Here is a 144,179-nt window from a genome sequence, read left to right as displayed (position 1 = left end):
GTTACACCGCACAGGCTGCTAGTACGCCCTTCTTTCCAAAAATGGTTCAAATGGCTCTTAGCACTATCAAACTTAACATCTGAGGTCATCAGTCCCCTAGACTTAGAACTACTTAGACCTAACTAACCTAAAGACATCACACACATCCATGCCTGTGGCAGGATTCGAACCTGCAACCGTAGCAGCAGCGCGGTTCCGGACTGAAGCGCCTAGAACCGCTCGGTCACAGCGGCCGGCTGCTCTTCTTGTTCTTTCTCATGTCACTACCGAGAGAAGCTAGTGCAATACCGAAACTAATGTCTCTTGTATACTTCACTCAATCACCCAGGCCGCATTACGAAGTATTAAACTGTTTAGAAGTGTTAATACATCGAGAAACCGCATGAGAGGCAAGCAATAAATGGTCTTCTCGAGAACTTCCCTTGCTCATCCTATCTACATAGTAATTAATAAATTAATAGCATATATCAGTAGCTGTGACCAAGTTGCTCTATTGGTCGTGGGTCTGTTGGGAGAACTGATGTACAGTGAAGGATCCAGAAAATGGAGAGTGTAAAATTTAATTTGAAATTGGCTTTCTTTTTTTAAAGAAAAGCAGAAATCACTTTGACGTCTTTGTATGAGGGTTATTCAATAAGTAGTGCAACAAATTTTGTTCTCGTATAATTTCGGTTGAAAAAGTGAAGAATTTGTTGTGGGAGATAGTGGAATATTCCCGCTTCAGCCCCTACAGCTCAATGAAGTTCTGACAGGTAGCAGCCTTCAAAATGTCGTCTGTAATGTAGGTGCGTTCCAAGGTCAGAGCAGTCATGAAGTTTCATTTGGCCGAAAACCAGAGCATCGCAGATATTCGCAGGTTGTTTACGGAGACCTGGCAGTGAAAAAAAAAGCACTGTAAGTCGTTGGGAGAGCCACCTCCCATCATGGCAGTAAAGTCGCGCAAACCTTTTCTTTCCCATCCACACCATACCCCGGACCTCGTACCTTCCGTTTTCCATCTGTTTGCCCCAATCAAGGATGCATTCAGTGGAAAGCAGTATATGGATGATGCCGATGGGGAGGTTACTGGTGCAGCAAGAAGTTGGGTCCGACGTTGACCAGCAGAGGGTACCATGGGCGCATACATGCCCTCCCTGTAAGATGGCGTAAGGCCGTCGTATTGAACGGAGATTATGTTGAAAAACACGATTTTGTAGTCAGATGTCTCGAGAATAATACGGTGTATTGGAATCCTCAATAAAACCAATCTGCATTCAGGAAAAAGATGTGTTGAACGTCCGTTAACTTTCTCCTTTAATTTGTAACCTGAAGAATGGTATAAAAATCACCAAAAGAGCAAAACACAAGTTATTGTTACAGTGGTTCTGAATGAATTTCTTCAGATATGAAGCTATAATTACACGCGTATATGTAACATAACTCGCTTTTTTACTGGCCTCGTAGAAGCTTTGAAGATGTTGACAAATATTGATAGAAAGTAATTAATGCAAAGCAATTTATGAGAGTGTTACCAGTGGTCGCTACAGATCGGAAGAATCTGACAAACAATTAATTTCTTTAACTCTCATTACGTCCGTATCAATTTAGTGACACTAATCTGACGAACAAAGAAATGAATTTCAGTTGTGGTGTATAAGTAAACAACGTTATGTGGATACAGGGTAATGGATACAGGTTGGTTTTTGAATGTGGTGCACCTTTTTTCACTTGAAACATATTTATCGTATCTTATTTGTTGTTTCGCTGTTGTAATTGTCAACTAATGTTATGATTTTGTTGTAATTGTCAACTAATGTTATGATTTTGTGACTGGCTTCCGGTTCAAAATGGTTTAACAGGCTTCTCATAAACAAATGAACACAAAATATTCCTATAATGTGCCACTTTTATACATTTGTTTTATCCTTCCGGAAGGATGGGGTGTCGCATTGTCCTGCGTACTTTAATAAGGCCGCTTTGCTTTCAGTGTAGACATTTGGCCGAAATGGATTGTCAGTCACACGAAACATAAAATGTATTCTAAGATCAAATAAATACCTAATAAACTGTTGGGCAATATGGTTAGGTAAAAGCAAATATAGAATTATTTTACTGAAAGAGGATTGGTTTCGTTATTCATTAATTTTACTTTAAGATTCCACGCCGCATTTTAGGTCATCATACTTTCATCGTCAGTTGTGTTTTATAAAAGTGGCACATCGTAGGAATATTTTGTGTGCATTTGTTTATGAGAAGCCTGTTAAACTATTTTGGCCCGGAAGCCAGTCACAAAATCATAACATTAGTTGACAATTCTACAACCCACACATCCATAATTGCTACAGAATGGCTCCAGGAACACTCATCTGAGTTTAAACTCTTCCACCGGCCACCAAACTCCCCAAACATGAACGTTATTGAGCGTATCTGGGATGCCTTGCAACGTGCCGTTCAGAAGAGATCTCCATCTCCTCGTACTCTTACGGATTTATGGACAGCCCTGCAGTATCCATGGTGTCATTCCCTCCAGAGCTACTTCAGACGTTAGTCGAGTCTACGCCACGTCGTGCACAAAGAATAATTTAATGTTTAATGCAAAAACGGTAAAAATTGTTGGTTTTGTAACTTTGTAACTGACTCCCTCGTTTAATGTTATATATGAAGGCACTGGTACACAATTACATCAATAACCCATGATCGACATCTTCTCCTATTCTTACCTCTATTTTAAATTTGTCACATGGGGTAATTTCTTACACTGTACGTTTCTTGTTGTTATCAGTTTTGAGCAGCGTGTCTGGGAAGAAAAATTACTGTTTTGGAAATCAGAGGAAAGACAGAGTTATAATAACATTACACAGAGCTTTGCAGAAAAGTCAAAATTGAGTGGGAGGAACATATCTATTACTCTAGTCAAGACTTTTTATAACACACATTGGTATATATTGTTTCGAGAAACAGAGTTTGTACCTATTGGAGAAATAAATATTACAATGAACAATAAGTACAAAAATATAAAAAAGGTATAGCTACCTACTGTAAAGTACAAAATTCAAGAAGCCACCTCTAGTTAGCGCTGCAACAGCTGAATAATCTAGGACGGCACTGGAAGGAGGTTCAAAAGTGCTTCATGGCAACAGTGAGAACGCTGAGAAGTGCAAGTGGCAGTGGCAGCAAATACAAAAATTTAAGATGCCATTGACAGGACATCGAAAACGAGCAAGTTAGCTGAACTATCCCAGTTGTACTAAGTTTAAAGTGGTGGACAATTCAAAAAATCCAAGCAGGTTGATCTAGCTCTTTTGTCGTATGTAAGTCCTCTATCATTACAATCCAAGATGACGTCACGTTGAAAAGAATCCGAATTACCTGAATGTCACATAATGTCTGAAAGTATTCGATTATTTATCAAAAATACGTAAAGGTGTTGACTGTATTGGTGCAACTTGCAACTAGTCGTCTAAGTTATAGGTTAAGCAGCACTTGCAACGAGTTAATTCGATTTCTGCACCAAATCTAGTGTAAGACACAATGGAGCCCCCAAGTTAAATATTTCCACATTCAATTTGTCTCCATTATTTATCAAAACTATGCAAGTGCATGCACATGTACACATACGCCCCATTCCTCCCTCCCCTCACCCAGCCCCTCCCGCCCACACACACACCTACATCTACAGATATCCTCTGCAAACCACCGTACAGTGAATGCACTACTACTACTCATGTCCTTCCCTGCTCCGCTTTCAAATTAAACGGGGTTCAAATGGTTCAAATGGCTCTGAGCGCTATGGGACTCAACTGCTGAGGTCATTAGTCCCCTAGAACTTAGAACTAGTTAAACCTAACTAACCTAAGGACACCACAAACATCCATGCCCGAGGCAGGATTCGAACCTGCGACCGTAGCGGTTTTGCGGTTCCAGACTGCAGCGCCTTTAACCGCACGGCCACTTCGGCCAATTAAACGGGGGAAAACGACTGTCTGTATGCCTCCATATGAGCCCTAATCTCTCATATCCTATCTTCATGGTCCTTATGCAAATATATACTGGCGACAACAGAATTGTTCTGCAGTAGGTTTCAAGTACCAGTTCTCGAAAAGAATGCCGCATTCCCTTCAGGTATTGCCATTTGAGTTCTTGAAGCATCTTTGTAAAATTTACGTGCTGTTCGAACGTGTTGTTCGAACCTATTGGTAACAAATCTAGCAGCTGCTGCTGAACTGCTTCGATGTCTTCCTTCAGTCCGACTTGGTATGGATCCCAAACACTGGAGCGGTACTCGAGAATAGATTGCACTAACATCCTATATGCGGTCTCCTTTACAGATGAGCCACACTTTCCCAAAATTCTCCCAATAAACCAAAGTCGACCATTCGCTCTCCCTACGACAATCCTCACATGCTTGTTCCATTTCATATCGCTTTGCAACGTTGCGCCCAGATATATAAACGACGTGACTGCGTCTGGCAGGACACTAGTAATGCTGTATCTGAACATTACGGTTTTTTCCCTACTTATCCGTATTAACGTACATTCTGATGCATTTAGAACTAGCTGCTATTCATCACACCAACTAGAAATTTTGTCTAAATCATCTTGGATCCTCCTATGGTCACTTGTCTTCGATCCTTCCGTACACTACAGCATTGTGAGCAAAAAACTGAAGATTTAACAACATACTGGGCTTAATTATCTAATAAAACTTCGAGCAAGGCACACATCTTGGATCCTATTCCCTATACTTGTATCTTCATTAACAGTCTGCCGAGGGGAACCAAATCAGATGCTTTCCAGAAATCTAGAAATGTGGAAACTTTCTGTTGCCCATCATCATCAGTTCACAGAATATCAAGTGACAAAGGGGCAAGCTCAGCTGACACGCACACACACACACACACACACACACACATACACACACACACAATGTTCAAAACCGATGCCTAATACATGACATGAAATGCCGCAGCGCTATTTCCACTTGTAAATTGTTTGGAACAGTACAAAAACACGTGGCTATAAAATATTAAGGAGGCAGCTGACACTTCATTTAGGCCTAAATGAGGGATTTCCAAATTAAGTACCACTATGCTGTTTCCTTGTCAAAACAGTCTGTAATATTTATCAAAATATAAGGATGTTGGAATTTCGAAGTTAGGCTACTTGAGGCTATGTTAACAGTAGTACAAAAATCTACTTTCATCAACTGATGTTTTTGGAAGTTTTCCCGTAAAGCATCCTTTTAGAGGGGAAGAAGACAATGCTGTTTATTAAACACCAGAAAAAGGTAATCAATGTTATTGACTGGCCTATATAAATTCTTTAAATTACATGTGATCTGGAACCTACTGTGGTATTGTGTTTATCTGCTGACGTTATAGTTTTCTAGCACTTTAGCACAACAAACTATACTACATGTCATATGTTTTGACGACATTTTAATGGATTCTATCATTTACCTTATATATTTATGTGATAAAAAAGGATGACTTCAGAATGATTCAAAAACGAAATTTAAACACACAAAACGACTAAGGACAGAGAGTAAAGTTCAATATCTTAAAATTGATCTTTGAACCAAAATAAAATAATTTGTGAAATATGCGAAGATTTTGAATACAAAACACATGTAGCCTGCTTATTTTAATAGACGTGTATAACTACAGTTATCAAATTATGAATGAAAATTAGATCTTGACGTCAAAATAAATTTATCTGTACTATTTATCAAAGTGTGTAGGTTTAGAGTTCATAAGATATGGAGCACTATTGTCATTACCTAATTGTTCTTTAACATTAAAAAATACACATGGCTCACTTATCAGCACTTGACACTTGTCAATGGACTTACCCTGTAGTTCGATTTAGATATCAAATGGTTCAAATGGCTCTGAGCACTATGGGACTTAACATCTGTGGTCATCCGTCCCCTAGAACTTAGAACTACTTAAACCTAACTAACCTAAGGACATCACACACATCCATGCCCAAGGCAGGATTCGAACCTGCGACCGTAGCAGTCGAGCGGTTCCGGACTGAACGCCTAGAACCGCTTGGCCACCGCGGCCGGCGATTTAAATATCACACTATAAAGAAAAAAGTGTGTTATTTATGAAAACATATAAAAATTTGATGTTTCGTTACAAAACACAAATGGCATTTACCACTGACATAATTTACAGGTTAAATCGCACTTCTCGACAAGGAAAGCTTACTCCTTGTACCAAAGTAAACAATGTTATTCCCACATCTGTATTATCTTTAATATTATCCATTACACACGTGAGATGTCTTTATTCGAATAAAACCTACATCAAAGTTAGGCATACATTATGGTGACCACCACACTAGAATAAAAACTTTATTTTGCAGAGTAAAACGTTTTTCATCTTCTGCTGGTATTGGTAACTTATGCTATCACATTGTGCCATTAATTTGAAATTCCTGCCACACCCAGCTGGCCTTGACAGCACTGCTCTGGTGCCAGTGTTTAGCCAGTGATCATGATTGATGGCGTTTGAGCTGCAACTAGCGCCACTCCAAGGTGAGCTAGCGCTGGTGATATGAGACAGAGGCAGGCAGTTACCTGCTCCATGTTGAACCACGAACGTCACCTGGAGGTCAGAATTATGGCCATGGAGGAGTGGCCAGGAAGCTTGCGGTGTGGTCAACAGTGGTCAATGTGGGGCTTCGTGAGATTGGGGTGATGTTCAAGGTTTTGGTGGAAAGGGACTAGGCCAGAAAGTGTGGTGGTGGTGGTGCTGGTGGTGGGGTCAGTGGAGTAGGAGATGCAGTGACACCTACTGGAGCCTCTGCCTGCGGCTGTGGTGATAGCAGCTGACATATCTGCATGTGGAGCCTGACCTGATGCAGTACACTGGCTCGATCGATTTTGGATAAGCATGGCAGAGCTAAGGCATCGCAGTAGGGCGCAGTTGGAACTGAATGGCTGCAGCAGAGTGGACAACAGAGAGCAGTGAGTCAGTTGGTAGCCAACAGCCGAGGAGATCCGATGTGATCTGGTGAGCGCTGAAATCACGACATTACAATCACAAACGGTCAACATGAGTCGTCACTGAGTAGTGTGGATACATTTGGACAGGAGGACTGTTGGTGTCTTTCCCAGAGGCGAGAGAGGTCGACAGCTAAACAAAGGTACGTAGACAAGGGCTACAGGTGCTACAAAAGCAAGGGGCACTAGGAGTGTGCTTTATTGGCCTTTAGTAACTTTTTTGTAAGATGGCCAAAGGCAGAATCGTGTGAACTATGTGCAGTATACAGTGAGCAGAGCAAGCGTTGTGCCTAGAGCGTAATATTTTATGGTTGCCATGTATCGTATGGCAGGCCCATGAGCATACTACACGATATTGGCTGTTTAAAAACTGTTTCTCTTACACACTGTGTGCATCTCATAGTGTGTACCGAGACAAGAACTCTAATATTGTGTACTCTGTTTATTACGCAGCAATCAGTTTTAAAATTATATACATACACAGATCTGTGTGATTGACTGCTATTGTAGCGCAGGAAGAATTTTATCTCTTTGACAGTGGTGCTAGTGGTAGTAAATAATTAGTGTATCAGCGGGTTGGTAGAGGTAGAGCTGCTTTTCACTGCGAATGGATACTCTATTGTAATGTCTAAGAGTCGAAGGCTGACTTTACTGTTGATATTAATTTGTGATTTTTGAGAAGTAATTCTGATTATCTGCTTAATTGTGATTATTGTGGGCTAAGAAGTCTAGTGTTATGATTTATAAATTGTTCTTTCTGTTGCTCCCTGTGGTGCTACCTGGCACAGTATTTAATATTGAATTGATTTACAATTGTAATGAAAGGTATTTTGATTTATTTGTATTATTCTGACGACCAAATTCTCAATTATAGCTGGGAAAATTACCTTGAGTGGACTTTGTTAATTAATGAATGTGGTTTTTTGCTAATTAAGACCACACCTCTATAACTTCCAGCCCTTGCCCTTATTTTTTTTTTTTTTTTTTTTTTTTTTTTTTTTTTTTTTTTTTTTTTGTCATCAGTCTACTGACTGGTTTGATGCGGCCCGCCACGAATTCCTTTCATGTGCTAACCTCTTCATCTCAGAGTAGCACTTGCAACCTACGTCTTCAATTATTTGCTTGACGTATTCCAATCTCTGTCTTCCTCTACAGTTTTTGCCCTCTACAGCTCCATCTAGTACCATGGAAGTCATTCCCTCATGTCTTAGCAAATGTCCTATCATCCTGTCCCTTCTCCTTATCAGCGTTTTCCACATATTCCTTTCCTCTCCGATTCTGCGTAGAACCTCCTCATTCCTTACCTTATCAGTCCACCTAATTTTCAACATTCGTCTATAGCACCACATCTCAAATGCTTCGATTCTCTTCTGTCCCACAGTCCATGTTTCACTACCATACAATGCTGTACTCCAGACGTACATCCTCAGAAATTTCTTCCTCAAATTAAGGCCGGTATTTGATATTAGTAGACTTCTCTGGGCCAGAAATGCCTTTTTTGCCATAGCGAGTCTGCTTTTGATGTCCTCCTTGTTCCGTCCGTCATTGGTTATTTTACTGCCTAGGTAGCAGAATTCCTGAACTTCATTGACTTCGTGACCATCAATCCTGATGTTAAGTTTCTCGCTGTTCTCATTTCTACTACTTCTCATGACCTTCGTCTTTCTCCGATTTACTCTCAAACCATACTGTGTACTCATTAGACTGTTCATTCCGTCCAGCAGATCATTTAATTCTTCTTCACTTTCACTCAGGATAGCAATGTCATCAGCGAATCGTATCATTGATATCCTTTCACCTTGTATTTTAATTCCACTGCTGAACCTTTCTTTTATTTCCATCATTGCTTCCTCGATGTACAGATTGAAGAGTAGGGGCGAAAGGCTACAGCCTTGTCTTACACCCTTCTTAATACGAGCACTTCGTTCTTGATCGTCCACTCTTATTATTCCCTCTTGGTTGTTGTACATATTGTATATGACCCGTCTCTCCCTATAGCTTACCCCTACTTTTTTCAGAATCTCGAACAGCTTGCACCATTTTATATTGTCGAACGCTTTTTCCAGGTCGACAAATCCTATGAAAGTGCCTTGATTTTTCTTTAGCCTTGCTTCCATTATTAGCCGTAACGTCAGAATTGCCTATCTTGTCCCTTTACTTTTCCTAAAGCCAAACTGATCGTCACCTAGCGCATTCTCAAATTTCTTTTCCATTCTTCTGTATATTATTCTTGTAAGCTGATTGTGCGATAATTCTCGCACTTGTCAGCTCCTGCCGTCTTCGGAATTAATTGTGTGGATGATGCTTTTCCGAAAGTCAGATGGTATATCACCAGACTCATATATTCTACACACCAACGTGAATAGTCGTTTTGTTGCCACTTCCCCCAATGATTTTAGAAATTCAGATGGAATGTTATCTGTCCCTTTTGCCTTATTTGACCGTAAGTCCTCCAAAGCTCTTTTAAATTCCGATTCTAATACTGGATCCCCTATCTCTTCTAAATCGACTCCTGTTTCTTCTTCTATCACATCAGACAAATCTTCACCCTCATAGAGGCTTTCAATGTATTCTTTCCACCTATCTGCTCTTTCTCCTCTGCATTTAACAGTGGAATTCCCGTTGCACTCTTAATGTTACCACGGTTGCTTTTAATGTCACCAGAGGTTGTTTTGACTTTCCTGTATGCTGAGTCTGTCCTTCCGACAATCATATCTTTTTCGATGTCTTCACATTTTTCCTGCAGCCATTTCGTCTTAGCTTCCCTGCACTTCCTATTTATTTCATTCCTCAGCGACTTGTATTTCTGTATTCCTGATTTTCCCGGAACATGTTTGTACTTCCTCCTTTCAGCAATCAACTGAAGTATTTCTTCTGTTACCCATGGTTTCTTCGCAGCTACCTTCTTTGTACCTATGTTTTCCTTCCCAACTTCTGTGATGGCCCTTTTTAGAGATGTCCATTCCTCTTCAACTGTACTGCCTACTTCGGTATTCCTTATCGCTGTACCTATAGCGTTAGAGAACTTCAAACGTATCTCGTCATTCCTTAGTACTTCTGTGGTGTCACCGCCAGACACCACACTTGCTAGGTGGTAGCTTAAATCGGCCGCGGTCCATTTAGTACATGTCGGACCCGCGTGTCGCCACTGTGTGACCGCAGACCGAGCGCCACCACAAGGCAGGTCTCGAGATACGGACTAGCACTCGCCTCAGTTGTACGGACGACATTGCTAGCGACTACACGGACGAAGTATCGCTCATTAGCCGAGCAGATAGTTAGCATGCATTGCTCATTAGCCGAGCAGACAGTTAGAATAGCCTTCAGCTAAGTCCATGGCTACGACCTAGCAAGGCGCCATTTGTAACATTGCATGTACCTCAAGATAGAGTCTCACTTGTATCACCAAGAACGTTGTAAACTAATGAAGATATAAAAGTTAAGTGTTCTAGTAGCTACATACTATTCTTTATAACATTAGTAAGTATCCTGTTTCAGACCTCTATCTAACCTCCTTGAAATAACGCGTGCATTTCGGCTACTTCAGTGTGGCGTAGCTGTCTTGTTACGCCACAACAACTTCCGTATCCAACTTCTTTGCGTATTGATTCTTCGTGACTAATGTCTTGAACTTCAGCCTACTCTTCATCACTACTACATTGTGATCTGAGTCTATATCTGCTCACAGGTATGCCTTACAATCCAGTATCTGATTTCGGAATCTCTGTCTGACCATGATGTAATCTAATTGAAATCTTCCCGTATCTCCCGCCCTTTTCCAAGTATACCTCCTCCTCTTGTGATTCTTGAACAGGGTATTCGCTATTACTAGCTGAAACTTGTTACAGAACTCAATTAGTCTTTCTCCTCTTTCATTCCTTGTCCCAAGCCCATATTCTCCTGTAACCTTTTCTTCTACTCCTTCCGCTACAACTGCATTCCAGCCGCCCATGACTATTAGATTTTCGTCCACCTTTACACACTGCATTACCCTATTAATATCCTCATACACTTTCTCTATCTGTTCATCTTCAGCTTGCGACTTCGGCATGTATACCTGAACTATCGTTGTCGGTGTTGGTCTGCTGTCGATTTTGATTAGAACAACCCGGTCACTGAACTGTTCACAGTAACACACCCTCTGCCCTACCTTCCTATTCATAACGAATCCTACACCTGTATAACATTTTCTGCTACTGTTGATATTACCCGATACTCATCTGACCAGAAATCCTTGTTCTCCTTCCACTTCACTTCACTGACCCCTATTATATCTAGATTGAACCTTTGCATTTCCCTTTTCAGATTTTCTAGTTTCCCTACCACGTTCAAGCTTCTGACATTCCACGCCCGCTGCGGGTGACTTGAATCTACAATGTGTAGAGAGTGACGTTGTGGAATCACTGCATGTGGTATGGACAGACATTCTTACGAAGTACTTTTTGACATATTTTCCGAAAACTACTTTTAACACTTAGTTGGTCAATCCACACACAATGAAATTATTTTAGATCTTGTAGGTCCGACTTTACTGACAGTGTCTATATAGAGAAAGGGATTAGTGATCATGATGCCATGACAGCGGCAATGGTTACAGAAGTTAATAGATCTGTCACGGAGGCTAGGAGAGCATTTATTCTAGAAAAAGCAGATAAGCAGTTATTAGTATCCCACTTACACACTGACTGGTCATCATTTACCTCCAATATAACGTACATAAAGGAATTGTAGGCCAACTTTAAACTGATTGTAAATTGTGTTCGGGAGTGTGTGAAGTGAGTGGACTATGCATGGAAGGACCCTCTTTGGTTTCGGAAAGTACTGAGGAAACAGGTTCCAAGCAGAACACACACATGTTGTCAGCCGAAAGATAGTAGAAATTCGTGCATGGATAAGAAGATCAATACGCGAAACACACAACTTCTACCATCATACCTTAGTGAAAGATCTTATAGAGAACACAAGAAAGTTCTCATATGTAAGTTCACTAATCAAATCGAAAGCTTCTATCCAATCATTTATCGACCAGCCTGGGATGACACAGAAGACTGCAAAAGGAAAGCTGAAGCTTTAAATTTCACATTTAAGAAATCATTCACACATGAGGAGCATACAAACATACTGTCATTTGACTGTCGTACAGACGCCCAGATGGAGGACATAGAAATAGGCATCTCTGACGTACAGAAGCAATTGAAAAAGTTGAAAAGAGTCCTTATGTCCCCATTCGGTTTTAAAAAGAGTACTCTGCGGCTTACCTTGGATTTATCATGAGTCTCTCGCCTAGAGCGAAGTTACAAGTGAATAAGAAAAAAGCGTTGGTGACTCGTATAAATAAGAAAAGTAAAGGAACGGACCCACATAATTACAGACCAATTTCCTCAACAATTGTCTCCTGCTGGGTTCTTGAACACATTTTGAGTTCGAATATAACAAATTTCCGTGAGACAGAAAAGCTTTTGTCCACGGATCAGCATAGATTAAGAAAGCATCGCACATTCGAATCTCAACGTGCCCTTTTCTGATAGGATATTCTACAGTCCATGGATGGAAGGGGGCGGCAGACAGTTTCCATATGCCTCGGTTCCCAGAAAGTGTTTGACATTGTGCATCACTGCAGACTGTTGACGAAGACCCAAGCATATGGTTACGTTGCTGGATATGTGAATGGCTCAGAGACATTTTAAGCAATAGCACCAAGTATGTTGTCCTCGACGGCGAGTTTTCATCACAATCAAATGGTGCCCCAGGGAAGTCTGATAGAACCACTCTTATTCTCTATATAAGATCTGATGGGTAGGATTTTCTGAAGATGCCGTGGTGTATAGGGTGGATCTGTCACTGAGTAACTTTAGGATTACACAAGATGACTTGAACGGAATGTCTAGTTGGTGTGATAAATGACAGTTTGCTCCAAATGTAGAAAAAAAAATGTAAGTTTATCCTGATGAGTTGGAAAAACAATACTATCACATTTGAATACGTCATCAAGAGGGTGCGACTTGACAGTCACATCTGTTAAATATCTAGGCATAACATTGCAAAGCGATATGAAATGGGATGAGCTAGTCAGGTTGGCAGCAGAGAAGGCGAATACTCGACTTCTTTTTATTGGAAGAATTTTGGGAAAGTGTAGATCATCCGTTAAGGAGATGACTTATAGAATGTTAGTGCCACCCATCCATTAGTAATGTTCGGGTTTTTGGGGTCCCCATCAGGTCAGATTAAAGTAAGATATTGAAGCAGTTAAGAAAAGTGTTGCTTGATTTTTTTCCAGTAGATTTGACCTGCAAACAAGTACTACGGAGATGCTTCTTGGAGGGAAGATGATGCTCTTCTTGTCAGGTATTATTGTGGGAATTTAGATAACTGGTATCGTGTAAGGGTCACGAAAATAAGATGCGAGAAATTCGGGCTTGTGCAGAGGCTTTTAGACAGTTGTCTTTCCCACGTTCTATTTGCGACTGGAACAGGAAAGGAAATGACCGGTAGTGGTACGTGGTACCCTCTGCCGTGCCCCGTTCAGTGTTTATGGAGTAAGTATGTAGATGTAGATAATACTAAAAGATATTGCTAACTTACGCTGTAACACATTGGAAACTATATGACATTTCAACCTACACATCACCATTTTACAGTAAAATTATAAGAAATTGCTCACTAAATAATAAAACTGTAACTAATCGCTTCATACATCACCATTATTACACAAGATTGTAACAAATTGCACCATACTTTGCCGAGTAAGCAAGCAGAGATTTGTTCTGACGTCTTGTATCTTATTCCAACAAGAAAAAGATATTAGTCAACAAGTTGAGACTTGTCAATGCCAGTAAGTCAAGGCTTGCTCAAAAACGCAAACTGCTTAGTCGCCTTCGTGATGTCAAATAGTTGGGTTGGTACCCTGCCTGCGATCTCACAAACCACACTCTTTTAGTACGACAGCAGCATGAGGTCATCTACAGGTCACTGACTCAGCCAACGTGATTCCACAATAAGGGAAGTATTTCACTGACAATTAAAATGAAACAGACTATCAGTATGTAACTGCTATCTTGGATTGTGGTACCATGTTATGCTGGTCAGTGACCAATAAATGACTTCATAGTAAAGACAATTGGCTTGTAATGTCATGGATAGGTTTCGTGCGAAATTTATTAAGCGTTTTGCTTCTTGAAACAAGTTGTGACTTGTTGCAATAAAGCTAACTAACCACTTTTGTTTGTTAGAATAAATTATAACTTGCCTGAACAAATGTCAGCTTACTTAGTAGGTGACATATGGAACAAACTGTTACAATTTTTTGTAACAATGGTGATGTATGCGGCCCTTTGTTACAATTTCTTATAAAAATGGTGACGTATGTGATATTAGTTGGACTTTTGTTTGATGCATGGTATACAATTTGAGACCCAGTTGCTGACAGTCACTGTCAGTTTATGGCATACACAATGTCAACTGTAATTTATGAGCGTTTGCAACACTCTAAAACGAATTCAAGGAATCGAGATATTGATGTCTACAGTCATGCAAGTATCGATACATCTGTTTGACTATACATTGAGTGCATAGGTGCCTGAATATGGCATTAACGAGATGCCGAAACCGGTCGGCTGAATAAAACAACTTCTGAATACATACGTCTGTTTGATGATTTTTGTGTTTTAAATATTTGGCCAGTCATTGACCTATATCCATGATGGATCAACAGAGACTGAAATAAAACATCCCTTTTGAAAAACGTATATCGACTTCTAAGTTATTAACGATTTCTTCTCTGAGTAACAAATCCACAGTAAACCCAAGTATCACAAGAAATTGGAAATATTATTCTTGTCCTCGTGTTCTGAGTGGCTACAGAGCTCCTCATTTTATAGCTTTGGGAAGCTCCCCCATCGATCCAGTATGTCTAATATATGAAACAAGCATAGTAATAAGCTTAGCTTATGCTTATAGCATCGATTCAAGATCTTGATATGTGCAGCAAACCTCATTTCCACTGCCTAGCAAAGCCCACATCTGCATACCTTTTACTCCTGTGCATATAATGCGACTATCCCTGGCTCACAACTCTGTTCTATTTCTTCTAAAAGGGCAGTTTCTACTTCCTTCCCGTCAACTAATTCATTATCTACACTGCTCACTGAACATTTACCTTTCCTAGGAGTAGCGTCTTTGATTCATAATCAAAACGTCTTCGGTCCCGGGTTCGATCCCCGCCACTGCCTAAATTTTGACAATCAGCTTTGGCGGTCGAAGACTTCCGGCATAAGAAGTCAGCCTCACTCTGCCAACGGCCTTGTCAAAGAGGGCGGAGGAGCGGATAGAGGTTCAGGGCACTCTCTTGTCCTAGGGGTGGGAAATTGCCTAAAGGCGGAAGAATCAGCAATGATCAACGACATGAGGATTCAGAAGGCAATGGAAACCACTGCATTAAAGACACGTAACGTGTATCCATAGGACATGTGGCCTGTAATTGAAGAAGTGTCATGATGATCTCTCCATTGGCAAAAGATTCCGGAATAGTCCCCCATTCGGATCTCCGGGAGGGGACTGCCAAGGGGGAGGTTACCATGAGAAAAAGATTGAATAATCTACGAAAGGATAACATTCTACAAGTCGGGACGTGGAATGTCAGACGCTTGAACGTGGTAGGGAAACTAGAAAATCTGAAAAGGGAAATGCAAAGGCCCAATCTAGATATAGTAGGGTTCAGTGAAGTGAAGTGGAAGGAAGACAAGGATTTCTGGTCAGATGAGTATCGGGTAATATCAACAGCAGCAGAAAATGGTATAGCAGGTGTAGGATTCGTTATGAATAGGAAGGTAGGGCAGAGGGTGTGTTACTGTGAACAGTTCAGCGACCGCGTTGTTCTAATCAGAATCGACAGCAGACCAACACTGACGACGTTTGTTCAGGTATACATGCCGACGTCGCAAGCTGAAGATGAACAGATACAGAAAGTGTATGAGGATATTGAAAGGGTAATGCAGTATGTAAAGGGGGACGAAAAACTAATAGTCATGGGCGACTGGAATGCAGTTGTAGGGGAAGGAGTAGGAGAAAAGGTTACAGGAGAATATGGGCTTTGGACAAGGAATGAAAGAGGAGAAAGACTAATTGAGTTCTGTAACAAGTTTCAGCTAGTAATAGCGAATACCCTGTTCAAGAATCACAAGAGGAGGAGTTATACGCAAAGAAGTGGGATACGGAAGTACTAAGGAATGACGAGATACGTTTGTAGTTCTCTAACGCTATAGACACAGCAATAAGGAATAGCGAAGTAGGCAGTATAGTTGAAGAGGAATGGACATTTCTAAAAAGGGCCATCACAGAAGTTGGGAAGGAAAACATAGGTACAAAGAAGGTAGCTGCGAAGAAACCATGGGTAACAGAAGAAATACTTCAGTTGATTGCTGAAAGGAGGAAGTACAAACATGTTCCGGGAAAATCAGGAATACAGAAATACAAGTCGCTGAGGAATGAAATAAATAGGAAGTGCAGGGAAGCTAAGACGAAATGGCTGCAGGAAAAATGTGAAGACATCGAAAAAGATATGATTGTCGGAAGGACAGACTCAGCATACAGGAAAGTCAAAACAACCTTTGGTGACATTAAAAGCAACGGTGGTAACATTAAGAGGGCAACGGGAATTCCACTGTTAAATGCAGAGGAGAGAGAGCAGATAGGTGGAAAGAATACATTGAAAGCCTCTATGAGGGTGAAGATTTGTCTGATGTGATAGAAGAAGAAACAGGAGTCGATTTAGAAGAGATAGGGGATCCAGTATTAGAATCGGAATTTAAAAGAGCTTTGGAGGACTTACGGTCAAATAAGGCAAAAGGGATAGATAACATTCCATCTGAATTTCTAAAATCATTGGGGGAAGTGGCAACAAAACGACTATTCACGTTGGTGTGTAGAATATATGAGTCTGGCGATATAGCATCTGACTTTCGGAAAAGCATCATCCACACAATTCCGAAGACGGCAAGGGCTGACAAGTGCGAGAATTATCGCACAATCAGCTTAACAGCTCATGCATCGAAGCTGCTTACAAGAATAATATACAGAAGAATGAAAAAGAAAATTGAGAATGCGCTAGGTGACGATCAGTTTGGCTTTAGGAAAAGTAAAGGGACAAGAGAGGCAATTCTGACGTTACGGCTAATAATGGAAGCAAGGCTAAAGAAAAATCAAGGCACTTTCATAGGATTTGTCGACCTGGAAAAAGCGTTCGACAATATAAAATGGTGCAAGCTGTTCGAGATTCTGAAAAAAGTAGGGGTAAGCTATAGGGAGAGACGGGTCATATACAATATGTACAACAACCAAGAGGGAATAATAAGAGTGGACGATCAAGAACGAAGTGCTCGTATTAAGAAGGGTGTAAGACAAGGCTGTAGCCTTTCGCCCCTACTCTTCAATCTGTACATCGAGGAAGCAATGATGGAAATAAAAGAAAGGTTCAGCAGTGGAATTAAAATACAAGGTGAAAGGATATCAATGATACGATTCGCTGATGACATTGCTATCCTGAGTGAAAGTGAAGAAGAATTAAATGATCTGCTGGACGGAATGAACAGTCTAATGAGTACACAGTATGGTTTGAGAGTAAATCGGAGAAAGACGAAGGTAATGAGAAGTAGTAGAAATGAGAACAGCGAGAAACTTAACATTAGGATTGATGGTCCCGAAGTCAAAGAAGTTAAGGAATTCTGCTACCTAGGCAGTAAAATAAGCAATGACGGACGGAGCAAGGAGGATATCAAAAGCAGACTCGCTATAGTAAAAAAGGCATTTCTGGCCAAGAGAAGTCTACTAATATCAAATACCGGCCTTAATTTGAGGAAGAAATTTCTGAGGATGTACGTCTGGAGTACAGCATTGTATGGTAGTGAAACATGGACTGTGGGAAAACCGGAACAGAAGAGAATCGAAGCATTTGAGATGTGGTGCTGTAGACGAATGTTGAAAATTAGGTGGACTGAGGTGGAATGAGGAGGTTCTTCGCAGAATCGGAGAGGAAAGGAATATGTGGAAAACACTGATAAGGAAAAGGGACACGATGATAGGACATCTGCTAAGACATGAGGGAATTACTTCCATGGTACTAGAGGGAGCTGTAGAAGGCAAAAACTGTAGAGGACGACAGAGATTGGAATACGTCAAGCAAATAATTGAGGACGTAAGTTGCAAGTGCTACTCTGAGATGAAGAGGTTAGCACAGGAAAGGAATTCGTGGCGGGCCGCATCAAACCAGTCAGTATGCATTGCATTCAGGTGTTGTAGTTTCTGTGCCAATGACAAGCTTCAGCGCTGATTAACAATCTCTCTAGTCTCCAGTTCGTCTAATACTACCTCCTTCTCTTCAAATTTTACCTCAGCTATCGGTATGTTACTCTCACAATTAATAAATATTTCCATTTTATCTACATCATTATCTGAATCCTCTTCCTGATTATGGATGTTGTTTCCTCTACATTTTCAGTTGCACATTTCCCTTTCAATATCTCTTATTGGGCAGTATTTCCAGACATCTACGTTGTTTAAAGCTTTCAGCTTTCTGTATCGTGATATCTGTGATTCTTTCTTCATACCTCTTCAGCATGCTTCTCTTAGCCACTCGTTCTTTGTCAACCACTTTTTAGATCAGTGAATCTAACATACTTCCTTCCCACTATCCAAAAATTATTCATTTTCTGAAATGGATTTTTCTTTATTACTCTAATTTTTGATTATTCCTTCTCTAATTACCTGTGTCCACATGGGTTCTTAAAATTGTTTCTTGGCCTTTTATTGTAATATCCTCCAGTTTGGGCCTGCAATGAAGCTTTAATTAGTTTTCATGCTTTTTTTTTACCTGACATCTGTAATTTCCCTCTAAACTAATCCTGAAATCTAGTGCTTTGGACTGTGTAATTACTGTAAAGACCCTCTCGTAGGTTGCTGATCCACGTGTCACGTTGCTGTTATTAATCCTCTAGTCAAGATCATTCTATTAATGTTACTATTACCATTAACGTCTTGTCTGCTGTGTTCTCACAAGCCTCCCAATGCTTTAAAAAGCCCAAAGAAGCATGTAACACTGTCCCCAGGTGCAGAAATCAGCAACTTTATTACTCTTATTGGTGCCTTGTTCCCTAAACCCATAATAATTGTTTCTTCGACTGTTTATGTATATAAATATCTGTTCCTGTCCTCAACTCTCAGAAAACGATTTCACTGTCCTACTTCTAAAGAAAAGTCACTGATAACAGACTCTTGTCTTTCATTAGACGAAAACTCTCAAAAAAAATTTCAAACTGAGATGCAGACTCATCTTACAAAACTGCTTACATCTGACTAACATACTGTCACCATGCACAATACTACTATAGGCACCTTGAGTTTTACAGTTCCTGGTTTTACCTATATGGCTAACTTAGCATCTGCCAGTTTTTAAGAGTGTCTTTATGTGTGAGAGACTGCTCTTTCTCCGCGTTAACGAACCTACTACATTCTTCTTTAATATTTTTGTTTTCATGGCTATAGTTATTAACCTCTGTGCTGATCTGCAATATTCTTGCACTAGATTAATCTGAATTTCCATTTTGTTTGTATTATGTGAACAATAATCTCGGAATTTATCTACTATGTCTTGAAAACACCTAGTAACCGCCTCAGTTTGTCCGGACTTTACAGTTTCTGACTATTAACAATTGTCTGCAGTTGCTCTTAAATGCTCTAATCTAATACTCAGGCTCCGTTACTTTATCTCATTGGTATCAGACCTCATCTATTTCATGAATCATTTAAATCCCCTTCGGATACGCAACTTTAAACAGTGCTCCTTGCGTGAGTTTAGGCACTCTGAATGGACTGCTAACACAATCACTATCTTCAACTGACTGTCCACTAGTGTACGAGTGCTAGCTGTTTTCTGCTCTGCTACTACTGACTGCAGCCTTTCAGCCTCCCTAATCAACATATAACGTGCCCATGCTGATACTAGTAATACAGTCACTATTGCTACTGCCCACTTATTGAATTTTTCAGACTCCCACACACTGAAGCTACAGCCTTCACTGTTTAAGTAGGCAAACACGTTAAATCCACTTTGCCTCCACCCAGGGCCGTAGTAGCGTGATGCCTCTCCAGGCTGACTCCATGACAGCCAACAGGTCGTCCTCTTGTGTGCTCAGTCGAGACTGCAACGGCCTATTCTGTTCGACTGTGCATGCACAGCTTTGCCGTTCGCTCGTATGTTATTTGGCACCTGGTGTAACACATTGTGCTGCTGCTGCCCATTGCGTGATTCTCTGCACGCGGCTCCTCACTACCTTTTGCAGCTGCTTGTCGTTCTTTCGGTCACTGATACTGTCCATATTACATGCCCTTGTTTTCGGTTACTATCCACTGTCCTTTAGAGGTCGATCTCTTTGTTTCTGCTCTATAAGCGATTAATATAACACACGTTTCCTGGCCGATGCATTTCCACCCAACAAAAAATTATTATTTGTTCAGAAACGCTGCACATATGTTAAATGACCACTTTCTGACGCCTCTTAAACCATAGTTTAGCTGCACAGAAAATAGAGTTCAGAAATGTGCGTTGTCGGCTCCCAAACGAATTGGCTCAGTTATCTTTCAACACTGACTCTCTTCTCCTTTTATAATAGCGATACCACAAGGTGAGGGGGAAGCAGCAACCCATATCCGGCCCTAAGTCAACTGTTAACCTGATATGTTTCATCTTAATCATCACAAAAATGTCTATTTCTGCTCATAGGTGCATCCCAAAATCCAATACATGACTTTGGAATCTTTATCTCACAAAACTGTGCTGCAGCTGGTATCTTTCTGTGCCCCCTGACCTTTTGCAAGAATACTTCACTCTATTACGATTCTTGAACAATGTATTTGCTATTACTAGCTGATATTTGTTGCAAAACTCAAGGAGTCTTTCTTCTCTCTCATTCCCACTACCAAGCCTGTATTCTACCATAACTCTGTCTTCCATTCGTTCCCCGTGGCTATTAGATTTTCAGCTATTTTTACATTCTGCTTGTCATAAACTATTGTTATTGGTATTGTTTCGCTGTCGAGTTTGCCTAGAATAATCCTACCAATCAGCTATGCATAGTAATTCATACCTTGCCATACCTTCCTATTCATGACGAAACCTACTCTCATTACACCATTCCTCCTGCTTTTGATATCGTGCAATATTCCTCTGACCAGAAATCTTTGTCTTCTTTCCATTGCACTTCAGTGACTCATACAATATCTACTTCTGGGCTTTGCATTTTCCTTTTCAGATATTCTCTCTTCTGTATCACAATCAAACTTCTGACAAACCGCAACTCATTGAATGTTATCCTCTTCCTTTCCCCAGATTCGTCAATCTGTTTCTTATGGTCTCCCTTTTCGGTTCCCTCACAATGGTCAGAATGCAGGCTAATCCATAACTTTTTACCACTGGAGAAATTATCATGTCACTCTTTCTCTTTTTCACGTTTTTACCTACAAACCGCATTTTCAGTGGATACGCGTCAAATGGGTTTGGTGCAGTGGTTTCTAGTACGCTCCGCATTGTCATGTTATTGACCATTGTTGATTCATCCTCCTTCAGGGACCACCCTTACGGAAAGAGGGCGTCCTGAATCCTCCGTCTGCTCTTCTTTGAAAAAAGAAAACCATTGGCTGAATTAGACTGGAGGGCTGAAATTCAGGGCTTAAATCGGTAAATTTCCCCACTGTCTGCGCATGATTGACTGAACTACTTCTCTGAATAACCAGCGTCTGTAATATGTTTTTTAATGGAGTCATTTCTATGTGTAGCAAGCCATTTGTGTTAATTTCGACAGTCCAGTGCAGTTAAATTGTAGATGAAGGTGTAATAGTTGTAGAATTACCAGAGGAATCACACCGATATTCGCTCTCAGTACATTTGATGACGAGCATACCAAGTTTCAAACAACTATATAAAGGAGTGAAGCAATTGAGAAGGCTGTAGTTTATTCCCTGTGCTATTTAATATTTACAATGATGAAGCGGTCCACAGATGGAGTTACAGGGTAAACTGATCTCATGCCGATTTTTTGAAGAGAAATGATTTACAAAAATGAATTTATGAAGTAAATAAAATATATGTAAAATATAATATGAAAATACCTTCTAGTAAGTCTAAGTCAGTGGTATTTTGTGAAAAATACTCAGTGAGCACTGACATAGCAGTTAATGAAAAAACAATTGAGCAGTTAAAATATTTCAACTCTCTCGTATCTAAACTATTGTATGAATATGAAGGTAATACACAGGTGAAGTTGAATAGATCTGGAGGTACCCGTAAATTATTGTACCTTTAGCATAAAATACGGAAAGAAACACAACTGAAGTTTTATAAAACAGTCGCATTGCCAACCCTTCTATATGGCAGTTAATCGTGGGTAGTGAATAATAGATAAGAAAAACAAATACAAGGAGCAGAAATTAGATCTATTAGAAAGGTGAAGGGGTGTAAAAGAACAGATAAAATACAAATTTCTAAAGGAGCTGAAACTTTGGAGTGTGAAAGAAAAACTGGATAAAAGCAAAAAGGAATGGAATGAAAATGTACAAAGAATGGACCCAGATAAACTACCACGTCAGATAAAGATCTTAAAATCAAGAAGAGAAAGAGATTCTTGCAGATTGGATACCTTCTTACTGGTACCTGGCGCTGGAACGGAACCAAAAGTGCCAGAAATATTCAACAAATCTTTATAGACCAGCATACGTCTGCGACGGCGATATCCAAAACGGCGACCCATTCTAGAATGATGCTATTCATATAATGAATGCGCGAGGTTGCATCAGCAGCTATTTATAGCTCATGATCCAAGCGCATGCTGACGTCATGCCGCCAGCCTATACTAACTCCGCGGCAGTGCCAATCGAATCCTTATGTAAACAAACGGGCTCATTAACACAGCGCTCGCAGGCCTGTGTTATCTCCATGTTATAAGCCCCATGTAAACTCCGCGGCACGGTCCTAGTAATTTTAAGGACCGTGCTCTCTACTGTGAGAGGCCACTGAGGGGGGCCCAGGGCAGCAGGATACTGAGTGAGGTGTGGTGCTACAAAAGAATAAGATCGCTTCTCTGCTTTTGGCAAGATCAATGTGTAGTTTTTATTAATGATAATAGACCATACAATCACCAAAAAATTTACAATCTTCCATATTAGATGTACCACTTATTTTTGACCAAGGTACCAGTAAGAAGGTATCCAATCTGAAGAAGATTGCGGGTATATCTGTATTGTCAGGTCCTTAATACTTTTTAGGCCTAAAATTGAATTTTTCTATTGCTAAATCATCTGAATCTAGTAGTATAGGTAATGGTTGGATTACATTCGCTGCTGTTGTTTGTCATGATGCTTCTAGGACTGGATTGGAAAGTTTTACATCTCGTGAAGTTTTGGCATTTCGTACTGTACATTTGTCCGAAATTATTGTTATTAATGAAGGTTCTTATTTAGTACCTTATGGTTCATTGTCTCTTAATTGTAGGTCTAGGCGTAAGATTAATTCCGATGAAAAAATTTATATTTGGTCAAAAATAAGTGGTACATCTAATATGGAAGATTGTAAATTTGTTGGTGATTGTATGGTCTATCATCATTAATAAAAACGACACATTGATCTTGCCAAAAGCCGAGAAGCGATCTTATTCTTTTGTAGCACCACACCTCACTCAGTATCCTGCTCCCCTGGGCTCCCCTCAGTGGCCTCTCACAGTAGAGAGCACGGTCCTTAAGCATAAAAGGTCACAACTGACCTAAATGGAACGCGCAGGAGAAGAGGTAGAAAAAACAAGACTATCAAGCCTCAAACGTCAGACTTAACAGTAGTACATTGGAGCCCCCTGCTGTCACCATCGGCAATTCTCAGTGAACGCAAATCTTCGCTTTTCTGTTGACAACTGAATAATTATTAAATCGTTAAAAAAATCTCTTTTTTGGTAGACCTTCTACAATTTGATGCAGAAGCTATAACCAAATGATGTTCGTAACTAAAGAGAAAAGGATGGATACAGCAAAAATGTGTAAAGGGAAGATCCTCTGCAAAATCCATCCAACCATCATAAGTACTGTACCGATCCTGAATTATTCCTTTAAACCCTTCCGTGCCATACATTTGAATGGGATCAACCCATTGCCTCAAGACAATGAAAAACGTCATTTATACATCCAATACAGAGCTGAAGCCTCCTCAAAACTTTGAGAAAAAGAATTGTAGCCGCAGAAGATACATTCGGGAGTTACGTGCTTTGCCGCAGACACCGTGCTGGCTGCCAACACAACGACGACTTCAGCAAATTCCCACCACCTGTGAGGGATGGAGCAATAACGCAGCGGCATTGTAAAATTTAACCTCTTCCTTCAGACATTTACGGCATACTGAGTCCTTTTTCTCCATCTAAACGATTTTGCTGTAGTAGATAACGTCCTAGTGTGTGTCTGTGCTCCATAAACATTCGAATGCTTAGTGACTAAAAATACACAGCTCTTGTGCAGATACAGAAAAAGAAGATTGATTAAGAATAATAACTGCAGATACATCCTTTATTTTCAGGCAAATGGATCATCAAATGGATATGTCTCTTCTGTGCACAAAGACATAGGGGTCTGTCGATCTGCCAAACATTGCACTTGTTCGTTGATATGGACCACTTGTTTATTACAAAACTTAATTAGTTCACAAGAATCTATATGACGCTATCGATAGCTATTGTATAACCTCACTAGTGTACATATCATTCACTCAGTAGTAGGATATATCAACCTTGTCCTTTATCATTACGTTTACAGGAAGTCGTACCTGGTGATTGATACATTCCTCAATATTTTAAAGCTAAACATGTGTTAATTCATAATTATATGTAAATATTCTTGATGAGCAATATGCACGTCAAGGGGTACCACAATAAAAGTATGTTGTTTTTATTTTATTAGTTAAACAAGAAGTATGTTGAGTAAGATTTCACGAATGGTGTTTGTTCAAAATTCTGAAGATAACCAAAATATCATATAAAAATTTTCTTTTGTTCTATTATCTATAAGACAGTTGTGAGAGTAAACCAGATTACCTTGTACCAAAGTATGCATTGTATGACTGATGTGGGAATCACCTTAACAGTGAGGAGAGCGCCAGTGTAACTCTTTGTAAACTTGTCCTTGCTCTTTCTCCTTATGAAAGACGTAAAGTAGTAGAGTCACGTTTTGAGAGCTGACACCAATTCATCAGTCTTCATTTATACAAAATGTCATACCTGAGGATGTTGATACTGAGTAGCTCATTGTGAAATTCACTCTCGCTTTATGACAACTACCTTGGGCCTTAAACCACGAGTCCACAAGTTTGGAGTTGGATTTATCTTGATTGGGTATTCCCACTATGATTGTGTTAGGGTAGTCATCTCAGTTATTTCTTGTTTGATATTGTGTCATTCCCGCACCCCTCTCACATTTCCAGCTGACCATCGATGGGAGAGTGTCTTGTAGCAGTCATGGTACATGAGAAATTTAAATTTTGATTTGAGAGATGACTTCTTAAGTCTTGAAATGAGTCATCTCTTAATACCAAATTAGTTGTAACTGGAGTCTAACGAAAATATCACAGATTTAATATCACGTTACTCACGTTTAATTCGTTTTTTATTAACTTTTTATAGCCTATAAGGTCACATAAACGATAAGATATGTAGATTTGTGTCGAATCAGTAATATCTAAACAATGAGACTGCATATATTTCCTTTGTTGTTTATACAAGTAACTTCCTTTTTTATTCTTATTACAATTGTAGCTTGCGGTAACTTATAAGCGTGGAAGGTTCTTGTCAGAGCTGAGTGGCAAAGGACGAGACACGATGAACAGCGCGAGCCAGGGCCGTTGGTCTGACTGCTACAGAGTTACGAGTTTACAACAAGGCGTTACTCTCCAGGATGCGGCCTGCTGTCTCTCCATGGCACGATGAACGGACGGGACAATTTTTTTTTTTTTTTTGCTCCTTAACTTACAATTGGCTACAGAGCTTGCTAAACAGAATTATTATTTTTACATTCCGTTTTACCGCCTCTGCTTCGTTAGAGAAAGGCTCTACTTTCTCTCTCCACGCTGGGACTACAACTGAGTCGGCAGATTGGAATCTTTAAAAATGTCGACACGGAATGCAAAAAAATAGTACCCACGTCCCACTTCTAAAGTGTTTCCCTTGTTGAGGAGAGTTATTGGTGAAATTTCATCCCGTTGCAAAAAAATCGCCTGTGACTGAAAATTTATTTCACAACTTATCATGATGTGGTGAATTCAGAGGATAAATCCAATTTTCGAAACAAAATTTTTTCATCATTTTTTTAATTTTTGAGTTTTGAGAAAACATCATTATTATTTCAAATCCATACATAGAGTAGTTGTAAGATGGCTAGAACTATGCCCCTTACATGAAGTCATTAAAGATCATCAAACTCACGTTGAGCGAACAGTAGGGCTGAACAAAAAAGACTGACAAGGCACAATGCATCTTGTAGAAGGTATAGTATGGACGTATTGGAATAATTAATGTCAGGTGATGGTTTTAAAGTAATTCACATGATATGAAAACTTTGTGGAAATGCGTCAATTTACTGGAGGCTAGTTTATCCCAGGAAAGTATTCAGAGTTGACTGTGGTGGGCTGGGGAGCGGCGAAGGGAAGTGACAATAGGCAGCTTAGAATGGCTCGAAGTCTGAGAAAGTGGTAACAGGGTGCGGCCTCCAACTGCCTTAAGATGACAATGAGGGGGGGGGGGTGGTTGACCCCATGCTGGTGTACCGGGAAACAGACATAGAACTTGTACACCTGTTGATAAATGTCCATCGTCCTGTTTTCAGTGAAACATGCGAGAAAGCCACGCAAAGCTACGGTGGAGCGGTCAACAGAGGCCAAAATATGTGTGTTCATGACTATAGCAACTTCACTTCACACTGAATTCATGGTCTGCAGAGTCTGAAGTAAATCAGGTGAAGAGCGACAGAATGATATACGCCGGCCTCCGATGGGAACATAGCACCAAGGAATTTGAAGTACTCTCCTGGGAGTCAGAATTCCGGAAAAATTGGTGTTTTGTGCAGATGTTAACCTTGATGGGTGGCCTGGGAGGAGCTAAACAGCAGGAGTTGAGAGGAAGGGAAATTTTGTGGGAATTTGTTCACTTCCCAGAGCAGCCATTGGTCTGCGCTGGGAAGCAACGCATAATTAACGTGACTTGCGCTACAATTGGCGTAAGTGATTTTGCTGGAGGGGAAACCGAGGTGAAGAGGGACTGGCAGAAGTCTCCGTAGGGGTCTTCCGTTTCCACCTTGCCTAGAGTGCAGACGTGGCGTTCTTTACTCAGCTTGCCTGAGAGAGAGTGAGCATCTCTGCAGTTTAGAACTTAGCAAATGGAACGATTGAGCTTGGAGATAGAAAGTTTTCGTTCAACTATGTACTGAGCAAGATAGCTAGGAGTGAATAGACGAGCACAGCCTTGCAGCACCACGAGGTCGGCCAATGTCCGCACAATGACGCTGCCCCGCCACGCTGAATTCGGTGATATTGCGCCCACTCCAGCTTGAGTTCAGGCCACTGATTAATTTGTTGGATCACGTTGGCAAAGTTTCCATGAGGGTTTCATAGGCCATGTATTGTAGAATTCTTCTCGCACTTCACATTACTCCTGGGTCAGTCAGTAGGAATTACTTTTGATTTATCGTGCTTTACTCCACTCAAACGCAGTTTATTATCACTGCCTGTTAGGAGAGTCATATAATGTGATGATTGAAGGTTGTGAGTTAAAATATATTTGTGCTAATCGACTGCATCTGTTTTCAATCAAGTAGTTGAAATCCCAAGTCACTTTCTTAAATAATTTTATGTTCAACATTTGCATCTGGTGTTCAATAGCTGAATATAACATCAATGTGCACCCCTTTTTAATTAAAAGGGATCAATCAGGAGGCACAGGGCCTTATTACTTTCTTTGTGTTATCCAATATTGAGGCAGTTTTGCACCCTCTGTTGATCTGTTAGTCAGTTAACTGGGGTGAACACTTGTCAAAATCAGATAAGTGACGGGTGGAGTGTTACGTAGTTGTTTACCACGGAATATATTCACAAAAAAGTTTTCAACTAAAAATTTTTAAAACTGACAGGAGTTCAATTTTTTCGTTTCGACCATTTTGATTTTTTCAAAGAAATTGAAATATAGTTACTTTTTCAACAGTAGATATACACAAAAGGTGTAAATCAATTACAAAAATTTTGTTTTTATACTATGTGACAAGAATTCACTGTAAAATACGACACCTACTACATTACACAATGTTTGGCCCAGTAGGGAGGTAAAATAAACGAAAGACAACTTGGTAAGTTTGAAAATTGTATTCTTTTCTTTTAATTTACATATTACATCACGTGTTCCCGTCTCCACAGTGTCCGCATGGGCGGAAAGTTGGCCACTGGTGTAGCTGTCCACACGAAATGAAAGTAGGTCGTTTCTGGCCGCCAGGCGTTGTGCTGTGGTCAGGAGCCGAGCTTCCGCGTCTCTAGAGTTGGGGTGTCACTGCAGGAGTGTATGTGTGTATCGTGGTACGAGTGAAATTACGTAAAGTAACTGGACTGTGTTCGAACGCTGATCATCTGCTCGACCTAACATCCTCACACTTCGCCGCGACCCATCCTGGACCTGAAACCTTTATAAATAGTTATTTCCCAGCTCACAAATGAGTCCGCAGCGAACGTAAATCCGTATGTCTGGAAATTGCAAAAGAAAGTAAATTATGGTAACACTTATTTATTTGCGTTGATTTCGCATGTACATGTAGATTAGGCACACATGCAAACACGATTACGATTATGCACATATAGAGACATAAAAAAACATAAATTAATGTTTCAACAAAATATCTGCACGGTCCTTATCTATCTAATGATAGAAAACGGTCTATACTTCATCATTTTTGAAAAAATCAAAATGGTCACAAATAAAAATGCTACTCCATCGTCAGTTTTAAGCATTTTGGCTCAAACTTTTTTTTGTGAATACATTCCTTGATAACCAACAACTCCACGTATAGATTTGAAAAAAATAATGATTTTTTTCAAAACTCAGAAATTCAAAAGTGACAAAAAAAATTTGTTTAGCAGACTGGATTTACCCACTGAATTCAGCATACCAAGGTAAGTTATGGAACAAATGTGCAGCCACATGCAAATTTTTTACGAGTGCGTTGAAATTTCATTAGCATCTCTCCTTAAATGGAAAACATGCTTCTACATTTCGTTTTACAGTCTCCATCGCCTCAGAGAAGTGCTCTACACTCTTTCTCTCCACGCTGGGAAGACAGCTCTGTCAGCAGACTGGAATCTGCGGACACAGGACGCAAAACTACTCTCCCCCTTTCCCACCACCATCCAATTCTAATACTTAAAAAAAATTATCTGAGTTATAGTGTAGGAATACTGGATCATTCAAAGTGCGCAGTTCCTATTGGCGAAGACCTTGTAACATCAGAGGGGTGGCAGTCGTGTTCCCCACCTGGACTAATTGACTGAACCTAAGCCTTCAGTTGGATAAAACTCTTTTTTTCTTTTGGTAGTGAGGATGCACGTGGAGCTCATGCCTGGCATGGTAAAAGGTTAGTGGAAAAGACAGAAACACGAGTTTTCGTAATTCCCACTGAGAGACATACGTGCATCACTCAAACTCTGCTCTCAACCCTGGGAACTCTTCATATTCTGACGCCAGGCGCACTGTCACATGCTGTTTTCAGTCTCAACAGATGAAACAGTCGTCTAGTTCAGCCTATGCATTCGCAAGAAAACTTCTGCCTTGAAGTGCAGTCGTGGACAACTTCTACTTAGTACTATGCAATTGGGCAATGACCTCCATCCTTAGCATTCAGTCGACAGATTTGTGTTAAACCTCCTGCGTTGTCAGATTAAAATATGTCATTAGATATGAAATTTGTCCGGCGTATTGTTCAGGTTTCTGAAAGTGTAGAGTACTTGGAATTTTCCTATGCCAGAAGAAGATCTTCACTCTTAAGTGTGGGTTACTCTTAAGTGTGGGTTTGATATGAACATCACTTGCGATCACTTATTTTATTGAATTGAATCCTTCTGACTTAATTCAACCGAAAGAAGATTCCTTAATTTTGTGATTTGGATGTTGAGTGCTTAAATATTGTATGTATACATCATGAAGCAACGAATGAAAATTTGTACCAAGGCCGGGAATCGAATGCGTGTCTCCTGCTTACTAGGCAGGTGTGTTAGCCACCTAGGCACGGTGGTTCACACAACTGCACTGATTACTGTGATGCTTCGGTGTATTCCAGAACAAGGAAAGCCTCGGCAATTCTGTTCGTGTGTAAGTGGGAATTTAAAGTAAACTGAGACGGCAGTAAGAACTTGTATCGACGACGGATGCATATCAGGGTAATCCGTGAGGCTGTGTGGACAACTGTGCCAATGTGGTTTAGTGGTTTCCCAACGCGAGACTGGCGACAGATTTTACGAGCTGCCCATACGCCTCTCCTCACCACGGCAGCGAGATCGTCATGGTATACATTCATCAACTGCAAGACAGTCAACCACCAACGATTGTACGACACTCGCATGGTAGATTCCCCACTCTGCCTTATATGTGGCATGCAGGACACCGACGAACATTCTCTGCAGTGCGGTGAGGCAAAGGATGTTTGGCAGCTGACGCAACGCAACACGGCCCTCCTCCGACGCACCGGCGAATCCACGATCACGACGGACCCTTTATTTTTCCCTGACGCTATCTTTTTCCCCTCACAAAAAACATCGGCAATCCGATGGTTTGGAGGACACGCATCGCACTACGTGCTCTCGCGGACCTTGATATCGGGCATGGACTATTGGCATTATCTACTAGAACAACACGAAATCATCCGACGCCACTCTAAATATAAAACGCATTTTGCGAACTTTCTAGGCAGCATGTTTCATAACACCCCCGAAGCGGTGGGGAGTCCCAGGTTTACGTTGTTTCGAGGGATAGGATTTACTCCCAGTGAAGTGTCGAGGATGTCACTTCGTCCCTATATTTCTTTCCCTCCTTTTTCATATATGATTTTTCTTTTGGGACATTAAAATTAAATGAATATATAAAATATTATTGTTACTAATAAAAAAATTACATAATTGTACAATGTTTCCTTCCCGCTGCCTCTCCCTTATCCTGTCAGGAGACGGAAAAAAAAGTGGCTAACGCACCTGGCTACTAAGCAGAAAACCTGAGTTCGGCTCTGGCCTTGGTGCAAATTTTCACTTGACGCTTCAGTCTACATACATAAAACCATAACCATATGACACCAGTAAAATATCTGAAATTGTGACATTTCATTTGTTGAAAGATAGGTTTTGCACTGGAATCGATGCATACTGTCATCCTCATTTACATACGTTTCAACAGGGATTTTTCGTTACTTATTTGAGCATAGGAAGGGATTAGTCGCGTTTTCGCCACCAACCTCCACATTTTTATACACAAACAGACCTGTTACGCAGCACAGGAGCCGTGCCTTAACAACTGCAGTCGCAGCCAAGACGATGCAGCAGACATGCTCGATACAGTAAAGTACAGCTCAGTTCTGGCAGTTCCGTTAGTCTCGATGTTGACTCCTTGCTCAGCTCTGGTCAAGATTCAGTTGATCTTTAAACTTGCATGGCAACTTTAATTTTATAATACACATTTATTGTTCATTAGGAAGGGCATATTCCTTTGTGAATGAGTAGTAGGAAATCTGTTACGTCACTCTATTCACTTTCCTACGCTTTAAAAACATCTGTCAGCCAGCTTATTAAGTTCATTTTGTTTTTTCTTTCGTTTTTTAGTAATTCATTTTTAGTTTATGTTCTCCACTCAACCATCAGTGTTACTGAAACATGTTGACTGTGTTTTTTTTTGTTTCTTAAAAAAGTAAATGTACGACATTTGTGATAGGGTCGATGTCACCACACCAGGGCAACTTTCTTGGTATGGGCGACTTTATTGAGGGGCAAGATTTAAGGACGAATGCCCCTTAGAGTCTTACAAATATGTCTGAATTTTGAGGCAGATGTATTCTCATTGGAGGAGTCTGTTAGCGCCACCACGATGGTAGGGCACTGCAGGCTGTGAGGTGACTGGGTGCCACCAGCAGCATCTCAGCAGCTGTGGGCTAAAGACTGGGCTGCGCCCGCAGCCAGCATTGGGTTCCTCACGGGACTCGATGCCACAGCACCGCCAGCCTGCCGTCCACACCTGGGGCCACCAGCACTGACTTCCCTCCCCAGGACTCAGTGCCACAACGCCAGCCACCACCCGACTTCTGCCACAACTAGTGGGTCGAAGCCTGTGCACAGCAGTCTGTCGATTGCCACAGCGACCACGTTGCAGAGCCAGGTGCGGTCCCAACGGAGTAGTGGTGATCAGCGACCGTGGCCTTCAGAGGCCACTCACCACCCACGGGGCCTGCCCTTAACACTGTGGGGTACCGACATGGCATCGTCTCACCAGGGTAGACGTTGCCACCCATATGTCAGCACCGGCCAGGGTCAACCACGTGAGGCGTGTTTTGCCTCGCCGAGCCATGTCAATGCATTTACTGAGATTGGTTAAAAGCATTATTTACTGTCCGCAGTGTTAACTCTGGGTCCTCTGGCTTATCGCTGCCACCACCACCACCACTACTCACCCGTCTGAGTGCAACTGCACTTTTAAGTGCGGTTATACCTATAAGAAATACGACAACTTGAAGCGAGATGTTAAATAATGTAAAGAATAAAGAAGAAATATTTACTTGATTTAACTAGAAAATAACACTAGTTAACAAATTTAAACTATTTTCTGCATCTGGTTTGTAAATGGGTGGATTTACCTAATTTTGGGGTGCTGAATACTCTGGTAGCATTAGTTTTTCTCTATGACGTCACATTTCCTAGATACAAAGCGGAATAAAAAACGGTAACAGCGAAGATTGACGCAATTAAATCAAACAAAAATTCACATACAGAACGTTTGAAAGCAATACTATTTTGTATGTATATATGGGCATGATGCCAATAAAAGGTCCAAATTAGTCCAGAAGATATTTTCACCTTTAATCGTCTTTGGTTTTTGAAAAATGTGACGACGGAGCTCTTCGCTTCTTTGCCGTTTCATCATTCTCCTTAACAAGACCCCAACAGTAATCGCCCATCATCGAAGGGTTCCAATGGTCTTGGTGACGGTGTTTCATGGTAAGAATGTCTTGGTGAAAGCGTTCACCATGCTCATCGCTTACGGCTCCCAAATTTTCCAGGAAGAGATCAAAGTGAGGATGTAAAAAGTGAATTTTAGGCGACAATGTACATCCCATACTCTTATAGTTGTCCAACAGATCATTCACAATGGTAACATGATTTTTGTCTTTTCTGTTAGCCAAAAAGCCCTTCACAATTGCTTTAAAAGAAGACCAAGCAGCTAATTGTGAGTTAGATATCAAAGATTGGATCTTTCAGCAATTTTATTTGTGGTCCAACAAATATAGCCTCTTTCAGCTTTGCCTCACTTAATTTGGAAAGCTTTTCTTTTAAGTGATTGAAGCCCTCGCCTTCTTTATCCAGAGCTTTTACAAAGTGCTTGATGAGGCCCAAATTGATATGAAGGGGAGGCAAAATGATTTTATCGGGCTCAACCAGCGGGGTTTTGTTCACATTTACGTTTCCAGAAACATTTTACTTCCTTATAGCCCATTCCTTGACAGTATAGTGGTTCTTGGTGTCACGGCTGTCCCAAAGGCAAAAAAAGGAGCAGTATTTCGTGAATGCAGCCTGTAAACCTGTAAGGAGTGCAACAACTTTTAAATCACAGCAAAGCTGCCATTCATGATTGATTGCCTCTAGCAGCAAAGCCATGGTCTCATAAATTTCTTTCGTGTCTATTGCGTAAGCCAAAGGTACCGATGGAAATGCATTGCCAATATGCAGTAGTACTGCTTTCAAGCTGATTTTATTGGAGTCAATAAGTAGCCGCCCCTCCTGTGGATTATGTTGTATATTTACTGACCATTGACATCTCTACATACACACATTGAATTCTGCATATCGAAATATTGAGCGAAGGCAGCACCTCTTGATCTGAAACGCGAACATTTTGTCGCTGGGGCTAGAAGGTTCTGTTGTTGCAGTCTCGACCCCAAGAGTTCAGCTTGCTGTTTCGAAAGTTTTAGATCGCGAACCAAATCGTTCAATTCCTTTTGATTAAAGAGCTGAGCTGAAATGTCATGATATTTAGGGCAGTACTTTTCTATATGTTCAATACCTTCTGATTCACTTGACGTGGTGTCTGGTTCCGAGGCTTTCAAGCTACAGGCAGGAACAGTTAACCCCTCATCATGGGCCACAGGCAAATGCACTGAAGAAGCACTTGGATACTTTATTGTATGTCTAGTTTTGCTTGAATGTCCCGAATGGCATAGCTCGGCATTTTCCTTTCAACCACTCGGTTAAGGTTGTAGTACAGGTTATGCAGGCAATATGAGGTGCAAAATTTTTATCTTGATCACCATCAGGACAATCAAAATACAATTTATATGCCTTCTTAACCAAATCAGTGATTGGTTTCTTTTGGGCTTTTGGAGTAAATTTCCCACACACATAACAAAAGTTGTGGTGGTGGTTTAGACAGCGAGATTTACTAGTTGCCATTTTTCTTAGTGTAAGTTTTAAACACGAAAAACTTGCTCTATCTTTCACAGGAAACACTCACTGAGGCTCCCTTTCACACCAGGATTACCACACCAACCATTTATTGGGCGATGTGTAGATCTTCTAGCTCTCCTATGTAAATCAAAAACAAACAATTAAACATCATAACAGAAGACCAGCAAGGAGAGAAATACCGAATACGAAAAATAAAAAACCTTTAAAAACCTAAAAATGGTACGTGCTAGAACATTTTGAAAGGTACATTCGGATTCTAAACACCAAAATAAATACTAGTTGATGTATACATCCGAGATGCAAAGCGCCTGTAGACTCGTTTTTTTCTGTTATTTGTCACACATTTTCTGTATTTTATGGTACTTGACTTTTAGTGTAGTAACATAGTGTGAGGATACATTAAAACGTCTTTCTCGTAGAACATAACACGTTTAAATGTGTTGTTTTGGAGCGTGTTGCCTATGTTGATAGTTAATAGTTGTATGTAACGGTATGTAACTGTATGTAGCTGTAGCAGTAGTAGTAGCAGTAGCTATAGTAGTAGACCTGGACTTAGTTGTACCCATCTTTGGCTCACTCTTACAAGGATTGTAGGTATGTCATGGTGTTGCAATTTAAGAAATAAAACATAATTCATGTGTAGAGGTATTTTCATTTTACAAATCCAATTTTAAGAGCGTGGGAAGTAATGTTGGGGCATGACCACATAGGTTTCCACTATATTCTTCACGTAATGGTTAATATAATTAAGTACAAGTAATAAATACGTATTTGCTTACGTTCAAAGTCGAAAATTTTAATTTCCCTGCCGGCTACCGGTTTCACTGTACAGTACCATCCACGGGGGATCCTATGAGCAAAAATCGCAGTACATTGTTAAAATGATGACGTGTGAAACATTTACAAAGAATCTGATCTTTGTAATACCAGATGTATGGTAAACAGTCAATCCTCAAAATATGTAGCCGGCGCTTTATCCCTGGTATGCAGTCGCGACACTCACTTACCAAGTTGGTGTTTCAAATACGAAAAATTAAGCTTAGCGCGGAGCTTTAAGTAGATGCAGATTGCGACCAGCAATGACAAGAGTGCCCGCTATTCTTTGCTCGTCTTCTTAAATAAGTCACACTGTAAAACACATCTAAGAATAAAAATACCATAAAATATTAAATTTACGAAATCACGTCGTAAAACAAAAGTTAAAACAGTCCCCTCTGTAATAAAACATTAAAATCAAAGTAGCAACTCTATCTATGTTTACATTCACTGTTCGTATAAGTTTTATATCACTGTATGATCGGAGTCAGTTAACCAAGTTTCATCATTTTAACTTCAAATGCGAACATTTTATGTTAGGATTTAGCGTGACTGTAATTGATATCGAAGGAAACCAGTATACTGTTACGAGTCACTGTTTATTTATATCCAAGACGTCTTTCGAAGGTTTAAATCCCCATTATAAGGGGATTTGCTTGTGTTTTACTGACATGTGTCTGTGTATTGTGTTACGATTTTGGTTAACTTGTAGCACTGTCTCCAGTGGTCACAGGTTCCTCTCTCTGTCTAAGACACCACATGTAAACTGTCATATTTTGTAAACAAAGATCGTCATAATAACAGCATTAGACATTGAAAACCTGAAATTACAAAATGGGTCTAAGGTTCTCAAATTAGATTGACTACTAGATACGCTTTTGACCCATAATTTACTCGTATTGTTACTAATCTTCCCTCCCTTCCCCAGCTTTTTCTTTTTGACTTTACTTGCATAGTTTTATGTGCTTCTGCTTCCCCCTATGCTTTTCGTTCTCTCCATTCTCCCTATTCCCTCTCCACCTTAGCATAACCAATAATTTTATATGCAAATGTATGGTGTTTAGTCCCACTATTTACCGTGTTGTAACTGATTTTGAGATGAAGGGCCCATAGGAGGTGTTTTAAATGCCCTAGATGTATTGTTTTAAGTTTCAGACGCACAAAGTAACTCTGGACGTAAAGTGGTCTCATCACTTATGAACGTACACCACTATCCGGATTAGAACATAAGTACTATATTCAAGTGCAACAATCGGATGACATTTACAGCACGACACGGCTGTGAAGTAGTGCTGTGACCTCGCAATACCAAAGTGCACCAATACAACTTGTCTCAAGTGCACGGCACGTACGAAGAGTGCTCATTACGGCCGCAGCGAGCTGATGAACTGCGAAAAGGCATAGAGGGAGCGCGAGCCCCTGCGTACTTGAAACAGGAATCGTGGCCAAATCTGCTGAGTAATTCTTAGCCACACTGCGCCACTGTTCGTCCTGAATTCTGGATATCTTCTCAGTAAAAATAATTTCGGGTTTTCAGCGTGTAATGTATAACACCGAAAATACAGATAAAATACCTTCTGCAACATTCAAAAATTTACGCCGTTTAATACCCGTTGATAACTTGTGACATGCGGTTTCGCAAGATCGAGCGGATCAGGTTATGGTTGTGGAAAGAGACTGTAATGAGTTACTGTTAGTTGCACAAACATAGAAACTTTTATTTTCCTAAGAGCGACTTAATTACATATTGCCTTAAAAGGATCAAATTTAAACAATACGGCTGAAGGCCTAGTTAAGAAAGCTTGCAATACCTCCTTGGCTGAAGGCCCAAAAGCGCAGCGGAAATAAAAACGGCTGAAGGCCTGAACAGAAGTTATTAAAAATTGCTTTAACGAATACACGTGGCTGAAGGCCTTATTAAAAATATAAATACTTGGCTGAAGGCAAGACAGTGAGCAACTCAGAGCTCAGAGCTCAGGGCTTAGGGCCAGGACAACAAGAATTTGGGAGTAAGCAAATTTTTTAAAGAATTAGTTTTAAACAAATCAATTTTAAAATTTTAATTTAAAACGGCTGAAGGTCTTATCTTAAAGAAATTTCACGTAAAAGCTCGGCTGAAGGTCACACACTGTACTTGAGACTAAAATGAAAATCACAACCTAAAAGCAACAGAACAGTGGTGCTCAGAAGTGTTCCAAGGGTCGGCCTGAGGAGGCAGCTCTAACGTAAGGTGAGGTGAGTATCAGCTGAGGACGAAGATACCAGCAGCACTGCATCTTCAAAAGTGGCGTCTAAAAACAGCCAAGGCACAGTAACTACTCTAAGAAAAAAAAAGATCTAACAACTAAAAGGCTGTCTAACTACACGCTGTGCCGGACAGCATCAACAAAAAATGGTACAAATGGCTCTGAGCACTATGGGACTTAATATCTTAGGTCATCAGTCCCCTAGAACTTAGAACTACTTAAACCTAACTAACCTAAGGACATCACACACATCCATGCCCGAGGCAGGATTAGAACCTGCGACCGTAGCGGTCGCGCGGTTCCAGGCTGAAGCGCCTAGAACCGCTAGGCCACAACGGCCGGCCAGCATCAACACAGCAAGGAAAAACACACTGCCAGAAAACTACGCTAACGACCAGGGCAGGTAACTGGGGCGTCAACGGCCACAAGGCAGAAAATACTGCTGGTCCACTTAAAGAATAAGTAACAACCAATTTAATAGTTAAAGACCATACAGGAAGATGGCTGCAAAATTTCGCCGACTCCAACACACCATACGTTGCTGATAGCCGGAACGGTCTGGGAAGCAACAACCAGCAATGAACGAAGAGATGTCACAGCAGCCGACGTTTCATAACAGGTTAACTGATCACTCAACTTCAGTGTCCACGTTTGGTGTGCAACAAACTCTGTAGCTCTCGCAGCTAGGGCCTCAAAATCCGACCGTGTGTGCACGCCGCCAGCTGTCTCGGGCTGACCTATTGTCGCGAAGACTTCCTCGCTGCTATGTCCTAACTGACCGACTGCCTGCAGCACGCAGACAGCATTAAAATAGCTGCTCAGTCAAACCACACAAGCCACACGCGATTCCACGAAACACTTCCACAAACAACTGGGACAACACTAAAGCCAGTGACTGTGGAAAACAAGCACAAATCACAAGTCGAAACACACGGAGAACCCAGAAGCGGTCGGCGACCAAATACACGTCGTCCGATGAGACGACCGACCTAACGACCAACCAAGGGCGTCCCACTCAAGTCATGGGTGTCGGCAACGGTCGGCGAGTCATGGGTGTCCGAACCTCATTGCTGCTCCGTTCCAACTCTTTTTTTTTCTTTATTATCAACAGGCAGGCTGTCAGCAGCATTCTACGCTGCTCTTCAGCCATAGACAATGAGAAAACAACAGAAAGAATACACATAAGCTACATAACGGTGGGTAATAAAACAGTAGACACATAAAGACAAACACGTAGCCGTTCACACTCGACGATAATCCACACTACAAACTGTTGTCACGCCGCACTAACACTGAAGATGGCGATGGTACAGGCGAACGATGGAGTGTGACGGTGAACACTAAACACGACGGAACGCACGAGACACTGATGGTGACGATCTCCGGCGCGCGAATGTCCACTGAGCATGTGCGAGTCCGGAGACCTGCCAAGAGGGGAAGAAGGGGGAGGTGGGGGAGAGGGGAGAACAAAGATGCCAATGGCTGAGGAGATGGGGGGGAAGAGGAGAGGGACAGGGGAGGGGAAGCCCGGGGAAGGAGTGGGGAGAAATGGAGGAGGGAGGGAAGAGGGAGAGAAGGGTGGGAGGGTGCCCAAAGGAGCAAAAACAGGAACAGGGAGGGAGAATCAAAGTTTGTAGGAGGGCTAGATGGAGGGGAGGAGGGCATCATCAGGGAGAGGGAGCTGGTGGAAGCCACCTTGGGAGAGGGTAAGGAGGGTGGAAAGATGGAAACCGGGTGGGACGTGGGAATACAGGCGCGGCAGAGGGTGGGGGTGGGAGAGGATGGGTGAGACAAGTGGGTGAGGAGGATCGAGTTTGCAGGAGGTGTACAGGATCCGTATCCGTTCAAGGAAAAGGAGGAGGTGGGGGAAGGGGATGAGATCGTACAGGATCCGCGTGGGGGAGGGGAGACGGATGCGATAGGCGAGGCGGAGAGCATGGTGTTCAAGGATTTGGAGGGATTTAGAAAAGGTAGGGGGGACGGAGATCCAGGCCGGATGGGCGTAACAAAGGATAGGGCGGATGAGGGATTTATAGGTGTGGAGGATGGTGGAGGGGTCCAGATCCCACGTACGGCCAGAAAGGAGCTTGAGGAGACGAAGTCGGGAGCGTGACTTGGGTTGGATTGTCCGGAGATGGGGAGTCCAGGAGAGGTGAGGGTCGAGGGTGACGCCAAGGTACTTAAGGGTGGGAGTGAGGGCGATAGGACGGCCATAGATGGTGAGATAGAAATCAAGGAGGCGGAAGGAAGGGGTGGTTTCGCCTACAATGAGCGCCTGGGTTTTGGAGGGATTCCGTTCCGACTCAACTCCCGACACACGACGACCCGGAAATACTAGCGGTCGCTCCAAAGATTATACGTCAGTACTCTTATCGATAAGCGCTGCTGCTGCCACTCACGAACAGGCAAGCCAGCAACTTAGTGACGGCAATAAATTGAATAAGAAACGGGACGGCAGTACCACAAAGACAAGATGTCAACAATAAATGACACGAGCACGAGCCATGCATGGCTCAACTTGTACAGTCCTGCTAATTCTGGATCTGGAAGCTTCATTACAGAAATTACATTTAATATGTAATGGATGTAATAGTTGAGCTGTGCGTGGCTTGTGTTCGTGCCATATCTCATTTGACATCCTGTTTTTACGGTACTACCACCTCGTTACGTTAATTTCAATTACTGGTGTCACTGAGTTGTCTCCTTGCCTGCACGTGAGCAGCAGCAGCGGCGCTTATCGATATAAACCCTGGCGTATTACCATTGCTGACTGCTATTACTCGCTGGTTGTCGTGTGTTCGGGGTTAGTTCGGATCTGCAGTGAGTTGGGAGGCGCTAGCAGTGCAGTTCGGACCTGGCAGTGTTTCACTTAGGACGCAGCAGAAGTTCAGTCGGGGCGCGGCTGCAGTGAGGTCCGGACAGCCGTGACTCGCCCGAGGTTGCCGAAACATATCACTTGAGTGCGGAACACCTTGGTTGGCCGTCGGTCGGTCGGCCTGTCGGACGACGTGTGCGAGGTGCATTCAAGTTCTAAGGCCTCCGATTTTTTTTCTCCGGACTGGAAAGAGATAAAAACATGCGCATTGTTTTAAAATGAGGCCGCGTTCATTGTCAATACGTCCCACAGATGGCAGCTCCGTACGGCAGACGGAATTTTACCGCCAGCAGCGAGAATGAGAACTGTTTTAAATACTTAAAATGGCGACGTTTTCTTTATTTGAACAGCGTGCAATCATTCTTTTTCTGAATTTGCGTGGTGTGAAACCAATTGAAATTCATCGACAGTTGAAGGAGACATGTGGTGATGGAATTATGGATGTGTCGAAAGTGCGTTCGTGGGTGCGACAGTTTAATGAAGGCAGAACATCGTGTGACAACAAACCGAAACAACCTCGGGCTCGCACAAGCCGGTCTGACGACATGATCGAGAAAGTGGAGAGAATTTTTTTGGGGGGATCGCCGAATGACTGTTGAACAGATCGCCTCCAGAGTTGGCATTTCTGTGGGTTCTGTGTACACAATCCTGCATGACGACCTGAAAATGCGAAAAGTGTCATCCAGGTGGGTGCCACGAATGCTGATGGACGACCACGTGGCTGCCCGTGTGGCATGTTGCCAAGCAATGTTGACGCACAACGACAGCATGAATGGGACTTTCTTTTCGTCGGTTGTGACAATGGATGAGACGTAGATGCCATTTTTCAATCCAGAAACAAAGCGCCAGTCAGCTCAATGGAAGCACACAGATTCACCGCCACCAAAAAAATTTCGGGTAACCGCCTGTGCTGAAAAAATGATGGTGTCCATGTTCTGGGACAGCGAGGGCGTAATCCTTACCCATTGCGTTCCAAAGGGCACTACGGTAACAGGTGCATCCTACGAAAATGTTTTGTAGAACGAATTCCTTCCTGCACTGCAACAAAAACGCCCGGGAAGACCTGCGCGTGTGCTGTTTCACCAAGACAACGCACCCGCACATCGAGCTAACGTTACGCAACAGTTTCTTCGTGATAACAACTTTGAAGTGATTCCTCATGCTCCCTACTCACCTGACCTGGCTCCTAGTGACTTTTGGCTTTTTCCAACAATGAAAGACACTCTCCGTGGCCGCACATTCACCAGCCGTGCTGCTATTGCCTCAGCGATTTTCCAGTGTCTTGCCGACCCAGGACATCAAAGTTGAGTGGTGATTTAACTACCGAAGCCAGACTGTTCACATTGTGCCGTTAGTTTTCATGGTTGGCTATTGGGGGGGTATTCCCGTGAGCAATAGCGAGTGTTCGAGTTGACCACCATCTGATGGAGTTTAACTGATTTTTGGTTTTCTGAAGTCCAAGTGCATCAGCGGAATTAACTGCCTTGTGGCCGTTAGCGTTCGGGTTACCTGCCCTGGCTGCTGACGTAAAATTCATGCAGTGTCCTTTCCTCACCGTGTTGTCGCTGTCCAACATGTGTGTTTAGTTTTGACAGCTTATGCATACTTGGTTGTGGGCGGCTACGACTTTTACCTTTTGGCTTTGGAGTTCCTTGTGCACTGGTCAGGTGGAAAGCAAGGCGTCTTGTCGATGGGTCCGTTGACTGTCTTTTGGTTGGGTTGCCGGCAGATTGGATATAGTTGGTACCGACTACCTGTGTCGCCTAAGTGAACGTTAATATTTCAATTGCAGACCGACCCCCAGAAACTTCTCAGCGCCGCTGGCTGTACTGCCTTTTCTTATTGGTGTTTGATTGTGTATTTTAATGGCTTATAGCCGATGGTTTGAATTTGTATGCTTTTGGTTGGGTTTTTAACAATGGGCCTTCAGCCGTTTTAGAATTGAAAGTTCCTTACTTGTCAAATCTTGCATTGTTTGGGCCTTCAGCAACATTTAAAATATTTTTTGGATAAAGCTTTGGGCCTGCTGCCTTTTGAAAATTTATTGTAGTTGTGTTTTTCAATAATGGGCGTTCAGCCACTTTAAAATTTAAATTCCTTACTTGTTAAATCTTAGATTGTTTGGGCCTTCATCCTGTGTAAAATATTGTTTAAAGATAAGTATTTGTGCCTTCTGCCTACTAAAAGTTATTTTAGTTGTTTTAAGTCATCGGCCTTCAGCCGTTTTTAAATTAAAGTTCTTGTCTTTCAAGTATCAGACTGTGAGGGACCTTCAGCCTAATTGAAGATAAGGCCTTCTGCCTTGTGTTTTTTTTAATTAATTTTACCTGCAGTCTTAAATCATAAGCCTTCAGCCATCTTTAAATTAAACTTGTTTGCTTTTCAAGTGTTACATTTGTTGGACCTTCAGCCAAGTTATAGAACTTACTTACGTGAGGCCTTTTGCCTTCTAAATATTCTGTTTTGAGTCTGAATTTTAAGTTAATGGCTTTCAACAGTTTTTAAATTTTAGTGGTTGTGCCCTTAAGACACAAGATAGTGTGGCCTATTTAGGCGATAACTAAGTTCAAAAGTTTTTGCTGTATTGTTTGGACAACTAAATAAAGTTTGAGTGTAACTGACAGGTCCCTTTCGGCCCCTTTCCACAATTCCAACTACTTGTTCTGTCCTGCGGACTTAAGCAGGGCGTCTCAATAGTGTACTCGTTTCTGACTGTGTATAACTGGTTGTAATTATAATGAAAATGTTGTAAACTGCTGGATACAAGCCAAGAAAACTTAGCACGGTAGGAGTGGTCAGGCGGAGGAAGCTGCAATTCCAACTACTGCCTGTCCCATAACTGTCCGTGGCTCTGGAGACGACTCGTGGTTCTCAACCAGCAGCAGCAACAGCAGCAGCTCAGCACTGTCGTCGGCTACATTTTTTGTCGTCCGCACAGCTACAACATCGTAAGACTGTTAAGTGACAAAGCACAGCTAAAATTGTAGAGGCATTTCTTTCACAATTTTCGATTAACTTTCGTGAATAATAACCTGCAGTTGTTTAAACTTGTAAGGTACCTGCGCTGTCATTGTCCTCAGAAATCATTACCAAGAAGAGTCTCTTTCCTTTCAATGAAATCACCGAATGTCGCAAAAACATTGAAATTGATTATTACTTACTTGCAGTTTGTTTGCTAATGACCAGTTTCAGTCTAAATTTAGTTGCTTCAGTAACTGTTCATTCATATAGTCCATAACAGAGGCTTAACTACACTCCTGGAAATTGAAATAAGAACACCGTGAATTCATTGTCCCAGGAAGGGGAAACTTTATTGACACATTCCTGGGGTCAGATACATCACATGATCACACTGACAGAACCACAGGCACATAGACACAGGCAACAGAGCATGCACAATGTCGGCACTAGTACAGTGTATATCCACCTTTCGCAGCAATGCAGGCTGCTATTCTCCCATGGAGACAATCGTAGAGATGCTGGATGTAGTCCTGTGGAACGGCTTGCCATGCCATTTCCACCTGGCGCCTCAGTTGGACCAGCGTTCGTGCTGGACGTGCAGACCGCGTGAGACGACGCTTCATCCAGTCCCAAACATGCTCAATGGGGGACAGATCCGGAGATCTTGCTGGCCAGGGTAGTTGACTTACACCTTCTAGAGCACGTTTGGTGGCACGGGATACATGCGGACGTGCATTGTCCTGTTGGAACAGCAAGTTCCCTTGCCGGTCTAGGAATGGTAGAACGATGGGTTCGATGACGGTTTGGATGTACCGTGCACTATTCAGTGTCCCCTCGACGATCACCAGTGGTGTACGGCCAGTGTAGGAGATCGCTCCCCACACCATGATGCCGGGTGTTGGCCCTGTGTGCCTCGGTCGTATGCAGTCCTGATTGTGGCGCTCACCTGCACGGCGCCAAACACGCATACGACCATCATTGGCACCAAGGCAGAAGCGACTCTCATCGCTGAAGTCGACACGTCTCCATTCGTCCCTCCATTCACGCCTGTCGCGACACCACTGGAGGCGGGCTGCACGATGTTGGGGCGTGAGCGGAAGACGGCCTAACGGTGTGCGGGACCGTAGCCCAGCTTCATGGAGACGGTTGCGAATGGTCCTCGCCGATACCCCAGGAGCAACAGTGTCCCTAATTTGCTGGGAAGTGGCGGTGCGGTCCCCTACGGCACTGCGTAGGATCCTACGGTCTTGGCGTGCATCCGTGCGTCGCTGCGGTCCGGTCCCAGGTCGACGGGCACGTGCACCTTCCGCCGACCACTGGCGACAACATCGATGTATTGTGGAGACCTCACGCCCCACGTGTTGAGCAATTCGGCGGTACGTCCACCCGGCCTCCCGCATGCCCACTATACGCCCTCGCTCAAAGTCCGTCAACTGCACATACGGTTCACGTCCACGCTGTCGCGGCATGCTACCAGTGTTAAAGACTGCGATGGAGCTCCGTATGCCACGGCAAACTGGCTGACACTGACGGCGGCGGTGCACAAATGATGCGCAGCTAGCGCCATTCGACGGCCAACATCGCGGTTCCTGGTGTGTCCGCTGTGCCGTGCGTGTGATCATTGCTTGTACAGCCCTCTCGCAGTGTCCGGAGCATGTATGGTGGGTCTGATACACCGGTGTCAATGTGTTCTTTTTTCCATTTCCAGGAGTGTAATTTACGGTTTCGAATGTAATCTTCAATCATTGAAAGTAACGTAAAATTTCACTGCCACAACTAATAACTGAAGATGCAGCGCAAATTAAGAGTGTGCAGCTTCATTTATTCTGTATTTAGGGCGACGAGTGACTTCTGCTGGCTTGGTACATATCTCATTGATCTTTTGTCAAAAGTAAATCGGTTACTCATTTGCTTTAGTAAATTATATTCAATCTTTCAATAATTAAAAGTAAATTGCTAGCCCTTTTCAAATTTTGCATTACGTTATGCTGAGTTTACTGAAAGTTATTTTTATGTAACAAAGTTTCAGGCAAGTCAGTCAGTCATTTAACCAGAAACTTCATTTAACTTTACTTTCAAAATTTAGTATTTCCGATTAAGTAACTGCAAACTCAGTGTTTTCTGATCATTTATTTTCTCACTAACTGTTGGGTTCTGTAAATGCGTTGCTACGCCGGTGATTATTTGCTTAATCTTCTTTGTCATCACCTTAGTATTTTTGTATTATCAGTATTACTTATACTAAAAATATTACGCGGTACCCTTTTCCCCTCTGTGTGGTTCCTGAGCGATTTCACTATGTTCCATCCATTTCAAAATTATTATCGGTATTTAGATCAGGTTAAAAATAGATTCTTCCTTCAGAAGAGTCTGTGGTTCACTTTCTTCCTACTAACCAGTATTATTTTACTCCGGTAATGATAGCTATACTCACTGTAAAATTTCATTAAGCATACCTTGTTATGGTCAATTATATCGCAATCCAGTAAGCCGATTAGGAAGGGGGGTGGGGGGTTACAAACGCTATTAACTGGTCCATGGTCCTATTAATGTTTTATAGCTAAGTAAACCACATAAAACGGTGAATGCAAACATGGCCTCCTACATTTGCTATTTTTCTTTTAACATTTTGTTACAGTGGGGACTGTTTTATTCTTGGTTTTATTGTGTTATTTCAAAAAGTTCATATTTTATGCTATTTTTTACAGTTTTTTTATGAAGAAACTCTGTACATAGTGGGAACTGCACGCCGCAGTTTGCATCTATTTAATGCTTAATATTGAACTTTACCCTTAGTTTCTGACACACCTACTCGGGAAGTCATCGTGACTGGTAAGTGCGAGGATTAAGATGCTAGCTGCATATTTTAAGACTGCACTGTGTACCATACGTTCGCTATTATTGAGAGGTACTTTGTAAATGTTTCTTCATAATTATTTTAACCACGTGCTATGTTGTTTTGATCAGAGGGTGGTATAACTGACCTCTATTGGTATTTGAATTTATCTTACTACAAGAAAATAATGAAATCTTTATTTCATTTGGTTGCCACAATATTTCGTGAGTATCAGTTATAAATTCGTCGCAGCCGAGAAGATGGTTACCTCGATTAAATGACATCTCTGACTTAAACACTGGACTATTAGCAAAGATCTGTTCTTCAAAGTAATATATATGCAAGTTCTGTTAAACAGTAGATCCAAGAAATTGCTCTTGAAGATAAAAATAATTTAACTATAACACGCAAATACACTCTATCTTCCACTAACATAATTATAGTGGCCACATTAAACTTCTTTAGGATAATAAAAGGGTAGGAAATTACGTAAAGAAGATTAAATAACCCTTTTTTGTTAATTATTATTCCAATTAGAACAAGAAACTTACTTTCATTTGTACAGAAGTGCTTTTTTCATATGTAATCCCGAACAGAACAATGGCAACAATGAACGACTCACTGTCGGAACTAGTCATATAACATGAAAAATGAAACAAGCTAGCAGCGCTGGCTTCTTAGTGTGTTGTCGCTCTTACACGAACATGGAACTGTACGTAAATCATTCATTTTCGTGATAGACTCGTAGAATTACTTTTCAGAAAAAAGAACGAACGGAACTCTTTCTTGAAATATTAAATGGTTCATTAAGACGTGTCGCAATGGCCGGCGGTTGGTACTGTGTACAAAAACCGGTAGAAGGTAGACAAAATAAAGGAACTGCGACTGTAGACGAAAACAGATACTTCTTTCTGATTGTCACTGTCGTTGCTCCAACCGGCACTATATGGAGAATATGAAATAAATAGATCGTTGTAGCTAAGTTCTTTTCTTTTCAGCGACTCTCTTTAACTGCAACACTTGTGTTGTATGTGAGAAGAGAATTTTTACCGGTCTCTCGAAGTCTTAAGTGTTACACGTGGCTGGTTTCTTAAGTCAAATATTTAGTTTGTCTCATTTTCATTTCAAACATCGTTTCGTAACGAGCCAGAGCTAAAACGCCTGCGTACATTACGTCACTATTCTCAGTATGTTTACGTTGTGATGTGCTTCGAGGATCTTTTTTCTCTTTGAAAGCGGGAAGCTATAGCTTTCGTCATCTTCTGTAAAAATAATTATTGAAAATATTAAATATTTTTACATTGTTCTTCAGAATTGCAGAACATTTTCTTTATTGGCTACAAAACACAACAAAAAATTTTGAAACGACTAAAGCAATGGTACAGACAGTATTCACTGGAAGCGCGTCATGTCCTAGAAGTACATCGCAGGTAGATGGAGGGCGTCGTATTGCAGCTGACCCCTTCTCCAACAGCAAGGTGAGCTCGTGGACAATACCTGCGCGGGAAACAAAGTGTGATCTCCAACAAATCTAATGAAGAAGACATGTTGTTTACTTGTTTCAAAGTAATATGTTACTACACTACTGGCCATTAAAATTGCTACACCACGAAGATGATGTGCTACAGACGCGAAATTTAACCGACAGGAAGACGATGCTGTGATATGCAATTGAGTAGCTTCTCAGAGCATTCACACAAGGTTGGCGCCGGTGGCGACACCTACAACGAGCTGACATGAGGAAAGTTTCCAACCGATTTCTCATACACAAACAGCAGTTGACCGGCGTTGCCTGGTGGAAAGTTGTTGTGATGCCTCGTGTTAGGAGGACAAATGCGTACCATCACGTATCCGACTTTGATATAGGTCGGATTGGGCCTATCGCGATTGCGGTTTATCGTATCGCGACATTGCTGCTCGCGTTGGTCGAGATCCAATGACTGTTAGCACAAAATGGAATCGGTGGGTTCAGGAGGGTAATACGGAACCCCGTGCTGGATCCCAACGGCCTCGTATCACGAGCAGTCGAGATGACAAGCATCTTATCCGCATGGCTATAACGGATCGTGCAGCCATGTCTCGATCCCTGAGTCAATAAATGGGGACGTTTGCAAGACAACAACCATCTGCACGAACAGTTCGACGACATTTGCAGCAGCATGGACTATCAGCTCGGATACCATGTCTGCGGTTACCCTTGACGCTGCATCACAGACAGGAGCGCCTGCGATGGTGTACTCAACGACGAACCTAGGTGCACGAATGGCAAAACGTCATTTTTTCGGATGAATCCAGGTTCTGTTTACAGCATCATGATGGTTGCATCCGTGTTTGGCGACACCGCGGTGAACGCACATTGGAAGCGTGTATTCGTCATCGCCATACTGGCGTATCACCCGTCGTGACGGTATGGGGTGCCATTGGTTACACGTCTCGGTCATCTCTTGTTCGCATTGACGGAACTTTGAACAGTGGACGTTACATTTCAGATGTGTTACGATCCGTGGCTCTACCTTTAATTCGATCCCTGCGAAACCCTACATTTCAGCAGGATAACGCACGACCGCATGTTGCAGGTCCTGTACGGGCCTTTCTGGATACAGAAAATGTTCGATTGCTACTCTGGCCAACACATTCTCCAGATCTCTCACGAATTGAAAACGTCTGGTCAATGGTGGCCGAGCAACTGGCTCGTCACAATACGCCAGTCACTACACTTGATGAATTGTGGTATCGTGTTGAAGCTGCATGGGCAGCTGCACCTGTAGACGCCATCCAAGCTCTTTTGACTCAATGCCCAGGCGTATCAATGCCATTATTACGTCCAGAGGTGGTTGTTCTGGGTACTGATTACTCAGGATCTATGCACCCAAATTACGTGAAAATGTAATCACATATCAGTTCTAGTATAATATATTTGTCCAATGAATATCCGTTTATCAGCTGCACTTTTTCTTGGTGTAGCAATTGTAATGGCCAGTAGTGTACATATATTTTAAAAAACTGATTTTTGTAGTTGTTGATGGCTAAATGAAATAATTGTTGAAGCCTAAATAGTGTTATTGTTGAGGGGTAGGTAGTGTACTAAAGCTAAAGGAAAACAAAAGCGCCAAACAAATCATCGTTGCGCTTATTTTTACCTGGTGCCATTCGGATGTTTACCTGGTGCCATTCGAATATTGTGACTGTTAATTGTACGAGGAGCGTTCAATAAGTAACGCAAAACTTTTTTCCTGAAAGCAAGTTGGTGTTATTCAGGATTCCAATACCCCATATTATTCCCCACTCTTGGCTGCAAAACGCTAGTTTTCAACGCAATTTCCGTTGAAGGCAGCGGCCTTACTCCACCTTACTGGGAGCGTCTGTATGCCCGCATGGTACCACACTACTGGTCGATGCCAGAGCCAATGTTTAGCTGCATCAATAGCTTCCCGATCATCCACGTACTGCTTCACGCGGAATGCGTCCTTCATTGGGTCAAACTGGAGAAACCCTGCGAATACACACCTTTGAGTACCGTAATTGGTGGACGACTTTATCAGCACTACCAGCAAAAACGTCCAGTTGAACAGCAAGGTGTTTGACTGTGAACTGTCGATCACCTCGAATGAGTGTGTCCGCACGTTCCAACATTGCAGGAGACACAGCTGTGGGCGACCAGCTGGTATTTGTGAGAGTGGACAGTTTTGCGCGACCTTGTTGCGATGTAGAGAGACGCCTCGCGCCGGCCGTTGTGGCCGTGCGGTTCTAAGCGCTTCAGTTTTGAACCGCGTGACCGCGACGGTCGCAGGTTGGAATCCTGCCTCGGTCATGGATGTGTGTGATGTCCTTAGGTTAGTTAGGTTTAAGTAGTTCTAAGTTCTAGGGGACTGATGACCTCAGAAGTTAAGTCCCATAGTGCTCAGAGCCATTTGAACCATAGACGCCTCGCCCAACGACTCACCGTTGTTTTGTTTACTGCCAAGTCACAGTAAACATTCTGCAAACGCTCATGCACATATGCGATGCTCTGGTTTTCAGCCGAAAGAAACTCAAGGGCAGCGCTTTACTTGGAACGCATCTCTTTTACAGATCCCATTTTGTGGGCTATGTATGGTGCCACCATCTACTGGAACTTCATGATACTGTAGGGGCTGAGACGGGAATATTTCGCAACGTGAAACAACAAATTTTGCAGTTTTTCAATCTAAATTGGCAGAGAAAAAATATGTGTTGCTTTACTTATTGAATGCCCCTCGTAGTGTATTATACGACTTATCTCAAATTCAGTCATAGATGTAACTGACAGCAGAGAGCTACCACTATTGTGGTAGCTGCTCGCCGTTGCATTATATTAGGTTGTTTATTTTGGTAGACTGTCTGCTTCACATGTCCACATAAGAAATAATCAGAGGCATTCTTTTTTTGGGGTGTGTGGTGGCTACATTGAACCGCCCTGAAAACCTTCTTCATATCGATGGGACGTCATACGGTGCCGAGAATGCTAGTGCAGGACATCCAGAAAAACATTTGCTGTGTGAGGAAGATCTCCATTTTGCATGAACCATAGTGTCTCCGTCGGTAACCTTGTTGGTAAAAAAAGCGGAACAAAATTGTTCTGCAGCATATAAATGTAGCACGCATTGTTAATTGAATTTAGAATTATATATTAATACCTTCAGCTGCGGACGGGCGTTGATATATATCAACAGGGACAGGTGAAAATGTGTGCCCCGACCGAGACTCGAACCCGTGATCTCCTGCTTACATGACAAACGCTCTGTCCATCTGAGCCTCCGAGGGCACAGAGGAGAGTGCGACTGCAGGAACTATCTCACGGGCTCTTCCCGCGAGATCCAGATCCTCACCAAATATATCCACACATTACATTCGTAGTGTCCCTACCCAACATACTCATTACTCGTGGAAGACGTTCTTACCAAGACCCGTAAGAGTTTGGGTAATATGTGTGCATCCGTACAGAAGAGGAAGATCGTGGGCGGTATTGCCAGAACTATATACTTATGTGGATATGGTGTGTGTTCTTTCGTACATGTCCTTGTTAAGCTTTAATGTGTGACTGGGCAGTGTTTGAGAGAATTCGTAATTCACTGCAGAGACGAACGGAATACTGCATCTATAAGCGATAATGACTCGTGTAACATGGGACAACTTTGAGTCGTATTAGGTGAGAACTTAATCCAAAAGTTCACTTTTAAGATGAAGAATACAAATAGGACAAACTGCGTAGTGAAACTAGCGGCATCTCGTAACCACATGTTCGCTTATATATCGCAAACGGTTCGCTTGCTACTACGTTTAACTGTGATTTTAGCCTCTATTATGGGGTACTTTCAGCAGTGTCAGTTTTCTCTATTATTTATGATTCAATCTGTGTGTATGGGTAGTGTAAGACACAGTAAAAAATACAAGCGAACAGCGACGGATACCGAAACGTAATAGAAGATAGTGTGAAAAGGGAGGGAGTGGGTGGGTGGCTAGCGGTTTAAAGAAGTAAGTGTGAGGATAGTACTGACCTGGATTTTAATTTCCACCGCAGCCCTTGAGCGTACAGGCTGCCGATATGCCGTCGTCTCCACACCGGCACACGTTACAGTTGTCCATGTACGTAGTTCCCGGTACGCAGTACTTGTCTGCAACACAGAGAGTGTATCAGCAGAACATTTTCTGAGCAACGTGTCTTCAACATCTAAGTCACCAGAAAGCAGAGAGCGACATTACACAGTAACATTGGCTTAGCGGCCGCTGCTTCGCTCGCGGTGACAGTATGGTCAGCACATACTTTTTCCCTTTAACCGAATTTTGTTGTTGTTCAGAAACTGCGACATCTTCTAAACTTTGCACGCTAATTAATACCACAGAAGCATGGTATTTTACGAATTTACTTCCGACCAAACGGCGATTCTGGCAGCTATAGTATGACACCTTTGTTAATGGTGCCTTTCGATTTCTTTTGGTGATGTTTCCTTAAAAACTGTCATCCCTAGGCATATATTTCCTTAGAATTCAAATACAGATTTTCTTAGATTTAGCTTTAAAACTGTTTTAGTATAACAAAATAGTTTCATAAAATTTTTGATCCGCTATTTCAGCCCCTTAGGGGTTGAATTTCCAAAAAAAAAAAAGCTATTTTTTTTTAAATTTCTGATCGAGAAGTGAAATGCAAATTTTCAGAAATTTAGTTTAAAAAACTATTGCATAATGAAATATTTCCATGAAAACTTTCTTCCCCTATTTTATCCCCTTAGTTGCTGAATTTTCGAAAAGACCGTAACCCTTACGTTTTTATATCCAACTGAGAAGTGAAATACGAATTTTCATAGATGTAGCTTTAACAATACTTTTTGGTACGTAAGTAATAATTTACTGAAAAAGTCTTTCACACACTACTTTACCCACTCAGTGGCTGAATTAACAAAAATCATGAAACACTTATTTCTTTATTTCTGACAGAGTAGGCAAATACTTATTTTTGTAGTTCTCGCTTCAAAATCGAATTAATAGCTATGTATTTAAAAAAATTCATCCCCTATTTCACACCCTTAGGGATGGAATTTCGAAAATTCCATCTTAATCGATGTCTATAGTACAAGTTCAAACCCTCTCCAAATTTTAAGTTTCTATCCTTAGCTGTTTCGGTTTAGTAATCGCAGAGCATTGGAGTGCTGTGGAACGTGCGACCACTGTGCGGCCGGTTTTCAAGCAGGGTGACAGCTTGACTACTGTGCGAAGGATCTTTAGAGATATAGGGCGCCATGGACGTCTCGCAGTCTCCTCAAGCGTAATTTTGAAGAAGCTGGTGCAGTGTTAAAGAAGAAGCTTCCAGGTGGTGTTCGAACGGTGCATACTCCAGAGAACATTGCAATTAGAGATTTAACGACGAATCGTACAAAGAATTCTGCAAGAATTAAGGTTCCATTTCTATAAATCATAGATTGTGCAGCAGATAAATCCACGAGATCATGTGTCGCGTAGGAAGATTAGCGAACAGGTGTTGGCTAAAATCAACGACGACACTAGATTCCTCAACAACATAAGAATTCTAGACAAAGACCACTTTCCACCTTGATAGATACGTTGATAAACAGAGTTTTTGTCGCTGGGGACAGGGAAATCTTTGTGAGATTCACGAGCGCCAAGGTTACAGTACACGAATTGTGCGCTGTGTCATTTTATGGTATCATTGACCTTTAATTTTTTGAATATGTAACAACATTAACATGCTTTCCATGTGTTAATATGCTTGAAACATTCTTTACATCGAGACTGCACGATCTTAACATCGAAAACGTGTGGTTTTAGCAGGACGGAAACGCGTCACTTTCGGCTTTACAATAGAAGGAAGCCGTTCGCCAATTGTTTGGAATGCGCTTCATTTCACGTAGCGGTGACATTCCATGGGCTACGATATCCCCTGATCTCAGTGTGAGCGATTTCTTTCAGTGCGACATTTTAGAAGCAACGTGTACCTCACACGTCCTACAACTGTTCTTGAACTGAGACCGAAGATTGAAGACGAAATCACTGCCATTCCTTGAGACACGCTGCACAGAGCATTCTGGAGTTTCCATAACGAGCTACTAGAATGTGAACCCCAAAAGGGAGCGTAGCCTGCCAACGTCATCCTTAAGCAGTAAAGAGACAATTTGCGACTTTTGTAATGAAAACATAATTGGCGCACATTAACTTCGTTCAATAAAAATATTTAAAATAATCATGTGAAGTGCAATGCGCGGAATCACTCACTCACTCACTCACACACACACACACACACACACACACACACACACACACACACACACACACACGAACCATTTTTCTGCTCCTGACTTCTGATACGGAACTTAAGCTGTGAAACAATTCGAATTAAATTTTTAAACTGTAGTAATGTAGGTTCTTCATTTGTATGGCCATGGCGTCTATATTTGTTTTGTAATTATTAAAGTTATTTAAACTGACGGACGGGATTAAATACTTTTAATTTTTTGGCTGTGTAATCAATTTCTTTGTGTGCCAAGTTCAAGTGGTGATTTAAATAGTGGAAGCCATTTATACTTCCAGTTTTGTGTTTATGAACGCTAGTTTTATTTGGAACTTGTCAAGGATGTATTTTGGAATGAAATAAGTGTGTCGTACAAATACACATAGTGGGTTAAGCGGGTATCTGTAGGACTTTTCTAAATATGTGCTTATACTGCACGCAACTAGACGACGGTTACTTTATTTTTATGTGTAGAAATGATGCAGTATAAGATTCCGTATGATATTAATGAAGCACACATGGTAAATTTATTTTCTTATAGTTTCATTGCCAAATTCAGAAATACAGAGCAAAGCTTTCTCAACTTCAACGTGTAGAAGTCCTGTAATACACCTGTTTCATCCGCCTACACCACTAGAATTTCAGAACGTCCTGTTTTACGCTTTGCCTTTCCCTCGAGATACTGTACAGGACAGTACGTTCTTTTCTTTAGCTAAGCGGCGTTTTATTTGCAGAAGACATAGTTTTTTTTCACACATGACTCCCCAGGATAGCAGCGTCGCTTCCGTGATTAGGGAAGGCGCACCGGCCCCGTATGGGATCCGCCTGGCGGATTAACGACGAGGGGTGGAGTGCCAGACAGCCTTGATGTGGTTTTTAGGCGATTTCCCCACATCTGACTAGGTGAATCCAGTGTCTGGCCTCAGTTAGACGATTCGTAAACATGTAAGGGAAGTTAGCACACTTTCACTCGGATAACATTAGACACAGGCAATGGCGATACACAAATTCTGTCTCAAGGGTAGAGGATTGGTTACAGGAAGGACATCCGGCAACCGTACAGCTCTAACATTGCCAACCGGCTGCATAATGTTAATTGAACATGCCAAATCGTAACGACAGGAGATAATGGAAAGGAAGATTGCCGTTTTGTGGCTACGCGCCTGTACGACAGCAACCAGACGTGCACTCTCGTCCTGCAGTAGAGAAGCATCAGGCGTCAGCCTCTGCCGCCAGCCTGCATGCTCGCAAACCCACCCCTGACCACCCCTCGCCTTGTGTGTTCACACAGCAAAGGCTGATTTGTTGTCGACAGAATCTTTGCCAGTTGCCACAACAGGCTCCAGCTTGCTGACAGCAGTTCGTGCATCCAGAACGACGGTGCTGCTATCCTGGACACCATTTCACCTCCGTGTGTTATGAGCCCAGAGGCAGATCACACGATATTCGTACACAGCGACCTTATTTATATCGGCACACAACGAAAGAACGGCAGTTCAAGTTGAGCTCTCCACGGACGAGTTCCCTGGGCTCTACACTGGCTGCTACTGCTCATTCATCTTTCAGAGTCTTTCCTTGAACCTTGAGTAGCCTGCCCTCCAACTCCAGCCATTCTATCGACATTGGGTCTTCGCCTTTGATGCTACATTGAGCTGCCAGCAGCCTTCGCCTTGCTACATCGGGACTTGGCCTCTACTTTAGCAGACATCCAGGATTTTGGTGTAATGGTGAGTTGTAGTGTTGGTGCAACTAGCGGCAATTATTACACCATGTGAGACATTAATTATAACCCTAGAAATAGTGACTCATCTTCCCTGGCTGCCAGCCCACCGAACGTACCGTTTCTCACCCACTTAAAGACAGAGACTTGACTGATAACTATCTGAACCGTTAATTTACACTTTCAAAAAATTTTTACTAGCGATTCATCAAGAACATTAATACATTTAATCACACTAGGTGAACGTGGAAGTAGTTGCCAGGAAGTAACTGATGGAAAATGAAATTACTTTTAACAAATGGGAATTTTATTCCTAAAAGCTTTTTCAAAACAGATTTAAAATTATAAGCAGAAAAGTACCCTCGAAATATCAAGTTACAATTTTACTTGGAGGCAGACAGAACAATATTAACAGTATGAGCCTTGGGGCTGAGAAGCTTGCCTGCTCCCTTTCATCACGGCCGTACTCACGACCGCTCACAACAACCTCTGAAAGAGTACACTGGTGCAAATCTGCAACACACCCGATTACTTTAAACAAAAAAAATTTTTACAACTCACACAAACACGTAAACTATGCACCCCGTAAGAGGGATGGAAATGGTACAACACTCAAATAATTTGTCACCGAAAGTGCAATTTTTTTAAAGGACTCTTTCGGGGGAAGGGTGGCAACCTTATAACTTAAAATGACTATTTAAATAAAACACATAAAATGCAGATTCACATAAAATGTACAACATGCTCTACATTACACATATACCACCTCGCAAGATGAGAGGCAAGATAAAAACATATTTCAAGAATTCGGCCTTTAAGCAATAAATTCGTTAACCGCGAATCCAACAAGCATGACAGACGCAGCTGTTAACGTACGGCAGACCGATAGACAGACACTAACTGTCTAACAAATGCGGACGAGAGACAGACGAGCAAGCTAGGGACGAGAGACTGACCAAGAACACAAGTAGAATTTAACAAGTAACTGAAACAACATATCACAAATCACTTATCTTCTAATAACTGCGGTTTCTGGCAAAGACCTGGCGCAGCACCCCCAAAACGCTCTCCCGAACTGTCCGCTGCCAGCCGCTTCAACGGAAGCAGGAAGGCGCGCCGATCTCCCGTCTCACGGCGTCGCAGCTCGCACCGGCCAGACCGATGTCGTGGGTTGACTCCTATTGTTCTCGTGTTGGCCGTGAAGCCACTACGCCTCGCTATACGGCGCGGCCACTGGACTCACGTGGCGACCTCACATGCGCCGACGCTCCAGGCGGACAAGTCATCTTGTGTCCCAGTGCGCGACCGACCAACCGATCGATCCAACCGCCAATGCCCCTTGCCTGAGCAAACTCGAGCAGACTGGCGGCTTAACACATACTAGCACTCCGGACGACAGACAGACACTAACCGCCTCACCAATGCGGACGAGCGTCAGACTCAGACTAACTTGGCTGACCAACTGACCAGACTCGCCAATACTGACAGACCGCCCTGGTTGACCAACTGCCTCCGACTGACTGACTCAGACTAACTCCATGCCGAGCTGATAGCGCCACTTAAATGCACGTGAACAGGCAACCTTTCCGCTTTCCCACCAGAGGGAGACACCAAAGCTGCGATTGCCACAGCGGCGCCTCCGCCAGAAACGGAGGGCGACTGCTTCACACTACACGCTGCGGCGCTCTCTTCAAAACAGAAAAATTTTCCACGGCTCACTATCTCTTGTGTAATTAAGCTCCAGAAAAGAGGATGAGAAGCGTTTATGTTATTAACAATCTACCTTGAGCATCAGTATTTCTTCAGAGAACCTAACGTGGACCAGAACAACTGGTGATACAGCTAAACATTTCTCTCTGGTTCCAGCGTCACCACTATCTCCAGTTATGTCCCATTTCCTGGCGACAGCTTCATCATATTTCGTTCCATAACAATTGGTGATGAGGATGCAATCTTCCAGTTTTGTCCCAGCTTCTGGCGATGGCCTCAATTGGTGACAAGGGTAAACATTTTTCACTTGTTCCAGCGCCACCAATGGCTCCAGCGCTACCATCCCTGTTCCATCTCAGCACTGGATATGGCTTCTACCTTTTCGTCCCACCAATGGCGACGACTTCAAGGATTTCAAGTTTCGTCCCACCACTGGCCATGGTTTCAAGGATTTTACAGTTTCGTCCATGTTTTTGGCGACGTTTTCCAAGTATCTCAGTCCAAGTCAATTAGTAACTTAGGTTTTTGTAAACTTGCTCGGAACTTGTGTGATACTCCCCAAATAGACCGGAGGTGTCAGCTACCTTGTTCCATCACTTGGTGGGCTAACGTCCAGTTTTCTTTGAAGTATGTTTATCATTCGTTTCGATGTGACTCCACACCTTCCACATCTGTTCCACGATATGCAGCAGTCGCAGCACTGCCTACAGTAACCACTGTGGTTGGAGATGATATCCAGCCTCACTGCAACTTCAGAGCACCTCTACTGTTCATGGACTCCGGGTGTCTGCAGCTTACCTCTTCTCAGTCAGCACCCTCGGGGCACAATGTTTATACCATCTTCTTTCCAGTGTGCTCTCGCAACACTCCACCCTCTGGACATCCTGTGCATAGTTATCAGGTGGTCTCATACCACTATCAGACCTCCAGGCACAGTATATCTTTTACTGGTTTTGTTATCCTTGCAAATTCTGTTAAGACAGTTCGCTTCTGGGCTGCTGACAGCCACTGTGGCTCCGCCCATGTCATCGTCAGGGTGTACCCCAGACGCCAACGTATGAGCACAGCCACTAGATGACACCCCTGGCAACATGTGCCCCCCCTTGCTGTGGACAGACACCACGATAGTGCCTCGCCATCCATCTCTGATGTCACAGCCATTGTTATGCTGGGGAAGAAAAGAAGCAGTGGCGTCACTCACCATCAAGAGAGCCTCTGCATCTCTACCCTAGCGAAGGAAATGATTGCTTGTATTTAATTTTGAATGCAGGCATATGTGTTACATACATTCGGTAACAAATGGGTTCAAATGGCTCTGAGCACTATGCGACTTCACTTCTGAGGTCATCAGTCACCTAGAACTTAGAACTAATTAAACCTAACTAACCTAAGGACATCACACACATCCATGCCCGAGGCAGGATTTGAACCTGCGACCGATTCAGTAACAGTTTCACTGATTTAACACTTATAATTGTTATGAAAAGTGTACCCATTCCAAAGGTGAAATGGCATTGGCAGAATAGGGATAAAAATTGAATTCCGTCTCCCCTTAAGACAGAGACTTGATTGAGAAATATTTCTTGTGTAATTAACCCTTAAAAAGGGAGAAGCAGGAAACATGTTCTTCAGACTACTTTGGGCAACAATTTTCCTAAGTCGAACCCGACGTCGGCAATAACAAAGGTAGTTTATTTAGCCGTCAGAAGATACTACGTAACAACCAAACGATTATAGTGTGGACTGACAGGCATTTTGCAAACATCTCGGTATAACATCGGAGAAGATTGAGGTTTCGTTACATAAAGCTAACATTAGAGCTGTGTTTAACACGAATGAAAGGTTAAGGCTCCGTATCCATCGCGATTTTTCACATGAGCCTAACAGATACTAGCTGTATTTATAAAATTGCAATTGAAATAAGAACACCGTGAATTCATTGTCCCAGGAAGGGGAAACTTTATTGACACATTCCTGGGGTCAGATACATCACATGATCACACTGACAGAACCACAGGCACATAGACACAGGCAACAGAGCATGCACAATGTCGGCACTAGTACAGTGTATATCCACCTTTCGCAGCAATGCAGGCTGCTATTCTCCCATGGAGACGATCGTACAGATGCTGGATGTAGTCCTGTGGAACGGCTTGCCATGCCATTTCCACCTGGCGCCTCAGTTGGACCAGCGTTCGTGCTGGACGTGCAGACCGCGTGAGACGACGCTTCATCCAGTCCCAAACATGCTCAATGGGGGACAGATCCGGAGATCTTGCTGGCCAGGGTAGTTGACTTACACCTTCTAGAGCACGTTGGGTGGCACGGGATACATGCGGACGTGCATTGTCCTGTTGGAACAGCAAGTTCCCTTGCCGGTCTAGGAATGGTAGAACGATGGGTTCGATGACGGTTTGGATGTACCGTGCACTATTCAGTGTCCCCTCGACGATCACCAGTGGTGTACGGCCAGTGTAGGAGATCGCTCCCCACACCATGATGCCGGGTGTTGGCCCTGTGTGCCTCGGTCGTATGCAGTCCTGATTGTGGCGCTCACCTGCACGGCGCCAAACACGCATACGACCATCATTGGCACCAAGGCAGAAGCGACTCTCATCGCTGTAGACGACACGTCTCCATTCGTCCCTCCATTCACGCCTGTCGCGACACCACTGGAGGCGGGCTGCACGATGTTGGGGCGTGAGCGGAAGACGGCCTAACGGTGTGCGGGACCGTAGTCCAGCTTCATGGAGACGGTTGCGAATGGTCCTCGCCGATACCCCAGGAGCAACAGTGTCCCTAATTTGCTGGGAAGTGGCGGTGCGGTCCCCTACGGCACTGCGCAGGATCCTACGGTCTTGGCGTGCATCCGTGCGTCGCTGCGGTCCGGTCCCAGGTCGACGGGCACGTGCACCTTCCGCCGACGACTGGCGACAACATCGATGTACTGTGGAGACCTCACGCCCCACGTGTTGAGCAATTCGGCGGTACGTCCACCCGGCCTCCCGCATGCCCACTATACGCCCTCACTCAAAGTCCGTCAACTGCACATACGGTTCACGTCCACGCTGTCGCGGCATGCTACCAGTGTTAAGGACCGCGATGGAGCTCCGTATGCCACGGCAAACTGGCTGACACTGACGGCGGCGGTGCACAAATGCTGCGCAGCTAGCGCCATTCGACGGCCAACACCGCGGTTCCTGGTGTGTCCGCTGTGCCGTGCGTGTGATCATTGCTTGTACAGCCCTCTCGCAGTGTCCGGAGCAAGTATGGTGGGTCTGACACACCGGTGTCAATGTGTTCTTTTTTCCATTTCCAGGAGTGTATATCAGAGAGACCTGTAGCATATTTAGAAGACTCCTTACTGAACACACATTTGGACAGAACATAACTGTACTTGAGACGCAATTGAACGCGCATGAGCAGACAACAGATTGCCTCTACATAGTCCTCTGTGGTCGATGTCGGTAGCCTTCCATCCTGATCAGTATCACTCACGCCTGAGCCAAATTGACCAAATGATTGGCCCCATGTCACTACAGGTAGACGTGACATATGCCGCCCCTGAATTTCACGGCGAACCTGTTAGCAATTTAGACGTTTTGCCCACAGGAATTGTACTGTACGTCATACTTCAACTTTGGAGTACGTTTCTAAGCTGTCGCCCCATTTCACTCGCATGCTATGATGAATCTCTTAGCAGTACGTCTGCCGATGCGCCTCTCTTGTCTGCATAGTGGTACGCTACTGGCCATTAAAATTGTTACACCACGATGATGACGTGCTACAGACGCGAAATTTAACAGACAGGAAGAAGATGCTGTGATAAGCAAATGATTAGCATTTCAGAACATTCACACAAGGTTGGCGCCGGTGGCGACACCTACAACGTGCTGACATGAGGAAAGTTTCCGACCGATTTCTCATACACAAACAGCAGTTGACCGGCGTTGCCTGATGAAACGTTGTTGTGATGCCTCGTGTAAGGAGGAGAAATTCGTACCATCACGTTTCCGGCTTTGATAAAGGTCAGATTGTAGCCTGTCGCGATTGCGGTTTATCGTATCGCGACATTGCTGCTCGCGTTGGTCGAGATCCAATGACTGTTAGCAGAATATGGAATCGGTGGGTTCAGGAGGGTAATACGGAACGCCGTGCTGGATCCCAACGGCCTCGTATCACTAGCAGTCGAGATGACAGGCATCTTATCCGCATGGCTGCAACGGATCGTGCAGCCACGTCTCGATCCCTGGGTCAACAAATGGGTACGTTTGCAAGACAACAACCATCTGCACGAACAGTTCTACGACGTTTGCAGCAGCATGGACTATCAGCTCGGGGACAATGGCTGCGGTCACCCTTGACGCTGCATCACAGACAGGAACGCCTGCGATGGTGTACTCAACGACGATCCTGGGTGCACGAATGGCCAAACCTCATTTTTTTCGGTTGAATTCAGGTTCTGTTTACAGCATAATGATGGTCGCATCCGTGTTTGGCGACATCGCGGTGAACGCACATTGGAAGCGTGTATTCGTCATGGCAATACTGGCGTATCACCCAGCGTGATGGTATGTGGTGCCACTGGTTACACGTCTCGGTCACCTCTTGTTCGCATTGACGGAACTTTGAATAGTGGACGTTACGTTTCAGATGTGTTACGATCCGTGGCTCTATCTTTAATTCGATCCCTGCGAAACCTCACATTTCAGCAGGATAATGCACGACCGCAGGTTACAGGTCCTGTACGGGCCTTTCTGGATACAGAAAATGTTCGATTGCTACTCTGGCCAGCACATTCTCCAGATCTCTCACCAATTGAAAACGTCTGGTCAATGGTGGCCGAGCAACTGGGTCGTCACAATACGCCAGTCACTACTCTTGATGAACTGTGGTATTGTGTAGAAGCTGCATGGGCAGCTGTACCTCTACACGTCATCCAAACTCTGTATGACTCAATGCCCAGGCGTATCAAGGCCGTAATTACGGCCAGAGGTGGTTGTTCTGGGTACTGATTTCTCAGGATCTATGCACCCAAATTGCGTGAAAAAGTAATCAACTGTCAGTTCTAGTATAATATATTTGTCCAATGAATACCGGTTTATCATCTGCATTTCTTCTTGGTGTAGCAATTTTAACGACCAGTAGTGTACTTTCTCAAGTTCCCTCGTAGTAATGACGATATTTTATAATAAGCTGTGTAGTGATTTCTATGAGATATTCTCACCTCTTGTGTACGTGACTCATAAGATCAACAGGAACGTGAGAGGAACATGTAATGGGAGGTTCGAGTTCTCCCTCGGGCATAGATGTGTGTGTTGTCCTTAGCGTAATTTAGTTTAAGTGGTGTGTAAGCTTAGGGACCAATGACCTCAGCAGTTTGGTCCCATAGGTATTTACCACAAATTTCCAATTGTAATGGGACATGTATGGGGTTCACGAATAAGCACTACACTCCACAGCATTCTCCACGTTTCAACAGCACACTGTAGTTTCGACTCTCACTGTTATTCATGCAGAGCTCCTTTTGATAGTAGCGGTTTGATAGTGGTGTTTTGAAGAGTAGGCCTCTTTCATCAATGCTATAACATAGTTTCGTAAAACTTCAAAGATATTCTCTGTACAGTATTTTACATGAATTTAATCTGTTAATTTGGTCCTTCCTGATTTGTAGGACCTTTCAACCTTTGGGAATACATTGCGCAAAGAAAAGAAGGATCACTTCTTCGAAACGCCGTAATTGTCTGCCATTAAGACGCATAATTTTGATATTTGGCTCCAAAAGGTCTACAACCTTTCTCTGTAACGGTGCAAAAGCATGGCGCCCAGCGGTCTCACACTAGGGCTCGAAAACGCTACAGAAAGCAAAGTGTCGATACAAGTGGAAGAAAACGCCGCAGTTCAAAATTTCATGTGGCGTGTAAGGTGGGTTACTGGTGTCGCACTGACAGCATATCCCGCTACAATTCTAACCCATGCCATCGTGGACATGTCACACGATGGGCAGGTCGTCAGATTCCTCTTATCCACATTTAACCCCTCCTTTTGACGCCACTGTGGAAGAGGCCCGAACGGTGATATCCTGCGCCGAAATCAAGAGGCTTTCTTATGGGTGGCCGGGGAAACGTCCCACACACCTCGCCGCCCAGAATCGACAAGAAAAGCCTTCAGAAGGTGGCGTAAAGGGCGTCAATGAAACCGCCCCCACCCCTGAGCGCTTGATTCCCACACTTCCTCGTTGCGGTATGGGAGGCATTGTAAACGTAACAAGAAAACAAGAAGACGCAACTCTTGCCCTCTATCGCTGAATTCTCACTCGTCTCAAAAATGAGATCGACAGGAAGTGCAAAATGGCTAAGCAGGGATGACTATAGGACAAATGTATATCCATAGAGGCTTATCTCACTAGGGGTAAGATAGATACTGCCTACAGGAAAATTAAAGAGACCTTTGGAGAAAAGAAAACCACTTGTATGAATATCAAGAGCTCAGATGGAAAACCAGTTCTAGGCAAAGAGGGGAAACCAGAAAGGTGGAAGGAAAATATAGAAGGTCTATACAAGGGCGATGTACTTGAGGACAATATTATGGAAATGGAAGAGGATGTAGATGAAGATGAAATAGGAGATAAGATACTGCGTGAAGAGTTTGACAGAGCGCTGGAAGACCTGAGTCGAAACAAGGCCCCGGGAGTAGATAACTTTCTATTAGAACTACTGACAGCTTTGGGAGAGCCAGTCCTGACAAAACTCTACCATCTGGTGAGAAACGTGTATGAAACAGGCGAAATACCCTCAGACTTCAAGAAGAATATAATATTTCCAATCCCAAAGAAAGCAGGTGTTGACAGATGCGAAAATTACCGAACTATCAGTTTAATAAGTCAAGGCAGCAAAATACTAACGCGAATTCTTTACAGACAATGGAAAAACTAGTAGAAGCCGACCTCGGGGAAGATCAGTTTAGATTCCGTAGAAATATTGGAACACGTGAGGCAGTACTGACCCTACGACTTATCTTAGAAGATAGATTAAGGAAAGGCAAACCTACGTTTCTAGCATTTGTAGACTTAGAGGAAGCTGTTGACAATGTTGACTGGAATACTCTCTTTCAAATTCTGAAGGTGGTAGGGGTAAAATACAGGAAGCGAAAGGCTATTTACAATTTGTATAGAAACCAAATGGCAGGTATAAGAGTTGAGGGGCATGAAAGGGAAGCAATGGTTGGAAAGGGAGTGAGACAGGGTTGTAGCCTCTCCCCGGTGTTATTCAATCTGTATATTGAGCAAGCAGTAAAGGAAACAAAAGAAAAATTTGGAGTAGGTATTAAAATCCATGGAGAGGAAATAAAAACTTTGAGGTTCGCCGATGACACTGTAATTCTGTCAGAGACAGCAAAGGACTTGGAAGAGCAGTCGAATGGAATGGGTAGTGTCTTCAAAGGAGGACATAAGATGAACATCAACAAAAGCAAAACGTGGATAATGGAATGTAGTCGAATTAAGTCCGGTGATGCTGAGGGTATTAGATTAGGAAATGAGGCACTTAAAGTAGTAAAGGAGTTTTGCTACTTGGGGAGCAAAATAACTGATGATGGTCGAAGTAGAGAGGATATAAAACATAGACTGGCAATGGCAAGGCAAGCGTTTCTGAAGAAGAGAAATTTGTTAACATCGAGTACAGATTTAAGTGCCAGGAAATCGTTTCTGAAAGTATTTGTATGGAGCGTAGCCATGAATGGAAGTGAAATATGGATGATAAATAGTTTGGACAAGAAGAGACTAGAAGCTTTCGAAATGTGGTGCTACAGAAGAATGCTGAAGATTAGATGGGTAGATCACATAACTAATGAGGAGGTATTGAATATGATTGGGGAGAAGAGAAGTTTGTGGCACAATTTAACTAGAGGAAGGGATCGATTGGTAGGACATGTTCTGAGGCATCAAGGGATCACCAATTTAGTATTGGAGGCAGCGTGGATGGTAAAAACCGTAGAGGGATACCAAGAGACGAATACACCAAGCAGATTCAGAAGGATGTAGGTTGCAGTAGCCACTGGTAGATGAAGAAGACTGCACAGGATAGAGTAGCATGGAGAGGTGCATCAAACCAGTCTCAGGACTGAAGACCACAACAACAAGTTCAAGTCAGCAAAGTCTGCCAAATAACACGAGGTAATTTCAGCAAATCCTTTAGCATTGCAGTTTCCTGCTTATATCGGCTGCTGACTCTTAGTGGACAGCTCATCGCTTTCTGTGTTTATGGCAGTGTCACGAATTGGAATACTTCAGGGTGGGTCAAATGAAATTGGCCCTTTCACACAATAAGACAGGCAACCAAACTTTCGTTACCCGCAACCGGAAAGGATGATGTAAGTTAGGCTGCTTATTTTAAAGTGCATGAAATATATTCCGGGCCAATTTTATTTGATCCACCATGTGTATTCGTGGTCGGACAAGACGTTCCATTAAACGAGGGTGCCTGCCAAGATACGAGAGTTTAATGAGCTATAAGGGATGGAGTACTGTTAGGAACAGCAGAGGGAGCGTAGAAGAGGGTACAATTTTAAATTTTTGATTCCTACGTAAGATGTGATCAGTCATCGCTACGTAATAAGGCAGTAAATTTTATAATGTCTATGTTCAGTTCTGAAACCTTCTTTGGACACTGGAGACGAAACATCAGCAAGCTATTGTTACTTCCTCTATACCGTCTCTTCTGTTGCTTTGAATGTTGGCACGTACTCTTGTAAAGTCCCATACCTAGGGCAGATATAGCAGAGTGTAGCCAAAACAAGAAACCCTGAAACTACAGAATTTCCTTCTACTCGAGGAATACGACAGCCCAAAGTGAGGACAGGTAGAAGTTAGCCGATATTCGTGTAAAAAAAATTGTAAATTTGTGGTAGATCTTTTGGGACCAAACTGCTTAGGTCATCGGTCTCTAAGCTTACACTATACTTAATCGAACTTAAACTAACTTACGTTATGGACAACACACACACACCCATGCCCGAGGGAGCCACGTGGAACCTGACAAGACGCCCAAGACCGCAGAGATTCGTGTGTCTGTAAAAAAATAACTCTGTACTTTCTTTGTAATCGTCATCAGTTTGGTATCGTGGCCCAGTACGCTTGCCAGCCACTACGTGGAATAGTGCGCTTCGCAAGTTTTAGAAAAGTGTGGCTGAAATGTTCTACCAAGGTAAACCGCATTGAACAACTCAAAAAGACAGAGCAAGCGTTAAGGGCGAGGAAAGAGCAGGACAGACAGTTTTTATATCTTAGCAAGGAATCTAGTCGAGTACCAGGGAAAATTCCGGTCCTACGTAAAACAGCGGAGCGGGTCATAGACTTTTATCCAGTCACACGTTGACCAATTTGGTGTGGCAACGGAAGATAGCAAAATGAAAGCTGGAGTTATAATTTCTCGTTTAAGAAATCGTTTACACTGCGGCAGCACACAAGCACACAGTCGTTTGAATATCACCCAGATTTCCATACGGAGAACATATAATAACCATCCCTGCCATAGGGAAGAAACTAAAAAAGTTTCCGGATGGGTCCCAATTCGGTCAAGAGTACAATACGGCATTGGTCACTAACCCAGTTTGCATTTATCGCGTACCTCCTGCCCAGAACAAAGTTCCCAGCGACTGGAAAAAAGCACAGTTGTCTCCTGTATATAAGAACGGTAAAAGAACTGAGCTGGAAAATTACAGACCAATATCCTTAACATCGATTTGCTGCGGAATCCTTGAACATATCTTCAATTCGAATATAATAAAATCCCATGAGACAGCAAAAGCTCCTGCGGAGCTCAGGTTGCCCTTTTCTTATACCATATCCTGTGATCTATGGATGAATGGCAATAGGCAGATTCCATAACGCTAGATTTCCGGAAAGAGTTTAACATGGCGCCCCACTGCAGGCTGTTAACGAAGGAACGAACTACGGAGTAGGTTCCCAGATATGTGAGTGGCTCGAAGGCTTCTTAAGCAGTGTAATGGAACGTGGACGGCGAGTGTTCATCAGAAACGAGGGTATCCTCGAGAGATCTCCAGTGAAGTTTGATAGGGATGCTATTATTCTCTATATGCATAAATGATCTGACGGACAGGAAGACCTGCGGTCTGCGGTTGTTTGCTGACGACGCTGTGGTTCACGGGAAGGTGGCGAACATCACAGGCGCCGACTCTATGGGGCCTGAAGGGGCCCGAGCCCCCTCAGAAATTCGTTTGGGGAGGGGGGGGGGGGCGGAGGCCCCCAATAATTTAAGGCGATTATTAGTTATATTATGCTTTGTAAAATCACAAAACTATGTTGGAATTTTTTATTTGCCTTGTTTGACGATAGTTGTCTTTTAAAATACCGGGTGATCAAAAAGTCAGTATAAATTTGAAAACTGAATAAATCACGAAATAATGTAGATAGAGACGTACAAATTAACAGACATGCTTGGAATGACATGGGGTTTTATTAGAACAAAAAGATACAAAAGTTCAAAAAATGTCCGACAGATGGCGCTTCATCTGATCAGAATAGCAATAATTAGCATAACAAAGTAAGAAAAAGCAAAGATGATGTTCTTTACAGGAAATACTCAATATGTCCACCATCATTCCTCAGTAATAGCTTTAGTCGTGGAATAATGTTGTGAACAGCACTGTAAAGCATGTCCGGAGTTATAGTGAGGCATTGGCATTGGATGTTGTCTTTCAGCATCCCTAGAGATGTCGGTCGATCACGATACACTTGCGACTTCAGGTAACCCCAAAGCCAATAATCGCACAGACTGAGGTCTGAGGACCTGGGAGGCCATGCATGACGAAAGTGGCGGCTGAGCGCCCAATCATCACCAAACGACGCGCGCAAGAGATCTTTCACGCACTAGCAATATGGGATGGAGCGCCATCCTGCATAAACATCGTACGTTCCAGCCGGTGTTTACCAGCCAGGCTGGGGATGATGCGATTCTGTAACATATCGGCATACCTCTCACCAGTCACGGTAGCAGTTACAAAACCAGAATCACGCATTTCCTCGAAGAAAAATGGCCCGATAACGGTAGATGTGGTAAATCCAACCCATACCGTGACTTTCTCGTCGTGCAATGGAGTTTCCACGACAGTTCTAAGATTTTCGGTAGCCCAAATTCTGCAGTTGTGGCCGTTGACAGACCCTTGGAGCGTGAAACGAGCTTCGTCGGTCCACAACACGTTACTCAACCAATCGTCATCCTTCGCTATCTTTTGAAACGCCCACACCGCAAATACCCTCCGCTTCACTAAATCGCCAGGTAACAGTTCATGATGCCGATGGATTTTGTATGGATAGCATCGGAGGATACGCCTCAGTGTCAACCAAACAGTAGTGTATGGAATGCCGGTGCGACGTGCTACTGCATGAGCGCTGACTTCGCCAAGCATAGACGAACCCGCTACAGTCTCCATTTCTTCCTGAACTGTCTCAGCAGCATTACGCCTTGTGCTCAGTCGGCCACTACGGGGTCTATCGTCGAAACAACCCATGGCTTCGAACTTCGAAATCATTCTTGCTACAGCTGCATTTGCCAACGGACCTTTACCCGTTCGAATCCCCTTCCTATGGCGATAGGATTGTAATGCTGAACTAGCACATTCCTCATTCTGATAATCCAGCTTCACTAGAAGCGCCTTTTCAGGTAACGTCAACATGCTGCGGCTGCTGGCGCATTTGATTCTCTCTCTCTCTCTCTCTTTTTATTTTCTTTATTGTGATTTTAAACACCTTGAAAAAAGGTGGGCTGTCAGCAGCATAGTACGCTGCTCTTCAGCCTCGAGTAATACAATATAAGACATAAGGGAGGCACAGATAATACAATACAAACGGTGGGCAAAAAACTGTAGACACAGAAAACAATATACACGGAGCCGTTCACTGGACAAGAAAAGACACTAAAACCTGTTGACACGGCGCACACACACTGACGATTGCGACGGCACATGTGAACGGTGGAGCTGACGGCGAAAGAACACTAAACACAAACACGAAGGCACACACACGAGACACTGATGGCGATGATCTCTGGCGCTCGAATGTCCACTGAATGTGTACAAGTCCTGGGACCTGCCAAGAGAGGAGGGGGGTAGGAGATGGGGAGGGGAGAGCAGAGATGCCAAAGGCAGGGGAGATAGGGGGGAGGAAGGAAGGGAGGAGGGGGCAGGGGAAGCCTGGGGGAAGAGGGGTAGAGAAGGGGGGATGGAGGGAAAAGGAGAGAGAATGGAGGGAGGGTCCCCAAAGGAGAAAACACAGGAAGTGGGAGGGGAGGATCAAAGTTGATAGGAGGGGTAGATGGAGGGGAGGAGGGCATCATCAGGGAGTGGGAGCTGGCGGAAGCCACCTTGGGAGAGGGTAAGGAGGGTGGAGAGATGTAGACCGGGAGCGACCTGGGAATACAGGTGCGGCAGCAGGTGGGGGTGGGAGAGGATGCGTGAGACAAGCGAGTGAGGAGGATCGATTTACGGGAGGTATAAAGGATCCGTATCTGTTCGAGGAAAAGGAGGAGGTGGGGGAACAGAATTAGGTCATAAGGATCCACGTGTGGGAGGGGAGACGGATGCAATAGGTGAGGCAGAGAGCATGGCGTTCAAGGATCTGAAGGGATTTGTAAAAGGTAGGGGGGGGGGGGGGGCGGAGATCCAGGCCAGATGGGCGTAACAGAGGATAGGGCGGATGAGGTATTTATAGGTGTGGAGTATGGTGGAGGGGTCCAGACCCCACGTACAGCTGGAAAGGAGCTTGAGGAGATGGAGTCGGGAGCGTGCCTTGGCTTGGATTGTGCGGAGATGGGGGGTCCAGCAGAGGCGACGGTCGAGGGAGTCGCCAAGGTATTTAAGGGTGGGGGTGAGGGCGATAGTACGGCCATAGATGGTTAGATAGAAATCGAGGAGGCGGAAGGAAGGGGTGGTTTTGCCTACAATGATCACCTGGGTTTTGGAGGGATTGACCTTAAGCTACCACTGGTTGCACCATGCGATGAACCAGTCAATATGGGATTGGAGAAGGTGTTGGGAACACTGCAGGGTGGGGGCAAGAGCAAGGAAGGCGGTGTCATCGGCAAACTGGAGAAGGTGGTCGGGGGGTGACGGCGGCGGCATGTCCGCCGTATACAAAAGGTACAGAAGGGGGGAGAGGACGGAGCCTTGGGGCACACCGGTGGAGGGAAAAAAGGTGTAGGAATCCGTGTTATGGATGGTGAAGTAGGAAGGACGTTGGGAGAGAAAGGAGCCAATCAGACGGACGTAGTTAATGGGAAGGGCGAAGGTTTGGAGCTTGAAGAGGAGACCAAAATGCCATACGCGGTCGTAGGTACGTTCGAGGTCCAGGGAGAGGAAGATAGTGGAGCGACAGGAATTACGCTGTTCAGAAACGAGATGAGTGAGGTGAAGGAGAAGGTCATCGGAAGAGAAGGATGGCCGAAAGCCACACTGGCTAACGGGAAGGAGGCGGCGCTGGCGGAGATGCTGGTGGATGCGTTGGGTGAGGATGGATTCCAGGACCTTGCTGAAGACCGAGGTAAGGCTGATGGGACGGTAGGAGGAGATGGTGGACGGCGGTTTACCGGGTTTAAGGAACATCAGGATATGGGAGGTTTTCCACAGGTTAGGGTAGTAGCCAGTGGACAGGACTACATTGTAGAGACTGGCCAGGGTGGAGAGGAAAGAGACAGGAGCTTCACGAAGGTGGCAGTAGGTGACACGATCGTGACCAGGAGTGGTGTTGCGTTTGGTGCGGAGTGTAGCAATGAGGCCCTGTGTAGTGATAGGGGCATTGAGTTCCGTGTGTGCAATGTTGTCCAAGTACTGGAAACCAGGTGCGAGGGGAGGGACAGAGGTGTCAGTTCGATCGCGGACATCCAGGAAGAGGGAGTAATCGAACTGGGGATCATCGGGGATGGAAAAGACATCAGAGAGGTAGGAGGCAAAGTGATTGGCCTTACTAAGGGTGTCAGGGAAGCGGTGATCATCATGGAGAAGAGGATAGCAGGGGGAGGGTTTAGTTCCGGTAAGGCGACAGAAGGCTGACCAGAACTTGGACGAGTTTATAGGAAGGGTAGCATTTAAACGGGTGCATGTCTGTCGCCAGTCCCAGCGTTTCTTAGCCGTGAGCAAGTTTCGGATATGTCGCTGGAGTTGCCGGTGGCGTCGGAGTGTGTCCAGGTCACGCGTGTGGAGGAAGGCACGGTAGAGACGGCGGGATTCACGGAGGAGGAGGACGGCCTGTGGGGGTAAGGTAGGACGGTGGGGGTGGATGGTGACAGTAGGGACGTGGGCCTCCACGGCCTCAGACAAGGGCTGCTGGAGAAAGGAGGCTGCATGGGTAATATCAGCAGGGTGGTGGTAGGTGAAGGGGTGGCTATCGACCTGGGTGGAGTGGGTATCCCGGTAGGCATTCCAGTCGGCACGGGAATAATCATGGACGTACTTAGGGGGAGGGTCATTACGAGGGTCGGAGCGGGGGCGACGACCGTCTGAAACGGTGAGGAGGACAGGGAGATGGTCACTACCAATGGAGTCCAGGACATCCACCGCTATTCGGCCAAGGAGGTTAGGGGAGGAGAGGATGACATCGGGAGTGGAGTTGGATTCGGGGCGGGTGTGCTGGGGAATGAGGACGAGGTCGCCTTGGAGGGAGGAGAGGAACCGATGCCACCACCGTAGATTCTCTCTCTCATTACAGCTCCTTCTATACACGATTCTCATGCGCAGCCACTGACGTTTTGCTGTCCAGCGCAATCTGTCGAACATTTTGTGAACTTTTTTTTGTTCTGATAAACCCCCATGTCATTCCAAGCATGTGTGTCAATTTTTACCTCTCTATCTACATTATTACGTTGTTTATTAAGTTTTCAAATTTATACCGACTTTTTGATCACCCGGTATATTCAGTAATTAGTTAAAACAAATAATTATTACGGTAGTAAGCAGGTTAACTGAAAACGAGTGGTGTGAATCATGATAGTGTTACGTGGCTGCGGGCACTCTTAAAATTTGTCCCGGTGCGCGAACATTCGGGGAAAGCCTGGCGCCGGCGGGCCAGCGCTGCGGCCGCGGTGACTTCAAAAGGACTGGAGCAGGAGCACCTGGAACCCTCTGCCTTGTGTCGCCTTGACGCTTCGAGACATTACGACGCCATGGCTATATAAAGCCCACCCTGCTGTTGCAGTCATTCAGTGTGGATGGTTTCGTTCATTGCATGCTGCAGATGTGTTTAGTGTTCCGACTTCAGTGTCTAGTGGACTATGACTATATTTTATTCGTTTCCTTTAGTCTCGTAGTGTATTGTGAATTAAGTTTGCAATGGATAAATTTGTTACTAAAAAGGCGCGCTTGGAAGTTGACGATACTGCAAGTCAACCTGCAACAATTATTGTGTCGTCAACTACTTCGTCGTCTTCACGCGAGAACCGTTCACAACCGAAACCTGGACAATCCGGTGAGGGAAGATCATTTCAGATGTCTTGACTGATCAAATATACACTGCTAGAATATGAAGTATCTGCCGAAAAAGTTTTTTGCAAAACGTGCAAAGAGGCAGATGCTAAAAATCTAGTACAATTTTCTTCAAAAAATAAGATGCATTTACTTCTGTAAGGTTTTCTAACCGGAAAACGCCTTCGGAAAAATTTCGTCTTCAAGAAAATACATTTACGCATAAAGAAGGTGTTCTGAAACTAAATTCTGTCACTAACCGATGTGTGGCATCCCAATTGAATGAACAGTTAGATAGTGATATGAAGAAAGGCCGTTTAGCTCTTGCAACAGTTTTTACTTCCGTGCAATTTCTATGCTGACAAGGACTAGCAATTAGAGTACATGAAGATGTAAACTCATTTTTTTCAATTGTTGGAACTCCGAAAGAATGACATACCTCAGTTTAAAGATTAGTTAGGGCGTTTGGGGCATAAGTGGAAGTCCCACGATATTCAAAACGAGATCATTGATCCACTAGGAAAGTCTGTGTTGAGAAAGGTATTGGCTTCAGTCAAGAAGACTGAACATTTTTCTGTTATGGTTGACGAAACAAGTGATTCTTCGATTCACGAACAAGTGTCATTTTGTATTCGTACTGTCGATGATTCCTTAATCATCAATGAAATCTTTATTGGATTATACGAGATCCCCAACACTGAATCACAAACTCTGTTTAGTAATTTAAAAGACGTTTTTGCTGGTCTTGATTTGTTAATGCATAACTTAAGAGGACACTACTACGATGGTGCCTCGAATATGAGAGGTAAGTTCAAAGGACTAAAAATGTTAGTTTGGATATACAACCAAAAGCACGTTATGTGCACTGCACTGGTCACAGTTTAGACTTGGCAGTTGTAGACAGTCTCCGCCATCTTATGTCTATGAGGGACTTTACAGCTTTAGCCAAGGACTTAATAAACATCGTCTGGGAATCCAACAATAGGATTGGTCTTTTCAGAAGCATACACTGTGAGAGCGCCAACGACCGAGCTGGTCTACGACCCCTTTGCCCGACTTGATGGACTATGCGAGTTGAGAATATTGAAAAACGTTGAAGAACTTCTAGAGTTTTTTGAAACATTTTCTGCACGGGTGATGTCCTTAGGTTAGTTAGGTTTAAGTAGTTCTAAGTCTAGGGGACTGATGACTTCAGATGTTAAGTCCCATAGTGCTTACTGCCAGTTGAAGCAAAATCTGCAGAGGACAAAACAGAGGCAGGTTAGAAATGTGCAGGCTACCTAGAGTCAATGCTACAATTCAAGACTTATTGCTTTTTACGTCTTTATTGCCATGCAATGAACCCAGAAGAGAATGTCAATGAAAAAATTCAATGTCCTCATCTAAGTGTTGCTGATCTGGAAAAAATATATGAGGCCTAGATTTGTATGTTGAATGGAAGGCTTGATAGTTTTGAACACTTTTGGGAATTGTGTTTAAAAGAAAAACCTTCACAAGTTGATGATCATTCGCTTCCTCGGAATCGAAGTATACCAAAGAAGTATGAAAGAAACGAAGCCAGCTGACCGCACACTTTCAAAACCCCAAAGGAATACTACAAAGCTATTGACATTGAAGTCTGTGAAACGGTGCTTACTTAGCGGTTTGCTTCAACTGGACTCACACAAGGTACTGCAGTTGAATGAGAGTGCTTGCTTTTAGTAAACAGAGGTGAAACAAATTTGGAAAAATCAACAGAGTTTTTCAAAAATGACTTAGACATTGAGAGACTGCGCTTACACTTGAATATGTTAGCCGATATCGCTAATAAAAAACAAATGGTCTTAAAAAACATGCGTGATGTAAGGAAGTACAATACACAAGAGTCTGCAGTTGGAGAAATGTTATGAGAAGTAGTGAAGTGCATTAAGTTTCTCCAAGTAGTTCCAATCACGACAGCAACAACAGAACGGTCATTTAGCGCCCTTAGACGTCTGAAGTCATATCTCCGATCAACAATAGGACAGAAGCGATTGAATAACTTTGCTGTTCTGGATGCCCACCGAGATGTTTTTGATGAATTGGATATCAGACCAGTCATCAACGACTTCATATTCAGTAATCGAATCAGACGGTCGACATTTGCACTCTATCCCTAATAATGGCGTTTAAAGCAATATTAAAAACCTTTATAAAACAGAGAATTAAATACATACATAATGTTAAAGATTCAGTTTCGAAGTATTAGTACTAGTTTAGTACTTTATTACAATATTACTATAGTACTGTATTAGTTATTATCAAATACTTAAATATTTTTAGGGTATAACACCAAGTTAAAACCCGCTATTTACATACTTTCTGCCTGAAAGTATTGTGCATACTGTATTAACTTTATTAACTGTATTAAAGCATTAACTTTCAGAGATTGTTTTTATTTAATGAACCCTGAGCCTTATTCAAAGTAAGCTTAAATTAGCTATTTCACTTATTAATCAAAGTGCTATTACTGTGCGACAGCAATATTTTATGTTTTATTCTTTTAATGATAGTTTAGGATTTATTTAAATATAATTTCAGTCTTTTCAGAGCTATATATTCACTGCTCTGTAATCGTCAATAAGCAAGATTGTTACTGTAAATTAAATTAGCTTTTTACGAAAATGTTTTGTTTCTCTTTTCAAAGCCAAAAAATGTGTCCGTCTTGTCAAGTTTCCCAGAATGTCGAGTTATCGAGAGTCCAGTTTTCGGGGTTCTAATGTTGATCATATGACTCTAAAATGCTTAAAAAAAACTTGAAAACTCACTATTTTTCATCCAAAATTTATAAAATTTCCCGGGGCAAGACCCCCAGTATGGGTCCATCCAATATTTTTTATAAGTCGGCGCCCCTGGCGAACATGAGAGACTTTTGTAGGATGCAAGATGATAGAAAAAAATTTTAATTGGTGTGATGAATGGCAGCTAGCTCTAAATGTAGAAAACGTTGAGTTAATACAAAAGAGTAGGAAAAAGAATCCCCTAATGTTCGAATACAGCATTAGTAGCGTGCCACTTGACACAGTCATGCCGATTAAATATCTGGGTGTAACGCTGCAGAGCGATATGAATGGGAACGAGCATGTAAAGATTGAAAGATTTTAATGGGGAATGCGGGTTGTTGACTTCGGCGTTTTTTTTTTTTTTTTTGTGGTTTATCAGTCTTCTGACAGGTTTGATACGGCCCGCCACAAATTCCTCTCCTGTGCTAACCTCTTCATCTCAGACAGAGTACCACTTGCAACAATCTACGTCCTCAATTATTTGCTGGATGTATTCCAATCTCTTTCTTCCTCTGCAGTTTTTGCATTCTACACTCCCATCTAGTGCCATGGAAGTCATTCCCTCATGTCTTAACAGATGTCCTATCCTTACCAGTGTTTTCCACATATTCCTTTCCTCTCCGAGTCCGCGCAGAACTTCCTCATTCCTTACCTTAGCAGTCGCCCTAATTTTCAACATTCGTCTGTAGCACCACATCTCAAATGCTTCGATTCTCTTCTGTTCTGGTTTCCCCACAGTCCATGTTTGACTACCATACATTGCTGTACTCCACACGTACGTTCTCAGAAATTTCTTCCTCAAATTAAGGCCTGTGTTTGACACTAGTAGACTTCTCTTGGCCAGGAATGCCCTTTTTGGCAACGCTAGTTGGCTTTTGGTGTCCTCCTTGCTCCGTCCGTCATTGGTTATTTTACTGCATAGATAGTTGAATTGCTTAACTTCATCTACTTCGCGACCATCAATCATGATTTTACGTTTCTCGCTGTTTTCATTTCTGCTGCTTCTCATTACTTTCGTCTTTCTTCGATTTACTCTCAGTCCATATTCTGTACTCATTAGATTGTACATTCCGTTCAGCATATGATCTAATTCATCTTCACTTTCACTCAGGACAGCAATATCATCAGCGAATCGTATGTTGCTATTCTTTCACCTTGAACCTTTATTTGATTTCCATCATTGCTTCTTCCGTGTACAGACGGAACAGTAGGGGTGACTGACTGCATCCCTGTCTTAGACCCTTTTTAATCCGAGCACTTCGTTCTTGGTCGTCCACTCTTATTACTCCTCTTGGCTCTTGTACATATTGTATATTACCCGTCTATGCCTACCTCTATTTTTCTCAGAATTTCGAACATATTGCACCATTTTACATTATCGAAGGGTTTTTTCAGGCCGACAAATCCTACGAACGTGTCTTGATTTTTCTTTAGTCTTCCTTCCGTTATCAACCGCAACGTCAGAATTGCCTCTCTCTTGCCTTTACCTTTTCTAACGCCAGACTGATCGTCATCTAACACGTCTTCGGTTCTCCTGTATATTATTCTTATCAGCAACATGGATGCATGAGCTGTTAAGGAGACTGTGCGATAATTCTCGCACTTGTCAGCTCTTGCAGTCTTCGGAACTGTGTGGATGATATTTTTCCGAAAGTCAGATGGTATATCGCCAGATTTCGGTTTATTGGGAGAATTTTAGGAAAGTGTGGTTCATCTGTTTAAGGAGACCGCATATAGAACACTAGAGCGACCCATTGTGGGTTTCTGTCCTAGTGTCCGGGATCCTCACCAGGTGGGATATAGGAAAACATCGAAGCAATTCGGATGCAGGCTGCTATATTTGTTTCCGGTAGGCTCGATCGACATGCAAGTACTACGGTCATGATTTGAGAACTGAAACAGGGATCTCTGGAGGGTAGGAAACGTTCTTTTTGAGGAACACTATTGAAAAAATTTAGAGAACCGGCATTTGAAGCTGAGTTCAGAACGATCCTACTGCCATGAACTTACATTTCGCGTAAGGAGCACAAACATTAGATAAGGAAATTATGGCTTTTATGGAAGAATATAGATAGTCGTTTTCCCCTCGCTCTGAGTGGAAAAGTAAAGGAAATGACTAGTAATGGTACAACACATCCTCCACCACACACCGTACGGTGGCTAGCGGTGTACGTATGTAGATGCAGATGTAGATGTAACAGCAATGATATAACGCGACTACTTGGGAACAGTGCGATATACAAAATCACTTGTCCCGATTGTGATAATTTTTATATTGGTTACTCAGGCAGAGACGTAACAACTAGGTTGGCTGAATGAACGCAGCTGGAGGTCGCAGAACTATGTCTGCACATTTACTGAGGGCCACAGCTACCAGCCACTGTCTAAGGCCCTCCGCTTAACATGCAAAGGCCAAAAAATTAGTTTGTTGGAAGCCCTGAAAATCAATAAACATCTGGTTCACAGTCCCGATTTAATATAATGGTCAAACGCAGCTGAGAACATACCTTCACATTTCTCCATTTATTCTCACACTGTCTGTTCCATTCTAGTCCTCCATTTCTTCCTGTATTTGTGTATTTTGCTGTATTGTTTACATATTCTGTATATATTTATCTTTTACTGTCCCTGTATCACATTCCAAATGCAATACTTCAAGCTATTTTTCTGTACGCTTGTGTTAATTTTAAGTTAAACTTTCATATAGGTTATTACGCTGTTTTACCGTATGTACATCCTCTTTTCTGTTGAGCGAGTGTTATTATTAGCTTCTGTAGAGACCGACGACCTCAGCAGTTTGGTCCCATAGGCTCGTACAATAAATTTCCAAATTTTGCAGCCCTGCAGGATTCATGGTGTCAATTCCCTCAAGCTCTACTTCAGACATTAGTCGAGTCCATGCCACGTCGTGTTGAGGCAGGTCTTCTTGCTCTCATGGGCCCTACACGATATTAGGCAGGTGTAACAGTTTCTTTGACTCTCCAGTGTAAAAAACCTTTATAAGCTATACATTATGTAAAATATAAGTAAATACGATTGTTTGCAGATGCACTGATGAAGGCAATAAAGCCGTAATTGCCTTATATACAAAAATAAAAGTCAGGCAGCATATTATCTACTAATTCTAAACTGCAGGTCCCAGAATAAAGAAAATCTCTTTCAGTGTTACTCAGCAGCAGTGTACAGTCTTTGTCCACGATAGTTAGTGTGATGATGTACCTGTAAGTCAAGAACCGGTTAACGGGATAACTTAATTATTTAGAACATCCACAATACTGTGCTTTTCATTTATATCTCCCTTACCTGGACAGACCCACACTCCAGTCGCGGAACACGTGCACACTTTGCAGCTTTCCCGCTTAGTTTCGCCAGCCGTGCACTCTGGAACAGATCAAAATTGGGCTCGTTGTGACATTGTGAATACATTTGACACTAATATATACTCTGAATTTAGTGTTCGTATTATTCAGTAGTATTTCAGATGTCGAAGCATAATCAAGAAATGGTAGGATGTTCAGTATAGCTGAAGAGTTAGATTACATTATACGCCTTAAACATAGAAGTTCTACGTATTCACAGAGAGAAGGTGAAGAACATGTCATAAAAACAAAAATACCTAAAAGAAGTAATATTGCTTCAACAGATCTTAGGTTAAATGGTTCCCAAAGGGTGTCGAACAAGTGAAAAATTTTAAATACATTTTCATTTAAGTGTTAATACTAAATTTGTCAAAAAAAGTCATGCAAACTTATATTTGTACACTGAAATGCATAAGATAATTTTTAATCTATTGGAGCTACGCATCCGCAAACATAAAATAGTTTACAGATCTTTTTATACATATCACATTCCTGCACTGAACATTGCAGATTTTATGTACTTCACACGTTATTAAGTGTTATTAATAATGTAAACATTACGCAGTCACCTGTATGCAGAGTGGGAAACATGTGATTAGCTAATTTATGAAAGTGAACACAGGTATTTTTGAAAAAAAGTGACAGAGCTGGAAAGTCTCTTTCACAGGAGAAAAGAATCGGAGGAGTATCAGTGCCAAAGAGGTACACATATCTACAGTGGTTCTAGGGCGCATTTGGTTGTCGGTTCTATACCTGACGGCTGTACAGATACACTATTTAACAGTATTAGCTTTTGGGAGCGATACGGCACGTTGTACCCACGCTAAATACATGGACTCTTGATGCTGTGCTTCTTGGTGGCACGCCCAGACTAGAATTTTGGGGCTGGTACGTTACCTATGCAATGCAGGTGTAACTAAAAAGCCAGAATAAAGAGGATTAATCCAACAGCATTATTGTTGTTCTTTTTTTGGACGTCAGTCCGAACACTGGTTTGATGCAGCTTTCCCCTCTATCCTGAGCAAGCCTCTTCATCTCCAAATAACTACTGCAACCTACATCATTTTTTATTAATTATTAGTAAAAGAAATTGTGACAAAGGTGGAATTTAGTTTACTATAGTCGATGGACTCTTCTGTCCAAGCTGGGACAACACATTGACAGACGTCTGACCAAGAGATCAATAGCTCCAAGCCTCCACTACCCAGTATACTTTGAAATGACAATTCTTGAGGCCGCTGCGAGCTCTACAAAATATAATTTGCATTAGTTTTGAACTTCAGAACTTTTAGCAAAATAAGAATTCTCTGTCTCGAATTGACAGTATTTTTATTGGCACGTGACTGTTTTCAGTGCCTTAGGCACCGTCATCATCGGATACAAACTGAGTCTACTGCTTACGATAAGAAATATATTGTGTGTCAGTTTACTGTTGACCAGAATAAGTAAAGAGAGAAATGTCTGAGTACGTTCAGTTTTGCTCAGCTGTTTGAAGATCGAATAACGTAAGAGGTTTACCAGCAAAGTAATTTATAAATTTTTCTAAGGGGATGTTTCATAGTGTGTGTGTGTGTGTGTGTGTGTGTGTGCCAGCAAATGCTGGCAGTAAGAAAAGGGGTTCGCTTTTAGGGCACATTCTGAGACATCAAGGAATTGTCATTTCAACATTTTCAATGTTTCAGTTGGGTGTAGTTTCCAGTAGGCTTACTCAGAATAGGCTAGCGCGGAGAGCTGCATCAAACAGTTCGGTACGAGGATGCAACAACAGCAGCAGCAGCAACAACAACAACAACAACATAACACACGAGTACTAGTGTCCACGTGGTATTGCATAGGACACGTGATTATGGAGACCAACACACAACCATAGTGAAGCCTTTGATCTTTTTCCAGGTTATAGTGCACATGAGACGGCCATCATTGCCTGAGATGGAACTCATAACCAACGAAAATATCATTTCCTAAGACACCACGATAAGATGCATTTTGAGTTCACCATGATGTTCGAGAAAATAATTTTCGTAAAATGCACTGAAAATTAGTAATTATGTTTCATTGTGCACAGTAATGGAGGTGTATTACTGTATCGCATGATGACATATCTGAGGAAGCTCTGATTTGACGCTATTCTTCGCATTGTTGTCACTGTGGTGTTACGCGTTTAGCCGTGATGAACACCGTAGTCCAGTGTCCAGATTGATTCCGTTCTTGTTGTTTTTTGGGAGGCATGTGAAGATGTACTGCACTGTTACTTAGTGAATAAGGCACTAAGTTATGGAATAAGCTACCAACCATGTGACTGAAAACAAGCAAAACCATCAACTATAAAAGTAACTTCGGTGTTACTACACTGGAGTGTTACAGAGAGGTTAATCTTCGCTATATATATATAAATGTGCCGGTGATTAATGTAGCAAACGTCATGATCCCGCCAGGAAACTGTAGCGAAAAACAATACGACCTGCACAGGATCGAACCTTGGTGCAGAATACATAAATCATAAGCAAAAGTTATGACATGCAGAGAGATTGTTAAATAATTAGTTCAGTGTACTACTGGGCCAAAACATTGCTATGTGCCCAAAGCAAGCAATCCCACAATCAACAAGATTCTGCTCCATATCCAAACAACAATGGACATAACCGCCCTCTTCCACACACACACACACACACACATACACACACACACATACTATGAAACATCCCCTTAGAAAAATTTATAAATTACTTTGCTGGTAAACCTCTTACGTTATTTGATCTTCAAACAGCTGGGCAAAACTGAACGTACTCAGACATTTCTCTCTTTACTTATTCTGATCAACAGTAAACTGACACACAATATATTTCTTATCGCAACGCAAACTGACTTTTAATAATCCTTACAAAAGAATGGCCCTGACTAACAATAACCTACACCTTTCATGAATCACTTACCTCACAAAAATCTTCGTTACTCAACTACTGCAGTACAGAGAGCGCCAATACTGACAGCTAAATAAAGGATTCTAACTATTGAAGGCACTAACTACTGATAGGCATAGTTAGCAAATGAAAGATTTCGGTAAAGAACAAACAATGTATTTACCTCAATAGTGTTCAAAATTCATAATGTATATATCAGTTCAAGACATCCAGTCTTACAAATTTCGTTTTTCTGGCAGACACACGTCCAGATCGTCCGCTCTGAAAATTCTGCCATTTCTCTCCCCACATCCACCACTGCTGGCGGCTCACCTCCAACTGTGCAACGCCACGCACTGTTCACATCCAACTGCCCAACACTCCAATAGCAAATATTCCAACAATGTTAACCAGCCACAGACTGCACACAGCATAGTCAGTGATTTTCATACAGAGCGCTATCTGGCATTACCAACATGAAAACCTAAACAGCCTACTTACAATACACACACACACACACACACACACACACACACACACACACACACACACACACACCAAACACAAACACACACACACACATACACATACACACACACACTTTTTCTCACAGGAAGCGACCGCATCGAGGTTATATTAGGTATATCTTGTAATTTACCAGTTTGTTACTTTAAAATTATTTTACTAACATTTGTTTATTTGTGTGTAAAGAAAAAAAACGCTTGATGATGAGTCAAACAGGTCCAGAATGCGTACCAAAGTATTAAATTAAGTAAACAAATAAATATTGTGACCCATAGCGAAACAAAACAAGTAATTCATCCTCAGTTGTTCTTCTCACGCACCATTCATGAACGAAATGGGAAAGGTTCCAGAAGTACCCTCTGCCATGCAACGTTAAGTGGCTTGTGAAGTATAGATGAAGATACAGACGCCGTTTCTCTGGGTCATCTTACAATGCACTTTTGATTTTGTTATGATCCATCAAGAACACTCTGACACCTCGAAGCCGGCCGCTGTGGCCGAGCGGTTCTAGGCGTTTCAGTCCGGAACCGCGCTGCTGCTACGGTCACAGGTTCGAATCCTGCCTGGGGCATGGCTATGAGTGCTGTCCATAAGTTAGTTAGGTTTAAGTAGTTCTAAGTCTAGAGGAATGATGATCCCAGATGTTAAGTCCAATAGTGCTTAGTGCTATTTGAACCATTTGACATCTCGACATATTTTTGGTTGTTAGTTTTTCCAGGGACACTTGAGAGGTGGCACCTCAATCTTTCACTTTAGCGACACTGTCAGACGGATTAATATTCATATTTTAGATCATGGTTTCCGTGTTCCTCAGTAATACATTTAGATATTGTGGTTTTACGACTTTTTACATGAGGAAATTGTGGGCAGAATGTTCATATAACTGCATGTGTAGCCTGTAGAGAACTTGTTCTTTAGGGGCCATATTGAAGGTGATGGAGAACAGGGAGAAAGACAGGTTGTGGGCCATAAATGTTGTGTCCAGCGACCTGGCTGTGTGAGTGATTAGGGTAAGCAGCGCTCTGTGAATTGTGCCTGCAGAGGGACTTTGGGTCATGGCCCTCGACTCTTCCCACTTAGGGTCAGAGCAGGAGGGTGGCAGTTCACAAAACATTTTACCTGGGCCAGGTGACAGTCTGTAGCGGAAGCGGCCAGTTGGCAGACAGTGAGTGGGGAAAGCCATTTAAGAGAGACTGCTGTTCAAAAATGGCTCTGAGCACTATGGGACTCAACTTCTGAGGTCATTAGTCCCCTAGAACTTAGAACTAATTAAACCTAACTAACCTAAGGACATCACAAACATCCATGCCCGAGGCAGGATTCGAACCTGCGACCGTAGCGGTCTTGCGGTTTCAGACTGCAGCGCCTTTAACCAGAGACTGCTGTAACGTGAGCTTTTGTGCAAACGGCGGGAGAGTCATAAAACTACAAGCATTCTCATGTTAGAAGCTGGAAAGCTATGAACAGAGTGGCTAGTGCATGCGTTTAGTGGAGGCAAGACTGTAACTCCCCTACTCCACAAAGTCGCCAGTTTCTTTTGGAGAACGGCAGAAACATGTATTTCACGGGTGTGACTGTCTGGAAAGCTGAATAGTCTTGTTTCAAAAATTGGAAATGGTTGGCCTTAAAAGATTAGATCTCTCCATAAATGAGGGACTGTGGCCCCGTCTAGGTAGAGTCTTTTGCCGAAACATGGCCATGCTTACTGTGACAACGACGCCTCCCTAGTCTAAAATCTTCTTTTTTCAAACAAGAGAGATTCTGATTCGCTGACTGGCTTCTCTCAGGATATGCAAAGCAGAGGCTTGCTCACCCAGCACGGGAGCTCCGGTGCTGTGTCTGGATTAGCTACCAGGCCAGCAGAACAGTCAAGAGGGGAGTTCGATTGGTTTGTACAATGTGGAGGCGTATCTTCTGGTAAACCTTCCGGGATGTAAGGTCATGGTCCATGAAACTAACTCTTCAGCTCCTAACGTTTCGTCCAGAGCTGCGCTGGACATCTTCAGAGGGGTGTTTCTCCTCCGGTGAGTCTTGCCGACTGACGGGTCGGACGTCTGAGAGCGACTTATGTATCGTAGAAAGTGGGCGCGACCAGAGTTACACGTAATATGCAGAGATAATCTTTGTCAGAGATAAAACTTAACTATCGATCGTAATCTCGTCACGGATAAAACTGTCTAGCAATTATGTAGTGCTACTGTCCAAATATTACTAAGTTTCATGGTCTCTTCTTTCCGATTAAAATTATCCCTATGTTTATATATTTCAATTGCTTCTCTACAAAGCCGTGGGTAATAGTTCGTCGTCGTAGATAAAATTTTTGTTTCGGAAAACTTCACTTGATGATTTCCTGGCTGAAAAGCGTGTTCTGCTACAGCCGATTTATCTGTTTTTCCTAATCGGCAAAGACTTCTGTGTTCTTTTAACCGTGTATTTACGCTTCTTTTTGTTGTTCCAACATAAACTTTACCACATGTACACGGAATTTTATATACGCCACTGGCTGATAGAGGAGCGCGTTTATCTTTTACAGACCGAAGAACATGACAAATTTTCTTCGTTGGTCTAAAAACGCCCACTTTCTACGATATATAAGTCGCTCTCAGACGTCCGACCCGTCAGTCGGCAAGACTCACCGGAGGAGAAACACCCCTCTGAAGATGTCCAGCGCAGCTCTGACGAAACGTTAGGAGCTGAAGAGTTTCATTGACCACGACCTTACATCCCGGAAGGTTTACCAGAAGATATGTCATCCGGTCGTGAAAGCTTTCATACTATGAATGTGGAGGCGGCTTTTTCAGTTAATTCAGCTCCCTTACTGAGGCTCGTTGGACAGTGATTGTGACTCTTTGCCTTTTTCGTCTTCTGATCCTCACCTGGTGGAGAACGTCAGGTCTTTCCCAAGTGGGTGAGAGTTGTGGTCTACAGCTTGTAGTGGACGAAAAGCCAGCGGCAGTTTCCAACTGTACCGAGATTGGAACTGCATATCATCTCGGACATATTGCATATCATGAGGGTGAACTTATTCAACCTGAGTCTGCCATCTGAATTTTGACAATTCCCGTGCCTGTGAGTCAAATTGTTCGTCCAGGCCGTGGAATGGGTGCGCCACACACTGAAATATGCCGCTCATTGCTCACAACGCGCCGTTTTCTGCCGCCGCCTGAATCAATGTGAAGTATTGCTGCACCGACCTAGGGTTGTTGAATGATATTCACAGCTCCCCGTTCTCCGTGAGCCACAGTTCGTGACGCACTTGGTCGTAGCTGATTCCATTTGAATAGAGTTGGATCTCACAGTGGAGTCATGTAAACGAAGTCAGATTGCGTTGTAAGAGGGATTAATTCAGGGTAGATTTTGTATAGTTTTCATCTGAATAAATGGTATCCCAATCAAACACCATTCCTTTTTTCTGCCTTATGTTTGGCATTTATTTAGTAAATCCGACGGCGTTGGCGCAGTGGTAACTCAGGTTCCCATCAGATCACTGTAGTTAAGCGCTGTCGGGCTGGGCTAGGACTTGGATGGGCGAGCATCCGGTCTGCCGAGTGCTGTTCGCAAGCGGGGTGCACTCAGCCTTTGTGAGGCAAACTGAGGAGCTACTTGATTGAGAAGTAGCGGCTCTGGTCTCGTAAACTGACATACGGCCAGGAGAATGGTGTGCTGACCACATGCCCCTCCATATCCGCATCCAGTGACGCCAGTGGGCCGAGGATGACACGGCGGCCGGTCGGTATCGTTGGACATTCATGGCCTGTTTGGGAGGAGTTTAGTTTGGTTTAGTTTTATTCTTTAGTAAGATTTATCAGCTCGATTGTAGCTATAGAAGGATGAATAAAAACTTAAATACACCACTGTTCTCATTCATACTCCTCCAACCGTCCACGGTTTTTATTTTATTGTGATGATACATGGATACACCAGCAACTAAATCGTATTAAATTAGTTAATTTTATGATTAGAGTTCTGGAAGTGACTGCAGACGTAGGCAACAAAAGTGCCATGAGTAAATTCACAAATTTCATGTATAAAAATGAAGGGTGTACCTCACGATTTGAAGATTGTTGACAAAATGATACTTTTATTTACGCAAAGATAGTTATATTTAGAATCACTTGGACGTATATTTATGATTAAAGCAAGTGACCATTTGCAGTTTGGCGCAGTGGTTAGACATTGGACTCGCATTCTGAAGGACGACGGTTCAATCCCGCGTCCGGCCATCCTGATTTAGGTTTTCCGTGATTTCCCTAAATCACTCCAGGCAAATGCCGGGATGGTTCCTCTGAAAGGGCACGGCCGACTTCCTTCCCTAATCCTATGAGACCGATGACCACGCTGTCTGGTCTCCTTCCCCAAACCAACCAACCAACCAACCATTTGCAGTTGGCGACCCTTGGCCAGGATCTTGAATTCAAAGCACTTTTGTGCCGCAGTTAGTGCGCAGTCATGGGGAACGGGCGCTTGGTTTTCTTTTTTTCGAAGAGTGACTTTGGTGCACTGAGAGTATTAGAGTCGGTTATAGATATGCTATGCATTGTATCTCTATAATATGTAGTATGTTGTAATCATTTTAGTTTAGTACATGTATTGTCTGTGTCATCTATTGTCTATTGTGTCTTTGTAAGTAGGCTGTTTATGTTTTCTCTATGTAAGTAGGCTGTTTAGGTTTTTTATTGACAACGCCACCTCTGTATGAAAATCACTGGCTGTGCTGTGTGCAGTCTGTGGCTGCTTTGCATTGTTGTAATACTCGCCATTGTAGTGTTAGGCAGCTGGCTGTGAACAGCGCGTAGCGTTGCGCAGTTGGAGGTGAGCCGCCAGCAGTGGTGGACGTGGGGAGAGAGATGGCGGAGATTTGTAATTTGTCATGAACTGCTATATTTATATATGATGATATCAAGGTAAATACATTGTTTGTTCTCTATTAATATCTTTCATTTGCTAACTATCCCTATCAGTAGTTAGTGCCTTCTGTAGTTTGAATCTTTTATTTAGCTGGCAGTAGTGGCACTCGCTGTATTGCAGTAGCTTGAGTAGCGAAGATTTTTGTGAGGTAAGTGATTTGTGAAAGGTATAGTTTAATGTTAGTCAGGGCCCATTCTTTTGTACGAATTATTGAAAGTCAGATTGCGTTGCGCTAAAAAAAATATTGTGTGTCAGTTTAAGCACAGTCCTGTACAATTGTTCAAAGGGGACGTTTCATATGTCGACCCTTAGCCTAGCATACCTCACTGGAATCTTCTGATTTTTTGTAGTTTGTGTAATTAGTGTAGATTTTGTTTATTGCTAGCGCGTAATTGTAGAGAAAATCTCCTTTGTAGTTGTAGTTTTTCATTGTTGTACAGTAAAACAGTTGTGGCATGCATGTAGATTTGCAGCAAGTTTTTTGCAGCTGCGCTTGCAATTAACTAAATATTATTTTCAGTGCTATGTTAACGTGTTCTCTTATTTTTGATCTTCAAATTGTGTTTTTCTGTGTTGTCGTGTGAAATATTGTGACAATAATGGCGTGTGAAAAACGTAATACTAGGCTCCAAAGTAAACTGAGAAATGACAGTGAAAATGAAAGCAGTGTGTTAGCGCCACCGAGTAATGAATTAACTGATGTTCAAAGTAGTAATTTGGTAATTGTGCTTAGGGAAATGGAGCGGGCTGCAAACAATGGTGTAGACAGTGAAACAGGTAGTGAACAGGGAAGCATTATCGATCGATCGGTCGGCAACAGCTCGCCTCAGGAATCCGAAATGACAGGACACAATTTCGCAAATACTGTAGATTCAGGTTTTGGGTTATCACCGTTTTCTCAAATAAGTCAAGACGCATTTTCTGCTTGTCAAAATGTAAATGTTGCCGGTGCAAATGCACTGCCGAAAAGCGTAGAGAAACAGATTCCAGACACTAATACATTATTATTGCAATTAATGCAACAAATGGAACAAAATCAGAGACAAATGGAACAAAATCTTCAAAAGTTAGACACAGTGGAACAAAATCTTAAAAAGTTAGACACAATGGAACAAAATCTTCAAAAGTTAGACACTACACTTAAACAAACACGTGAAGATTTAACCACTGAGTTACATAACATCGAATCGAAATGTCAAAAGGTCTGTAATGACGTAAAAACACAAATTTGTGAGCATTTCCAACCTATTTTTTCGCGTCATGAAAATGTATTACAGAATCACGAAGCAGCCATAAAAGAACTGCAAACTATTGTTCATGAAAATCATGAGACCTTGCAAGCTAAAATTGACTCAGTTGCATCTACCGATTCGGTTACGCAACTTGCAAGAACTCAGGAAAACTTTAAGGACACAGTAGATACCCTGAAAATTGGTTCAGAAAGACACATGGAGGAAATAAGTACACTATCGGAGAAAGTAGCCGAACTTTCGGATCAGGTCACTAACTTATCTACAAAGGTAGATGATGATCTGAATGACACAAGACCCGTAGCCTTCACTGACACAGAAGAGTATGAACAAATAAGAAAATTCAAACAAAATCAAAATCAAATCAATACACAGTACAAAAGAGAAATCCGGGAAGTACAAGATCAGCTGACACAGGTAATACAAGAATTACGTATTTCAGAGAACACTCGCGCTCCAATACGGGAAGAGGGACATAGAAATACGGAACAACCACAAAATAATAACACAGGACACTTCGGAAATTATGAAAGAAATTGGCAAGGCGCATTGGATTTTGAGATGGAACCGCCGAAACGAAGTAACAATGACCGATATGCGACTCGCCGACATGATGATTTTGACTATAAGCTGTTCATTACTACACGTAAATTCAAAACATTTAAGAATTCTGGCAACGACATTCATCCACAAGCATGGCTCCATCAATTCTCGCATTGTTTTCCTCCCAACTGGTCGTTAGAACACAGATTAGAATTTATGTGTGGCTACTTGGAGAATGAACCAGCTGTAAGAATGCGATCGGTAATTCACGATTGCCACAGTGAAGGAGAGTTTTACCATGCCTTCCTCTCAGCATATTGGTCTCAAGCCACACAAGACCGAATAAAACATGGCATCATAATGATGAAACATTTCGAACAATCTGAATTTTCCAGTCTTGTGAAATATTTTGAAGACATGTTGCATAAGAATCAGTATCTTTCAAACCCATACAGCCCCTCAGAACTTATCCGCATTTGCTTAATCAAATTGCCTGAACATTTACGACATATTATTTTGGCAGGACGTTGCAAAGACGACATTGAAGCATTTCAGGGACTCTTACAAGAATTAGAAATTGACACAGACAGTCGCCGGATACGAAAACAGGAAAACAATCACTACAGGTCACATACATCACAATTTCGTGACGACAGAATCAATAAGTGGACACGACAAGGCTATTCTTACAACGCAAATCGTGACCAAAACAGACACCACCCATATGACAACCACTGGCAGAGTAATAATAGTTACAGAGAAAGATCGCATTTCCATAGTAATGAATAAGACAGAGACAATCAGAGAAACAGGCAATATGGGAACCAAAATAATTATTATCAAGGGAGACAGAATAACTTTAGACGCAACGGTCCAGCGTGCAGTTACGACTCAGGGAGAAATTCTCCACCACATGACCGACAAACAAGAAACTACGTAAACTACCGACAAAACGACAGACGTGAATTTCATCAGAACTGGCGGGATTCTAACAGAGCTGGGCCCTCTCGGCAAGGCGAATTCGTAGAAGTTAGGTCTCCTAATCCCAATAACAACGCGCGCCAACAAAGAGACAGACAATGACTCGCACAGCAGGCAGCCGCGTGCGCCCGCTGGCTCCGAGAAAAATAACATAAGACGCTAACCTTAAGAACAATTCCAGTATTGTTTAACGACGTATACCGCATGATAATTGCGTTGAAGCTGAAACTCTGCGTACTAGGAAGAGTAAAGGTTTACACCACATTTCACATGTAAAACCATTTATTGAGAGATAATCTGCTTTTTAACTTTGTCATTGCCATAAAACTTTTCACTTTACATTACTAGTATGCTTGTCAGACTTAGAATCTATTAACATGCAACAATGTTTGAAGTTAAATATCCGATCAAGAACCTAGGGAACATTTTTAAACAGAAATTACGAATGCATTGTTATAGTGAACTGACGACACAGCGTTATTGTGTGTGTATATTCTTGCTTGTTTGTGGCACGATTACGTAAGGACTATCAGGCTTACATACTTAGGACATTTACCAGTACTGCTAATGAGATTTTAATGCAACATTTTGGTTACCTGAAAATACATTCTGTATTTAAAGTACTTTCTGTGAGATACCAGATGACACAGTGGTTAGTTTATGTGACAACTACACGGTTTTATCATGACGCTACGAATGGGTGAAAATTTACAATGTTGCTTTTGCAGTGTTTCTGTTTTATATCTGCACAATTTTCTGTTTTATTCTGGAAAGTAAAACAGGTTTTAGTAGTAACTTTTGTAGTATAGCTACAATGAGACTGCCTTTTCCATAGCACAACAATACGTTACAGTACGTATTACGTTATAACTAAGACATTTATACGCAAAGCATTTCACTTTTGTGTATTATGTGGTAAGTACATTGACTTCTGCAGAACTTAGCTTTCGGAGGACGATAACTACGACACTTCCACACAGATTATGTTGCAACAAGACGCACATTTAGCGCTACAGTACACGTATTTGAGTCATTAATTTTGTACTTAAAACATTTATTTTTAAAGATTTTTGAACTACAAAGAAAGTTTTCCGTGATACATTTCATTCCATTGCTGTAATCTGTAACACCTGAGGGTATAATTACATTAATCCTCAGGGGGGTACACGCTTACTTTGTGTACCATGTGTGTGGCAACCACAAGGAGCCCTAGCTAATATGGTATTTGCTTATACAACTTTACACATCGGTACCATATTTCTCTAACACACAAATTACACAGCTATCTGATCATGTAACTGAGAGATAAACTTTTTTATTACATAAGTGACATATGTTTACGCAATTACAGAGTTGGATTACTTCACACTTACGAAATTGTATTTTGTCTGTACTTTGTAAACTGTTCATATTTTTTTCGGAATCATTGTGATACTATGAGAGCTTTGAATGATGTATTTGGTAAGGGAGCATGATTTTAAAGTACGTTTGAGGTAGATGACACTATTGAAATGAGCAGAGAATTTTTTTTAGGTTTTGAAATTATTGCAGAAAGCTACGAGGTTTTTGAGATTTGACTGAGGTGTTATGATGTTATTATTATGACGACGATGTGTACTATGCTGTTGAGATATGTTTATGATCAATAAGATGATGCTACCGTATATGAGGAATAAGAAGTATGTTGGAAATCAAGAATCGTACTTTAGGAGTTATGAAATGTGCGTAAATTCGTGATGTATCACAATGCTGACGAATATTTTATTTGGACACTTATATTTATAGGATTTTCTTTCTACAGATTTGCAACGCTAATTCTTGACCTGTGAAATATTTTCATATGAGACTGTCACTGTAGCGGAAACTGGTGTCGTAAATATTTCCATAAGAAAGTTAAGTGACCACCTGCACGTAATGCGTCGCAGGCACCCACCTGGGCGACAGCCGCCCGAAAAAAAGCCATTAGCCCTTTTCAGCGGCACAGAAAAAAAATAAAAAAAGACGCCATTAACCTCGCTTCTGACATTCCTTTGTAGAAAGCATCGTAAAAACGACACGGTCGAACTTGAAAATATATGATTACACTGGATGCCTAATGAAATGACGAGAAATATTTTTATGTCTATACACCTGATTATGACAAGTGTCTTTCTATGAGAGTTGAGAGCTACTGACTTACGAAATGCCACATGACTATTGAATGATATTTTTATGCTTTGGTTTGCGTAATTGCTTATTTCATTTGATATCTGGTTTCCAGCTGTGTTGCAGCATTGCTTTTATAAAATAAAATGCATTTGCTAATGGGAACACTGTCTGTCAACAGATCTATTAAATAATAATTTTGTGATCCACATTCTTCAAAAAAGGAGCACTTGGAAAAGAAAGAACAATAAGAAGAGACTAGTAACAGTAACACGTAATTTTCTTTTCAAGTACATGGTAATATTTCTTTTTACAATCAGTTGTTGTGGTGCACCACTTTAATTACATAGATATTAAGATGTGAATATACATTTCCCTTATCTGTGTTGTTGTCTTTAGTGTACTATTTTTTCTGCTTGTGCGTTTGTCATGTTTAGATATAAGTTATTACATTTACTGCTGCTGGCTTTGCCATTTTGCATTCTTTTCATTGCTGTTTGTATTAATTGTTTTGTGCTGCTGCATTGCCTCGTCCCTTAGTTTAGCATCTGAGCTCAGTAGATTTAAGTTAGCTTAAGAGGGGGTAGTCTATAGAAGAGAATGAGTTGCGATGAATTGGAAGAAATGCATTGAGAATCTATACGAAAAACGTACAGAAAGCAGGTATAGGTAGGATTTTCTTGGAAATAAATAATGAGGTAAGAAATATGTGAAATAAATACAGAAAGCATGCTTGGATAGGATTTTTTTGGTGGAAGCTAAGGTTGAAATAAGACGAAAGACCTATGGAATGAAGTTTTGGGTTGGACTGCAGTACCAAATGTTACACTGAAAACGAACCCTGTCCTTTCCTATTGGTGTTATCCCACTATGTGTTTGTGTACCCTTGTGTATTTATCTTCTTCCTGTCTCTGTGTAGTTTCATAGAATTTTTTCTTCTTTTAATATTAAGCTACATTCACTATGATGAGGAATACTGTTATCCTCGAATATAATTGGCATTAATAATATGTTATTTACTTTGTAAAGATGTTAGACATTATTAATTCTGTTCTGTTCAATGCTCATGTGTGAAGTTGATGTTTCAAAAGTTATTGTGATCCATTATGTATGTACTCATGTCATAATTCCACTGATGTATATGTTTATTTCTATTCTTTTGTAAAGCCTGTGTTACTGCAAATGTTATCTGTATTGTTATGTTCTTTAATGATGTATTTTGTACCTTTGTAATTGTATTTTCATGTTGTAAATTTATAAAATTGTAATTGACACCAGTTCATCTTATTATTAACTTGTAAGTTACATTTCACTGCACACGTTTCTGTTGGTCATAGTATATGGACAATATGTGAGAAGTAGGGACTGTTAGTGTTTGCACGTGTGTTGGTAATTCAGCAAGGGACTGGATAACAGCATTGCTGGTTCTAAGGACAATTAAAAACAACTTTGTGAGTGCACAAGTGGTGGTTTATGGACTTGCTATATCATCTGCAAGACTCTTCAATGGTGATTGTGCACCTGCACAATCGCAACAGATGGCTGCTGGCCATCTCTACAAAGACTACAGTGGGTCTGCATCTTTGATGGCCCACCATTACCATTATCTCTACAAGGACTACAGTGGGTCTGCACCTCTGGTGGCCCACCAATACCGTAATCTCTACAAGGACTACAGTGGGTCTGCATCTTTGATGGCCCACCAATACCATTATTTCTACAAGGACTGCAGTGGGTCTGCACCTCTGGTGGCCCACCAATACCACAATCTCTACCAGGACTACAGTAGGTCTACTCTGTGATGACCTATCTACCAATCTTCTTCAAAACGTCGAATGACTCTGCTGTGGGTTTGCTCTGTTGTGGCCCATTACCTGTCTGCGTGTCAAGAGTCAGCACTGTCTTTCCGTTGGAAGGACCACACTACTTCTTCAAGACTGCATGGAAATCCACTACTTCTGTGTGCAATTTTTTTTACTAATGAGACAATGTGAAAAAAAACTGTAATTACGATTATGATGAATGATCTGGACTGTCTTTATGGACTGTGAGAAAATTTTAGCTTTTGACCAACATAGTATCAATAAGAGTGTGCATTTGATTTCTTTGTTATTGTAATTATGAAAAATTTTTTCAAATCTGTATTGGCCACTGCCCAAACAAATTTGTAAAAATTTTTTGTGGGGAGCATGGGGGCTATGTAAGTAGGCTGTTTATGTTTTCTCTATGTAAGTAGGCTGTTTAGGTTTTTTATTGACAACGCCACCTCTGTATGAAAATCACTGGCTGTGCTGTGTGCAGTCTGTGGCTGCTTTGCATTGTTGTAATACTCGCCATTGTAGTGTTAGGCAGCTGGCTGTGAACAGCGCGTAGCGTTGCGCAGTTGGAGGTGAGCCGCCAGCAGTGGTGGACGTGGGGAGAGAGATGGCGGAGATTTGTAATTTGTCATGAACTGCTATATTTATATATGATGATATCAAGGTAAATACATTGTTTGTTCTCTATTAATATCTTTCATTTGCTAACTATCCCTATCAGTAGTTAGTGCCTTCTGTAGTTTGAATCTTTTATTTAGCTGGCAGTAGTGGCACTCGCTGTATTGCAGTAGCTTGAGTAGCGAAGATTTTTGTGAGGTAAGTGATTTGTGAAAGGTATAGTTTAATGTTAGTCAGGGCCCATTCTTTTGTACGAATTATTGAAAGTCAGATTGCGTTGCGCTAAAAAAAATATTGTGTGTCAGTTTAAGCACAGTCCTGTACAATTGTTCAAAGGGGACGTTTCATAGTGTCTTATCTGTGACTTCTGCGTCACTTCTTCTCTGATGTTGAGTCGCTGCTAACAGCGTTGTGCCAGCTTTTGTGTAGCAAATCCGTTTATGGGGATGTGTACATGTTAGAGTAGGTTTTGTTTAATAGGCTTAGGCATAAATGTGTGCATTATTTGAAAGGAGGTTAGAGTAGAGTGAGCTGTGGCGCTTGATGAATTAGTGTCGGAAGCAATTCATCTGAATGCTTAGGAGAAACAAAGCTCGTGTATGTAGTAAGAAAGGCTGTGCACTAATGTCGCCCAATATAGAGCACGAGCCAGTCATTGATGCAGAACAAGATAGGACGGCGGAAGAAGTTCATTTAAATCATTCTTGAGGGTATTTTGTGCTGTCGTTGCAACTACAAAAATACGTGATTTTTTTTTCCCGCCAGACCCGTTTCACTTTATTGAACTAAAGCATCATCAGTGGTCTGTAATTATTTACATTTTGATTTGCTTTTATATCGAAAACAGTTCTTTAAGATTAAGCTGATTTGTACTTATGATGGTCGGCCGGGGTGGCCGAGCGGTTCTAGGTGCTTCAGTCCGGAACCGCGCGACCGCTATGGTCGCAGGTTCGAATCCTGCCTCGGATATGGATGTGTGTGATGTCCTTAGGTTAGTCAGGTTTAAGTAGTTCTAAGTTCTAGGAGACTGATGACCTCAGATGTTAAGTCCCTTGGTGCTCAGAGCCATTTCAACCATTTTGTACTTACGATGATTTCCGCTTGATTTCTCGCTTGCATTGGAAAATGCCGTTTGCTAGCACATCATCGTTTTCTGCGTTAGCCTCTTATAATTTTGGTCTAATTTTTAGTTTTTCTGCAGCACTATGCATTTCTTATGTTTTTCACCACACACTTTTTAATGCACACCACTATATTCCGTTTGTTTTTGTACTTCTAAGCACGTGTTGTGGTTTGTGTTTTGTAGTGTTGGCAACATAACCTTTCCACTACTTTGTCTTTGAAAATGGCTCAAATGGCTCTGAGCACTATGGGACTTAACGTCTGAGGTCATCAGTTCCCTAGAACTTAGAACTACTTAAACCTAACTAGCCTAAGGACAGCAAACACATCCGTGCCCGAGGCAGGATTCGAATCTGCGACCGTAGCGGTCGCGCGGTCCCAGACTGAAGCGCCTAGAACCGCACGGCCACATCGGCCATTTTTTCTTTCACCTACAACTTTTTTAAAATTATATTACTATAAGCGTGCAATTTTAATTAATTATAATTCTGTGTATTTATGTACTATGTAAGTCACCTTCTGGTCTAACTCACACTTCATCAGACTGCTGTGTACTTGTGTCCAGTTACCATGGCTTCTCCCTCTCCTGAAAAAAAAAAAAAAAAAAAACCCTCCATCGCTATTCCTTCCCTAGTCTTACATTTATGATTTTCTATATTTGTGTTTGTGTAAACATTTATTGCAAAAACAAGGCACTAAAAATGTACTAAGGATTTTGCAGAGGACTATGGCGTTCCAAACGGTGACTTAGTAGAAGCCTGCGGCTGGACGTGGCTTGGTGCACCGCAGCCGTCCGTATCACAAGGCGGCTGGCAGGCTTTACGTGTCTTTGCGAGAGCTTGGGCGCAGCTGCCAGCGTGACGTCACAGCAGGGGTGACGTCCCCGGACAAGAGACCAGCTGACCTGACGTCACTGCAGGGCCAGATCGGCAGCTGTGAGTTACAAGCGACCCGCCCCCCACCCTGGAGCGACAGTGCAGGCATCCAGCGGACGCACTGACACTGGAGCAGCTCCAGGGCGACGGAGGCGTGGATTCAGTGCTGTTCGTCTCTTTCACTCGTGCCAATGGAGAGCGATAAGCAACCACATGAATGCCTCGCCCGCAGCCAGCAGGTAACAGAGACTCGCCTCTGACGTCACATGACCACCTGGCATCACCACAGTCTGCGCAAGAGTATCGAGGGAGCCGACCTGAACATAAAACCGCTGCTGACCAGACAGCAGTGACTGGAGAGTGCCGGACCAATCGATTGACATCTCCGGACACCTGCCATGACACTGACTGGAGGACTGTCTTCAACAAGGACAACCGTTTGTTATCTGCTGCAACATCTCTGGTCAGTCAATAGTCCAGATGCCTACGTGTTGCTGACATAGATGGAGACAGGTCCTTCCCCGAAACTGCTGCCACTACCGATTATGTTTAGCAACAAATCACCCACTACACCTGCCACATCCAACCTGTTAATACTTCTTGACTGTAGTGCTGTGTTTATTTGTCCATCTAATGTTTAAGTTAGTTTTTGGACTCACTAAAGGCCCTTCAGAAGGGAGAAATAGGAGACTTAAAATATTTTTGTGTTTTTTAGTTCCTATTGTTGTGTGCCTTGCTGTATTTATTTTATTAGGTTAAAGGTAATCTTTTAAGGGACAACTCTATTTTTAGATGTGTACTGGGGTAAAAGGTCACTCTCATCTAAAATCTAAGGTCACACAAAAAAAATACACTAATAATGAAACCACCTGTTAAAATTGACACATGTATTTATTATGTCTGTGTCATTTGTGTAAAGTCTCACTATATTACACGTTTCATGTACATTTTGCTTATTTTGTGTTTACACCATTTGAGGCGGAGACTGCTTAATGCTCAAAGATATTGTATTGTAGTTAGGGAAAACAATCATCTCTGACCTCAACTTCGATGTGACTGGGTTAGATAAATGTCTCTATGATCTTTTAAACGTACGATCATTGTATTTACGTGCAGGGGTGTATGTCAAAGACGTGAGGGTCCACAGGAACAATTTCGACACCCAGAAAAATCACAAAACTTTTGCAGGCATGCAGCAGTGAGTGTGTGTACGAACCCTGGTTGAATGAGCAAAAGAGGAGGTGTAGTTTTTGTTTTGGTTTTTGGTTGGCAAAGTCGGCCATCTGAAGTTTGACAATTCCAGCATGGGCTATCGTGCCTGTGAATCATATTGGTTGGTCAGACTAGCGTATGGGTGCACCTCACACTTTTTCAGGGCTCTGAGAGGGAAGTTTCCCGCTTTCTAATAATCAACCGCCAGTCCGCGTAGTTTGCAAGTTTTCGTGGACGCGTCAGGACATTACAGTTGCCGCAGTGCGCCGCTCATTGCCCACAGCCCGCCACTTTCTGCTGCCATCTGAATCAAGGGGAAGTATTCCTGCAACGGCGTAGGGTTGTTAAATGATATTCACAGCTCCCTTTTCTCCGTGAATCATAGTTTGCGTGCACTTGGTCGTAGCTGATTCCATTTGAATAGAATTGGGCCTCACAGTGGATTCATGTAAGCAAAGTCAGATTCCCTTTTAAGGGGGATTAATTCAGGCGTGAATTTGTATATTTTCCACCCCAATAAATGCTTTGCCACTCAAACATCATCCTTTTTTTCTAATTTATGTTTCGCATTTTCTTAGTAAGTTTTATCAGCTCGACTATAGTTATGAAAGAATGAATAAAAACTTGTTATTATTTTTGAAAACTTAAATACACCATTGTTCTCATTCGTACTCCTCCAAACATTCACGTTTTTTATTTTATTGTGGTAATACATGGATACAGCAGCAATTCAAAATTCAACCGTATTAAATTAATTAATTTGATAATCAATTTGTGTTCTGAAAGTGACTGCAGACATAGACAACAAAAGAGCCATTAGTAAGTTCACTAATTTCATATATAAAAATGAGGGCTGTAGCTCACTATATGAAGATTGTTGAGGAGATAATACTTTTGTTTAGGTAAAGATAATAACATTTAGCGACCACTTGTACAGTCCAGTACTTTCTTTAATGTCTTCTATCCACTTTCTATTTGTTTTCCTCTACGTTCGACCTACATCTACATGTTTACTCTGCAAATCACACTTATGTGCCTGGAAGACGGTTCTTCAAACCATCTTCAGACTGTTTCTCTACCTCGTGTTCTTCCGAACATTACAATTATTTTACAGTCTGTCTTCTGCTCTAATTATATTCCCAAAGTATCTGAATTCCATCTGCAGTATTTTGACCTTCAAATATATTTTTGGTGATATTTTTCTCTGCAACTGTTCTATTCTTTTCTTTTTCAGCCCACTCCTGAGACAACTCTTCAGCACATTTAATAGACCCTTATTTTTCTTCACTTTCTCAAATGATAGCAATGCCGTCAGCGAATACTATTACTGTATAGACTAAAGAGTAAGGGCGGTAGACTACATCCCTGCCTCACACTCCTTTTAATCTGAGCACTTCGTTCTTGGTCTTCCAGTCTTATTCTCCCCTTTTGGTTCTTGTACATATTATTATCCGTCTTTCCCTGAAGCTTATGCTTATTTTTTTCAGAATTTCGAACATCATTCACCATTCTACATAATCGAATGCATTTTCCACGTCGACGAATCCTAAGAATGCGTCTCGATTTTTATTCGGTCTTGTTTCCATTATCAACTGCAACATCAGAACTGCCTCTCTTGTGCCTTTGCCTTTCCTAAAGCCAAATTGATCTACCAGATGATTTTCTTTTCCGTCCTGTATATTATTCTAGCAGTAGTTGGCTCTTGCTATTTTTGGAATTGTGTGGATGATGTTTTTGTGGAAGTCTGATGCGTTCTACACTCCAAAGTGAGTAATCGTTTTGTTGCCACTTCCCCCAATAATTTTACAAATTCTCATGGAATGTTATGAATCCCTTCTTTGAGCTCAAGTCTTCCAGGACTCTTAAATTCAGACTCCAATGCTGGTTCTCTAGATCCCCTATCTTTCGAAAGCCGACGCATATTTCTTTTCCTATTAAGACGATGGTTCAAAACAGAGTCCGGCCATCCTGATTTAGGTTTTACGTGATTTCCCTAAGTCACTTCAAGTAAATGCCGGGATGGTTCTTGTGGTGTCACCGCCAGACACCACACTTGCTAGGTGGTAGCCTTTAAATCGGCCGCGGTCCATTAGTATACGCCGGACCCGCGTGTCGCCACTGTCAGCAATTGCAGACCGAGCGCCACCACACGGCAGGTCTAGAGAGACGTCCTGGCACTCGCCCCAGTTGTACAGCCGACGTTCATAGCAGTGGTTCACTGACAAATACGCTCTCATTTGCCGAGACGATAGTTAGCATAGCCTTCAGCTACATTTGCTACGACCTAGCAAGGCGCCGTATTCAATTGATAATTAATATTATGAAGCATGTACCGTAACGAGAGATGTTCTACAATTGTGGATTAAAGTTAAGTATTCTACCAGTTACCTCCTGCTTTGCTAGTCTTATTTCTCTGACCTGTTCCAGACCTAACGCCAGTCAGCGTGTAATTAAACGCGTGCATTTCGGCCTCCTCTAGAAAAACAGTGTTGGCTCTTCTGTCAACACTACAGTTCTTTTGAAAGAGACCGGACGATTGCCTTCAGCATCCTTCCGTCATCCGAGCTTGTGCTCCGTCTCTAATGACCTCGTTGTCGACGGGGCGTTAAACGCTAATCTCCTCCTCCTCCTCCTTTCTGTTACGTCATTAGACAATTACTCACCCTCACAGAAGCCTTCAGCGTACTCTATCCGCTCTCTCCTCTGCGTTTAACAACGGAATTCCCATCACGCTCGTAATGCTACCCCCAATATTTTAATTCCACTGAAATTTGTTTTGACTTACTAATACTAAATACTAAACACCTTTTTCCAAAGCTGTTTCACAGAGGAAGACCGCACTGCAGTTCCTTCTCTAAATCCTCGCACATACGAAAAAATGGCTGACATCGAAATAAGTGTCCAAGGAATAGAAAAGCAACTGGAATCACTCAATAGAGGAAAGTCCACTGGACCTGACGGGATACCAATTCGATTCTATACAGAGTACGCGAAAGAACTTGCCCCCCTTCTAACAGCCGTGTACAGCAAGTCTCTAGAGGAACGGAGGGTTCCAAATGATTGGAAAAGAGCACAGATAGTCCCAGTCTTCAAGAAGGGTAGTCGAGCAGATGCGCAAAACTATAGACCTATATCTCTTACGTCGATCTCTTGTAGAATTTTAGAACATGTTTTTTGCTCGCGTATCATGTCATTTCTGGAAACCCAGAATCTACTATGTAGGAATCAACATGGATTCCGGAAACAGCGATCGTGTCAGACCCAACTCGCTTTATTTGTTCATGAGACCCAGAAAATATTAGATACAGGCTCCCAGGTAGATGCTATTTTTCTTGACTTCCGGAAGGCGTTCGATACAGTTCCGCACTGTCGCCTGATAAACAAAGTAAGAGCTTACGGAATATCAGACCAGCTGTGTGGCTGGATTGAAGAATTTTTAGCAAACAGAACACAGCATGTTGTTATCAATGGAGAGACGTCTACAGACGTTAAAGTAACCTCTGGCGTGCCACAGGGGAGTGTTATGGGACCATTGCTTTTCACAATATATATAAATGACTTAGTAGATAGTGTCGGAAGTTCCATGCGGCTTTTCGCGGATGATGCTGTAGTATACAGAGAAGTTGCTGCATTAGAAAATTGTAGCGAAATACAGGAAGATCTGCAGCGGATAGGCACTTGGTGCAGGGAGTGGCAACTGACCCTTAACATAGACAAATGTAATGTATTGCGAATACATAGAAAGAAGGATCCTTTATTGTATGATTATATGATAGCGGAACAAACACTGGTAGCAGTTACTTCTGTAAAATATCTGGGAGTATGCGTACGGAACGATTTGAAGTGGAATGATCATATAAAATTAATTGTTGGTAAGGCGGGTACCAGGTTGAGATTCATTGGGAGAGTGCTTAGAAAATGTAGTCCATCAACAAAGGAGGTGGCTTACAAAACACTCGTTCGACCTATACTTGAGTATTGCTCATCAGTGTGGGATCCGTACCAGGTCGGGTTGACGGAGGAGATAGGGAAGATCCAAAGAAGAGCGGCGCGTTTCGTCACTGGGTTATTTGGTAACCGTGATAGCGTTACGGAGATGTTTAATAAACTCAAGTGGCAGACTCTGCAAGAGAGGCGCTCTGCATCGCGGTTTAGCTTGCTCGCCAGGTTTCGAGAGGGTGCGTTTCTGGATGAGGTATCGAATATATTGCTTCCCCCTACTTATACTTCCCGAGGAGATCACGAATGTAAAATTAGAGAGATTAGAGCGCGCACGGAGGCTTTCAGACAGTCGTTCTTCCCGCGAACCATACGCGACTGGAACAGGAAAGGGAGGTAATGACAGTGGCACGTAAAGTGCCCTCCGCCACACACCGTTGGGTGGCTTGCGGAGTATCAATGTAGATGTAGATGTAGATGTAGACTTTTCCGTATGCGAAATCAGTCCTTACGACGATTACTTCTTTTTCGAATTCTTCATATTTCTCTTGCAACCATTTCACCCTGGCCTTCCCCGCTTCCTATATGGTGACAATTATCGAGCTATACGGAAGGAAACGCAAATTAGTTACAAACTATGGCGTGCACGCACTTTATTCAACATGTGACCGTCACTACAGATATTCAGGTTATGACATGTTCGATATGCCTGTAATCATTGGCGATGATGTGGCGCATACGAATAGCCAAATTCCGCATGGCCTGCTGAAGTGTCGGAACATCGATGCTGATGGCTGTTTTAAGCACACCAATGGTTTTGGGGATATTGCTGTACACCTTGTCTTTAACATAGTCCTACAAAAAGGAGTCACACGTGTTCAGAACCGGAGAATATTGCGGCTAATTGAGGCTCATTCCAGTGGCCTTTGGGCACTCCAGGACCAGAATGCGGTTTCCAGAGTGGTCGTCCAGGACATCAGGCACTCTCCTGCTTCGATGGGGTCGAGTTCCGTCTCGCATGAACCACATCTTGTCGAAGTCTGGGTCACTTGGGGAACGGGGATGAAATCATCTTCCCAAACCTTCACATACCTTTCGGTAGCCACCGTACTGTCAAGCAATATCGTAACGATTGTTCGGTGACTGGACATGGCACACCACACATTGCACGTTGAGAGTGAAGAGACTTCCCTATCGCGAAGTGCGCATTCTCAGTCCCACGAATGCGTCAGTTTTGCTTATTGACGAACCCGTCCAAATGAAAGTGGGCTTCGCCGCTAAGCAAAATCATACAGCCCATATTAATTCCCATAATGCCCCACGACATGCCATGCAGTTTGAACGTCCTAACGCGAACCGTTCAGACGTTATGAGGATTTTATTTCGTATAGTTCAATAATCGTCACCCCTTGTTTATTTCATTCCGAAGTGACCCATACTGCTCTATTACTTTCTTCCTCGGAACATATTTGTACTTCCTGCTTTCGTCCGACAATTTAAGTACTTCTTCTGTTACTGAATGTTTCTTCGCAGTTACCTTCCTTCTACCTACGTTTATATTCCAACATGTCTGATTGCTCTTTTTAGAGACATACGCTTCTCTTCAACAACAGCAGTTGATGTATAAATATTTATTAATTTAATTGCAACGGGGTCCACAGTTGTAATAATCTTCTTCAAGGAATTAACTTCCTGGAGTGACTGTTTATCATTTCCATTTTTTTTCTTATTTTATGGTTCAGCAGTATAGCCATTTTCAAGCAACTGCATACACGTCAGAAAAACTTAGTTACAATACAAAACAATCGTTGGCTATAATCACCAGAATAAAAGTAAACTAAAAAGAGAAGAGCAAGTGCACTTACAGCAGCCGAAGAGCTTATATGACTGTAACGTATACAGTTAATGGGTTAAACATAGTAAGTGCCGTTTTCATTCTGATTTTAGTCCGAATTTATTCTGGTGGCTCTAACAAATGGTTGCTTTGTGCTCTGTTTCTACTTTTGTTCTCATATGCTTGAAAACTGCTACACAGATACAAAGCAAAAATGAAATAGTAACGAAAAATAGCCACTGTAGAGAACTTATTTTTTTCAAGTAATTTAAAATATTTGTACCATGGATGCAATTGCCACAATCCTTCTTTCCACGAACAATACGAGACTGGAATAGAAGGGAGAACCGATAGAGGTACTCAAGGTACCCTCCGCCACACACCGTCAGGTGGCTTGCGGAGTATGGATGTAGATGTAGATTACAGCGGACTGCCTGTGGGTCTACTGTAAATCGCCAAATCCTCAGTTTTATCCTATGTTCTTGTACAATATGATGTGGCACCATACCAAGACAACTTTTGTTAACTGCCTCTGGGTATGGAAGCCTACGCAATTATAACTGAAATGACTCTTTTAGTCATGTTTCTTCCGTTTCATTGAGTGAAAAGTAAAACATTTTCTCGTCCATTCCGTTACATACGTGTATCACCAGAAATTGCAAATTTTCCAGTATCGCTGTACATATAAATAAAAAAATTAACTGGGAGATCCTATAGGGCCAACAACGGAACACAGAAAGGCTGACTGAAAGTCTACTAGTAAGGCAATGTTTTTCGGACGGCCGGTAACACAGTCGTGTGGTGGGTAGTGGATGGGAGTGAGGGTAAGGTAAACGGTTCTTTTCCCCACTGCCCCTCTTGGTACTCTCAGGCTGCAGTTTTTCAGGTAAAGGCACTGTAGATTATCAAAAAATTGTCAGGTTTCGTATGTTCAGCAAGTTATTTGCTAATGTGCTGCTTTGTATGGCACGTTTGTCAAACAGAGACATTGTTCGACATGTTTAAGAGAAATTTTGATTGACGACCGACCTGATAACACTTTCACTAGTTAAACAAAAACCAGCTGCTTGCGGAACTTCGACGACGACGGACCGTACGAATGTTGGATGTTTCTCCATCCATTTTGAGCGAAAATGAATTTTTATTGCCGTTTATCTCTTTGTTTCAACCACAGCCAAACCAACACCAGACCAGGTAGACTTCATATATTGACTGATGGAAGTGTGGAGCGGGTAAAAAAAAAAAAATCGCATGAATTCAGCGAAAAGACTCAGTAGTGAGTTACAAACTGCTACAAATAGTTCACCTATCACAATGGCTTTTGGAAACTGAGACCAAAGGGTTATGTGCACAAATGAGAAGCTCAGGCAACACTACCAAAATGGTAGATAGGTTGCGTCTTTCTCATCCAAAAAATACACAGGAAGATGAAAAACAAAAATCAGTATTCTATGTGCTGTAATAAATTTCCACAAAGCTGTGTCTTTCTCTTTTTTTTTCAGTGTGAGAGCGAGTAATTGTAACACGTAATTAAAAGTTTGACTGTTCATTCGGAGAAAGTTGATGTAATCATCAGGTTCTGAATAGCTCACTAACAAATTTTCGTGGCTACGTTCACCTGTCAGTCTAAAACTTTCCTTGTACCAGAGTCTTGTTTTCTTTTTCTTCTTTATTAATAGTGCTAAAGGCAACGCAAGAAAAGCGTTGTCTTCATTGGTAGCCATTCCCACTACTGTCAAAATAATACACGGCGAGGTACTACGTCAGAGCTGCTTCAGAAGTGAGGTTAAGTTTTAGAAACTTGATTTGACCATCTGCATGTTTGTTTGACAATCACGGAAACGAAGATAGGGAATTTGACAAGAAATGTGTCTTACATGAAATGTACTCGCATTTGCGACCATGGACAAACATTAGCTATGTAAGCCGGCCGTGGTAGCCGAGCGGTTCTAGGCGCTTCAGTCTGGAACCGCGCGACCACTACGGTCGCAGGTTCGAATCCTGCCTCGGGCATGGATGTGTGTGATGTCCTTAGGTTAGTTAGGTTTAAGTAGTTCTAAGTTCTAGGGGACTGATGACCTCAGATGTTAAGTCGCATAGTGCTCAGAGCCATTTGAATTCAGCTATTTAATGGAATGAAGACAAATATCCCTACCAGTCCTCAGCTTATTGTTGGCTGTCCCTTACCATTTGGCTGCCTGTGCACGACTCACGACCAGGCCTAAACTTCCATATGTCGTCAGTCACGCGTCCACAACCTGTACTCGTACCTGCATTATGTATATTCCCGTACAGCGAGACATGTTACGTGAAAGTCGCGTGTCCCAAGGAACTTGGCATCGTATTCCGGAATAACAAAGGTACTGGAATATTGTAGAAATCTGTTCGTTTGCTGCAGCTCTTAAGCCTAGTTTACACTAAGACATTGGGTTGCGCCACTCGTTACGTGGAATGAGTTGCACGCAAATGGTTTCGTATTTGACTGTAGACACGGCGAAACCAGTGTGTACTTCAGTTTCGTCGTTTTGTGGGTCCCTGAGTCGTGTCTGAAATGAAAGTTTTGGCGCTGCACGTCGCACGAGATGTGATGGAGTTAAAGTTTGTTGCGTGGAATCGGTGCATAAGGAAAAAATAAGAAACGTGTTTCGATTCGTGACTGGACGAAGAAAAAGGTCACCTCGGTTGCTTAGCATCCTTGCTGAAATAATTTATAACGGAAGATGCCAGAAGTTCTTTTAATTCTCTTAGAATGTCACCAGAACTGTTCACGTTCTTCTACATAGAGTTAACTATGCGATAAGGAATAAAGGTACTGTAATGCGTGAAGCACTGTCGCCAGAACTGAAATTATGTGCCGGCCGGGGTGGCCGAGCGGTTCTAGGCGCTTCAATCTAGAACCGCGGGACCGTTCCGGTCGCAGGTTCGAATCCTGCCTCGGGCATGGATGTGTGTGATGTCCTTAGATTAGTTAGGTTTAAGTAGTTCTAAGTTCTAGGGGACTGATGACCTCAGAAGTTCAGTCGCATAGTGCTCAGAGCCTTTTTTTTTTAAATTATGTATCATTGCGTGCATTACAATCGAGAACACTCAGCATGCTATAAGATACGGTTTTAGTTGGTGATGACGCTATTTCATTAACACCAATAATTATTAACATTAACAGTAATAATTATTAGCATGAGCAACAATAATTATTCGAAGCAGGCCGCATTAAGAAGAGAATGGTTTGCAAACTACTCTCTTGAAGACAGATCTGTACAATGGCAATATTTCAAAATTCTAACATATGTGAATGTGGAGCACTGCAGCGACGTTTTAAATAGATGAATATTGAATAACGAATGCAGCTTCTTGAATTTGTATAGCATTCCCACCTGTCAACAATATTCCTTAACAAAGAGTTGGCCAACTCGTACGATGTGATTTTAGTCTTGTAGACGAGAGCATTGCCACAGCTACAAATACACTCGCTTGTATTTTACTTAATTCAGTTGCATATGTGCTCCTAACTCAATAAATTTTGCCCCGCAGCTCAGATATTGTCAAACCATCTGTTGTGTTCACAGTTCCATGTAGTCAGCGAGTACACATCTTTCCCAATAGAGCGCACCCTGCTAAGCACAACAGTGCAGGCGCAGCGCTCGTCCATCTCCGCACTACGAGATGGCGCTGCCTTAGAGACAGACCAAATTCTGCTTCCGCCGATCCGCGTATTAATACGCCTTGCAGCCAATGAGATTGCTGCTAACATAGAACCTTTTTCTTCGCGGATCACCCTAGTGCAGTGATACCTGAATGCGCGGGGTATTATGACGAGTGTACAGACCTCCGATTAGTCGGTCTGCATTAGTCTGCATTTGTATGCATCAGTCTGTACCAGTCTGCATTAGTCTGTACCAGACTATAGTCAAATTTCAGTCTGCGCCTAATAAGATTATCATGTTCCTGTACATAGCCATGAAGATATACGTTGTAACCTCCCCACAGTAATTTAAAAGAAATGTCAATATTATTTAGGAATGCTAATGGTCATTGCTCTATGCGTAACCTGCCCACAATGAAATGTACTGACAATGGGAACAAAAATGTGAAATTCGCAATCTGACTCAAATATAAATTCTTCACCAAAAAATTAAAGTCCATTCACTGACAAGAAAATTCAATTAAACCGAAACATCGGTCTTTGGCCCTGTGTAAAACAATCAGAATTAAAGTCTTACCTCAGAATAACTGGATGTCAAATTTCTGCTCTTATTTCTGCGCACGGCTTGGAGGAACTGCATTGCAAATAATAATATTCCTTTTTTCTGTGAATTTACTGAAATTTTTTTTCAAAAGAAGTGGAATGAAATGGGAAGTGCAACGAAATCTTTAGTTCAATAAAAAATTAAATTTTTGAAAAAATGCTTTTGAAATAAAAATTATTATTGGGGGACTTGTTGGAGAATAATTACAGTAAATAGATTTTTACATTATCTAATGATTATATTAATTAATAGTATACCTCATTCACCATCTTGACCAGTGTTGCCGACCGCCTACATCACACAACCGCACTGGGCTGCTACTACTGACCGACCGCTCTGCATGACGACTACTAGCGTACAGCACTGCACGACTACACAGAGCTACAGACTCGCAACGACTGACGACAGAGTACTGAGAACCGCTCGCAACACTCGCGCGGTCAAGCGCAAACTCTCTGGTCACAGATGCTACAATGCCTCGCCATCGCTGCTATGTTACATACGTGTTTCATAACCCTCCACTGGGGGGGCAAAAATTTGGCAGCGATGGTGAGTCATTTGGACTTGCCAAGCGTGGCAAAATTTTTCTTTAATTAACAAAATTCTTCAACTTACAGAATATTTAAACGTTGTGCACACGCACTAAGTACAAAATATATCAGACAAAGACAAAATGTGAGTACAAAACATAGTAGCAAATCAGAAAAAATGCATATACAAATTATTTGACAGATAACAAAGTGCACAGGCACTGAAAAAATTCTTTAGCATATTCAGAACAAATAAACAGACTGGTAAGAAAAAATATCATGATGACAAGTGACATAAGTGTACTCGCATTGGAGTTCAGCGAATCGAAAAATGTATAACCTATGAACATACATGATGTTACCAAAAAATTTTTTTCTTTATGTGACAAGAATCAGGATAGGAAAGGGAAGGATTGCATCATGGTTGTAGCACTTTAGATTGCACACAGCTGTTCTGAAAGTCCATATCTTTCCACAGAAGTACAACACCAAGTGACACAACTTGAAGTTCTTTTCCCATCAGAATTTATCAGTGTAGCCAAGACACTGAACTGTCATAGTAATGTTCCATGTTTTCATTTTGGCAGTACATTAGGTACACCAAACAGTGGGACCATAATAACGTCTTCATTGCTCACGGTGGTGGACAGCATGTCGTGTCAACACCACGCTCTTACAAGGCACACCAAGGTAGAATTAGTGCAAAACCAAAGATAGTGCTCCATGATCACTAGGATAAACAGGACAAATGGACATTGCAATAATTCAGGGTAGTTAGCTCATGAGGTGAAGGACATTATGTCACATACCATTGACAATTACAGTCTTCATTAGTAGTTTGCGGCATTCATAGCCCAGTTATTGAACATTTCTGTACCAAGTATGCAGTATTACAGAAAAATGTTCATTAATTGTTTTACATAGAATCAGTAGCCTTCTTTTCCTGGTTACAAAGTATTATGAAATAATCGCATTCTTTTCAGTTACAGAGTATAATTAAGAATCATTAACCTTCTCCTAATTACAGTTAATTAATCATTTGTCATTCCAATAATACTCATTATCCTTTTCCTAATTACAGTTGATTAATCATTTGTCGTTAATTAATCATTTGTCTAATTACAGTTAATTAATCATTTGTCTAATTACAGTTATGTAATCATCTGTCTAATTACAGTTAATTAATCATTTGTCGTTAATTAATCATTTGTCTAATTACAGGCAATTAATCATTTGTCGTTAATTAATCATTTGTCATTCTAATATAGTAAGAATCATTAGTCTTCTCCTAATTACAAAGCATTATTAAACAGTCACATTCATTTCCAATTACAAAGTATGAACATTGAAAACAAGAGTTAATTAATGGCATAATTAATAACAATTCGTGGAGTGACATTAATTATTGGCACTCAGTGGCCAGCAAGTATTGAATAGAATCATCATTCAGTATTATTCAGATTATTATGAAGTCATTATTAAAAATCCGTTAATTACAGTCATAGCATTAATAATCATGGGCATTACAAGTACTCATTACAATAAACAGTGTTCCTCATTCAGTAGTATTCAGATTATTACAAAGTCATTATTAAAATCAGTTAATTACAATCAAAGCATTAATAATCATGGGCATTATAGGTAGTCTCATTACAATAAAACATTGTTCCTCATTCAGTCAGATCATTACGAAGTCATTATTAAAAATCAGCTAATTAGTCATAGCATTAATAATCATGGGCATTATAAGTAGTCTCATTACAATAAATAGTGTTTCTCCTTCAGTAGTATTCAGATCATTACAAAGTCATTATTAAAATCAGTTAATTACAGTCAAATCATTAATAATCACAGGCATTATAAGTAGTCTCATTACAATAAACAGTGGCAGTTATTAGCTAGTGACAAAGCATTATCTTAAATATATACCTTTTTTTTTTTTTGTCTCATTAAGAAGTCATTACTCAAGTGACGTACTATTCAGAGCTAATCAGTATTATTCAGAATTGTCTCAAACTGGTGTCACTATTTGGGACTGGTAATACCTTTTTTTTTGTCTTTTTTTTTTTTGTTAGCAATGCATTGCGTTGGGATCGATAATTAATTGCTGAGGCATAACACTATTTGCTTTTGACCTATTGCTGCAAACGAGGATAGGTAACGTCATTCGTCATGAGTCAGCTGTAGCAAGGTTATGTAACAAGGCAGTATATGTGATCACATTTATAAATGATAAACACAAATGGGTAAAAAATAAAAATGCAAGTACTAGAACAGGTATAATAACTAACAGGTTTAGCAAGTATCATGAAAAGCTTCTCCTGGAAAAAATACAAAATGGATTATTGACCTGAAAGAAGAAACGCACACTATGCTGAAAAGTAGTGAACTTCGAATTAACAGGTAGTGAAATGTGTATAAAAATGTGTTCCATAGCTGTCCTTTCCAAAACTTTCCGTCATCCTACTATGCAATATAACACCTGCTGTCAAAACAAACTGCAACAAATACTTAAATAACTACATAGCATAAATATAAAACTTCAACATTATCCTCATCTGTAAAAAAAAAACTTCATTATCAATCACTTCATTATCAACATTATCATAACTTCATTATTATCATCACCTGTAAAGAAAAACTTCATTATTCATAATACCATATCCTTCATCATTATTCATCAGTATTCATTATCATCTGCAAAAAATCACTTCATTACTCATTATACAACTATTCCTTATCTCTAGCATATTTCATCACTAAAACTAAGATGTGTAGTTCAGTCTGACAGCCTGCATCAATCACCTTGTATTCTGAAAGAAAAATTAGTGAAGACTGCTATTCTGTGATGAGTATAGTATATTCTTGTTAATGCCTGTTAATCCTGATCCATTTACTCTTCCTCATAAAGTTATTGCATCTCCTTTCGTTTATTCCATAGGTGAAATTCCCATTTCTGTTGGATTTATTTCTTACATACATCATTTCTTTCTGAAATTGATGAACAAAGATTAATGTCTTGCATTTAAATCATATACCCACTAAATAATGACTGGTTTATGGTAACATACTTAAGCATACAGCATAACATGACAGAAAACGTAATATGTCAAAAACATTGACAGTGTTCAAATGCAAAAATATACACAGAATAATACAATGCAGCAGCAAAAAAAAAAAATGTAAAACAGTCACGATGTTGAGATGTCATAAGGCAAAAAAATGTCAAAGTCGACTGGTGTGTGTTATATCTTAACTATTTCACAGTGCATATAAACAAAACTGGAGTACAATCATATACACAAAAAAGTGGAAAATGTGCACGGTCTGATGTGTAACGACAAGAAAAGCGACCTGCTAACCTTACCTTGCCGGGCACTTGCCAAGAAAAAATACGATAATCATCAGTAATTAGTCATGTGAAATAATTGCATTAGTAAATGGCATCATAGTGTGTTGAATCATACAGTGGTTTCACTCAATAAACGGTTTAATGTTTGAGATATGGTGATTGCCTTTCGATTTTCTAGTTCTCAAAGTTTCGACGTGTACAACATTGGGGTGAGGGATGCTGCGAATCCGATACGGACCTGCGTATAGAAGTTCAAATTTACTGCACTTACCTTTTAATTTGCTGGATAAATAGTGTGTACGTACTAGTATCTTCTGTCCAACGTGAAAGACGCGGCGTGTACAAACCTGTTTTTGCTGTGTTCTCCGGCGCTCTGCGGCACGTTTGATGTTGTTCAGCGCAATGTCAATTATTTCGTGGTGTCGTAATCGACGAGATGTAGGAAATGTTATTAATTCTTTAATTTTGTTAGGTGGTTCAGCATTTTTCAGTATAACAGACGGAGATAGCATAGTGGATTCATTTGGAATGGAATTAATTACATCTTGGAATGAGAATATGTGTGTGTCCCAATCAATATGTCTTTTGTGGCAGTATATTCGGCACAGTTTACCAATTTCTTTCATTAATCTTTCACAAGGGTTCGAAGAAGCGTGGTACTTGGATATATAGATCGGAGAAATGTTTCTGGCTCGTAACATGCGTGTCCATACGCTACTACGAAATTGTGATCCATTATCAGAAATTACTTTCATTACATGCCCTACATGAGATAGAAAATGTTTTACAAATGCATTTGAAACAGTTTTAGCAGTAGCTTTGCGTAATGGAGTGAAAGTAACAAATTTTGAAGTGAGCTCAACAGCGACAAAGATGTAGCAAAAACCTCTGTTAGTTCTCGGAATCGGACCACAAATATCTACTGCGGCCATATGTCTTAATTTAACAGGTATAATGGGATATAAAGGAGGAATATGTGAAGTGGTGTCTGATTTAGCTTTCTGGCAAATTTTACAAGACGCTAAAACTCGTCGTATACGTTTTTCCATGTTGGTAAAATAACAGTTCTGTCTCAGTATAAGAAAACATTTTCTTGCTCCGTAATGTGCGTAACTTAAATGAGTGTACCAGATTAATTTGTTAACCACTTCGTCAGGAATGCATAATAACCAATTGTTGCTGTCAGGATGAGAGCGGCGAAACAGAATGTCATTGCGTACAGTGTAGTGGTTCCTAATCGTTACATTATTCATATCTAGCCAAAGGTGTTTAATTTCTTTCCACACGTTGTCTTTATTTTGTTCTTGTGCTATGTCCTGTAATGACGATGAAATAAAGTTTTCAAATGCAACTTGCTGAATGTACATGACACTGAAATTTGTTTTGCAGAAGTTGGTTGCTACGTCTTGCTGATTGTTGCCGAGAGAACGCGATAGTGCGTCTGCTATAACATTTTGTGTGCCGGGAATGTGGACAATCGTAAAATTAAATTCTTGTAAATATAGTTTCCATCTGCTTAACCTGTCGTGAGTGAGTTTAGCCGAAAGTAAAAATTGTATCGCTCTGTGGTCTGTGTAAACGGTGGTATGTCTGCCATAAAGAAAGTGCCTAAATCTCGTAAAAGCCCATACAACACATAATGTTTCCAATTCTGTAACAGAGTAATTTCGTTCAGCAGGTGACAGAATGCGACTTGCAAATGCGATGTTTTTAATTACTGTAGAACCGTCTTCTTCAATTTCCTGGAAAATGTGTACGCCTAAAGCGGTATTGGAACTGTCAGTGGCAATGGAAAAATTTCTGGTAAGATCTGGGTGCGATAAAAGTGGGGCGTTCAACAAAGCATGTTTCAGGTTCATGAATTCAGAATGTGCTTGCTTATCCCAAGACCAAATTGTGTTTTTACCTGTTAATTGGCATAACCTGGGTGTGTCTAAAGCAGAATGATGAATAAATTTACGAAAAAAGTTAATTAAGCCCAAAAAACTGCGTAATTGCTTCTTCGTCGTAGGAACGGTAATGTCACGTAGAGCTTGAAGTTTTTCCGGATCAGGTGCAATGCCTTCTGCTGAAATTACGTGTCCAAGAAATTTTATGGAAGTTTTGCCAAAGTGCGATTTACTAAGATTAACTGTAAGTCCTTGTGCATGAAAAGTTTGTAACAGTTGTTCAAGAATCAGATTGTGTTCGGACCAGTTAGCTTCTGCGATAAGAATGTCGTCTACATACGTCGTAATTCTGTCTTTAAGTTCTGTCGGAAGTATAGTGTTCAAACCGCGAATAAAAGCTGCAGAAGAAATAGTTAAGCCGAACGGTAGTTTGCAAAATTGATAACAGTCGCCGAAACAGAGAAAAGCTGTATATTTTCTGCAGTTCGGATGAAGTTGAATTTGCCAAAATCCCGATTTCAAATCTAGTGTAGAATAAATAGCTGTACCATGAAATTTCTGTAAAAGTTCCTCTAGTGTCTGTGGTCGATCTGTTTCGTTAATAATAATGTCATTAATGTGACGTGAATCAAGTACAAGGCGAAGTGAGCCATCTTTTTTCTTAACAATATGTAGCGGGTTTATGTACGGACTAACTGCTGGTTCAATAATTCCTTGATCAAGCATATCCTGCAATTCTTTTTTAACCTGTTCTCTGTGAATGTATGGAATAGGATAATGCTTTGCTTTAAATGTGTCGTGCGGTTTGACTTGAAATTCATACATAAAGCCGGACATAGTACCAGGAATGTTGTCAAAAACTGGAGCTTGCTGTAAAAGAATTTTGTGTAATTGCGTTCGTTCGTCGTCTGTAGTTGCACTGCTTTGTCTAACTTTATCGGAAATCATTTGTATTACTTCGTAGTCCATTTCGTCTGGAGTATTATAGTTGTGTACGTACGTATCCGTTAACAATGTGGGATTACAGTCTATGTCACGTGTTGCGGAAATGACCTCTGTGCGGTTGATTGTTTGTTCTTCCGCAGATAATGAGTGCTGAAATTCTAAAGCAAGTTGTACATTTTCATCCTTTAACATTAAATAAGAATTCTGAAAATCGATAACTGCGTCGTGTTGTACCAGAAAATTCGTGCCTAAAATAACGTCTGTTGTCAATAAAGGAACAATCCAAAAATTAGAGTGAAACGTGTGACCTGCGATACAAAATGATAAATGCGTCTGTAATTTAACGTCTACTCCTTTACTCGGTACTGCTCCTTTCACTTTTGTTTTGCCTAAAGGTAATGTCGGATAGGTATTCTCTTTGTTGCACTCGTTGAAAGTCTCCTCATTTATTACTGATATTGGTGATCCGGAATCAATTACTGCTGAGAATTTCGATGAACCAATTTTAATTTCGATAACAGGATGTGAAATGGTTTTCTGAATAACTGGTCTTTCCTGTAAAAGAGTGTCTCTGATGTCGTCAAAAGTAATTACATTTTCGTGAACAACATTTTGCGTGTCTAAAGTAGTGCTTGTATTATTGGAAGATGCGATCTGTGCAGTATCTAGTCAGATTCTATCTGACGCGTTATTATTATTAGGAGGATGTTGTGGCATTTCGACTATTTGAACTGTCCTATTACTTCTTCCAGACGTATTACGTTCTGGATGGTACCTACTGTCGGGTTCATTCATGAGAATAGGTCCTTGTTGATTATTTTGTTGCTGGTGAGACCGACTGTTATTATATGTACGCTGATAATTCTGCTCATCGTTTTTACGTCTGTCGTGATAGTCATTCCTATACGGTGCATTACGATAGGCATTGAAATACTGTCTTCTCTGTACGTAATTGTTTCCTTGTTGCCGCGCGTTACTATTTGTTGGATCTTGGGCTATATGCGCACGCGGCGGAACATTAAAGCCTGGTTGACCTTGTGCATTACATTGTTGGTTATGTATTCCAACCGGCTGACTTTCATGCTGTTGTGGTGGAAAACGTCTATTGTTACCAAAATGTGTTTCCTGTTGCTGAAAATTTTGACGATATTGATAATCTGAATTCTGTCTGTTATTAAAGTTTTGGTAGTTGTCGTTCCTAAAACGTCTGTTATCTTTCCGATTGGAATTACGTCCCTGATCATAATTGCAGTACGGTTGTTGACCTTGGTTGTTACTCAAAAAGTTTTTGTTTACAAAAGAATAATCAGATTGCTGTACTTCCAAGAGCTGTAAAAGATCTCTGAATGCTGAAATGTTTTCTTTTTGCTGACCCGTTAGAAGTGACACTCGTAATGACCGTGGTAATTTGGAAATGCATAATTGTATCAGTGCGGATTCACTGTACGGTTCACTTAGGTACTGGTTTTGTTGTACCATGTGCTCAAAAAATTGCGTTACACTGGGAAAATTTGAGTTTTCATAGTTTGGCAAACTAATTAGTTGATCTTTAATTCCGCGCTGTGTCGTCTTCGACCAGTACGCTGACAGAAAAGCATTCTGAAATTCCTCTACCGAGTAACACTGTCTCGCGATCGGTCTCATACGAGTTGCCGGTTCGCCTTCCAAAAAACTGCAAATAAATTCAAGTTTATGTGTTACAGGCCAAGTCGGTGGAAGAGCAAAGCTAAATTGTTGAATCCAATCCAGTGGGTGAATCTGCGTTCTATCGTTTTTGAAAACCTTAAACTTTCTCACTGACAGAAAATGTTTGTAGTCGAAATTATCATCTCTGTGTGATGGAACAGGTTCAGGATCGTAAGAGAATCTATTGAACTGTGGTTGATCGGAATCTAAGTCCCGTACTCTCTGTAGATTACCCAAATTATACGCGCTGCGTGAGTCTGACACATGTTCATAAAGTGGCGTCTGTTGTGATATGTTATTAACTGAAATGTTTTTCATCTCTGTTACTTCTTGTTGTAAATTTGATAACTTCCTACGTAACGTATTGTTAGATGAATCGATCTCATTAATTGTCTGCTGTAAATTTTGAAATTCAGGTGTTTGGTTAAATGAAACCGGTGCAGTATCGTCTGATTTATTGTCATTAGCACTTTCGATAGCATCAATACGACTGGCCAATTCATCACATTTTTCAGTCAGTATCTTAACCTGATCATCGGTTTTAGAATCAGACGCATTAATCTGTTTTTGCAACTTACGCGTAGTTTCGCTCAGTTTTTTAACATCAGCTTTGATGACATCGCAATCCTGTGTTAGATCTAATTGTTCGAATCTGTCTGTCACTGTTTGAATATTTACTGTGTGTGTATCTGTTTTTGATTTAAGATCAGAAATTTCATCCCGTAATTCCGCGTTCAATTGTTCTATGGTATTAATTTTGTCGGACACTGTAGTAATATTATTGTCTACATACGTCTTCGCTTTCGCGAATATTTTACGTTTGTCCTCTTGTCTTTGTGCAGTGATTGTTTCCATGACTTGTCGTTTTACTTTGTTTTGATCCTGAATAAATCTGCGGAAACGCGTATCACTGTTCTGAATGTGCTGATTAAAGCGCTCGTTAATCTGAGTGTTCTGCTGTTCGAATTTCGCGTCTATCTTTGCGTCCATAGTGCGCGAAAGTTCTACCGTCATTGTTCTAAACTCGTCCCGTAATTGTGCAGCTTTTTCAGAGCATTGTTTAGCGACTCCGCTAATTTCGTCTCTGAGTGTTTCTGTTGCGGCTGTTTGCATTTCCCTTAATTCTTGCGCAACAGACTTAATTTCTTCGCTATTTTTATGTGAACAAGCCTCAATTTCCACGCGCAACTGTTCCTTAGTGTCATGGCACTGCGCGGCAACGGCTCTAATTTGTTCACTAAGCTGTCTGGAATTGTCGTCTAATTTTTCATTCTGTTGTCTGACCTGTTCACTAAGTTGTTTGAGATTTTCGTCATTATTGTCAAGTTTCTCATTAATTTTATTAAATTTTTTATCCTGTTCACTAAATTGTTGTTTGAAATCTTCACTCTGTTGTTGTAGCAATCTTACCATAATTTGTTCAAAGCCAAAGTTATCGTTTATACTCTCTGTGCTGTTTAGTGGTGGATCTGGAACTCTCTCGCTTACTGTAACCATTTGGTTATTCTGAGATTTACAAAAAGGTTTGTCAGTCGGATGTACACTGTCAGACATTATTTCGGAATTAAATAAATCCGTCCTACTTTCAGTACATTGTTCATTTTCACTAGACAAAATTGTCTGTACGTTACTTGAATTTTCCAAATCGCGTGTATTAAGCTGGGCAGCGCTCATTACAATAGAGCGTCCCGCGTCATCGATTGTCGTCAAATCAACAGAGGACATAACCGAGTTCGTTTGTTCATCATTAAGACAAAAGTCATCATTAGTGGTTGGAATACACTGATTGTTAGTGAACGCAGGATTGTCATCATCACACTGCGTGTCATAATTACTATCGGTCACGCTGTTTAAGTCGGTAATTTCATTCAAAATACCTCGCGATACACTATTCACAGTCTTTCGCGGCATTTTTACAATAGTCACAATTTTTCAGAAAATAAATAAGCACAATGCAAAAGCAACACACAAATACAACAGAGCAACAATTGCCGTTGACCTGTAGAAAGAAAGTCACAAGATTAGTAAAAGCGTTGCGCCAAATCCTAATTATATCTAAGCAAATAAGAGCAGATATCTGACTGTTGCTCAAAAGACTCTCAACGAAATTCGATCCTGGACTGGGTGTCGCCAAGTGTAACCTCCCCACAAAAATTTACAAAAGAAAAAAGAAAGACAATATTATTTAAGAATACTAATGGACATTGCTCTATGCGTAACCTGCCCACAATGAAATGTACTGACAATGGGAACAAAAATGTGAAATTCGCAATCTGACTCAAATATAAATTCTTCACCAAAAAATTAAAGTCCATTCACTGACAAGAAAATTCAATTAAACCGAAACATCGGTCTTTGGCCCTGTGTAAAACAATCAGAATTAAAGTCTTACCTCAGAATAACTGGATGTCAAATTTCTGCTCTTATTTCTGCGCACGGCTTGGAGGAACTGCATTGCAAATAATAATATTCCTTTTTTCTGTGAATTTACTGAAATTTTTTTTCAAAAGAAGTGGAATGAAATGGGAAGTGCAACGAAATCTTTAGTTCAATAAAAAATTAAATTTTTGAAAAAATGCTTTTGAAATAAAAATTATTATTGGGGGACTTGTTGGAGAATAATTACAGTAAATAGATTTTTACATTATCTAATGATTATATTAATTAATAGTATACCTCATTCACCATCTTGACCAGTGTTGCCGACCGCCTACATCACACAACCGCACTGGGCTGCTACTACTGACCGACCGCTCTGCATGACGACTACTAGCGTACAGCACTGCACGACTACACAGAGCTACAGACTCGCAACGACTGACGACAGAGTACTGAGAACCGCTCGCAACACTCGCGCGGTCAAGCGCAAACTCTCTGGTCACAGATGCTACAATGCCTCGCCATCGCTGCTATGTTACATACGTGTTTCAACGTATAGACACTTTGACAAGTATCAGAGATATATGAGAATAAGATTACCGTACCAAGACCAAAGGAACTTCAGATTGTCTATTGTAAACAGCATCCAGAATCAAGTTATGTAATATCTATGTTTTTTATTATTTTAATAAATGAGTGTGAAAATTAATCAAGTTCCATTTAAAGTTTGTCACCGTCAATCTGCTACTCTAAGCGTGTAAGTGGCATTTCTATCGTCTGATCTAACGGCATAAGATAAACACGCCACGATAAGACCGCTAGACATATTGCTTACACTCGCCTACTTTGTTAGAGCGACAAGTCAAATGTATGTATGTATGTACCGAAGGTCTTACAGTACGCACACCACACCATCTATGTTATGATCGTACATGACGGTCTATGCGGCAGCAATATGTTGTTTATTTTTGTAATCAGCATCACTGAAATGCCACAAACAGGCAAAGCATAGATATCGAAAAAGTGAACATTATTCTCCGTTTCCCACTTCATATTTCAGTTTGTCTGTACTCTACGAACACACATAACCTCAAACTCACACAATTAGTGTCACCAAAGTTGGAACACGCCGAAAGTGTTTAGTTTCACCAACGAGTTGCGCAAACGCGCGGCGCGCATGCGCCGTGGCCAGTAGCGCAGTTGCCTGCAACCTAGTGTCGTCGTGTAAACTAGGCTTTAGACACGAAGAGAGAGAGACAGGTGCTGGACTCACCCCGGTTTGCCTGCACTGAGGCGAATAGGAGGAGCGCCGCGCAGAGGTAGGTTGCGCCCTTCATGGCGGCCGCCGTGCTGCGCATCTGATGACGTAGCGTCCTCACATCGACGCCGACGCCCTATATATATATGCCGCACCGACGCCCCTCCACGTCGCCCCGACTGACGCGGGTCGCCACGAGGGGACGGTTGTCCTCTGTCCTCTGTCCTCTGTCTAATTACAAATATGACGCAGTGTTTCCAAATATCTTACGTCCAGATCTCCTCATTGCTCTTTGTTTCTTTTCCGGGAACTTACAGTACTCAAAGGGGGACGGATTTGAGTACCTGTCCGATACTGCTGTGTACAGCGAGGTGTTAAAAGAAATATGGATTTTCTAAGAAAGAACGATTTATACATCCTTCGAGTTTTAGAGCCAGTCGTATTCGACGGCAACAGTGCAATCAAAATATTCTGCTACAAGAGCACAAACGAGCAGTCTTTGACCAGATGTACGGAGCGAAGGGACTTCGAAGCGTACGTTACACATTTTATGGCAGGCCAAGTACACCGTTAGATCAAGCGTGCACACACACCTATGTAATGCGGAACTGTGCTGCCAGTAGAGGACAGTAACAGCAGAATGGATCGATCAGGGCACTTGAAACGTCCGCTCAAAACTCTGGCATCTCTCTCCCCACATTCACCACTGCTGGCGGCTCACCTCCAAGTGCCCAACGCTCACACTGTTCACATCCAGCTGCCCAACACTACACAAGCGAATATTCCAACAATGAGTCCAACCAGCCACAGACTGCACACAGTACATTCAGTGATTTTCGTACAGAGCGCTACGTGGCGTTACCAACATTAAAACCTAAACAGCCTACTGTGACGTATATATAATTTACGGTGCCTACAGTGTCATGTCTTTCAGTGTCACACAAATTTTTATTTTTAAGCGGGATCACTTAAGACTATTTCCATGGGTTCGCCCCTCAATTTTCTCCCTCATATCACAAAATTGTCGTCTGATGTAGTACAAACTGAAAAAATAAATTCCTTTTAAAGCACAGTTTCGTATATAATTTATATTCAAAACCTTACACCTGTGTCACAGAACAAATCCTACATCGAGAATACTTTACACAAGTTTAAGGGAAGAAAAGCTTTCGATAATTATTATAGTATTTAAATAACATCAAAATATGAACAGGCTGAAATGAACAAACAGTACATGAGACTATGTTAATCAATTCAACTGTAAAAAGGTAAGGAGCATATTATTAGCAAAAGTGAAATGGCAAAAAGAACACTTCTCAATTGGGAGTAAATCAAATCAATCAGAATGGCTGAAAGAGAGCACAATAACATGAGCCATAAACGAATAAGAGCTAAGCAAATAAGAGAATAGGTAAAAATGAAATGCCAACAAAATGAGAGCTGGCCGAACTCCGTCGGCACTTATATACGGTTGCGCTCGTGGCGTCACCTAGCGGCCCGTACGTAACACGCGCGCCTGCGATCGCAATGCACTCTTAGCGCTCGCGGCGGCGTCTAGCGGCCCGTACGCAAGTTGTGCGATTGCTGTCGCAGGTCGACCCTTAATCTATGATGTTACACTACTTACAAGCTCAGTGTCTTTGGGTGTCACCAAACAGTTCCCTCTTAGACAATCTGTCCCTCCTAAACCTGTACCAAGCGACTGTTGGTGATTTGATTGTAAAGTGGGAACGCGTGTAAACAACCACAGCTAAATCACTACCAGGCAAAGTATACCTCATGGTCTGACGGATTGGAACTGTTGAGTGGGTAAAAAAAATTGCATGAAATCAGCGGAAGGAATCAATCATGAGTTTCATACTGCTGCCAGCAACTCTGCTCGCACAATGACTATGCGCAGGCAGTTAAAAACAGTGGGGTTTGCCGGTCGGAGTGGCCGTGCGGTTCTAGGCGCTACAGTCTGGAACCACGAGACCGCTACGGTCGCAGATTCGAATCCTGCCTTGGGCATGGATGTGTGTGATGTCCTTAGTTAGGTTTAAGTAGTTCTAAGTTCTAGGGGACTGATGACCTCAGAAGTTGAGTTCCATAGTGCTCATAGCCATTTGAACCAATGGGGTTTGCCGAAAGCCTGGAGAACGACACCTTCGATCATGTGAAGTGGAAACAGTGACGTGCGAGAGGGGGTATTACAGTACGGGGATGTTTTTCGTGGTTAGGGTGCGATCTCCTTATTGAGCTGAAGGAAACGCTAAATGTGGAAGGATCTGAACACATTTTATGGCATTGTGTACTGCGTAAAGTAGAGCAACAGTTCGGCGACGATCATCGTATCAGCATCACAATGCAACCTCTTATAAAGCACCATCCGTGAGGCAATCCTCGAAAGGTGTGGTCTGCCTAAAGTCCCGACATTAACCCAATGGTACACCTTTGGGATGAGTTAGAACTTCATCTTTGCTTCAGACTACAGCGTCCAACGACCAAATGAAAGAGTCCTCAACAGGGCTCGAGCCGTCACAAAGGCAAACGGTGGACACACCCCATTCATTGAAGTTCATCAATATGTGTCCGGATACTTTTGCTCAGATAGTGTAAACACTATTGAAGGCTGCACTGAATTTCAAACTGACAGATACATAATACTATTTTTCAACGTAGTTAGCAAATCTCTGCTAACGACCGTCGTTGTGTGTGCCAGTCGTAAATCTCTTGCTTCCCCCCCCCCTCTCCCCCACCCCCAGATGTTCTTTCAGCTTGCTGAAGAGATGGTAATCGCCTGATCCAAGAACTGGACTTCTTGATCAGCGACCCCGACGTCTGTACCTCCTTGGTCAAATTGTCGACAGCGTTTCCCTACGGCGGGACGTGACACAGCATTTGGTCGTCACACTCCTCAATTTCGCGGGTAGTCTCTGTGGATTCATACTTCCTGCTTCCAAGAGTCGTACTGCCATTAGGACTACGTTTCCAGTTGCTGCGCCATTTCACTCCAACACGCTCCAACGGCGTCATGCACTTCTTATCCGTACACCAATAGTGATGTCATTTTGGGAATTGGAAATTTGTGGTAAGTTCGTACGGGACCAAACTGCTGAGGGTCATCGGTCCATTGGCTCACACACTACTTAATTTAACTTAAACTTACGCTAAGGAACACACACACACACACACACACACACACACACACCTATTCCGCAGGGAGGACTCGAACCTCCGACGGGGGTAGCAGCGCGAACCGTGGCAAGGCTCCCTTTAGACCGCGCAGCTGCCCCGCTCGGAAATGCCATTTTGGCTTGTATGTTATCGATGCACACGTCAGAGAGATAGAAAGTTACGCCACTGTTAAACAATTTTTGGTCTTGTCGTGGCACAGTCTTTGCCTCTGCGCATTCTGATTCATTCTTAGTTGAAGTGTGTTAGGTGATAGACGCATTCAGCAGTGCTGTATTGACTTGTGAGCGAATCTGTTAGATGAAAAAAGATTTATTGTAAAGGTCTACAAGGATGAATATGATGTATGTACTGGAAGGCGAAAAAATAAAAATTTTGGACAATGTTATTTTTTTGAAGATAAGAAGTTTGAGGTAAGACCGCAGCATTGCACAGATAGTTTGTAGGAATGATTATTGTCAGCTAATTAACTTTGTTCACTTGCTCAGAGCTGAGAGAAAGACTACCACACCACTTCCCTGATTAATGAATTAAGATTTCAACTGGTTAAGTTCTTTTATTTCTTATAGAAATTTTCTGTTAAAATTTTATCCTTCTAAATCATTCCTCACTTTGTGAAGCAAAGTGTTGTTCAGACCAGTGTTATGTGTGAAGGTCCCGCAAAGTTCTACTCAGTCTTTTTGAATATATACTTGATTATAAAATGGTTGTTCAAAAATGGCTCTAAGCACTATGGGACTTAACATATGGGGTCATCAGTCCCCTAGACTTAGAACTATTTAAACCTAACTAACCTAAGGACATCACACACATCCATGCCCGAGGCGGGATTCGAACCTGCGACCGTCGCAGCAGCGCGGTTCCGGACTGAAGCGCCCAGAACCAAACGGCCACAACGGCCGGCAAAATGGTTGTCTTGGAACATCATTTCATACGAAAAGTTACACTCTATAGCTTTGCTTCTTGAAGACAGTAATGTGAATCAACTTATCGATATGTAACTACAATGGAACCACTATACGTGCTCATAGAATTGTAATTACTGTTATCTTTGTATCGTAGTATATAAGAAAAAGATTTCTTTGTTTCATGCTCTTGTCTTCTTCTTTGTCTTCTGTGTCTGGTTGGTTCTGACGTCCCGTCTGACGGTCGCATGCAGATCACGGTCTGTAAATAATTATTTCAATTATATGTCAAGTCATGACAATTTTTGTTACATATATATGCAAATAACTTGGTAGTATGTGTTTTTTTAGTAACAAAAACTACCTTCTCTGACCCATAATTATCATTTACGTAATAGTTAAATGTTTCCCTGGCCATTTTGTGTAGTTCATTGTTGCAGCGAAGCCGTTGGTGTTAAAAATGATAAAACTTTTAATAATCATTTAATTGAAAAAAGTATTAAAGACGATAATTCAAATAAATGCAGAACGGTGTCTCGTAACATTTTTTCCATTTCTTTTTGTAGGCTAGAGGTACAGTTGTATTAAAAACAATTATTTCAATTGTATACGCTGCCATTGCACACAGGCAGCTCTCCTGGAGCATCAAGCCTCACAAAGAAAAATAAATAATTTATTGAGTATTATATTCAATATGCTTATAACGTAACATTAAAGAAAGTTTTTATATCCATTGTGAGTAAGACGGATGTCTTCACGTTGGAATAAGTATAATGTTTCTGGTGAGAAAATTTAGCCGTAGCTTTTAAAGAACATAAGATTTTTTAACAATTTCATTCCAGATTTAACAGGATATTTATTTCATTCACTTTTTCAAATAGTTACGCGATATCTCCCCAACCACACTGTTTATGGTTTACGCATTACCACATGTGGTATGCAACAGTCGGGAATTTTATTTATAAATAGAAATCTAGCTTAGTCGCTGCCCGCTTGCTGTTCGCTGTTGTGCTTTCGAGAAATCTAACAACGTTGTCAGGATGTGGGGTAAGTGGAAATTGTGATTAGGGCCAGATAATTGTTTTATTTCAGTTACGCATTTAATATAAGGCAAGTTGTATTCAGATCAGTTACAGTTTTGGTCGAATTAGGTTTTGTTTAGTCAAAGGTTAGCATTCGAGTTTAAGATGGATAACAGTTTATGGGGACATAGTTTTGGCAATACGTAGACTTTTACAGAGTGTCTAATTCCATGTATAAACGAAATATACAAATCGAGTCTGCAGGGAACGTGGAACATTTACTCTCTTCTGAAAGTGAGCCAGTCTTGTGGGTACTAGTCTTAGCGTGGGACGACATGTGTAACTTACTTTCTACAGTCCTTGCGTACTTTCGGAGGCTATGTGGTAACAATACGATAAGTAAACAAACTATGTTCTTCTGTCACTCCCCTCTCTCTTCTTTCGATAATGGTTCACAACATGTTCTTTCCGCTATTGTGACGATACAGGCAGAAAGTCCACCTGTTGATTCATTTCGCGATTGGTGAATTGTCAATGAAACAATCACATCCATCAAATAATTTGCTGTGTGGAAACGGTGTGATTTGATGCTGGACGACCACATAAAACTACTTGTGGGAAAAACAGATTTCTGCTTTGCTCATTGGACGAATCCTCGGGAAGTGTAGTGTACCCATGAATAAAATTGCGTAAAAACACCTGTCAGACCGATTCTTATTTCTCTTCAGACTGGGACTATTACTGGTTAGCAGTGATAGAGGAAACAGACAAGATCCAAAGAAGAGCAACGCGTTTCTTCACGGGCTCGTTTAGTAAGCGCGAAAGCGTCACAGAGATGCTCAGCCAACTACTGTGGCAGACAATAAAAGAAGGAAGTTGTGCATTACCGTGTAGCTTGCTCCTAAAATTCCGGAAGTGTACGTCGCGAGAAGAATTTATCAACATAAGTGTGAGAAATAGGTTGAACATTAACGCCAGTAACGAAGGACAATTTGTGGCTTCGAATGTTTGGGTATGCTCTCAATGTAATATAAGGCATTTGTTAAAGTCAGAATATGGCTTTTTATTCAGTTGACCACAGTGAGAGAGAAACACATTACACAAATGTTTGTCCCTTTAGTACACAAACTGTGTATTGTTGCTGATAACTCATTTTACATTGTAAGGCTTTTTAATGTTTTGGAGGAACTAAGAAACACCCGGCAAAGACAGTGCATGTTTAACAGAACATAAAGCCAAACTCTTCAGACGAACCGCGTATGTTTACGAAAGAGGGATATTCTGAGTCGCTTTGGTATCTCTAACTTGACGTAGGAGATACTTGGTATTCGTAGCGGCTGCTTTATGACGCACACGTGTAACTGTGTAGCTGGCGGAAGGAGTACGTTTACGGCTCTCGAGAGAGCCATTAAACCGCCAGTATAGCGTGCCGGAGGGCATTTCTCGCCATTCAACTTTGCTATCATAGCAGAGAAACTCTTTATCGTGGTTCCCGTGGCGAGTAACGTTATTGCAAAAAGCAATAACGGAAACGTGACTCATCAGAGGTGAATGTTGTTGCAGTGAAGAATTTAAACTGCTACAGATTTAGCTTGCCAGTGGCGAAGGGTATCTTGTACCACTACTAGTCATTTTAATTCCTGTTCCAGTCGTAAACTGAGCAAGGGAAGAACGACATTCAATTTGTGTCCTCCTACACCTCCATAAGAGCCCTAACTTCTCTTATGTTAAATCTTCGTGGTCCTTATGTGACACTGTGTCAGTAGAGTCGTTTTGTTGTCAGTTGCAACTGCCTGTTATCTACTTTCTCTCGATAGTGTTTTGTGAACACAACGCCTTCTTCCCTATATTGTGTCCCATATGAGTTCCCGAACCATCTGCGTACTTACTCGCGTGTAGCTAGAACCTATCGGTAGCAAATCTAGCTGCACGCCTCTGTAATCCTTCGATGTCTTCCACTAAGCCTGTAAGTAGGCTGTTTAAGTTTTTATGTTGGTAACGCCACGTAGTGGTCTGTATGAAAATCACTGACTGTGCTGTGTGCAGTCTGTGCCTGGTTGGACTCATTGTTGGAATATTCGCTTGTATAGTGTTGGGCTGTTGGATGTGAACAGTGCGTAGCGTTGTGCAGTGTTGCCAATTTAGCGACTTTGTCGCTAGAAATGGCGACTTTTGCCTTCGTCTTAGCGACAAAAAAAACTTTTTAGCGACAAAAATTATTTAGCGATTTATCTGGCGACTTTTGGACTACTAACGACTTTTGAAGTACAAATCAGAACTATTTTGGGCCAGTATTTTCATTAACAAAACTAAGATTTTAACTATAGAACGGGTACTACACTGACTTTGTTCTAGATTTAAGAAGTTAAATTAAGCTCTTAGCAGATCATGTAGCATTGTTCAGCATTTAGTAAGCCTGAATGTAGGAATTGCCTACAGAGTAAGAAAACCTTGACTATAGAACAATTTATTATTCATTACATACTAGCCTGTTATCATCGATAGCGTATCGATCTATAGTTCTTCAACTTTTGAACTCCTTTTATTTTTCGAATTGACAAAAAACATACGTTATATTAAGTACAATAAAACACATTTCTGTCCAGCAACCTCTAATTTTTCGAAATTTTTACTAACAGTGAAATTATTACCACAAGCACAGTGGTAACGCAAGAACTATTCGGTGGGGGTACCTCAGACATTATTACGTTTTAAACAATGAACAATAGGACTGATATCGAGTTACTGAGTGAGTAGATTGTTTCATGACTTCTAGTTCGCCTGAGTTTTGATGTATTTTCAGTGATTATAAATTGATGAAACTTATGTGTGGTGGCTTACAAAATGGATTTACTGCAGAAGAAGAAGCAGCACGCTCAAAAATATCGGGATGCGTTGGAAGCAGAACCTGAATTCAATGGGTGGCTGAAACCAGAGTTGGAGACGTATCCAAGGCAAGATGTCAAGTATGTGCAGCAGAGTTTGTGATATTAGAAAACTATTAAGCATAAACAAAAAATTGATTTAAAAAAAACACAAACCACCTTACCTGTGAAAATTGTCCCGAAAACTACAGTTGGAATAGCAAGCAGAGCGCAAGGCGCCTTTTCTTTATTTATTGCTAAACATTGTTCTATTTTAGCTGTAGATCATTTAGGAATACTGTGCAAGAAGGTGTTTTCCGCTGATGAGGGCGCTAAAAACATTCAATTACATCGTACGAAGTGCACTAACATTATAACTGAAGTTTTGGCTCCATATTTTACACAATCATTGGTTGAAGATATAGGTAACCAAAAATGCAGTGTACTAATAGATGATTCCACAGATGTATCAATATCTTAAATGCTAGGTATCGTTATACGGTACTATATTGTAAACAACCAAACCATTAGATCAGCATTTCTCAAACTCGCTGTAGTAGAAACTGGAGATGCAAGAAATCTGGTTGCTATTCTTGTGAATTCTTTGAAAGATCTCAAACTTCCAATCAGTAATATGGTAGGAATTGGCACAGATAATGCTTCTGCAATGGTTGGAATAAACAATAGGCTTTTTTAACAACTCAATAGAGAATATGGTTTGAAGGATTTGGTATTGATCCGTTGCATTTCTGACTCTCTTCAGCTTGCAGTTTCGCACGCCTCACTGAATACCATACCTAGAAACATAGAGTTTCTTGTATGGGAAACCTACAACTGGTTCTCCATTTCACCCAAAAGACAAGAGGAATATGAAAAGGTTTATGATACAATAAATTGTGGAAAACAGCCACTAAAAATTTTGAAGGTCTGTGCAACACGTTGGCTTTCAATTGAACCAGCAATACGAAGAATTCTGGAGCACTGGGAAGAACTAAAGCTACATTTTTCACTTGCCATGGTTCAAGACAATTGTTACACTGCCGATCTTTTGTACAACATGTATTATGACAACTCAAATCGTCTTTACATGTGTTTCCTTAAACATGCTTTAAAAGACGTACAAATAGCAATAAAAGCTTTTGAAGGAGAAGACGATGACCCCACTAAATTACTACATACACTTGTATTTCTCATGCAGTCGCTCGGACAAAACAGTTTTTCCAACTGTTGATTTGTTGACAAAACCAGTTCCAAGCGAATGTATGAACGCAAATCCGAACCTTGGCTTTATGTTTGAACAGAAATTGTCTGAACCAAGTTTGTCTGAAGAAAATAAAGTTTATTTGAAGAAAAGATGCATTCAGTTTAGTCTGAAACTCACAAAACAAATTCAACGAAGACTGCCAAGTAACGTTACGATCCTGAAAAAAAATGTCAATGCTGAATGTTGAAGAAACACTAAAAGTGAATAAAAATAATGCTGTAGCGGATGTAGCCAAAGAATTAGGTTTTAGTGGCGATTTCATAGACGGTATGCTGCAAGAATGGCATAATATCAACTTCATTAGGAATAACACTACTAACACTGTTCGATTTTGGAGTGAGGTTTTGCAGTATAAAAATGCCGCAGGTGAGAATCCTTTTTCTTTGATTTCACAACTAGCAATGATTGTTCTATGCCTACCGCATTCAAATGCAGAAGTGGATAGAGTATTCAGTTCTATGAACATTATAAAAACTAACCAATGTAACAGATTATCGTTAAAGACAATTAATACTTTGATCATATTGAGAGTCCAGTTGAAGAAACAAAATAAAGATTGTGCATCTTTTGACATACCATCAGACGTATTGGAGCTTATTGGTGCCAACAAAAGTTACTCTTTTGCGACAAAACCAATCGAACTGCAACATCATCTTTTGAGCGATGTTCAACCCTGTGCATCAACTACAGTTCTGTCAAGCATGAAACAGAAGAGTTATTCGATCTTCTGAGTGACGACGATGAATAGCTCACATACCGGAATGTATATATTTTGTAACCTAATTTGATTTCTTGCTTTCTTTTGTTACAAATATAGCTGTATATTTCTAGTATATTTGACTACTGTGATTGAAACAACAATTTATGTGTTGTGTCAATTATGATAACATGTTTAATTAAACGTTAGTGTATTTTATATGTATGTTGTTGCAAGCGATGCATCATTTAATTAAGACAATATCGCAACTATGTATGAGACAATTTTTATTAATATTTTATTACCCCCCCCCCTTCCCCACTGGCTTATTGCACCATTCACATTTTCAGTACAACTCTAGTAAAATCAGTTTTAGCGACTTTCTAGCGGCTTTTGATATTGAATATAGCGACTCAGGTTTTTTAGAGTTGGCAACACTGGCGTTGTCCAGTTGGAGGTGAGCCGCCAGCAGTGGTGGATGTGGGGAGAGAGATGCCAGAGTTTTGAGAGGACGATCTGGACATGTGTCCGTTAGAAAAAGGATATTTGTTTAATTGGATGTCACAAAATTATACAGGGTGGTCCACTGATAGCGACAGGGCCAAATATCTCACGAAATAAGCATCAAACGAAAAACCAACAAGGAACGAAACTCGTCAAGCTTCAAGGGGGAAACCAGATGGTGCTATTGTTAGCCCGCTCGATAGCGCTGCCATAGGTCAAACGAATATCAACAGCGTTTTTTAAATAGGAGCCACCATTTTTTATTCATATTCGTGTAGCACGTAAGGAAATATGAATATGTTAGCTGGACCACTTTTTTCACTTTGTGGTAGATGGCGCTGTATGCCACAAACGTATAGGTACGTGGTATCACTTAACATTTCCGCCAGTACGGACGGTATTTGCTTCGTGATACATTACCCGTGTTAAAAAGGACCGTTTACCAATGGCGGAAACTGTCGATATCGTGTTGATGTATGGCTATTGTGATCAAAATGCCCAACGGGCATGTGCTATGTATGCTGCTCGGTATCCTGGACGTTCGCCGGATGGTTACGTTATTTAAGGGAACTGGAAGTGTTCAGCCACAACTGAAACGTCAGCCACGACCTGCAACAAATGATGATGCCCAAGTAGGTGTTTTAGCAGCTGTCGCGGCTAATCCGCACATCAGTAGCAGACAAATTGCGCGAGAATCGGAAATCTCGAAAACGTCGGTATTGAGAATGCTACATCAACATCGATTGCACCCGTACCATATTTTTATGCACCAGGAATTGCATGGCGACGACTTTGAACGTCGTGCACAGTTCTGCCACTGGGCACAAGAGAAATTACGGGACGATGACAGATTTTCTGCACGCGTTCTATTTAGCGACGAAGCGTCACTCACCAACAGCGGTAACGTAAACCGGCATAATATGCACTATTGGGCAACGGAAAATCCACGATGGCTGCGACAAGTGGAACATCAGCGACCTTGGCGGATTAATGTATGGTGCGGCATTATGGGAAGAAGGATAATTGGCCCCCATTTTATCAAAAAAAAAAAAAAAAATGGTTCAAATGGCTCTGAGCACTATGGGACTTAACAGCTGTGGTCATCAGTCCCCTAGAACTTAGAACTACTTAAACCTAACTAACCTAAGGACATCACACACATCCATGCCCGAGGCAAGATTCGAACCTGCGACCGTAGCAGTCGCGCGGTTCCGGACTGCGCGCCTAGAACCGCGAGACCACCGCGGCCGGCTCCCATTTTATCGATGGCAATCTAAATGGTGCAATGTATGCTGATTTCCTACGTAATGTTCTACCGATGTTACTACAAGATATTTCACTGCATGACAGAATGGCGATGTACTTCCAACATGATGGATGTCCGGCACATAGCTCGCGTGCTGTTGAAGCGGTATTGCATAGCATATTTCATGACATGTGGATTGGTCGTCGAAGCACTATACCATGACCCACACGTTCACCGGATCTGACGCCCCCGGATTTCTTTCTGTGGGGATAGTTGAAGGATATTTGCTATCGTGATCCACCGACAACGCCTGACAACATGTGTCAGTGCATTGTCAATGCATGTGCGAACATTACGGAAGGCGAACTACTCACTGTTGAGAGGAATGTCGTTACACGTATTGCCAAATGCATTGAGGTTGACGGACATAATTTTGAGCATTTATTGCATTAATGTGGTATTTACAGGTAATCACGCAGTAACAGCATGCGTTCTCAGGAATGATAAGTGCACAAAGGTACATGTATCACATTGGAACATCCGAAATAAAATGTTCAAACGTTCCTACGTTCTGTATTTTAATTTAAAAAACCTACCTGTTACCAACTGTTCGTCTAAAATTATGAGCCATGTGTTTGTGACTATTACAGCGCCATCTATCACAATGCGAAAAAAGTGGTCCAACTAAAACATCCATATTTCTTTACGTACTACACAAATATGTAATAAAAATGGGGGTTCCTATTTTAAAAAAACGCAGTTGATATCCGTTTGACCTATGGCAGCGCCATCTAGCGGGCCAGCCATAACGCTATCTGGTTTCCCCCTTCAAGCTAGACGAGTTTCGTTCTTTGTAGTTTTTTCGTTTGATGCTTGTTTCGCGAGATATTTTGCTCGGTCACGATCAATGGACCACCCTGTATAGATATTATTTTTGCACGCTATTAAGGTAAATACGTTGTTTGTTCTCTATCAAAATCTTTCATTTGCTAATTATGTCTATCAGTAGTTAGTGCCTTCAGTAGTTAGAATCTTTTATTTAGCTGGCAGTATTGTCGCTCGCTGTATTGCAGTACTTCGAGTAGGGAAGATTTTTGTGAGGTAAGTGATTCATGAAAGGTATAGGTTATTGTTCGTCAGGGCCGTTCTTTTGTAGGGATTATTGAAAGTCAGATTGCGTTGCACTAAAAATATTGTGTGTCTGTTTAGTGACGATCAGAATAAGTGAAAACTGCTTGAGTACGTTGAGTTTTACTCAGCTGTTTCTGTATCAAATAACGTAAGAGTTTTTCCAGCACTGTCATTCATAATTTTCAAAGTGGACGTTTCAACCCGACCTGGTGGGGATCCCACACACTCCAGCAGTACTCAAAAATGGACCACACTAGCAGTCTCTGTCCGCGTTCTCCTTTACAGATGAGTCACACTTTCCTTAAATTATCCTGTTAAATCGAAATTGATGATTCGCTTTCCGTAGTATCAGTCTTTCGTGTTCGTTGCATTTCATATCGCTTTGCAACGTTACGCCTGGACATTTTATTGGAGTGAATGCGTCAAGCAGCACGTAGAAATACTGCACTCGAATATTAACGAAACTGCTTTTCCTACTCACCTGCATAAATATACATTTCTTTTTACATTTTGAGCATGCTGTATACATCAAATCAAATAGAAGTTTTGCATGTTGCATGGGGGCTTAATTAAATAAAATGCAAATAATTTTAATTTTCAGTAGCTGTATGTCCGGCTACGAAGTCTCGTAACCGGTTGGCCCTGACTAGTATTAGTACGCAATCTGACTGCTTAGAACAACAACAAAGAATGGAACGAAATTTCCGTTAACACAATTAATTAATTAAGTCCCCAGCAACTATGAAAGCTACGAAACAACAAGGCGCAAGTGTCGCTGTTCTGTGTGTGGAAGTGTGATTCAACGTACACATCTGGCACGGTTCTTCTTCAATACGACAAGATATTTTAAATACCATTTATACTGAAGTAATTAAAAAAATAAACAGAAATACTATAATTGCACATAGAAACCAGAAATACAGTCTAATACAAGAACACGAGCCAGATGCTTTGTTGACTGAACCTGTGACCGAGAGGCATTATTGTTTAAGACATTGAAATAATTAAAAAAAAAGGAATTTTTTTACCTTTATATATATTGACGAAAAGCACACTCTGATCATTACAGCATCCCCAATCCAACAACATCTGATGTCTAGCCCATCAAAACAATACTACATGTTCTGAACAAGCACTCTCCATGGGAACTTCTCAGCTACGGAGGCGGCGGAATAAAACTCTTTGGCGCAATCTCTGGCGCTCGGTATCCTTCTGGAGTCACTCAACGACTACACTTTGTCGTACGCTATAGGGCCATCAGCAAACAGACGCAGATAGCTGCCCACCCTGTCTGTCATGTCATTCATATATGTAGAGAACAAAAGCGGTTTTGTCACACTTCCGAGGCCACTACTAACGATGCCCTAGTCTCTGACGAACAATCGCCGTTGAGGATAACGTACTGGTTTATATTACTTAAGAAGTCTTCGAGTCACTCATATATCCGGGAATGTATTCCATATGCTCGGATATTAGTAAACAGTCTGCATTGGGCACTGTGTAAAACACTTTTCGTAAATCTAAGAATATGGAATCTGGCTATTGCCCTTCTCCCACGGTTCGCGAGATATAATCGTGAGAAAATGGCGAGCTGAGCTACGCACGGGCTATACTTTCTAAATCCCCTCTGATCTGTGGACAGAAGCTGATGTGTCTCAAGGAAACTTATGATTTCCGAACTCGCTCAAGAATTCTGCAACAAACTTGTGTTAAAGATATTGGTCTGTAAATTTGTGGATCCGTGCTTTTACCCAACTTCTACTGGGTGGTTCTGAAACGGTCTGAAAAGATTGTAAGGGTGTCGCAGGGGACGTTGTGCTGAAAAATAGTTGTCAGGAAAAAATTCAACACTTCACACAATATCCGAGTTACACTCGAGGTATGAATTAAAAAACGCCTTCAGTCACAATTTTTCGTGTTTTATTCAGTACACGATGCATCTCGGAACCTGTGGGTCCATCTTCAGGTGTAATTCGTCTTAACATATGATTTATTTGTTCTCTTGAATGAGATGAAATGCATATTCCTGTCACGAAAATGTTTGATGTTAGGTTACGAATTTCGTAAGTCAGATGCGGAAAATATGTACGAAAGAAGGGAAAAGATGAATAGCGTAAACTTACGAAATAATCCAAGAAAAGAGTTTTTAACGTTTTAGTAACAGCATGAGCTTTGTCCTCCATCGAGGACACATTCATCTTTTCCATTATTTCGCACATATTTTCCGTGTCTGACTTACGTAGTTCGTAGCCTAGCATCAAACATTTTTGTAAGGGGAATACGCGTTTCATCTCATTCAAGAGAACAAATAAATCATGTGTTAAGGCGAATTACACCTGACGATGGACCCACAGGGTCCGAAACGCATCGTGTACTGAATAAAACACGAAAAATTGTGACTGAGGGCGTTTTTTAATTCATACCTCGAGTATTTAGTACAGTCACGTTTGAAGCTGTAAAGTACGGATTAAATTTTAAAAAATATCCGAGTTAGTTAGCGTTGGAGTTAGCCAATCAGTTTGCTGCGTGCGCCAAGTCAGGTTTCCCGCCAGTGTCATTTGTTCTCACAGTGTAGACAACAGCACGTGAGACTGCTTAGCCTTTGGCACCGGTTCGATCCTTACTAGCGCCCCACATTCAATTTCTTTTATTGTTTTAATCGCTCTCTTGTTCGGGTTTCAGAAACCAAATGAAGAACACGTTTGGTGACATTAGCACTGGCGGACCGCTTGGATTTGCGTGCAGAACGACCTGATTGAGTGACTTCAATACTAATTAACTCGGAAACGGCGAGACGTATCAGTTTCTTTCTTCAAAATTAGTTCTCATCACAACCTACCCTGTGACACTTTCACAGACTTTCCAGTTGGTTTCAGACCACCCTATATACGAGGTGTGGCCGTAAGATAACGGCACAGATGTTGTCACATAGAAAGTACACATGTATCAAAGATGAACGACCAATAGATGTGAAGCATTTAGCCTTCTCAATAAAATGCTTCATCTCTGGTGTCTGTGAACAAATCAGTATGGCCGTGGCCTTCGTTAGTGTATGAGCTGTTATTGTGCTCTGCTGGGAAAATGATTAGCGTAATGATAGAGCAACGAATAGTCTTAATGGTTTACATGAAACGTGGAAAAAGTGCTATTGAAACCCATCTTCTACTAAAAGAAGTGTACGCCGAAGACTGTTTATCACGTATGCGAGTTTCTGAATGGTTCGAGAATTCCCAAAATGACCAAGAGGACGTTGAAGATGACTCACGGCCGGGAACCATGCAACATAAAAAAGGATGAAAATATCGAAAATGTAGGCAATCTGACTGCCGCTTGAGCATTCGATCGATTGTTGAAACGATACGAACAGGTGAAGAATGCGTAAGGCAGAATCTAGATAACAAGCATAAAATGAGAAGTGTGTGTGCGAAACTGATGCCGAAAATTCTCATGATCGAACAAAAAGAAGCTCTTGAAAACGTTTATACTGACACTTGGAATACCACTTAAAATGACCCTAATTTCTTGGCAAAAGAGAAAACAAGTGAATAATCTTGTTTTTTCAGCTAAGCGCCTAATCATGTACTGAAAGGGCTCAACTTGACCGAGAGTGAAAAACGGCCGAATGAACAAATAAAGATTCAAAGTGATGATGATTGTTTTTTTTTCAATAATGAAACGAAGAAATTGAAGAAATGTATGATGAAATAAAAGAAATTATTCAGATAGTGAAGGGAGACGATAATTTAATAGTCATGGATGACTGAAATTCGAGTGTAGGAAAAGGGAGAGAAGGAAACGTAGTAGGTGAATATGGATTGGGGCTAAGAAATGAAAGAGGAAGCCGCCTGGTAGAATTTTGCACAGAGCACAACTTAATCATAGCTAACACTTGGTTTAAGAATCATGATAGAAGGTTATATACATGGAAGAACCCTGGAGATACTAAAAGGTATCAGATATATTATATAATGGTAAGACAGAGATTTAGGAACCAGGTTTTAAATTGTAAGACATTTCCAGGGGCAGATGTGGACTCTGACCACATCTATTGGTTATGACCTGTAGATTAAAACTGAAGAAACTGCAAAAAGGTGGGAATTTAAGGAGATGGGACCTGGATAAACTGAAAGAACCAGAGGTTGTACAGAGTTTCAGGGAGCGCATAAGGGAACAATTGACAGGAATGGGGGAAAGAAATACAGTAGAAGAAGAATGGGTAGCTTTGAGGGATGAAGTAGTGAAGGCAGCAGAGGATCAAGTAGGTAAAAAGACGAGGGCTAGTAGAAATCCTTGGGTAACAGAAGAAATATTGAGTTTAAATGATGAAAGGAGAAAACATAAAAATGCAGTAAATGAAGCAGGCAAAAAGGAATACAAACGTCTCAAAAATGAGATCGACAGGAAGTGCAAAATGGCTAAGCAGGGATGGCTAGAGGACAAATGTAAGGATGTAGAGGCTATCTCACTAGGGGTAAGATAGATACTGATTACAGGAAAATTAAAGAGATCTTTGGAGGTAAGAGAACACTTGTATGAACATCAAGAGCTCAGATGGAAACCCAGTTCTAATCAAAGAAGGGAAAGCAGAAAGGTGGAAGGAGTATATAGAGGGTTTAAACAAGGGCGATGTACTTGAGGACAATATTATGGAAATGGAAGAGGATGTAGATGAAGATGAAATGTGAGATACGATACTGCGTGAAGAGTTTGTCAGAGCACTGAACGACCTGAGTCGAAACAAGGCCCCCGGAGTAGACAACATTCCATTGGAACTACTGACGGCCTTGGGAGAGCCAGTCCTGACAAAATTCTACCACCTGGTGAGCAAGATGTATGAAACAGGCGAAATACCCTCAGACTTCAAGAAGAGTATAATAATTCCAATCCCAAAGAAAGCAGGTGTTGACAGATGTGAAAATTACCGAAAAATCAGTTTACTAAGCCACAGCTGCAAAATACTAACACGAATTCTTTACAGACGAATGGAAAAACTAGTAGAAGCCGACCTCGGGGGAGATCAGTTTGGATTCCGTAGAAATACTGGAACACGTGAGGCAATACTGACCTTACGACTTATCTTAGAAGAAAGATTAAGGAAAGGCAAACCTACGTTTCTAGCATTTGTAGACTTAGAGAAAGCTTTTGACAATGTTGACTGGAATACTCTCTTTCAAATTCTGAAGGTGGCAGGGGTCAAATAAAGGGAGCGAAAGGCTATTTACAATTTTTACAGAAACCAGATGGCAGTTATAAGAGTCGAGAGCCATAAAAGGGAAGCAGCGGTTGGGAAAGAAGTGAAACAGTGTTGTAGCCTAACCCCGATGTTATTCAGTCTGTATATTGAACAAGCAGTAAAGGAAACAAAATAAAAATTCGGAGTAAAAATTAAAATCCATGGAAAGGAAATAAAAACTTTGAGGTTCGCCGATGACATTGTAATTCTGTCAGAGACAGCAAAGGACTTGGAAGAGCAGTTGAACGGAATGGATGGTGTCTTGAAGGGAGGATATAAGATGAACATCAACAAAAGCAAAACGAGGATAATGGAATGTAGTCGAATTAAGTCGGGTGATGTTGAGGGTATTAGATTAGGAAATGAGACACTTAAAGTAGTAAAGGAGTTTTGCTATTTGGGGAGCAAAATAACTGAGATGGTCGAAGTAGAGAGGATATAAAATGTAGACTGGCAATGGCAAGGAAAGCGTTTCTGAAGAAGAGAAATTTGTTAACATCGAGTATAGATTTAAGTGTCAGGAAGTTATTTCTGAAAGTATTTGTATGGAGTATAGCCATGTATGGAAGTGAAACATGGACGGTAAATAGTCTGGACAAGAAGAGAATAGAAGCTTTCGAAATGTGGTGCTACAGAAGAATACTGAAGATTAGATGGGTAGATCACATAACTAATGAGGAAGTATTGAATAGGATTGGGGAGAAGAGAAGTTTGTGGCACAACTTGACCAGAAGAAGGGATCGGTTGGTAGGATATGTTCTGAGGCAGCAAGGGATCACCAATTTAGGTTCAAATGGTTCTGAGCACTATGGGACTCAACTGCTGAGGTCATTAGTCCCCTAGAACTTAGAACTAGTTAAACCTAACTAACCTAAGGACATCACAAACATCCATGCCCGAGGCAGGATTCGAACCTGCGACCGTAGCGGTCTTGCAGTTCCAGACTGCAGCGCCTTTAACCGCACGGCCACTTCGGCCGGCTCACCAATTTAGTATTGGAGGGCAGCGTGGAGGGTAAAAATCATAGGGGGAGACCAAGACATGAATACACTAAGCAGATTCAGAAGGATGTAGGTTGCAGTAGGTACTGGGAGATGAAGAAGCTTGCACAGGATAGAGTACCATGGAGAGCTGCATCAAACCAGTCTCAGGACTGAAGACCACAACAACAACAACAATGAAATTGTCCAATTTTACTGGGTTGCTAAAGGTCAGACTATTAATCGACGTTACTGCCTTGAAGTTCTTACTGAACTCTGTGAGGAAACGAGGAAAAAAGGACCCAAATTCTGGAAGGAAGAGTCATGCACCATGGCAAACACCGACTTACACCGATTTCTAGCGGAGTGCAGCTTCCCAGTGTTAGACCATCCTCCTTAATCGTCTGACCTAGCACCGTTTGGCTTTCATCTATTTACGAAGGTAAAATCTACATTAAAATTAACAGGATTTCAATCCGTTGAAGCAGTGTAAGGAAAAGGTGTCATCACGAAACTCATAGAGGAAGACTTCACCGTTTTCATCAATGGAATATTCAAATGGAACGTTGTAGGGGTAGAGGAGGGGAGTATATTGAGGGTGACAATAACAAAATATGTAAGTTTTTGAAATGACATGTTTTACAGCAATAGTCCCGTTGTCTTATAGCCACATTTCGTGCAGGAGTTGGTTGGGAACTTGCGCTCGGTGATAGATTCGCGGGAGATGCAAGTTCAGGAGCCAGTGCCGAAAGGTACTCTCTGTAAATACGCATTAGGACTCCTTACGGATCTAGTGGTATTTTAAAATTTCTGCTCTGTCAGTTGTTTCTCAGCGTCAGGGATGACTATAGCTATGTCCTCCACACTGGATTTTGACCATAGTATGTGTATACGATCGTCCTGCAAGAAGGTTTTTTTTCATCGCGAAATTTAAAACTTCAGCTATCTTTTGCTGTCTTCTATTACCCCACAAGACTGGATAGAAGTGTTCGATCTGCTTCGTTATTATACGTAAGGTAAGAATTTTCTAGAGTTGGCATGCGGACCGGCTTGTCAGAGCACTCATGGAACACGGTATCATCGATTATGTAAGTGCGCTCTTTTTCAACGTTTATGTTTTTCATGTAAATTATTATAATTTTAGTTTTGTAAAAAAAAAACGGGGGCCCTGGGGAGGGGGAGGAACAAGGCCAGGTTAGCCAGGTTACAGTTGGAAGGAAGGGTAGATGTCACGGCGAACAACATCTGGGAGGGGGAGGAGCTGAAAATTGCCCTGATGGAGGGTGTGGAGTTGGAGAGAGAGAGGGATACAGTGATAGAGGCATGGCAATGGGTGGGGGGGGGGGGGGTGGAAAGAAAGGAGGAAACTAGGGGATGGGGGGGATCAAGCCTGAGGACACTATAAAGGATGCAGAGATGTTGGAGGAAAAGGAGGAGGTGGGGGAAGGGGACGAGGTCATACAGGAGCCGTGTAGGTGAAGGAAGTCGGATATAGAAGGCAAGTAGGAGCACAAGGCGTTCAAGGGTTTGGAGGGACTTGTGAAAACAGGGTTGGGTGCAGAGATCCAGGCAATGCTGGCATAACAGAGGAAAGGACAGATGAGGGATATGTAGGTGTGGAGGGTGATGGAAGGATGCAATCCCCACCAGACAGGAGTTCCGGGAGGCAGAGGCAGGAATGGGCTTTCTGCTGGATGGTCAGGGGTCCACATGAGGTGAAGATCGAAGGTGAGGCCAAAGTACCTCAGGGTGGGGGTGAGCTGGACGGGACGACCATAAATGGTGAGGTAGAAATAATGGAGATGGAAGGAGCGGATGGTGCAGCCTATGATGATTGCCTGGGTTTTGGAGGAGTTGAGACGAAGGAACCACTGGCTATACCAAGTGGTGAGCTGGTCAAAGTTGGTTTGGAGGGTACGTTGGGGCCATTGAAGGGTAGGATAGAGAGCCAGGAAGCTGGTGTCATCAGCATACTGGAGAAGGTGGACAGGTAGGTGTGGCTTGGGCGTATCAGCGGTGCACAGGAAATAGAGGAGAGGGGAGAGGACGGAGCCCTGGGGGACGCCAGCAGTGGGAGAAAAGATACAGGAGTTGTGGATTGTGACATAAGAAGGACGGAGTGAGTGGAAGGAAGCGACCAGACGGACAAAATTTATAGGCAGGTCGTCGGTTTGGAGTTTGAAGAGGAAACTGGGATGCCATAAGTGGTCATAGGCATTTAGGAGGTCGAGGGAAACAAAAATGGCGAAGCGACGGGAGTTAAGCTGGAGGGAGAGAAGGTGGACGAGGTTAAGGAGTTAGTCTTCGGCAGAGAAGGAGGGTCGAAAGCCACACTGGGTAAGGTGGAGGAGTGGTGTTGATTAAGGTGCTGATGGATACAACGGGAGAGGATGGATTCGAAGATCATACTGAAGACGGAGGTGAGGCAGATGGGACGATAGGAAGAGGCGTCAGAGGGGCGTTTACTAGGTTAAGGGAACAGCAAGACATGCGAAGTCGTTAAATAGTGCTCGATAGCGCGTTAATCTATTGCATTTCGCCAGCTGCAGCCAATGAGATCTTACTTTACATAGAAATATTTATGACGTGCAAATGAAGTATAAAACACAGTAAAGTTATATGTATATAAATTGTGGAAGTGTTGCTTTTTAAATAAAATTGCTTAACTTTAAATAAATTTTAAATGCAAGTGCACCAATGCAAAAGGTTGTGCGAATGTTGAGAGCCAGCTGGTGGTTCTTGTTGGTACCTCAAGGTGACGCTGTTTCCATGGAAACGGCCATGTGTTGGCTGTTATTTGTCAAAGACTATGCCGTATCACGCTGTTGGCAAGACGACAATGTATACTGCCTATTGGTCTCCAAAGACGTTTGTAAACTACGCTGTTCCGGTGGAAACGCTGTCAAAGATCATGCTGCAGGACACTGTTGCCTAGGCGACTTTGTACAGTGCCTGTTGGCGTCCAAAGATGTACAGTATGTAGATTACTCTGTTCCCATGGAGATGTTGTACAGGTGATCGTTACTTTCGGTAAATTGACATTTTACTCGAAATTTTCAACGTTGTGCTTAGAGAATACCGAGATATATAAAAGATTGGGAGAATTAGACTACATTTGCAATAATTGTAATATGTGAATAAAACAGTGTAGCATGAGAGCATAATCTTTACAGTGCACACACTCTGCAGATGGTTAACTGTATGTTCCGAAACCGATTACTGTTCCTTCACAAGAAATTCTCGCTGCAATGTTGGAATAAATGGCGTGTAAATCTTGCCTTTGTCGACGAATCAGAATACGGTGAAGCGCTATCAGCAGTTGTGATACTAGCCAGTAATTACTGAGAGCTGCTTTTGGTATACAGTCTGAACAAGTTTTATGAATGAGTTGTAATGTGATTGTGATATTGCTCAGACTGCAAAAGACGAGTTTACTCTCCGCGTTACTTCATAATCCTTGTCTTTGGGTTCATACGGCGATGTCTCCAAGTACTTCGAGACTCTGTGTGAACATGGAAAATTTGGATCCTAGCGTGAAGCGCTTGACCGATTAAAAGTATTTCGAAGCCGTTATCCAGCAACATCGCTTCACTGCTTAGTGTATAAATTCGCGGAGAGAGCACGTTCGATGTCAAGTTTTGTTCAGGCCGTGCGTGGTATGTCAAAATCAGATCCCGATGCTGTGTCAAAAAATTCCAGGTAAACTGCTCCAAATTACACCCACAAATTTATCAAGACCATCCCATTTCTCACTACGGCTGAGTTACGATCAGTCTTTTATTTCCCACGGTCAACTGACTTCGGTGATGTGCCATCTTCAAGTACTTACCCACAACCTCGTAATTTTACAGAGACTGTCAAAATGGAGCAGTGAACGAAAAAATATTTCTAAAACCGGAAAATAGCTGAAATACAGGAGGTCTGTTTGCGTGTCTCGAATTGAAGACCTATTGCAATGTGACATTCAGTATAGTGTCACCTGTCCCTGTGGGCACTAAAATGCTTGGCTTCTCCATTCCATGATTAATTGTACAACAGTTTTATTTTTGACACCACACCTATCAAACCAGCGTCCCTAACAATTCCTGCAATCCATTTTTGAAGAAAGTAAAATTATAATAATTTAAACGAAGAACACAAACGTTGAAAAAGAGGTCCTTCGACAAGGTGGTCCTCATTACAATCCGAGAAAGTTCTGGGCCTATGTAAAATCACTAAGGTTCAAATGGTTCAAATGGCTCTGAGCACTATGGGACTTAAATTCTGAGGTCATCAGTCCCCTAGAACTTAGAACTACTTAAACTTAACTAACCAAAGGACATCACACACATCCATGCCCGAGGCAGGATTCGAACCTGCGACGTAGCTGTCGCGCGGTTCCAGACTGCAGCGCCTAGAACCGCTCGGCCACCCCGGCCGGCAAAATCACTAAGGGGTTCACCTGTCGACCAGTCTGATATGACAATAGAAGACAGAAAGAAGAAAGCTAAAGTCTTCAACTTTGTGTTTAAAAAACCTTCATGCAGCACGATAGTACAGACGTACAATCGTTTGACCTTCCCACAGAATCCAGTATTGAGCGCATAGAAACAGTCATCCGTGATGTTGAGAAACAACTGAAAGATTAAAAACACGTTAGTCGCCAGTCCGGAGGCAATCCGAATTCGAAGTTACAGAGAGTTCCCTTCGACACTGGCCTCTTAGCTTGCACTTTTCGCAAATCTCTCACCCAGCGCTAAGACCCAAGAGATTTCTGTGTATAAAAAGGTAAAAGCACGAATCCACAAATTTACAGATCAATATCTTTAACGTAGGTTTGCTGCAGAATTCTTGAGTATATTCTACATTCAGAAATAATAAATTACCTTGAAGCAGAAAAGCTTCTGTCGACAGTTC

At 41.8% G+C, this 144,179-nt stretch overlaps 1 long non-coding RNA gene across 1 annotated transcript; it reads right to left on the bottom strand.

Annotated features, from left to right (window-relative positions):
- Positions 1 to 47,857: 47,857 nt before the first annotated feature.
- On the bottom strand, positions 47,858 to 120,359 carry LOC126419803 (uncharacterized). The gene is made up of 4 exons (XR_007576003.1): positions 120,279 to 120,359; positions 79,253 to 79,330; positions 52,002 to 52,118; positions 47,858 to 47,982 (listed from the first exon to the last, which is right to left on the bottom strand). It is a non-coding gene; the product is annotated as an uncharacterized LOC126419803 (long non-coding RNA).
- Between the last annotated feature and the right edge of the window lie 23,820 nt (positions 120,360 to 144,179).

The sequence above is a fragment of the Schistocerca serialis genome, chromosome 9 (assembly GCF_023864345.2).
Source record: "Schistocerca serialis cubense isolate TAMUIC-IGC-003099 chromosome 9, iqSchSeri2.2, whole genome shotgun sequence".
NCBI classification, from domain to species: domain Eukaryota; kingdom Metazoa; phylum Arthropoda; class Insecta; order Orthoptera; family Acrididae; genus Schistocerca; species Schistocerca serialis.
This window is presented reverse-complemented; position numbering and strand designations above follow the sequence as displayed.